This window comes from Pinus tabuliformis, chromosome J (assembly GCF_031772625.1).
Source record: "Pinus tabuliformis cultivar Carrire ecotype Pingquan chromosome J, CPIR1, whole genome shotgun sequence".
NCBI classification, from domain to species: domain Eukaryota; kingdom Viridiplantae; phylum Streptophyta; class Pinopsida; order Pinales; family Pinaceae; genus Pinus; species Pinus tabuliformis.
The window spans coordinates 1,055,497,712-1,055,614,741 of NC_142295.1; the positions used below are offsets into that span (position 1 = coordinate 1,055,497,712).

Here is a 117,030-nt window from a genome sequence, read left to right on the forward strand (position 1 = left end):
GGGATCCTACGGATGTGTATGGATTATCATCAGCTAAATAAGCTGACCATTAAGGATGAGTACCCTTTACCTCGCATTGACGAACTATTTGATCAAGTGAAGGGAGCAACAGTGTTATACATTCACAGGTTTTCTAACAGTGACTCAACATGCATGCATACATAAATTATGAGATGATAGTGAATTAGGCCTCGGCGAGACTTTCTCTGTAAACAAATATATGGTTTGGTTTATAGTAGTAACATATTACATTCCTTACTTTCACAATCAATTATATATGTATCTACATATTGTCTTCGTAAGACTGGTTTATTTAGAAAAAAAAATTCGTTCTAAGTAGTTCGTTTCTTTTCTAAGGCTGTTCTACAATTTACATTTATGCCTAAACTAGCAGCTTTTTCTACCTAATTTATGAAAGAAACTACTCCCTGTTTTCAGGGTAAGATTAATCGACATGCTAAACTTCAAGCTTTTCCTGTAACCATAGTAATTTTTCTAGAATTTAAACATTTACTCTATTAATTTATAATTAACAAAGGTTCGTCAAAATTGTTTTACTTACTTGAGATTAGTAAAGAAAGAAAAAGAGTCCAACCGTAGAAATCACCTCTGTATATAACAGATTTTAATCCTCCCGACCTTGAGACTTACTTTCAAGTACAAGCCTCCCCCGGAGCTTGCCTACAAGATTAATAACTTCTTCACCACCAGAGTCAGCTGCTTTTCCGCGTAACTTCTCAGCATAGATCCTCTCCCTTTTCTCCTCTGTTCTCTCACGTATCCTCTCAGCACAAATCCTCTCCCTTTTCTCCTCTGTTCTCTCACGTATCCTCTCTACCCTCTTGAGCCTTTTTCCTTTGAGAATTCAGGTGGGATACGCCAACTCAAATGATAAATCCATGTCCTTGGAAAGTATGATCCCTGTAATACAAAATTTTCTAGATGTATTTCTTGAAGAAATTCCAAGGTTACCTTCAAAAAGAGACATAGATTTCACCATTGAACTAATACCAAGAGCAGCCCCGGTGTCCCGAGCTCCTTATCGTATGAGTATACCAGAACTGTCAGAATTGAAAATGCAATTACAACAGTTATTGGATAAAAATTATATTCATCCAAGTGTCATGCCTTGGGGACCCCCCGTACTATTTGTCAAAAAGAAGGACGGGACCCTACGAATGTGTATGGATTATCGTCAGCTAAATAAGTTGACCATTAAGGACAAGTACCCTTTACTTCGCATTGATGAACTATTTGATCAAGTGAAGGGAGCAACAGTGTTTTCAAAGATTGGTCTATGGTCAGGATACCATCAGATCTGAATCAAGGAGGAAGACATAGCTAAGATGGCCTTTAGGACCCGCTATGGACATTAGAAGTTCGTGGTGTTACCCTTCAGGCTGACCAATGCCCCCACAACTTTTATGTGTCTAATGAACAATATATTTCATCAATACTTGGATAAATTTGTATTAATATTTATTGATGACATACTGATTTATTCCCGAAATATTGAGGAACATAAAGAGAACTTAAGGATAGTGCTGCAGACTCTCAGGGAACACCAATTGTATGCCAAGTTCAGCAAGTGTGATTTCTTTAAAGAGCAGATTCAATATTTAGGCCACATCATTACCAAAGATGGAATTGTTGTAGACCCAGAAAAGATAAAGACCATAATGGAATGGCTAGTACCAAGAGACGTGGCGGATATAAGGTCTTTCATGGGATTGGCAGGGTATTACAAATGATTTGTTGAAGGATTTTCCAGAGTGGCCTATCCTATTACCTCCCTACAGAAGAAGGGAAAAATCTTTAAATGGATAGCCGAATGCTAGCAGAGCTTTGAACAGCTCAAGCATTTACTAACCACTGCACCAATTCTAAGCATAGCAGATCCAAGAAAGGACTATGTGGTGTGTACAGATGCTAGCAAGGAAGGGGTAGGTGGTGTTTTAATGCAAGAAGGTAGGGTAATTGCCTATGAATCTAGGAAATTGAAGGAGCATGAACAGAAATACTCAGCTTATGACTTAGAATTAACAGTCGTTATTCATGCACTAAAAATGTGGCGACATTACTTGATGGGTAAGAAATTCCTTCTAATGGATGACCATCATAGCCTGACTAATTATTTTAAGCAACCCACTCTGAATGCCAGGAAAGCTAGGTGGGTAGACTTTCTAAGTGGTTTTGATTTCGAAATCAAACACTTGAAAGGAAAGGAGAATCGGGTAGCTGATGCCTTAAGTCGAAAGGTACAATGTCTTTATGTAATTTTTTACAGTGATGTGTGAACCATGTTCAATGAACTAATCAAAGAAGTAGTCGAAAAAGATCCAGAATACCAGTTTTTAGGACAACAAGCTCAAACTACGAACATCCATGAATATAAACTAGGATATGAAATAAATCTTGCAGGTATGTTGATTTATAAAAAGAGATTATATGTGCCTAACCAAAATAGCATTAAGGATTTGATTTTAGATGAATATCATAAGATCCCCTATGCAGGTCACCCGGGTTACCAAAAATTAATTACTGCACTCCACAAGGAATACTACTGGCCGGGTATGAAAAAGAATGTAGCAGAATATTTAACTCGCTGCTTGGAATGTCAGTAAGTAAAAATAAAACACCAACATCTTGCTGAATTACTGCATCCATTACCAATTCTGGAATGGAAATGGGAGACTATATCCCTCGACTTCATCGCAGGGTTACCCATATCTGAAAAGCAAAATGATTCCATAATGGTAGTAGTGGACAAACTAAGCAAATAAACTCATTTCATAATAGTGTATTCCACATAAAGGGCAGTACAGATTGCCAACATATTCATGCAGAACATTTTCAGATTACATGGGCTACCAAAGACTATAATTTCTTATCGGAATGTGAAATTTACATCAACCTTCTGGAAATATTTGTCTGAAGGTTTAGGTACGCAGTTAAACTTCAACACCGCCTATCACCCTCAGAGGGACGGGAAGACAAAGTGGGTGAATAAGGTGGTAGAGGACATGCTACGAACTTATGTGATGCAACAACCCTCAAAATTGGAAGATTACTTACATCTGGTCGAATTTGCTTACAACAATGGTTATCATACTTCCTTACAAATGAGCTCGTTTGAAGATCTGTATGGGCGTAAATGCCGCACACCATCCAGTTGGGGAGGACCCGAGGAAAAGTTAATGCTGGGACCTGAAATTTTGCAGGAAATGGAAGAAATGGTTAAGAAGGTTCGTTCCAATTTAAGGGCCACTCAAGATCGACAAAAGAACTTTGTCGATCGAAAAAGGAGTTTCCGAGAATTCCAAGTAGGGAGTCATGTGTATGTGAGGGTACGCGCCAAGTGGAGTACCTTACAATGGAGTGTTTGTGCTAAATTAGCACCTCGCTTTTGCGGTCCATTCCAAATTTTGGCACGGGTGGGGCCAGGGGCTTACCAACTAGCCTTGCCCAGCCATATTCTAATACACAATGTTTTCCATGTATCCATACTAAAAAGATATGTTTATGCTCCTAAACATATAATCAGTTGGTAGGATATTAAGGTAATGAAATTTTCTCTAAGCAAGCCAAATAAGAAAGTTATAAAGATAACAACTGACAAAATTTCTTTGTCTATGCAGGTCGAACCGGAAGGACAAACCTTGGTCAAACCTCTGGTTATACTCAATCAGAGAGAAGTAACACTGCAGAAACAAGTTATCACTCAAGTTAAAGTGCAATGGTAGCACTATGGGCCGGATGAGGCCACCTGGGAGGATGAGAAGCTCATGAAAGAAGCTTTTCCAGGTCTATTTGTAGCAGAAAAACATCGAGACGATGTTTGATTTTGGGGGGGGAGATGTTATGTCCCCAAAAAGCTGTAATTATTTTTTATTTACCGCAGTAAAAACACACTGAATTTTATGGATACAATTTTGAATTTAGTATTAAATTTGAAAATTATAAAGGAAACTATTCTTTTTTTGGTGTTAACAAATCTTGTAACTTTTCATCTCAAGAAAGTTAAGGCAGGCAGTTTCCTAACCCTAACTACCTCCCTGATTATGAATTCTCCAAGGAAAATGACTCAAGAGGGTAGAGAGGATTCCTGAGAGAACATAGGAGAAAAGGGAGAGGATCTGTGTTGAGACTTTAGGCAGAAAAGTAGCTAAGTCTGGTGGTGACCAAATAGTGGATGCACTATTGAGAAAGCTTGCAAGAAGTTACTAATCCTGCAGGCAAGCTCAAGGTGAGACTTGTACCTGAAAGTAAGTCTCAAGGTTGGGAGGATTAAAATCTGTTATATACAGAGGTGATTTCTATAGTTGGACTGTTTTTCTTTCTTTACTAATCTCAGGTAAGTAAAACAATTTTGAGGAACCTTTGTTAATTATAAATTAATAGAGTAAATGTTTAAATTCTAGAAAAATTATTGTGGTTACAAGAAGAGCTTGAAATTTAGCATTTCGATTAATCTTACCCTGAAAACAGGGAGTTGTTTCTTTCATAAATTATGGTAGAAAAAGCTGCTAGTTCAGGCATAAATGCAAATTCTAGAACAACCTTAGAAAAGAAACGAACTACTTAAAACGAAAAAGATTTTCTAAATAAACCAGGATTACAAAGAAAATCTGTAGATACATATATAATTGACTGACAAAGTAAGGAATATAATATGTTACTGCTATAAACCAAACCATATATTTGTTTATAGAGAAAGTCTGGTCGAAGCCTAATTCACTATCATCTCATAATTTATGTATGTATGCATGTTGAGTCACTGTTAGAAAACTTGTGAATGTATAACATTGTGGCTCATCTTAATAACAACGAAATTTAGGAGTTTCGTAAAATAAGAAAATACCAATAAAGAAAAAAAACGGGATAACAACCAAACCCGTAGGACTTGAAACGACTGTAGGCTAGGGAGGGACCTAGCGCTAAACCTTCTGCCCACAAATAGCAACCTAGATTTCGTATTTAAGATCTCTAAAATAGAGAATTAATAGTTGAAAACTTCCAAAGGGGATAAGTATGAACAAAGTCGAATAATGCCTTATTTAGCGAAAACAAAAAAATAAAGCGAGAGACATAGGCATTTCCTATTCAACATAAATAATAACCAGAAAAAATCATTAACTCATAGCTTATATATATATATATATATATATATATATATATATATATATATATATATATATATATATATATATATATATATATATATATATATATATATATATATATATATATATATATATATATATATATATCAAGACGGGATAACCCTGAAGGACTTTTTGAAATATTCATTGTTATACAAAAGATTTCCAGAGTCAATGAGCTCATTAAAACAAATACTGGATGAAAATTCCAAAGCTATTAATACATATAAAATAAGAATGATGTCAATAACATTATAGACTTTCGAATGAACTCCCAAAAAGACGTTGGATAAACCCCAAGGCCGTAATTGTTGCCCGAAGGAACAAAGAGGCTATCCTTAAAACCCAAAATACACATATACAGTATGAACATATAATTTCAATCACTTTCGTGCAGGTATTGACCGCACACCAAAGTAACAGACCAACTCTCTATTACAAGGCAGAAAAACCCAACGAGGAGACCATCAAGACAAGCATGTATGCCTCTAACCAGACAATAGATGCCGCAAGCAAAATGGTGAACATACCCGAGAACTCATAAAGGAGTTGAGTGTGCAGAACTCAAAGGAACCGGTGGAACCCATCTCAAAAAGCCTCTGAAAATGTCGAGACCTCACTTGAAGACCTACACACACCACCAAAAAGAGAAACCCGTCAAGTAATAGCATTGCAGCTACAAACAAGTAAGTTCAAATGTTATAATGAATGAAATGATGAATACCTGCAGGGCCAACAAATAAGCGGAAGCTCCATCTGTTTCATAACCCCGTTGAAGCTATGGAGGAATCTCCATAGTCCTAATCTTTCAAGGACAAAACCCTGTTTCTTAGAACCCAGAAAACCAATAGCAAAAGACTGAGACAGTAGAAATGAGACGAGACCTCCATAAAACCCCAACAAAGATTTTAGATGGATCGTCGATTGTCAGATTGGAGTACTGGCCGGATCATCGTCGAAACAGGGAAGGGAATGAGGCAGGAGGGACAACTGGAGCATGCATGGCGACGAGAACTATTGCCGCCACACCTCGTAGCAAGGCAATTAAATGTTTTATTAAATCCGAAATGAATGAAAATACTCTGAATACGTTTGCATTTGCATTGTAAAATATGCTCAGTAAAGACTTTGTACCAGATCTAAATATGAATATATGCTTTGTACCGCATAGCAGTAAACCAGCCATAAACATTAATGGTTAAATAAACATGCAAGTTGATATTTGAATGCCTTCACCCTCGTTATAAGGATTGAGGTGAATATGTAATTAAAAAAAATTACTATGGTTATGTTAAAAGTATATGGAGATGTGACACAAACAATTTGGATGTCCATGTAACAACTATAACAACTATGTTTGAACAAGTAATTGTGCATGCTAAAGTTTAGGTTTGAAATTAATCTTTATAATTATTTTCACAATGATTATTTTTCTATCAATTATTTTTTGCATAATAGGCAGTGACTAAACATCAACGTTGCATATTACACTTGTTATTATTATTTTATATTTTATTTTTTAAAATAAAACGTTAAATTGTAATTAAATATAATTAAATGAGATTTATAATTAAAATTAAATTATATTTAAAATTATATGCAACACTTGTTATTATTATTTTATATTTTATTTTTTTAAAATAAAACGTTAAATTGTAATTAAATATAATTAAATGAAATTTATAATTAAAATTAAATTATATTTAAAATTATATATTTTTATTAGAAGTCATTTTGATCATCATTATATAGAAGCATTTTTAATTAATTGCTTTTTAATTTTTAAATAAAATATAAAATTATTTCTGATATTGATTCTGAATAAAGTGTAAAAAATCCAAGATTTATTTTTTATCTTACATATTAAAAACAAATTTATAATATAAATATATAACTTTTCTTAATAACAAAATTAATTTATATTTTTAAAAGTAACCCATAATAATAATCTTTATTATTAATTATTAAATTATAATAAATTTTGTTACATTTATTTTTTATAAATTTTTAATGAAAAATATAAAATGCATATAAATTTATTAGTGATGAATATAAAATATATAATAATTTTAATTAAAGATTATAGGATTTTTGACTATTAAGTTATTAGTCTATTTCAATATTTTTAATGATATATGGGATAATTTTATTTTCATGAGTAGTTACTCAAAGATTAGTTCATTTCTTAAAGATTTTTGGATGAGTTTAATTTTTTTTTCCATGTATTTAAAGATTGTAATATAATATTTTTATTTAAAGTTTATTTCTTTTCATTTAAGTTGTTATATATATATATATAGATATATGATTTTTTATTTAATATAAATTAAGTAAAGATTTTTAAAAATTAAGAGTTTTTAGTAAATTTTAATTTAATTTTGTTAGAGTGAAAATCATAAATCAACATAATTATCAAATTATGACATTGCTTCATTATCGCTGTGGTGAATTCAAATTTGTGATATATATAGTCAAATGTCACCCATAAACAAGATGATATACACATTATATTTTTGTTTAGTCTTTTCCATTTATTTTCATATTTGTATTTTTCATTTTCAATCCTGACCAACTAGAAGATCAGCCTAACGAAATCTGTCACTTCGTCATATAATCCTTTCCCTTTATTTGTCCTTCAAATTTAATTTCTTCTTTTATCTTATCTTTCCTTTTCAGTTATAATCACCCCTTTCTCAATTATAGCCTCCTGAAAAGTAACGTCATTGGGTTTATTTTCAGTTATAAAATTATATAGCTCTTTCCGTAATTACATCCACTTGTCATTTTCTTTATTTTGCATTTAATCATTTCCAATAATGTGAAATTTCAAATTTTGGATAGTGGATTTTATTTTTCCTTTTTTTCCATCTTAAACTATAAACCTTTCAAAGATAAATTCAGAATTATTATCTTTCTTACGATAAATACTGATTCTATTTTAGATATTAGGGACAAAAACTTATAATAATTACCCAGGTTTAAATATATGTATAGTGCATGGTTATCATAAATGTTAACAAAGTGTATCTAAAGCATTTAGATATAGTTTTGTATTTCTAATAAAAAATAATTATTATAATTTAGAAATTATTTTATTGAATAGTTTTATTTTTTATTGGCTTTAAATAAATGTATAAATATTTTTAACATTACAATTTTAAATATATTTTGAATGCTTATATAACATTTTTTTATGGTGTTTTAGCTTGTTAAAGGGATATAGGCATTATGATTTAACAAAAATATATGATTTGAATGAGAATGTATTTTAGTTCAACATCATGAATCATTATTGGAGTCATGATTGAGGGTTTTTAACATTTAAGTGGGATATAAGTGCCATGAGTAGGTTTTGTACATTGGAAATAGGATTCTAGTTCTAAACATGGTTGGTGAGGGAGAAGGAATAAGGAACTTAATTGTTAAATGAATCTTTTAGAAGATAACACGTGTCTTAGCCCTTAAATTCCAATTCTCGAGCACAATAATCATCAACAACATCTACAAAGCATAGCACATACCCTCCATAGGGCCTTTTAGCATCAAAGATAGAAATAGATGATATTGGGAGCCTTTACACATTGAGGATGGGTCACAATGTCTTGAACATGATTATGGAAGGAAAGAAAGTGCCTTAATATATTATTGAATCTTCTCAAGCTCAAGAGCCTTGAATGAGTCCTTGAACCACTATATGAATCCTTTCTTGGCATTTTTTGTAAGCCTTTGAGTGGGATACAAGTGCCATGAGTTGGTTTTGTGCATTGGAAATAGGTAGGAGTGTCTAAACATGGTCAAGGGTGAATAAGGGATTTTATCCCTAATTGAACATTCTCTTACCTAAGAACCATGAGAAGACCCTGTACATAACAACATAAGCAACATTAACATTGGTTGGGGTATAAAAAAGAAACATTGATCCCAAGACATAACTTTTCTCACTGAAGAACCATGAATACATTCTTAGACCACCACACAAGAGAAAGGATGGTTTGCAAGGCCTTGAATCAAGCACCATGAACATGATTTTACAGCACCAAATGCGAGAGTGGATGTTTTTTAAGGCCTTATTAAAAATTTTAAAGCTTGAGTAGAATGAGCAACAGTTAGAAACCATGAAATGAGCCCTCTAGGGAGTCATTGACATTTGATTTGAATATGGGCCCCATCATGATGACTTAGACATCATTGACGGTCTCTAGTTGGTGACCGTAACTATAGAAGGGAAAGAAGATCTTATATCCCTATACCTTGAATCTTATGCTCAAGCGCCATGGATAAATCCTCAAACTTCCACATCTAACATATATTGGTTATAAATGTGCTTTATGGGTGCTATGAGTACCATCCCCGGGTTATTTATGCACTAAGAACATGTTTCGATGTCTAACCAAGGTGATGGGAGCATAATAATGGGCCTTATACCTGAAGGGATGCTTTTCAATCACAAACACCATGAACAAAACATAGTATCCTGGAAGCTCTAAGGCTATAGTGATGAACATGTTCTTAAACAACCTCATGAGATCACTGGAGGGATATGGATGCCATGAACCACAACACATGCCTTTACTGAGAATGTGTGTTGGGCCCACACGATGAATCATTCTTAGGGCCATGGATGGGGTTCCTTAACATCTAAGTAGGACATGGGTGCCTTGGTTAGCTTTTATTCACTGGAAATGTGTTACAAGGTCTAAATATGGTTAGTGTAAAGCAAAGGAATTAAGCCATAAATGAGCCTTCTACAGCGCAAGTGCTATTTTTAGCGGAGGAAAACATTTTCTCCTTAGGCCCTAAACACCACTTATTTGGCTCAATCATATTGAACAACACTTGTAAACTATAACACAATAATATATAGGTTTTTTTTGGATAAAAGTTGGATGTAGATGCCATTAGGAGTTTTTGTACGTCGAGGATTTGTTGTAGGGCAATGGACATGGTAAAGGAATGAAAAAAAATGTGATAGGGTATTACTGAATCTTCTTTGGATGAAGAGTCTTAAATGATTCATAGAACCAACACATGCGTCTTTGATATGGGTTTTTTTCATGCCTTCAAGTGGAATATGGGTGCCATGAATACGTTTTATGCAATGGAAATGGGTTTGGATGCCTAAACATGGTCAAGGGGGTAAACACATGCCTTAACACATAATTGAACGATCTTAGGCTTAATTATTATGAACATGCCCTACATATAGTGACGCAAGGCCTCACTAAGGGGTATTTTCCCTAATATTTTGATATGGGTGGCACTAAAATGTTTATGCATTATGGTTGGGTATAGAAAAAACACTCAAGGCCTTGATATTGGCCAAGGGAGGGAAATAATGACCTCATTCCCTAAATAACCACTACATGAGGGCATGGGTGGTTTGTGGGTCCTTATCATCATCAAACATTGAAAATAATTATCCTCAAATTTTATTGAAGCTTGTCATGATCAAGATTCTTGAAAAAATACTCAAATGAACAAACTTTAACTTTGTAAGAGTTCTTTGACCTCTTAGTAGGGTACATGTAACATGTGTTTATTTGGGCATCTGAAATGTGTATCAACGAATAAACAAGGTCAAGGGGTAGGGAATGAAATGAATCCCTAATTAAACCTTCTCAAACATAAGCATCATCAAAAAAACCAATAAGAAATGACACATGCCCTCTCTAAGGGGTCTTGCACATGTAAGTTGAATATTGGTGGAATTATTTTGTCTTAGGTATCATAAATGAATCTTATGTTTGTTCCATAGTTGAAGGAGGGAAAGAAGAGACTTTAGCCCTAAATTTTCTTCTCATGCTAAAGGGTGAATCCATAAATATATGAACAACTTTTTAGTGAAATGTGGGAATGAAAAATTGATGTTTCACATTTTTTTTTAATTGAAACCTTCAAACTCATATATTTGAATGAATAAGTAATGCTTCTTCTTTTATAATTTTTTTGGAAAATATTTTTTATATTAATTTTTTGAATTGAAAAAATTAAAGATAAATTTTTGTTCCCAAAATTGCATTTCACCTTTTACCTAAAATGTAAAACCGATAACACTCCTCTTTTGAATAAAAAAACATCTATAGAGTGCAAACATCTTTTTTAATTTTTTAGTTGTGTAGTTTCAGCGATATCTTTTTATGTCCACAAGGTCTTGGATAGACGGTGATTAGGTGTGGTATTAAGACATTGCTAGATGTTAAGTCACTTGTTCAATTTTTGTCCCAATTCTGGTGTTATTCTTTAATATGACCATGATGTAGCCTCACTAATGTCGAACTTACAAAAAAAAAGAGATATATTTTTGTCATTGGGGGCTTTAACTACTTGAGATAAAATGCTTTGTATAAATTTTAGAATGAGGAAAATGACAAAATGAGAAATCTTTGTCATTGAATAGATAATTCAATAATGAATATATATGGATCAAGTCCACCACATTCCATGGAAGAGATGAAAGAATTTCACCCATTGAAAATTTTAAGTTCCATGAAAACTTACGAAAATGGGAAAGGATTATTAATTTTCAAGCCCTTGATCGAGGTCTATTCCTCAATCATAGTTTTTTAAATGCCTTGAAAGCTCTCAATTGTGGTATTTTTAAAACCCTTGATCAAGATATTTTTCAAATATATAATTGTTTTTAGTTTAAAAGCCTTGATTGATGTTTTAAGCCCTCAATTAAGGTTTCAAAACTTGGTTGAGGGTTGAAAACTTGATAAAGGTAAAATATTGATTAAGGATCCACATAAGCCATTTTCATGTGCATGGCTTGCCAAAAAGTGGGAAATAAATTCATAGGTTCACTATCAAGTGACATGTAAATCCCCAAATAACCAAATTAGACCTATGTTGGTTATCAATTGCCTCCAAGGGTGATGTGGGCAACAAGAACAACCTTATGCCTAAATGATGCTTATCTCGTTTGTTACGAAGAACAACTACAATCCAACAACTATTGCATATCGTGTGCATAATTTCAATATGAGTTGTTTACTAAGAGACACTATGATGCTTTCAATGATGTTGATAGGTCTTTCCATATTGATAATGGTTAGGAAATTTTAAGAAGGGCCTTGGGAATTTAACAAAGATTATTGGGCTCGAGCATAGTGAAATATGCATTGACACAACATATAGGAAATTTCTATTGGATATTTGGTCTCTAAGTGAGATATGGTTGTGTTTTTTTGTTTTGGGAATTAATGATGGATCTACGAGCCTAGACCATAGTCAAAAAGGAATACAATGTCCTTATGTGGGAAAATAAACCTTCTAGGTTGCAAGTATTATGATTATGGAATTCAACCATGACACATGCCCTCTTTACAGAGTCTCTAACTCCTAAATATTATTTCTCGTGCCATTATGCATAGAAGGGAGGGGCCTAGGGTCTTGACTATGCCTAGGAGAGAAAAATATGTCCTAATGCTAAAGATTTACGTTTGAAACATAATTCCTAATAATAATGGCAAAGGAAGTCCCACATAGTTATGATTTTTTTAATAAAACATATGATCATTACTATTAATGCATGTATATTCTTGTAAATTCAAAAAATGGTGGGATTGCCTCTTTCCCTAAATTAACAGACCTTATTGTTCAAGCTGCATAAACGAAAATAACTTCATTTTTTTAACACTCTATTCTGATCGCTGTTGTCAACCATGTTTTTACATATTATCTACATGTTCATCAATGATGAAATTGTGCACTCTTTAAATATTTGTATGAAGATACAAGATATTTAATCATTTCAATAGGAAATACATGAGCATATAGATTAAAAAGTAACATACTACAATTAGAAGAATGCACTTTTTTTTAGTTTATCAATTTTCAATAAATGAAAGTGATATATATTTCAAAAATCAAACTATTTTTGACATCATATCCTAATAAGTTGTGCAAGTACAGATAATAACTCCTAGTCAACATATTGTATTTTTCTATATTTCCATTACAACTAAAGTGTCATGACAGGGAAGCATCAACTTGCATCATGTCAACACAATACATGAAATGATATAAGAGATATTAAAACAAGCAATGTAATACAAATATGAGTGAAAAAGTTAAATCTAATTTAATATGAATGTTTTTTATTCTTAATAGAATTTTTCCCTAATATTTATATTATTTATAGGAATAATAATATTAATTTATATTAATAATATTTTTAACGATACAGATAATTTAACTAAAATATTTTTAACAACCTTGGACCTTGGTCAAATCTAGCCGTTAGAGGTCTTGTTTATCCGTTATTAGGTAAAGTATAGTTGTTGGAATGGCCTGCTGTCCCTATTTAACTTGTCGTTCAGATTGGATTTTCAACTTGTCTTGACGATGAACCACAGTTGGTTCGAAACCCATCGACCAATAATTTTTTATGTGATGTTGCCGAAATTATTCTCACAAACATGTATGTTTTTTATTATATTAACATTTACTACTCAAGAAATTTCACACGATGCATGTCGTTCTTTGGGCCAACTAGAGATCATTTGACATTCATTTATTTTGGAATCGTCATTACCATGCATTTTTTTTTAAAACAAGTTGAAATACACTTCCTCACTAAGATCCACTAGAAAGGGAGCCTTTTAGAGAATGAAGATTTCATTGGAGTAAATATAGCAACATAATCTACTTCCCTAATGGAAACATATATGATCTTGGCTCAAAGCAAGGTTATATTTTGTAAAATTAGAATGGTTATCTTGACCATATACATTTAAGAAAGGCACCCTTCACTATTAGGAATGTTGTGTATATAGTCTCTAAAAGCAAAATATTGGTATTTGATAATAGACATTAAAGGATCAATATACCTTTAGTGCCATGAATGTCATTTCTACCTATAATGTTAAATTTCATGTTTTAAAATCTAAATTGTATATGAAAATTAAAAATAAAATTGGAAATTAAATTCACGAAAAATTAATCTATTTATGATTAGATTTGTAAATTAACCATTTCTTAATACAAAACTAGGTCATGCACATTAAATTTGAAGAATTACATATACGTAATTTCTAACTCTATTTATCTCAACTTTACTTATATATAATATGTTAGTTTTTATTATGTTTCAATAACATATGTTTTAAGATTTTAACTACTTTAATAAATGAAATTAAAGATTTATGATTTTAACTACAATAATAAATAATAAAATTGAAGATCAAAGATTTATGATTTTAACTACAATAATAAGTAATGAAACTAAAGATTGAACACATTTTTAGATAGAATGTATTCTCATTTTCCACTTTTAATTATTTAAATATTTTTTGAAAATTAAACATAAAACAAAAATTTCTAATTTTCATTTTAAAATTAATTTATATTAAATAAAAAAACATATTATAAATTCAAAAAAAAGAGAATTTAAATTGGTTAATAATATTATGTTTTATAAATTTCAAGTGTTATTCAATTTAATATATTACTTTTATATCAGCAATAATATTTCATATTTAATTGAGAAAAAAAATAAAAAACAAAATTAAAAATAACTATAAAATTTTTTAAATTTTTTATCAAAAAGCCTACATAACCTATGAAACATTGTTATACAAATTTATCTTAAACATTTTTTAAAAGAGATCAAAAATATCTAAAGTTAAAATTCCTATGTCTATTAACACTCATACTATAATAATGCAATTTCATGTAAGTGTACTTTAATTTAAAACCAAATATTAACAAATCTATAAATGCCATTTCAAAACTTAAAGTGAGTAGCATAATAATTGGCATGCCATGAACCATACAAGCCAACACTGAAAATCCCAAATCTATGTAAACTGAGTCTTTATTTAAAAGTCCTGGTAAAATAACATCTATGACACTGCACAAACATCCTTCATGCCTGCTGGAACATAGTGGACTTAGTATTAGACACCAATTGGAGAGAGGAGCACTATTAAAGAGAACATATTGATTCAACTGTGGCAGCTGCAAGTACCGCACTGGCAGTTGGGGCCGCACTGGCAGTCGTTCTCCATAGATACATCTGCAGCAGGCCTGTTTACACCAAAACAAAATAATTTCAAATATCATATCATTCTGAAACCATACAAATGAAGGTTATGACAACTATATATAACGCAATACCCCTTTTCATAACTGGTCTCCACAATACGGTCCATCTGGAAGCCCTTTTTACTGTGAAACAAAACAACCCAAAATCAAACGAGCTCAGACGTAGCTAGATTCGAACTCCTGACAAACTACACGAAATTTGAAAAGGATAAGGAGAGAGAGATAAGAAATTGAGATTAAAAAGGATAAGGAGAGAGAGATAAGAAATTGAGATTAAAAAAAAATTGAGGAGAGAGGAGTAGACAACATACGTGCAGTGGGTCTTGTCAGCGCAGTCACAATTTGCGCAGTCGCTCGACATGTTCGCAACAACAATTATCACAGAAACTAATTGGTTAACTTGTAGCTTCTCAAGGCCAGTTTACCTTCTCAAACTCTCTGCTCGCCCGCAAATATATAGAAGGCAGGCCAGCCTTGGGGGAGGCCAAGGACGCCTCCTCCCAAAGTGATGAAGTCGGCGGTGAGTCGCAGCCGTCCGATCTCGTAGATCCGACGGGCGTATTGAAGTTCAACTTTGGGAAAGGCATCTTCTGAACTCAATAAAGCCGAGGATCAGCACGGCATCTATAGGGAAATGAGAAGAATCTAACATTATTGAGATGGTTACCACCATTCATTTTAATGTCATGCGTGGGACTTGGAAACCTAACTTTACTTTTTGATTTTGAGGGTAAATTTATTCCGCCGTACGTCTGAGTCCAAGATGCTGCCACTGTGATGCATCTGTAAAGAGTTTCCAACATAGGGGCATTTTGATAAAATAATGATAATGGCTTGAGCTCTTCTTTTGAAGTTTGGAATGTGTACTTAGTATTTTTTTTTTCTTAAATTTAATTAAATTATTATAATAAGTGTAGATTTATTTTAAATATAAATCTAATATAAGTCCAGAGATCTAATTTTTTTAGGTGTAAATATTTTTATGAAGTAATATTATTTATATATTTTGTATAGTTATTTCATTTTTTTAAATTTTTGTTAAGGTAGACATAAACAAAATTTCAATTTTGACTATGGACAAGATACACTCACATGTAGAATGAGCCTCTCAACTCAATTAAAATTAATTTTAAATTTTATATACAAATATATAATTTTATTTGAGGTAATTTTAATCATAATGATGGAGCAACTTGGTTTTTTTATAATACCATTAATTGGTTTTTAATTTTGAAATAAGATATAAAACTATTGCTCATATTGATTCGACAATAGATTCTAAACTCTTCCTCATTTACATGTGGAACTCTTTCTCATTTACTAAAAACTCATCTTTTATTGACATGCCAAATTAAGTTAATAATTCAATATCTATTTTTTCTTCTTAATAATAGTCATTATTATTAAATGTTAAACTGAGTAGCTATTAAATTTTAATAAATTTATTATAATTAGTTTTCTATTTATTCTTTTACAAGTTCATCATTCATAAATATAAAATGCAAAACAATTTTAGATAAGATTATGAAATTTTTGACTCTTAGGTTTTGAAGTCTTTTCAGTATTTACATGGGATAAGTTTATTTTCATGAGTGGTTTAAAGATTAGTCCAATTATTGAGTATTTTTGGATAAGTTTAATTTTTTCAATGTGTAGATATCTTCGCAACAAGAAAATCTACTTCTACATATATGATCTTGGCTCAAAACAAGGTTATATTTTATGTTGGTTATCTTGACCATATACATTTAAGAAATACTTCCTTCACCATTAGGGATGTATTATATTATCTAAAATCAAAGGATGGGTATCTTGAAAATAGGCATTCAAGAATAAGTACCTTTGCTCTCATGGATGCCCTTTCTATTTATAATGCTATTTTTTTAAATCTATAATTGATATATGAAAATTAAAAGTAAAATTGGAAATTGAATTTCACTAAAAACTAATCTATTTATGGTTAGATTTGTAAGTTAACCACTATATCTAGAAATAAGCAAACAAATATGATCTTTATGAGACCTAAAATGATTACTTCTTAATACAAAACTAATTCATGCATATCTTATTTAAAGTATTACATATATTGTTAGAAGCAATGGAAACTAGGACACTACTGAGAGGGGGTTGAATCAGTGGTGTGGCAAAATTATACAATTCTTCACAAATTTCACTTTCTAATCTATTTAACAATTATTCATGGATCAAAAACACAACTTAATCATGCAGAACATCATAAACATCAAGCACGTGAGAAACATATACACAAGAAACCAATCTTCTTTTTATTATAAGCTTCAACTTGATTACATCATGGCCCCACAAGCTACCACTTGTAGGTTTATCAGTTGCTACTCAAAGGAACTTCAATCCCTGCTCATTTATCAGTTACCACTGAAAGGGACTGTTGCCCCTGCTTGTTTACTAATACCCAATGGGAGGGACCCTTGCCCTGCTCATTTATCAGTCTCTGTTGAAAGGGAATGTTGCCCTTAAACATTTACTAGTATCGATTAGAAGGAGCTTCAACCCCTTATCTGCAAGATACCACTTGTTGGCCCTATTGATCCATCGTTCATCCATTTTCAAACTCAAATCGATAGGCCTTCTCTACCTTTAAAATAATTGAATTCCTTAATCACCAACACCTCGGGAAATATTTGATTACTAATGTAAACAACTTCAACAATCTCTGATTATTGAAAAAATCACCAATACGTTCAACAATTTTTCATTACAGAACACACCTACTCCTGCGACACTCTACTTCTCTTTCTCATTTAACCACCAACAACCCTCTTTTGCTCTCGAATTATGTTTCACATTACACAATCTGCTACTTGAATTCTCATTCAAGACACCATCCCTTGGAGCCACCTCCTTCTTCTCACCACTGCAGAAAACAACTTCACCATAACAACACTTTGCTACACTAGAAGCTTTGCCTTAAAATTTTTTTTGTTGATTCTGGTTGATTAGGTATGCTTTTATAGATTTTTCTTGTTGTTATCTCTAGTGTTGTTTATTTTTGAATTTGTGCCTGAAGCCTTATTTTTCTCCTTTGTCATGCTCATCTCAGTCTTTTGGACTATGTTTGCTATTATGTGCTTAATCTCCAAGTCAAACTAACCTTTACTCCATTTTTTCAACTTGAACTAAGTTCTTCTATTTATTCTTTGTATTCTGGTTTTTTTACATAATTTAGCAGCGCGCCTCCTATTTTTATCTGTAGTTAATTTGGCTTAACTGCCAAATTTCGCAGCCAAAACTGATAGCTCCATTGTTTTGTGCTTAAGATCCCTTTGTTAACTCCTTTTACCTGTTTTGACACGATAGAACTAGTCTCATTGACCATCAGCTAAGCCATTGGGCACTTAGCCCTGTCAAGCCCTCCATAGGTTGATTTCCTTTGTTATGAGATCCTATGTCATTGGTCTCACTTCTACGTGAAGCAGCCATGCTCATCGCTAAGACCGGAGATCCTAAGCCCCCAAATTTTTTGTTAATTGCAATTCTTAACAAGTTATGAGATTTTGGGTTTCGAGGATGGCCCCACAATATATTGCGATCGCGCCCTTGGTCGTGTTTCTATGTAAAATAATCAAGAGACAGGTCCAATCACTTAGCCCTACACTTCCCAAGAGCCTCTACGACTCTATTCTCTACGCGTTGAGCTCATTTATATGCGAAATGTCCCAAGGATTGGATCTAAATGCTAAGCCCAGAGCTCCCAAACCCGACCCCTTTTATTATCCACCACGCCCCTAGCCTCCAATGGCTGCGTGAGAGCCTGTGTGGGTGAGTAGTACATAGCCCCATTTATCCCAGTGCACTCTCATGTGCCTCGATATTAATTTTATGGGCTCCATCGAGCAGTATGAGTTTTCAATGGGGTTCGCCCAACACCCTTTTTATTGCCCACCGCTCTATCAATTGTCACCATGTCCAGCCCCCTATAACCTCACACATTACTTTGCTCCATTTTAAATCTTCTAGGCTAATCCCGCCGAGATGACGTCACACTTGCCATGTGTCAACCTATGAGTGGTGACATGTGTGACCCAAATACAGGCCATGAGGGTGCCCAAAAATGCCAAAAATAACTACCACATGTCCACCTCCTATTGGTTGTGTTGACGTCACCTTCCTCTGTCGTCTTCCCAATTGCATGTTACCACCTATATTGTCGAAGGAGGGAGAAAGGGGGTCCTAAAGACCTGTGTTAGAAAACTACTGAGAGGGGGGGTGAATTAGTATTTTAAAGTACTTCAAATTTTCTTTTCTTATTCAGATTTAAGTATGCAATTGTTATGAAGTAAAACTACATATGTATGCAACTGTGATGAAGACAAGTATCGTATATCTAGTTCACTAACTATTTCAGTTAATTCATCATATGTTTAACTTGAACTAGTATATTAGTACTTCATAAAACATCAATTAAACAATAATCATGTGCATTAAGAAGATAATAAGTCATCACACACAAGCAACACATAAACACCAAGTTTTTCAGGTGGAAACCCAATGTGCGAAAAAACCATCGTTGTTGTCGACTCTATCTTTTTATTTTATTATAAAGAGAAATTTCTTACGATACTTGTACTGGTGCATACTCTTACTAGTACATAGGAACCCACCTACAGAAGGCTACAACCTTCTCTCATTTTCCAGCTTCTACTGGAAGGGAGCTACAACCCCCCTTATCCTCTATTCTTTGTGGATCCCTTTTCAGAATATTTCAAACTGGATGCATTCCAAAAATCAAACAAAAATACTAAAACCAACAATGTATCCAATCACTAAACCAACTTCATCACCAAATCATTAAATAAACCAAATACCAAATCTCAAACAACCAAAGCAGCTAAATCATTTTAATCGTCTGTATACTCTTCATCAAAATGTCATACCACCTATTGTTCATTACAAAAACCAGATCATGTCATTTCATACCCTGGTCAACATTATGTTAGAATATATACGATATTATTATGATACATACCTGCATATGTACGCTCTTTCTCTTAAGCTAACCGCGTAAATATCTCAAAACACTAAACCCTCAAACTAAATCACTGAATTACTGAAATAAATCACTGAAACACATATTGACATTGTCACAGATCTTTGAACCAAATATAGATCATCTTATAGTAGAATAATTATTATTTAACATTTCATAACATAATTAGTTCAACATCAATCAGCACTATCAAACACAGATAGTCATGCAAGACTTCATCGGAAGACAACAACAAACACAACAAGATTGATCAAACACCATATTTAGCAAAACCCTAGCATATGTACGCGACCCTTATAAGACACTTCCACATATGTATGCGCCTTTCAAGAAGAATACCCACGTACAGATTTGTCCATACTGCAGAATTGATATGCTACCACCCAAAAGCTGATCTGCATATGTACGCAATATTTATGAAAAAAATTTGTGTATAGATCTGTAATTACTGAATAATACATTCGTTGCACAACAGATCATTGATCACACCTAAATATCGGCACACACTTTAAAAGAAACACATCATAACATCATCATCCCATAAGAATTTTTTTTAATGTTTAGTCATTTCAGATCTATGGGATCTGATCCATCATCACATTCCCAGGTGCACACTTATTTCAGATCAGATAATTCATCAATAAATCAAATCATGCACACTCAGCACTTTGATCTTCATCTCCTCATATAGCTCAAGTTCCTTATTCAATACCTTAGGCCAATTCCATAGTTATGACGATGGTATTCTTTGACGGAATCAAATATCTGTTGTCGCGCTTACTATGGCCCAATAACATGGTAAATACCCCTAGTATTTAGAATACCATGGTACGGAAACTGTACGTGACTTTTCTTTACCATACCCGTGTATGTATGCAACCTCTATTCATAGGACCTGTGTATACTTCTTAAAGCACTATCTTTATCATTTTTCTGTCTCTGAACTAATATTATTTTATCCAAGCTCTCTGTCACATTTGTACTGGCCTGCATACTTATCATGTTATTATCATGTTGACATCTTTATTAATTAGGTTTTAATTAAGGGAAAAACATTTTTCATAATGCCAATAATCTCCCTCTTTGGACTTGATGGCCACCACCAGTTTGGTGTTTGGTCACCACCACTTGTAGATACCTATAAACACATATATAGATATACCAAATCACCAAGCATTCTCCAAACACAAATCATCTCTCCCCCTTTGACATCAAGGGCAAAGGGGTTGACCAATGTTGAAGGAAGGCTTCTCTCCCTTTGTAGATATAATCTGCTGAGTATAACATTGAATACTGACCATGCTCCCCTTAAGAACATGTTGAATTTGTTGAAGAGATTCAAAGAAGTACATGACTCCAGACACGACCTTTCCTATCACAAAGAACTCATTCTTATATCAATTACCCAACATGTTGTAACTAAATCTGCAAGGAGCTATTGCTCTGTGATCTCATGCCCGATTGAGATCACCAGATAGTAAAATATAATGGCTAATACTATCTAATACTGGCCCCCAATCCAAGTGATCATGCATGAAACAAGTAGTTGGATCTATGCTATAAACATGAGAGATCACACCTCTTGCAGTTCGATGCAAATCTTGCACTCCACTCGAGCGATCCAACACATCTGCACCAGATCTCTATCCCTGCACATGAACACAACTAAACAAGGACAACAGTAGATCTTCCTCGGAAGATTGTCAGATCAAAAGAAATAGATACGATCATATAACATACTAAACACAAATTCATGTACGGAAGGGAACATAGATTTTTATTGACCATATAAATGGAACTACACCAAATGTATACCATCAACACATAAGATCCTCTCCTCCTGCTTGCAGTATGGTTTCCTCTCCCAAGGTAGCATAGTTCTCGCACTATATTTTGGAGACTCCCTCCCCTTCCCTCTTGGTGATATTATAAAGGCTCATTCCACCCTCTAGGAGAATGTATCTAGACACCTAGGGGCTTGAGAAGTTAGGAAACTTCTACAATAATGGACCCTTAGCCAACTCATACACAAGTGGGTCAAGTTGATCTCATTGGGAATGGAAAACTCTAGAAACCTTTTTCACAATTATGAGTTTTTTTCTCAATTATCTCAATTATGAAATAAATATTATCTCATACTTATAATATTTTGGCGAAACAATTATAAGAAATTCCTCAATTATGTAATTTCACCCTTTTATGATGGAATAAATCTCACATAAGTAAAAGAAAAGATGAAGGGGATGCATTTAAGCAAAACAACTGAGGTAAGTTGATATTGGGTTTCTCTCACTATAATGGAGTGGCAAATAGTGTTATAACAGATGCCCCCTAATGCATGAGGTTAGAGGAGAAACTGATAGTCGAAATGCATTACAATAATTCTCAATGCTCAAAATAGGAGGAAGGAGCCAAGACTACGAAGCTGGATAGGAGAAACTCAAGTTTTGAAGTCTCAACTCTGCTGATAACATCCTCGAGTCGAGCATACCCATGCTTGTTCATAAGAAGATACTAAACTTGGTCGCCATAAAATACATTGTGGATCCATGACATGAAATGCTAGAACACAGCCACAAAGAAATACACAGTGGATCCATGTGACTCAACAGATATAGCATAACCACTAACAAATACAATCATGGATATATGTCACAGTATACATCAATAGGACTATGGACACATGACAGATAGAGAAGTGTCCCAAATAGCCCTCAAAGTACATAAATGATACATAACTCCAACGCAGCCTAGGAAGGATGCCATGTAACAGTGAGATGTCCCTAACCGAGGGTCTTCAACATAATCCCGATGGTACGAATCTACACCATGCAATAGATGAGCTGGAGTTGAGCATTGTAGAAACCGCCTGATTACCAGCTAATGAGGTAAACTAGTAGCAGACGCGAGGCAATCCACTAATGGGGAAAATGGACCCCAAGGTAACTAGTATAGTCCACTAAGTGTGAATAGATGAGATGATGTCGAATAGTAGTGAACTCAATTGATCATGAGCCAATGATGAAAATCCATTGTCGATCGTGAGGAAGCCTGCCACTGAGGTCTGTGAGCCCCAAGGTACTACTGGTTCCTAGATCAAGCTCTTGGATAATGAGCTAAAGTCTTAAGGAGAAGATTCGTCGAAGTAGGGTTGTAATGTATCCCCCATCAATCAACATGGAATAGATCAGGATGATGTGATGAATGGATGAAGTCATGAAGCGGTGAAGTAAAACTGACACAAGGATCGCCAAATAAAAAAGGTCAACAGGCTACTGTAGATGGTCGACACAGGTTGAGACGTCCCTTGAACACATATCGACACGACACAAGAGTGACTTAGTAGCATGACTGATGAGCAGGAGGTGATATCATGCAACGACACAAGAGGAATCAAAGCATGCTCCATATACCTGGAAGAGTAACCAACCAGAGGAGGAAAGATACACATATGGATGGTATGGCTCCTAGGTAAGCTAAAACCCAAATGTAAGATAATGAGACATGCAGGTGTCGTGTTCAAGGGTGATGCAACTAACGCTACCATTTTGATGACTAATGGAAATAAATGCTTCCTCCCTTCTCTTTTTATAAGTTCTTTTTTTCGTAAATTTGTCCCCCAAGCCTGAAAAAAGAGATAAAAATATACAAGGGGGAACCTCCTAGCCAAAGTAGACTAGGGTATTCCTTTTCGTAACTAGTCTATCCCAGTCTAGAAAAGGGTTAAACTTATACTGGGTAGACAAATCTTCAAGTACTTTAACGAGCATGAAGTAGACAAGTTCACTCGACAATATTTTCTAAATTAAGGAGTCTGAAAAGAGATTAAAGAAAACTCCTCTTGGAGGAACGAATGGTATAAAGGGTAGTAAATAGTTCTGGTAATGATGGAACTTCTCATGAAATATAGAGGACAAGAGGTGAGCTAATAGGACCACTCACTGTATCAGTTCCTCCAATAAATGGTAAACATAAAATGAAAGTGGCTAGTAGGCCAAGCAGATGATGACGATGGAAGAGAGAAACCAAGGCTCACTGTGTAAAATCAAACGAGCTCAGACGTAGCTAGATTCGAACTCCTGACAAACTACACTTAATTTGAAAAGGATAAGGAGAGATAGATAAGAAATTGAGATTAAAAAAAAAACTGTAAAGAGAGGAGTAGACAACATATGTGCAGTGGCTCTTGTCAGCGCAGTCACAATTTGCGCAGTCGCTCGACATGTTCGCAACAACAATTATCACAGAAACTAATTCATTAACTTGTAGCTTCTCAAGGCCCGTTTACCTTCTCAAACTCTCTGCTCGCCCGCAAATATATAGAAGGCAGGCCAGCCTTGGGGGAGGCCAAGGACGCCTCCTCCAAAGTGATGAAGTCGGCGGCGAAAGTGATGTAGTCGGCGGTGAGTTGCAGCCGTTCGATCTCGTAGATCCGACGGGCGTATTGAAGTTCAACTTTGGGAAAGGCATCTTCTGAACTCAATAAAGCCGAGGATCAGCACGTCATCTATAGGGAAATGAGAAGAATCTAACATTATTGAGATGGTTACCACCATTCATTTTAATGTCGTGCTTGACGTCCTCTACCGGTCTAATATATTATTGCGTGGGACTTGGAAACCTAACTTTACTTTTTGATTTTCAGGGTAAATTTATTCCGCCATACGTCTGAGTCCAAGATGCTGCCACTGTAATGCATCCGTGAAGAGTTTCCAACATAGGGGCCTTTTGATAAAATAATGATAATGGCTTGAGCTCTTCTTTTGAAGTTTGGAATGTTTACTTAGTATTTTTTTTATTAAATTTAATTAAATTATTATAATTAGTGTAGATTTATTTTAAATATAAATCTAATATAAACCGAGAGATCTAATTTTTTCGGGTGTAAATATTTTTATGAAGTAATATTATTTATATATTTTGTATAGTTATTTCATTTTTTTAAATTTTTATTAAGGTAGACATGAACAAAATTTCAATTTTGACGACGGACAAGATACACTAACATGTAGAATGAGCCTCTCAACTCAATTAAAATTAATCTTAAATTTTATATACAAATATATAATTTTATTGGAGGTAATTTTAATCATAATGATGGAGCAACTTGGTTTTTTTATAATACCATTAATTGGTTTTTAATTTTAAAATAAGATATAAAACTATTGCTCAGATTGATTCAACAATAGATGTAAAACTCTTCCTCATTTACATGTGGAACTCTTTCTCATTTACTAAAAACTCATCTTTTATTGACATGCCAAATTAAGTTAATAATTCAATATCTATTTTTTCTTCTTAATAATAGTCATTATTATTAAATGTTAAACTGAGTAGCTATTAAATTTTAATAAATTTATTATAATTAGTTTTCTATTTATTCTTTTACAAGTTCATCATTCATAAATATAAAATGCAAAACAATTTTAGATAAGATTATGGAATTTTTGACTCTTAGGTTTTGAAGTCTTTTCAGTATTTACATTGGATAAGTTTATTTTCATGAGTGGTTTAAAGATTAGTCCAACTATTGAGTATTTTTGGATAAGTTTAATTTTTTCAATGTGTAGATATCTTTGCAACAAGACAATCTACTTCTACATATATGATCTTGGCTCAAAACAAGGTTATATTTTATGTTGGTTATCTTGACCATATACATTTAATAAATACTTCCTTCACCATTAGGGATGTATATATATTATCTAAAATCAAAGGATGGGTATCTTGAAAATAGGCATTCAAGAATAAGTACCTTTGTTGCCATGGATGCCCTTTCTATTTATAATGTTATTTTTTTAAATCTATAATTGATATATGAAAATTAAAAGTAAAATTGGAAATTGAATTTCACTAAAAACTAATCTATTTATGGTTAGATTTGTAAGTTAACCACTATATCTAGAAATAAGCAAACAAATATGATCTTTATGAGACCTAAAATGATTACTTCTTAATACAGAACTAAGTCATGCATATCTTATTTAAAGTATTACATATATTGTTAGAAGCAATGGAAACTAGGACACTACTGAGGGGGGGCTGAATCAGTGGTGTGGCAAAATTATACAATTCTTCACAAATTTCACTTTTTAATCTATTTAACAATTATTCATGTATCAAAAACACAACTTAATCATGCAGAACACCATAAACATCAAGCACGTGAGAAAGATATACACAAGAAACCAATCTTCTTTTTATTATAAGCTTCAACTTGATTACATCATGGCCCCAGAAGCTACCACTTGTAGGTTTATTAGCTGCTACTCAAAGGAACTTCAATCCCTGCTCATTTATCAGTTACCACTGAAAGGGACTGTTGCCCCTGCTTGTTTACTAATACCCAATGGGAGGGACCCTTGCCCCTGCTCATTTATCAGTCTCTGTTGAAAGGGACTGTTGCCCTTAAACATTTACTAGCACCGATTAGAAGGAGCTTCAACCCCTTATCTGCAAGCTACCACTTGTTGGCCCTGTTGATCCATCGTTCATCCATTTTCAAACTCAAATCGATAGGCCTTCTCTACCTTTAAAATAATTGAATTCCTTAATCACCAACACCTCGGGAAATATTTGATTACTAATGTAAACAACTTCAGCAATCTCTGATTATTGAAAAAATCACCAATATGTTCAACAATTTTTCATTACAGAACACACCTACTCCTGCGACACTCTACTTCTCTTTCTCATTTAACCACCAACAACCCTCTTTTGCTCTCGAATTATGTTTCACATTACACAATCTGCTACTTGAATTCTCATTCAAGACACCATCCCTTGGAGCCACCTCCTTCTTCTCACCACTGCAGAAAACAACTTCACCATAACAACACTTCGCTACACTAGAAGCTTTGCCTTAAAAAAAATTGTGTTGATTCTAGTTGATTAGGTATGCTTTTATATATTTTTCTTGTTGTTATCTCTAGCATTGTTTATTTTTGAATTTGTGCCTGAAGCCTTATTTTTCTCCTTTGTCATGCTCATCTCAGTCTTCTGGACTGTGTTTGCTATTCTGGACTTAATCTCCAAGTCAAACTAACCTTTACTCCATTTTTTTCAACTTGAACTAAGTTTCTCTGTTTATTCTTTGTATTTTGGTTTTTTTACATAATTTAGCAGTGTGCCTCTTATTTTTATCTGTAGTTAATTTGGCTTAACTGCCAAATTTCGCAGCCAAAACTGATAGCTCCATTGTTTTGTGCTTAAGATCCCTTTGTTAACTCCTTTTACCTATTTTGACACGATAGAACTAGTCTCATCGACCATTAGCTAAGCCATTGGGAACTTAGCCCTATCAAGCCCTCCACGGGTTGATTTCCTTTGTTATGAGCTCCTATGTCATTGGTCTCACTTCTACATGAAGCAGCCATGCTCAGCGCTAAGACCGGAGATCCCAAGCCCCCGTCTTTTTTGTTAATTGCAATTCTTAACAAGTTATGAGATTTTGGGTTTTGAGGATGGCCCCACAATATATTGCGATCGTGCCCTTGGTCGTGTTTCTATGTGAAATAATCAAGAGACAGGTCCAATCACTTAGCCCTACACTTCGCAAGAGCCTCTACGACTCTATTCTCTACGCGTTGAGCTCATTTATATGCGAAATGTCCCAAGGATTGGATCTAAGTGCTAAGCCCAGAGCTCACAAACCCAACCCCTTTTATTATCCACCATGCCCCTAGCCTCCAATGGCTGCGTGAGACCCTGTGTGGGTGCATAGTACGTAGCCCCTTTTATCCCAATGCACTCTCATGTGCCTCGATATTAATTTTATGGGCTCCATCGAGCAGTATGAGTTTTCAATGGGGTTCGCCCAACACCCTTTTTATTGCCCACCGCTCTATCAATTGTCACCATGTCCCAGCCCCCTGTAACCTGACACATTACTTTGCTCCATTTTAAATCTTCTAGGCTAATCCCGCCGAGATGACGTCACACTTGCCATGTGTCAACCTATGAGTGGTGACATGTGTGACCCAAATACAGGCCATGAGGGTGCCCAAAAATGCCAAAAATGACTACCACATGTCCACCTCCTATTGGTTGTGTTGATGTCACCTTCCTCTGTCGTCTTCCCAATTGCATGTTACCACTTGTATTTGTCGAAGGAGGTAGAAAGGGGGTCCTAAAGACCTGTGGTAGAAAACTACTGAGAGGGGGGGTGAATTAGTATTTTAAACTACTTCAAATTTTCTTTTCTTATTCAGATTTAAGTATGCAATTGTTATGAAGTAAAACTACATATGTATGCAACTGTGATGAAGACAAGTATCGTATATCTAGTTCACTAACTATTTCAGTTAATTCATCATATATTTAACTTGAACCCGTATATCAGTACTTCATAAAACATCAATTAAATAGTAATCATGTGCATTAAGAAGATAATAAGTCATCACACACAAGCAACACATAAACACCAGGTTTTTCAGGTGGAAACCCAATGTGCGAAAAAACCATTGTTGTTGTCGACTCTATCTTTTTATTTTATTATAAAGAGAAATTTCTTACGATACTTGTACTGGTGCATACTCATACTAGTACATAGGCACCCACCTACAGAAGGCTACAACCTTCTCTCATTTTCCAGCTTCTACTAGAAGGGAGCTACAACCCCCTTATCCTCTGTTCTTTGTGGATCACTTTTCAGAATATTTCAAACTGGATCCATTCCAAAAATCAAACAACAATACTAAAACCAACAATGTATCAAATCACTAAACCAACTTCATCACCAAATCATTAAATAAACCAAATACCAAATCTCAAACAACCAAAGCAGCTAAATCATTTTAATCCTCTGTATACTCTTCATCAAAATGTCATACCACGTATTGTTCATTACAGAAACCAGATCATGTCATTTCATACCCTGGTCAACATTATGTTAGAATATATACGATATTATTATGATACATACCTGCATGTGTACGCTCTTTCTCTTAAGCTAAAAGCGTAAAGATCTCAAAACACTAAACCCTTAAACTGAATCACTGAATTACTGAAATAAATCACTGAAACATATATTGACATTGTCACAGATCTTTGAACCAAATACAACCCATCTTATAGTAGAATAATTATTATTTAACATTTCATAACATAATTAGTTCAACATCAATCAGCACTATCAAACACAGTTCGTCATGCAAGACTTCATCAGAAGACAACAACAAACACAACAAGATTGATCAAACACCATATTTAGCAAAACCCTAGCATATGTACGCGACCCTTATAAGACACTTCCACATATGTATGCGCCTTTCAAGAAGAATACCCACGTACAAATTTGTCCATACTGCAGAATTGATATGATACCACCCAAAAGCTGAACTGCGTATGTACGAAATATTTATGAAAAAAAATTGTGTATAGATTTGTAATTGTTGAATAATACATTCGTTGCACAACAGATCATTGATCACACCTAAATCTCGACACACACTTTAAAAGAAACACATCATAACATCATCATCCCATAATAATTTTTTTTAATGTTTAGTCATTTTGGATCTATGAGATCTGATCCATCATCACATTCCCAGGTGCACACTTATTTCAGATCAAATAATTCATCAATAAATCAAATCATGCACACTCAGCACTTTGATCTTCATCTCCTCATATAACTCAAGTTCCTATTCAATACCTTAGGCCAATTCCATAGTTATGACGATGGTATTCTTTGACGGAATCAAATATCTGTTGCCACGCTTACTATGGGCCAATAACATGGTAAATACCCCTAGTATTTAGAATACCATGGTACAGAAACTGTACGTGACTTTTCTTTACCATACCCGTGTATGTATGCAACCTCTATTCATAGGACCCGTGTATACTTCTTAAAGCATTATCTTTATCATTTTTCTGTCTCTAAACTAATATTATTTTATCCAAGCTGTCTGTCACATCTGTACTGGCCTGCATACTTATCATGTTATTATCATGTTGACATCTTTATTAATTAGGTTTTAATTAAGGGAAAAACATTTTTCATAATGCCAATAATCTCCCCCTTTGGACTTGATGGCCACCACCACTTTGGTGTTTGGTCACCACCACTTGTAGATACCTATAAACACATATATAGATATACCAAATCACCAAGCATTCTCCAAACACCAATCATCTCTCCCCTTTTGACATCAAGGGCAAAGGGGTTGACCAATGTTGAAGGAAGGCCTCTCTCCCTTTGTAGATATAATCTGCTGAGTATAACATTGAATACTGACCATGCTGCCCTTAAGAACATGTTGAATTTGTTGAAGAGATTCAAAGAAGTACATGACTCCAGACACGACCTTTCCTATCACCAAGGACTCATTCTTATATCAATTACCCAACATGTTGTAACTAAATTTGCAAGGAGCTATTGCTTTGTGATCTCATGCCCGATTGAGATCACCATACAGTAAAATATAATGGCTAATACTATCTAATACTAGCCCCCAATCCAAGTGATCATGCATGAAACAAGCAGTTGGATCTATGCTATAAACATGAGAGATCACACCTCTTGCAGTTCGATGCAAATCTTGCACTCCACTCGAGCGATCCAACACATCTGCACCAGATCTCTATCCCTGCACATGAACACAACTAAACAAGGACAACAGTAGATCTTCCTCGGAAGATTGTCAGATCAAAAGAAATAGATATGATCATATAACATAGTAAACACAAATTCATGTACGGAAGGGAACATAGATTTTTATTAACCATATAAATGGAACTACACCAAATGTATACCATCAACAGATAAGATCCTCTCCTCCTGCTTGCAGTATGGTTTCCTCTTCCAAGGCAGCATAACTCTCGCACTATATTTTGGAGACTCCCTCCCCTTCCCTCTTGGTGATATTAGAAAGGATCATTCCACCCTCTAGGAGAATGTATCTAGACACCTAGGGGCTTGAGAAGTTAGGAAACTTCTACAATAATGGACCCTTAGCCAGCTCATACACAAGTGGGTCAAGTTGATCTCATTGGGAATGGAAAACTCTAGAAACCTTTTTCACAATTATGAGTTTTTTCTCAATTATCTCAATTATGAAATAAATATTATCTCACAATTATAATATTTTGGCGAAACAATTATGAGAAATTCCTCAATTATGTAATTTCACCCTTTTACGATGGGATAAATCTCACACAAGTAAAAGAAAAGATGAAGGGGATGCATTTAAGCAAAACAACTGAGGTAAGTTGATATTGGGTTTCTCTCACTATAATGGAGTGGCAAATAGTGTTATAACAGATACCCCCTAATGCATGAGGTTAGAGGAGAAACTTATGGTCGAAATGCATTACAATAATTCTCAATGCTCAAAATAGGAGGAAGGAGCCAAGACTACGAAGCTAGATAGGAGAAACTCAAGTTTTGATGTCTCAACTCTGCTGATAACATCCTCGAGTCGACCATACCCATGCTTGTTCATAAGAAGATACTAAACTTGGTCACCATAAAATACATTGTGGATCCATGACATGAAATGCTAGAACACGACCACAAAGAAATAAACAGTGGATCCATGTGACTCAACAGATATAACATAACCACTAACAAATACAATCGTGGATATATGTCACAGTATACATCAATAGGACTATGGACACATGACAGATAGAGAAGTGTCCCAAATAGCCCTCAAAGTACATAAATGATACATAACTCCAATGCAGCCTGGGAAGGATGCCATGTAACAGTGAGATGTCCCTAACCGAGGGTCTTCAACATAATCCCGATGGTACGAATCTACACCATGCAATAGATGAGCTGGAGTTGAGCATTGTAGAAATCGCCTGATTACCAGCTAATGAGGTAAACTAGTAGCAGACGTGAGGCAATCCACTAATGGGGAAAATGGACCCCAAGGTAACTAGTATAGTCCACTAAGTGTGAATAGATGAGATGAGGTCGAATAGTAGTGAACTCAATTGATCATGAGCCAATGATGAAAATCCATTGTCGATAGCGAGGAAGCCTCCCACTAAGGTCTGCGAGCCCCAAGGTACTACTGGTTCCTAGATCAAGGTCTTGGATAATGCGCTAAAGTATTAAGGAGAAGATTCATCGAAGGAGGGTTGTAATGTATCCCCCATCAATCAACATGGAATAGATCAGGATGATGTGATGAATGGATGAAGTCATGAAGCGGTGAAGTAAAACTGACACAAGGATGGCCAAATAAAAAAGGTCAACGGGCTACTGCAGATGGCCGACACAGGTTGAGACTTCCCTTGAACACATATCGACACGACACAAGAGTGACTTAGCAGCATGACTGATGAGCAGGAGGTGATATCATGCAACGACACAAGAGGAATCAAAGCGTGCTCCATATACCTGGAAGAGTAACCAACCAGAGGAGGAAAGATACACATATGGATGGTATGGCTCCTAGGTAAGCTAAAACCCAAATGTAAGATAATGAGACATGCAAGTGTCGTGTTCAAGGGTGATGCAACTAACGCTACCATTTTGATGACTAATGGAAATAAATGTTCCCTCCCTTCTCTTTTTATAAGTTCCTTTTTCGTAAATTTGTCCCCCAAGCCTGAAAAAGAGATAAAAATATACAAGGGGGAACCTCCTAGCCAAAGTAGACTAGGGTATTCCTTTTTCGTAACTAGTCTAGCCCAGTCTAGAAAAGGGTTAAACTTATACTAGGTAGACAAAACTTCAAGTACTTTAACGAGCATGAAGTAGACAAGTTCACTCGACAATATTTTCTAAATTAAGGAGTCTGAAAAGAGATTAAAGAAAACTCCTCTTGGAGGAACGAATGGTATAAAGGGTAGTAACTAGTTCTGGTAATGATGGAACTGCTCATGAACGATAGAGGACAAGAGGCGAGCTAATAGGACCACCCACTGTAGCAGTTCCTCCAATAAATGGTAAACATAAAATGAAAGTGGCTAGTAGGCCAAGCAAATGATGACGATGGAAGAGAGAAACCAAGGCTCAATGTGTAAAAGTAGGCTGATAAAAAATGGCAATCACAAGAGATAAACATGGTGGAATTCTCCTAGGGTAAAGCCAGAAATATGATGAAGAAGAGGACATGTGGTTCAAATTCTAGGTCATGGGGTGCCAGAAGGAGGGATTCCAAGAAGAGAATGAAAAATGACTACATGGACAACCTCAGAAAAGAGGTGCTAACTAGGGTATCCATGAGCAGGTAAGCTCTACCACCAAGCTAGAGCATGCATAAAGGAAGTGGCGAAAGTTGCAACTTGACGGGGTCAGGCCTAAGGCATAAATATCGCACTGACGGTCAATGATGTATCAGTGATAGTGATATATGCCCTACCCCTATATGCTAAGTTCAAGAGAAACACACCTAAGGTCCAATGAATGACGTAATAGAAAACATCGCCCTATCCTATAAAAGCCATACACAAAGACTAGACCCATGGTTAAATCCCTTAATGAAAGACATAAACATGGATGAGGTAAAAACAGGACCATGTATTTTTTGGTTTTTTGGATTTTACAATTTTTTTGAAATTTTGGCATAAATAAGGCATGACCAATACTCGCATCACACACCAAACAAAAAGAGACAAAGGATCACACTCTTATGTACAATATGTACAAGCACAACATAGTCCAATAGGCCACGCTAAGGTGTGCCCACAGCTGGGCACAGGCCAAGGGTTTATATACACGAACTCAAGGAGGATAAAGGTACCATATGGCTTAATAATGTGGGGCTATGCCAAAGGAAATCAAACTGCCCAATCCGGAAAGGTTGACCATGCAAGGGATAGTCGAACATAGTCACACTCTCAAAATAACCTGAGGACATAAGCGAGGATCAGGACATAAAGGAGGTACACGATGCTCGTCAACAGGTGTTAAGGAGTTGGAGATTTCAATGGAAAGTTCGGTAGTAGAATCCCAAGACTTGACTTAGTCCATGGGTGGCAATTCCAAGGAAGGCCAAGGAGATGCCCTCTAGGTCGGTTCAAGATTTAAGTTGTTGAGCTCTACGTGTTCCAAATCAAGGAGACTAGAGGCAAATATAGGCATAACCTCCGTATGATTAATAGTGGATAGATCCATGACCTCCAACATGACTAATTGAGGAGGCTCGTCAACAAGGGAGTCATGTGGAATAAGTGGAGGGGCAGCCCGTGTGGGCAAAGGATCCTTGTCATATTCCATATTGGGATAGATTTTCTGACCAATGTCAGGAGATACTAATGGGACTACTGGCCAGACAATCTCTTCCACAATACGTGGTGTAGGATGATCACTAACTTGACCAACTTCCATAATAACAGGCGCCACCACCCAAGGATCAGGAGGTCGGAGGGGTCCATAGGTGTCGGAAGAGACCATATGCACAAGAGCTGTAGAAGATGTAGAAGGAATGTCAGGTGGAGGAAGTTGCGGAAAAAACCCCATAAGAGTTGAACTTTTAAAGAGTTCAGCTCCAACACTCTCATAATGACCAAGTTTATTTCCAACAAGTGGGACTGACCTCCCTATAGTGGAAATTTGGGTCGGTGGCATACAATAGTCAAGCTTATCGATAGTAACAATATTTCCTTCATGAGGAAAGAATATCAAGCAAAAACAGACGAGACAATTGCATTCATTACATAAAACCAACTACGGCCAAGGAGTAGGTTGTAATATGTGTGCTGCCTACCTAGATTTCCACTATAGGGAACTCCGTCCCACTTGTGGGAGATCACCTTGGTTAGTATGAGAGTATTGGTGTGGGGTTGTTCAAAAGCTCGTCTCTTATGGGAGTATTTCCTCAATTACCTCCGCTCAACACTCCTTCTACTTCTACCAAAGCTCCTATGCATATGATCTCTTCTGGCACCTGTGGACCCCATAAACTTCCTAATCCTTGGGTGGTGTCATCTGATTCTATGGAAGTTGATCAAGCCAGTGAATCAAGATAGCCTCTCCGATAGTACCTTGTAATGATAGTCACAATCTTGCCTTTGTGACGAAAGAAAAGTACACGGAAAACAGACGAGACGACTGCGGTCATCGCATAAAACCATCTACGACCAAGGAGTAGGTTGTAATCTAATGTGGCGTCGAAAACCTCAACATAAACATGGACAATTTTCCCTCCTAAGTCAATGGAAAAATTTGGAAGAAGCCCCTTTGGAACAAAGTTGTGTCCGTCAAAAGCTTTAAGAGTCATGTTGGATATGGCGAGCGCGGGAGAGCCAATAGCCTTCCAACATGATCCTGACATGACACATGTGGAAGAGCCTTCATCCACCAAAGTGTGATGAAAATTATTATGGAAAATATGCACAATGATCTGGAAAGCAATATGATGGGAAAGGCGAGGATCAAATTTATCGGAGTTAAAAGCGATGAGATTAGAGTCAGATGGGTCAACTCCACCAATGGTAGACAAGAAGCCTTTGCACTTCTGAGGACATATTTGCAAGACCTCCAAGGTAGACATGGCACAAGGAGCTTGGGCCAGATCTTCAAACAATACTGTAATGTTGAGCACCTCAGGCAGGAGGATTATGTGTCATCTTCTATAGAACACCTTTTGGGGGGCGATAAATCGGTTCCACAGGCTTATCCAAAGTGAGAGGTCCAGTGGAAGGTAGTGGAGTTGATGAGTCCTTAGAGGTATAAATCGACTCAAGACCATCGTAAGACTTGGCTCATGTAGTCATATTGACATCTTCCTTACACATGAAGATGGAAGAATTATGAGAAGATGACCCCTCGTTGCCCCCTAGCGGAGGTCGAGAGCGTTGAGAAACCATTTGTTGCTGGGCTTGTGCAGGGAAAGGATGGGTTAAAACAACAGGTTGTTGAGTAGATGGTGGTGAAAGAAGCCTATGGACTTCATCCATTCGAGGGAATTCATGAGTAAGGTGGTCACCTTAACAAATTTTACAGGGGAACTTGACTTTACAGCGATGTTCACTAGTGCCCCCTCCCTGACTCTGTGGGTTGGGTTGAGACTCTTAAGAATTTTGATTCTTTTGTTTATTTCGCTTATTATTCTTCTTACCACTGGATTGTTGACTATTCTTCAGTTGAGTCGACTTCAGCGTGAGAAAATTGGTGGACGGCTCAGGAGGGGGTTCTTTATCATAGCCAATTGCACTTGCTAGGGCTTGAGATGTAACAATCAATTGCGTAAGTTGGGCAACAAGTTAGCTCATGGAATCGGAAACAGACCCAATCAAACCATCGGCGTGTGGGTCAGGAACAGGTGTGGGAGGGTCAATGGAAGGCCTAGGGGAGTTAGGCAACACTTCATAACGCGTACCCTACTATGAATAGATAATATCCAACTATTGGGCAACTAAAATATCTTGTTCCTCAATAACAACTTGAAACATAGACACATGCTTGGAAATTTCGCGTGGGAGGGATTGAATGAACCATTTATGTAATATCTCATCAGGTAATTTAGTTCTTACCAATCGCTTGTGATGATGCCACTCATTAATATGATCAGAGATTAACATGGCATCATATTTTTTGAAATTGGACAAGAGGTCAGAGTTGATATCATACCGAGCAGGTAACTGGAAGTGTGTCAGGAAAGTTTGAGCAAGGGAGGAAAAGTCACCGTAAGATGCAGTATCTAACTCAATGTACCACTTTGTGGCATCCCCGGTCAACGTACGTTGGAATAAGAAAAGTTTAATAGAATCATCCACCAAAGAACTGCAGGAACCCCACAAATGATAAGTTGTAATGTGCGCAGATGGATTCTCCCCAGGATTTCCTTCAAACTTGGGAATATCATACAGTAATTTGGCGGGCATAGGTGGCCACCAAGGATCATGATGGATGGGGTCATTAGTCCATTTTTTCAAATCTGTAAATCGAGAGAAGATAAGAAATGATTTTGGAGCTAACTAAATGGGTCATAGGCAGGATAGGCCCCTGACCAACCATGTGGTCCCCCCATATAAGTAGTGGAATGATGCACCTGCTAGTGAGGAAAAGGGTTTGCCCCGGCATAAGACTGTAGCGGGCCAGTTTGACTGGAAAATGGAGGTTTCCCCTTGAGGTAAATACCATTGAAGAGAAAAGGACCCCCAAAAGCATGACTGTTGATGGCATTGTACCTGGGGATAGAAGAAGGAACACCCTGTGCAGTAGGATCGACATAAGGAGGATACCCTGTGTGAGAAACGATATTGGTAACAAGGTTGCCCCTAGGTAAACTAGTCCCCCCAGTAAATGTACTGGTAGGTGTCGCCCCTCCAAAAAGAGAAATGTACCAAACCTGTGAAATAGTAGAAGCAGTGTTTCCCCTGGGCCGACTAGGGACAACAAATGATCCTCTCCACATATTACTAGAAGTAACCATGCCTAACTGAGGGAGAGGAACAATTTGTTAGGAAAAATGTGGCATAAATATTCTTGAACCTATCGGCTGAATAGGCTGGGGTGCCATGGTTGGAAAAGGAGATGATGTGGGCATGGAAATGTTCGAGAAATTTGCAGGAGTCATAGAAGAAATCGATGGAATGCCCCAAGAATAACTAAGAGGTGTGGATAGAGGAGTGGGTATAGCCATACTAAGAGGTGGAAATGATGTCATGGTAGCTGATATTGATGATGTAGAAGGTAAGGACGTCTCAGACTCCGCCATAGGGTAAATTATGGACAAAGGCACGTGAATGTAGGCAGGTGTGGAACTATCAGGGTTGAACCGCAATAACTTAGGTCCCAATGGATCAGTTAAAGGTGAGTTGGCAAGAGCGTCAGAGTCATCTCCCAAATTCTCAATAGAAACCAAATCGGTACCAGAAGGACCAGGTATATAATCCACGACAATGTGGTGGTCTAATTCTTGAGCACCAATGAGTACTCTTTATGTAGGGGTAACAAGTCACCTCATTCAGGAGGCAAACTATGAATACAACGTGACTGTCGATGAACAAATTCAGCGAGGGTGGTAACTTATGATTTGAGTACAATTATGTTAGTACAAACACCCTAAGTCCAAAACTACTAACTCAGACCAAACAACACACACTAGAAACATCCTAGAGGATATCACACGTAATATACAAAGAAGCTGGTGATGGAATATTTATACTAGTGGCCTGATTCCCAACCCTTTTATCTGTGAACTAAGTGCAAAAGCCGTTATTAGCCGTGGGGCACCCTCCGAGAGGAATAAGAGAGTATGACTTATATATGGCCCAGGTATAGAGAAGACGAACCTGACCCTGCACCTGTGTATGAGCCCTAAGAATATAGGCCACTATGGTCACCACATACAATAACACGACGTCAGGGAACAGTCGTAGGACAAATCCACATGCAAGGGCAGGAAACGTAACCCCAAAATGATCTAATACTGAAACCCCCTTGAGAGTTACCTCCAAATTGGGCCCCAAGTTATAATGACACCGTTTGTATGCGTGCAGATTCTGCTATATCATGGCACCCGAAACTAAGCGAAAGGGGTTGTGTCAATTTTCCTAGCCCAAGTGTGACCTTGTGCTTGACCCTTTTGTGAGGAGGGCTTCCCATACCGCACTACTATAAACTGATTTAACTCCATACCGCAAGCTGCTAAGTTAATTTTGTATTCTTGGAGTAGTTAACTCACACTCCTATCTCCAAGACCCTATCCTAAGCTAGTGTTGGTGTACTATCAGTGAAAGTAAAAGAAGAATCTAGTTAATTTTATTATTGTGTTGATTTTAGTGGTTGTTGTTTACAAAGTGGGATGTAGCGTGAAACTGAGATGGTGTGAATGACTCTTAGTTAGTCACCATAATGCATCTATATGAAATTCTTTTTATTTTCAATTTGATGAATGCTAACTATAGGAGGGTAAGAGCCTTCTAATGCACCAATCCCTATTATGATGCCCCTCTAAATCTTCTTGAATGCAAATTATCCCAAATTTTATGAATTAATGACCCAAAACAAGCCAAGAAGGAAAACCAAAACAATCCGAAAAGAAACCAAAGGAAAAGCTTCCCAAGAAAGAACATAAAGCACTCTAGAAGTGTCACATCTAGGAAAAACAAAGCCCAATAAAAGAAACACACTCAAAGCGATCAAATCAAAAGTCAAAAGTGAAAAAGGGAGGGCAATGTCATCAAGCTAGGGATATAGTACAATGGCTCAACAAAGGCCAATGTTCTACAAAGGTCAAAACCAAACCCTGGAGGTAGGAAGGCCTAAACAAGACAAAATGAGAGTGATACAAAGCAATGAAAACACACTCAAAAGAGATTTCCTAAATGACAGTTGCACAACCAATCACAACACCACCAAGTGTGACAAAAACAAACACAGAGAGAATAAGTAACTTAAAAACAAGTGAACAAACCACACAAAGGAAAAAAAAAAAAGAACAAAGTGGGATATCAAAGTGATCTAAGTAGTCACCAAAAGCAGTCAAACATATCTGAAACAAAGATCTAGAGATGAGAACAATAGTCCTCAACCAAAGCACATAAAGAATTTTGCAAGAGAAACCTTGAAGAACAAGAACAGTGGAAGATCCCAACCAAGAAATAAGAAATGACTTAGATCTGATAGAGATTAGTAGCTATTAGCAAAAAAAACAAATAGGTCCAACAAAGAGTAGCAAGTTTAAAAGAAAAACACTGGAAAATTCAAGCAAATAAGCTGAAAGAAAAACTCGAAAATTGGGAAAAATGGATAGAAAAGAGGTTGAAAAAATAAATTTGTTGATCCCTCTCTCTTCACTAATAGAAACTCCAAAAATATTGATCTAGAACTCTACACAAAATTATTTATATTAGTATTGAAAAAAAAAAGGTTCATATATATACATATAAAAATAAATAACATCATCACTCTAACTAATTTTAATCTCTCTAACTACTTATTTTAATAGGATATAATAAATAATTTAAAAAAAAAAAATCCTCAAATGTATTTAAATAAACTAAATATGATTTTCTAACACAGTAAGAAATATCATAGAATAAATTTTTAGCAGAAGTTAAACTAATCCTACTTTTTGCTAAAATAAAAATAATTATAGATTCAAACAACTGAACAACTCAATTTTTTGAATAGTAAACCCTAGCTAAGCTCTCAATAATTTCCTAGTTTCAAAAAAACAAATCACGACATGCTAGAGCAAAACGTAGGATAATATAGAGACTACAGGAAAACGATGGGTGGGGTGTGAACCATAAAATCAATGTAAAAAAAGAAGTACCTGGAAGGAAGATATTTGTGTGCATTTATGCAAAAATAAGAAAACTTTAATTATTTTCTTTAACCAACTGATTCATAGATCTATCCTCCTAATGTTGGGTTGTAACCAATACATTTGTTACATATATTGGTTACAAATGTGCTCTAAGGGTTCTTTGAGTACAATCACTAGGTTATTTATGCACTAAGAACATGTTTACACGTCTAACCAAGGTCATGGGAGGAGAATAATGTACCTTATACCTTAAGTGATGCTCTTGAAGCTCAAACACTATGAACAAAACCTAACACCCATGAATCTTCTAAGGCTATAGTGATGAACATGTTCTTGAACAACCACATGAGATTGTTGTATGACATCTTTGTTTTACTAGAGGGATATGGGTGCCATGATTAAACAAAAAAACATGCCTTCAATCAAAATTTGTGCTGGTCCCACACAATGAATCATTCTTAGGGCCATGTTCAGGGTTCTTTAACATCTAAGTAGGATATGGGTGCATTAGATAGATTATATTCACTAGAAATGGGTTGTGAGGTCTAAATATGGTTAGAGGAAAACAAGGGAATTAAACTATAAATGAGCCTTCTAAAGCTCAAGTGTTACGGTTAAGAGAGGAAAACATTTTCTCCTTAGGCCTAAACACCACTCCTTTGGCTCAATCTCAATACAACACTTGCAAACTAGAACACAAATGATATTTGTGTGGTTTTGGAGATTAAAGTTGGATATAGATGAAATTAGGAGTATTTGTGCATCAAGGATTTGTTGTAGGGCATTGAACATGGTAGGGGAAGGAAAAAAAGTTCCCTGGGATACTATTGAATCCTCTTGGGAGAAAGAGTCTCAAATGATTCCTAGAAACAACACATGGGTATTCTATATGAGTTTTTGGTAGACCCTTGAGTGGAATATGAGCCTCATGAATAAGTTTTATGCAATTGAAATGGGTCTGGATTCCTAGACATGCTAAAAGAGGTAAATAAGGGCCTTAAACCCTAATTGAACCATCGTATGCTCAAGTTTTATGAACATACCCTATACATAGTGAAACAATCCCTCATTGAGGAGTCTTTTCGCTAAGAGTTGGATATCAGTGGAACTAAAATGTTTCAAGCATTATGGGTTGGTATTGAGGATTTTACCATATATGTGGTACATAAAAAAAAAAACCACTAAAGGCCTTGTTCCTTTTCAATGGAGGGAAATAACAACCTCAATCCCTAAATAACCTCTACATGATGACGTGGGTGGTTTGTGCGTCCTTATTATCATAAAAAATTGTAAATAATTATCTTTGAATGTTATTGAAGCCTGTCATGATCAAGAGCCTTGAACAAGTAATCAAATCTAAAAACATGAACTTTGTAGGGGTTCTTTAACCTCTTAGTAGGATACATGTACCACGGGTTTGTTTTGGGACATAAAAAGTGTGTCAAGGAATAAACATGGTCAAAAGGTAGGCAATGAAATGAATCCCTAATTGAACCTTAACAAACATAAGCATCTTGAAAAACACCCATAAGAAATGGAATAGTCCCTATATAATGAGTATTTCACATCTAAGTTGAATATTGGTGACATTATGCGGTCTTAGGAATCATAGATTAATCTTAGGCTCATGTCATAGTCAAGGGATGGAAATAAGAATCTCTAGCCCCAAAAATTTCTTCTCATGCTAAAGGGTGAATCCATGAATATATGAACCACCTTTTAGTGAAATGTGGTAATGAAAGTTTGATGTTTCACATCCTTTTTTTTTAAATTGAAGTCCTTGAAACTCATATATGCAAATGAAGAAGTAATTCTCGGTATTTTAATATTTATTTTATTTTTTTATAAAACATCTTTTATTATTTTTTGAAGTGAACAAATTAAAAACACATTTGTTTTCCCAAAATTGTTTTTCACCTATTTACGAAAAATGTAAACGAAGAACAATCCTCTTGTGAAAATAAAGCATCTATAAAGTGCACCCATATATTATTTTATTTTTATTTTTTAGTTGTGTAGTTTTAGAGATGGCTCTTTGTCTTTGGGAGCCTTGACTACTTAAGAGAAAACACTTTGTATAAGTTTCAGAATGAGAGAAATGAGAAATGTTTTTCATTGGATAGAGAATTCAATGATGAATATATATGAACCAAGTCCACTAATTTCCATGCAAGAGATGAAATAAATTCACCCATTGCAAAATTGAAATTTCATGAAAATTTACAAAACTGGGGAAGGTTATTGATGTTCAAGCCCTTGATTGAGGTCTAATCCTCAATCAGGGTTTTTTTAATGCTTTCAAAGCCCTCAACTGTGGTATTTTAAAACACTTGATAAAGGTATTTTTCAAATATATAATTGTTTTTGGTTTAAAAGAGTTCATTGATGTTTTAAGCCATCGATCAAGGTTTCAAAACTTGGTTGAGGGTTAGAAACTTGATTGAGGGTCCACATAGGAGATTTCCATGTGCATGGCTTGCCAAAAAGTGGGACCAATATTTATATGTTCACTGTCAAGTGCCATGGAAATCCTCGAACCACCACCTTAGGCCTCTATTAGTTATCAATTGCCTCCAAGGGTGATGTTGGAACCGTGACTAAGTCATGTGCCATGAATGCATCCAGATATCTAACCAAGACCGAGAGCAAAAAGAACAAACTTATTCTCTAAATGATGCTTCTCAATCTCAATTGCTATGAAAAATAGCTAAAATCCACCAAATATTGCATATCTTGTGCATATTTTCAATATGAGTGGTTTATCAAGGACCACTATGATGCTTTCAATGATATTGATGGGTATTTCCATCTTCATAATGGTGAGGAAAGTATAAGAAGTACCTTGAGCATTTAATAAATATTATTGGCCTCGAGCATGGTGAAATATGCATTGACACACCACATGGGACCTTTATATGGGATATTTGGTCTCTAAGTGAGATATGGTTGTCATTATTTGGTTTTGGTAATTAATTATGGATCTAGGGGCCTAGATCATGGTAAAAAAGGAATTAAATGCCCTTATGTGGGAAAATAAACCTTCTAGGTTGCAAGCATTATGAGCATGGCATTCAACCTTGACACATGTCCTCTCTATAAACTATCTTACTCCCAAGTAGTATTCCTTGTGCCATTAGGCATAGAAGGGATGGGCCTAGGGTTTTGAATATGCATAGGAGAGAAAAGTAGGTCCGAATGCTAAATACATACGTTTAAAACATAATTCCTAATGATAAATGCAAAGGAAGTCTCACATAGTCATGAGTTTATGTAATAAAACACATGAGCATTAATATTAATTCATGTGGATTATTGTAAATTCCAAAAATGGCGGACCTTCCTCTTTTCCTATATGTGTTAGATGAATTAGCTGCATCCATTTTAGGTTCAAAGTAAAAAATCGTGTGGTTCAGGTTGAATATTAAACAAAAACAAATCCATTTTGTCAACACCCTATTCTTATCATTATTGTCAACCATGTTTTTAAGATATAATTTTCATGTTCACCATGGATGAAATTATGCAACCTTTAGATATTTGTATAAATATATAATATATTTGGTCATTTCAATACATAATACATGAGGATGTAGAGGAAAAAGTAACATACCAAAATTAGAAGAATGTATTTTTCTTAGTTTATCAATTTTCCATAAATAAAAGTGTTATATATTCCAAAAACCAAACTATTTTTCACATCATATCCTAATAAGTTGTGCAAGTGCATATAATAACTCATAATCCATTGATGATAATATGTTTAGACATCAGCTTCACACAGTACTGGCAAGGTTGTTTTCAACACTTTATGTTAATGACATATGGTTGTTTTTTTATGTCTCATAGACTTTAATCAACATTTTATATGGACTCTTATTAATATTGGTGTATGGGTTATTGGATATGTTTAAATCCTTGTCTCTTTTCATGATGGTCATGTCTCACATGGGGCAATTCTCTTTTTTGAATTCCTTCATAAGCATATGTTGTTTGTAACTTTTTATTTTCCTAATAGAAGGTTACACGTTTTTCTTCAGAAAACATAACTCCTAGTCAATATATTGTTTTTTTCCATATTTCAATTATAACTAATGTGTCATGACAGGGAAGCATGAACTTGCATCATGTCAACCTAATACATGAAATGGCATAAGAGACCATAGCACAAATATGAGTTCAAAAGATAATTCTAGAAAAGGACTTTTTTCAAGTTTAATACACAAAGTCAAGGTGGAGCTTGAGAGATAGGTAATGGAGATAAGATAAACCTATTTGGATTTATAGGCCCAAATACTTATGTTAGTGCCCTATAGACCCTTTCTCATTTTAGGAGAAGCAACTGGGCTTTATTGACCCTAAAACAAAATGGAAAATAATTTTTTCTTTGTATGATATTACAAACACTAATTTAATATGAATGTTTTTTATTAGATTAGCATTTACTATGCAAGTTTGACAAAGGATGTATGTCCTTATTAGGAATGGTCATTATGCTTATTGGTATTGCAATTTTATTTAGAACAAGTTGAAGTACACTTTCCTGAGTAAGATCCACTAGAAAGGAACTCTATTAGGGAATGAGGATTCCATTGAAGTGAAATATAATAACATAATATACTTCCCTAATGGAAACATATATGATCTTCAATCAAAACAAGGTTGTATTTTCTATAATTACGATGTTTATCTTGATCATATACATCTAAGAGGGACTGCCTTCTCTATCAAGGATGAGTTTTATATATTATCTAAAATCAAAGGATGAATATTTTGAAAATAGACATTCAAGAATGACTACCTTCAGTGCCATGGATTCCCTTTCTACCTAAAATGTTAAAATTTATTTTTTAAAACCTATAAATGATTTAATAAAATTAAAATTAAATTTGGAAATTGAATTCCACTGAAAACTAGTCTATTTATGGTTAGATTTGTAAAGGTGTTGTTTACGGAGGCCACAATTTCACCAGAACGATGTAATTCTTGCCAAAATCGGGTGAATTTTTTTTTCCAGGAATCCAATTCTAGGAGTGTTTGCATCATTTTTTATGGTGGAAATGGATTCAACACCCTCAAGAAACTTTGGGGCACATAAAGTCCTAACCCCAATTTCCAAAAGTTTTTACCATATTTTCTCAAAATCCTACAAGAATTTCCATAGTGTTTGGGGCAAAATTAACCATTACATTTTGAGATATAATCATTCTAAATATAATCTTTATGAAACTCACATATCTTATTTGAAGTATTATATATATGTCATTTCTTAGCACTATTTGTCTCAACCTTACATATATAATATAATATTCGCTTTCATTATGTCTCAACAACATATATAACGTGTATATATATATATATATATATATATATATATATATATATATATATATATATAATGAACATAAAACTCTTAATGTTTTAAAACTTTAACCACGTAATAAATGGGGCAAAATTAACCATTACAATTTGAGATATAAACATTGTAAATATAATCTTGATGAAACTCACCTATCTTATTTGAAGTATTATATATATGTCATTTCTTAGGGCTATTTGTCTCAACCTTACATATGTAATATAATATTAGCTTTAGTTAGGGAGTTGAGATGCAGAGATCATCCCGCCTGCAAAACTTTTGAGAACCCTAATCACAGATCTCCTCTGACGGTTCAAGCTCGCGCTGCCGGACTCCTTCTGACGGCCTTCAATGGCTAAGATTGCAGGAGGGGAGGGCTCCTCCCCCCTCCTCTCCTCCCTCCAGCCTCTGACACGAATCGGCACGCGACTCCTCTGACCCCTTCTGGCGTTGTCCCTGAATCTGAGCAAGGAGGACAAAGGACGAATGGAAAAGAGATACCTGTAGCTCAGAGCGATGCGGTGGACATGGAAAAAGATGCGCACCAGAAAGCCTCTTCGTCACAGCCAAAGGTGACCTCGGCCACCTGTATCCCGAAGGTTGTAGAGCGCATTAAGGTTGATCTTCCAAGCCATCGCATTAACGGTGAGATCCAATACATGCAGGATCATGTGCTAATAGGAAAGTTTCTTGGATTCTCGCCTACTGAAAAGGCATTGCAGGGTTGGATAGCTTCAAAATGGAAGCCCAAAGGACAGGTCACCCTGCAGCTTGGACCGAAAGGCTTCTTCACAGCCATCTTCCATTGTGTGGAGGACAAATTGCGGGTATTCGAAGGCGGCCCATATTTCTTTAACTCCTCAGGACTTTATCTCACGGAGTGGAAGCCAAGATTTAACCCTGATAAAGAAGATTTCAGCTAGGCTCCAGTATGGATACGAATGTATTCCCTCCCAGTGGAATACTAGAAGGAAGAAACGCTAGCAGATATTGGCAACAAACTAGGGACCTTCATCAAAGTTGCGGTGGAAACAAAAACCCGCAAATACACCTCGTACGCCAGGATCTGTGTTCAGATGCACCTGACCAAGGTTTTAGCTGACTCGATAAGTCTCTTTCACGATGACTTTGAATGGAAACAGCCTTTAGATTATGAGCATATCCCCTTTCATTGCCGTAAATGCCATGAGCATGGCCACCTCTTCCGAGACTGTCCTCTGAACTCGCAGTCAAAAGCCGCCTCCAATGAAGCCAATAAAGACTCGGATGGATTCACCAAAGTTCCTAACCGCCGTAGGCATGCCAAGAAAACCCAGGTAGCCCCTGATAACGCCATCAAATCAGATACCCAGAACAGATTCACTCTGCTTGCTACTCAAGATCCGCAGGATATACCAAGCTCTGAACCCAAGGAGAATATTTCTTTGCCTTCTTCTTCCCTTAACCCCTTAGCCCCCATGCAGTCCTCAGATCCAGTCTCTTCATGCCCCTCTCCTAATCCTCTTTCGGATAAAAATAAAATGGTTTCAGATCTCAGCCCTTTCCCCTCTTCCCAGGGGAAATTTGTTCTAGATTTCAAACAGCATGCCTCGGCCATGGACCTACATGCAGCTCTTGCACTCAGTCTACAGGAAGACACAGATGAGGAAGACCAGAGCTCCCCTATCATCATGGAGGAAGATCCGGAGCATGTCAGCCTAGATGGTCTTGATATCTTCAAACTTGAAACGGCCTGCAAAGAAAAAGAATATAACTCAATTCCCCCTTGGCAAATCGACAGGCTTGAAGGTGTCTTGACCAAAGTGCAGCACAATAATAGTCTTGGTATACAAGGAGGAAGCCCCTGGGATGGAAAAAAAGCTCTCAAAGAAACCAAGAAAAGGGGACGCAAGACAGACCTTCAGCGGACCATAATAGTAGGAGAAACACTTATGGAATCGGGGCGATTCCCTAAGTTGACAAAGTTCTATAAACCCAAACCTCAGTATCCATGAAGCTCATCTCATGGAATGTGAGAGGACTCAACAGCCCCTCAAAACACCGGATGATAAAAAACCTGATTCAACAAGAAAAAGCATCCATAGTTTTTCTGCAAGAGACAAAAAGCAGCAACACAACTATAGAAAGAATTCGAAGCAAGATCTGGGCAGGTAGCTGCTCAATTTCAGTTGACGCCTTAGGGGCTTCAGGCGGACTTGCCATTCTATGGAATCCGCAGACTCTTTCACTATATGATTTCCATGCTACCCATCACCTCATCCAAGCGTCCTTCCACCTCATTGGTACCAACATCCATGGGCATCTCTCAAATGTGTATTTTCCGCAGTCTATTCAGCAAAAACTAGATCTTTTGGAAACAATCTCTATTCTAAATGAGAACAGGCAGTTCCCCCTCTGGATCGGCGGAGGAGACTTCAACATCATAAAATCAATGGAGGAGAAAAAAGGAGGCAGAATCAGGTTAGACAGTGACAGCAATGGCCTCAGAGAATTCATTCAGAACAATCAACTCATGGATATTCCAACCTCCAATGGAATCTTTACTTGGACCAATAAGCGTAGGGGCATTCATCACATAGCCTCTAGGCTCGACAGGTTCCTCATTTCGGACAATGCAATACATTTGGGAGGGGACTTCCACGCTTCCATCATACCCCAAGGAGGATCCGACCACTGGCCAATTATGTTACAATGGTCCCAGCCAGGCACTCGTAGCAATAGACCCTTCCGATTCGAAGCCTTCTGGCTCACAAGTCCAAACTTCAAGACAGTGGTAAGTAAGGCATGGAAATCTTTTATCCCGCCAGAGGGTGCCAAAATGTATCAATTCCAAAAAAAAGTTGAAAAACTTAAAACAAGTACTCAAAGTCTGGAATCGCACACATTTTGGCAACATACAGGAGAATCGCAAGAGGCTGGAACAGCAAATGAAAGCGCTTCAACAAACTTTCATCCTAGAAGGCAGAACAGATGAACAGACACATCAGGAGCAGATCCTTTGGAATCAAATTGAAGAACGCAGGCAACAAGAGGAAATTCTCTAGCGTCAAAAATCCAGAATCAGGTGGCTAAAAGAGGGGGAAAAGAATACCAAATTCTTCCATAAAACCGCTATCCAAAGGCGAATGCACAATAACATTGCATTTATCAACAATCAACATGGGGAAAGAGTAGAAGCACATGAAGATATGGAGAAGGAGTTCACAGGCTACTTTCAGGATATTCTCAGGGAGCCCATAGGTAACAGAGATGAGGCAATTAGAACTATCACGCAACACATTCCTTGAATCATAACAGAGCACCACAACAACAAACTGCTCCAGCCGACATCACTGAGGGAAGTTGAAGAAGCTATGGCCCAACTCAAAGATGGCAAGGCTCCTGGGCCTGATGGCTTCACAGCCAATTTCTTTCATGAATTTTGGGAGCTCATCAAGGCAGAAGTATGGGAACTTGTGGAGGAATCAAGAATTATGCACTGGATTCTTCCTGCCCTCAATTCAACCTTCCTAGCGTTGGTTCCCAAAGGTGAAGAACCAAATAAGCCTGAAAAATATAGACCAATAGCGCTATGCAATGTTATCTATAAGCTCATCTCAAAGGTAATAGCGAATAGGCTCAAACCTCTCCTTCCACTTCTCATTTCTCCAGAACAGACGGGATATGTAGAAGGACGGTAGATCATGGATGGTATAATTCTATCAAATGAGGTGATTCACTCATTAAAGCTTCTAAAAAAACCAGGTATGATTCTAAAACTGGATCTCTCTAAAGCCTTTGATAAATTCAGTTGGAATTACATTCACAAAATGTTACTGGCTTTCGGTTTTAGTTCAACTTGGACCAGATGGATCATGAACCTAATTTCCTCTCCCAGCATCTCTGTCTTGCTGAATGGTTCTCCTTCTTCTCCCTTCTATCCCTCACGTGGCATCAGGCAGGGGGATCCCCTTTCAACCTTCCTCTTTGTCCTAATGGCAGAAGGGCTCAGTAGGCTACTCAAATTCACTGTTTCCTCCCATACTTTAAAAGGAATCTCCCTCCATGGTCTCAATCCCCAGTCCCATCAGCAGTTTGTAGACGACACTATGTTATTTAGTCATCCATCCTCTCAAGAGGCCTCTGTCTTCAAATCCCTGCTCTCCCTCTTCTCCGATGCCTCTGGCACCTCCATCAATGCCTCGAAATCTCAGCTCTTCTTTTTCAACACCCCCCCCCTCCACGCAAAGGAATATTGCTAGAATTCTGGGGTTCACCCTATCCAAACTTCCCTCAAAATACCTAGGAGCACCCCTAGCTGACTCTGCCATCAAGCATGCTTCTTAGAGGTCTCTCCTAGATAAATTAGAATCCAAGCTTTCGTCATGGACTTTTCGTGCTCTAAACATGGCTGGCAGACTTGTCTTAATTAAATCGGTCTTACAGACAATGCCTTTGTATCTTTTTTCCATCATGGCAGCTCCAAAATGGGTCCTTAAATCCATACGCAACCTTCAGCGCAACTTCCTATGGGCCTCCTCTGGCCTGAACAGAAAATGGGCTCTTGTCAACTGGAAAGAAGTCTGCAAACTCAAATCTGAAGGAGGTCTAGGCATAAGAGATCCTCTCCAAAGCAACAATACAATGGGAGCACGAATGTGGTGGAGTTGGATCTCCAAGCCACACTCACCATGGGCCAGACTCTGGCAAGCCAAATATGCCCCGGGCAGTCAATGGAGAGATCTTATCTGAATCAACTCCACAACCCAAGGATCTCTAATATGGAATACTGCAAAGCTTCACAGCAATTTCATTCAAGAGCATAGCTTCTGGGAAATTCACTCAGGCACGACGGCAAGGTTCTGGGAGGATTCATGGCAACAACTCCCAAAACTAGCAACTTTAGTCCAAAATCCACTTTGGCAAATTCACATGCAGCAGACGAACCTCACCTGTGTTCATCAATTCTGGCAACAACCCACACATCATGACTTCCAAATCTGGAAACCTGCTAGCCTCTGGCAGATGGACTGGCAGGGAGAAACGCATTCTGACATAGATCAAGAACTCACCTACAGAAGGATTCGTTACTCCAACCAGCAGGACAAACTTAGATGGGGTCATACGCCCAAAGGAACATTCACCACTAAAGAAGCACACCGACTGTGCTATTCAGATATCCAGACAGACAAGGACCAAATATGGGAAAACGTCTGGCAATCAGGAATATGGCCCAAAATCTCAACTTTCTTATGGCTTCTAAGTAAAAGGTGCATACTCACATGGGACAACCTGTTAAAGTGTGGATTCATTTGGCCCTCAAGATGCCCAAACTTTAATCTCCACTCTGAGACCATTAGTCATTTAATGGAAACATGTTCACTAGCTACGTAACTCTGGAAGAGAGTTGAAAAATGTAACATGAGATCGGAAGCAAGGATGGAGGATGTAACAGAAACTATAAGGAAATGGACTAAGAACCCTTTTAAAAGTCAGCTTCTTAACTCTCTATGGAGTCTAATACCAGGCTTTCTATATTGGATTCTCTGGAAGGAAAGAAACTACAGAATCCTCAATAATTCCTACTGGTCAATAGACGCTCTGTGGCTCCTCTTCAAAAATTTTTTACAAGAAACTCTAGCCATCAGAACCTGGTATGATACAGATCTGCCAGAATCTCAGCAGGAATGCAACATATTGAAAGAATGGAATCTGGACCTCTCCTTCTTAGCAAAGGTCAGTACCCGTCCCACAACTAGCACCGCCTCTCAGCTATTCTGGTCCCCACCGGCAATCAACTCCTACAAGCTGAATTTTGATGGGGCTGCCAAAGGTAATCCTGGGCCTACGGGATTTGGAGGAATCTTCAGAAGCCACACGGGAGCAATATTGCATATATTCTATGGATCGATTGTCAAAGACACTAACAATGCAGCAGAATTGGAAGGACTTTGGGAAGGGATCTGCATTGCAGAAAAAAAGCACTTCTTCCCTCTTGAGGTCGAAGGAGACTCTCTCATTCTTATAGCCGCTGCTAAAAGAATACAAGCAGGTTCCACAGAAGTCAAGATTGCATCAAGCTGGAGATTGCTCAGTAGATTGGAATCACTGGAGGAAAAGCTTAAAAATCCCCAAAGCATAATCTTCCAGCATGTTCGAAGAACAGCAAATCAAGTAGCAGACAGACTAGCTAACTAGGGCGTAACTCAGCTACTTCCCCACTTCTCAGGATCTCTTGACATGGTAGATGATGACCAACTCAAAAAGGATTGCATTTCTTTGGTGCAGAAAGATCTCTCCCTCTCGGATGCGGGGGATCAATGAGTTTGGCAGTTCCAAGGTGGCGCTTCACATGGGCAGGTGTCAGCCCATGCGTGCCACCCAGTACCCCACACCATGTTTTAGTTGGTCGCATGCAGGATCTTTAATGCAGGTTTTAACTCTGGTCTTGTCCGCCTTAATACGCCTCCTGGTAACCTGAGCGATGGAGCTACATAACCCTGGAGCTCCTGCCACCTTTTCGCATTCCTTTGCAGTCGTTTGGCATACCACTGCAACACCGGCGCACTCCTCTGTGGTGTGGGGGATTGCTCAGGGGCATTCTTTCTCTGCACCCAATTTAGACATTGTTCCAAGCCTGCGAGTGGTTTATAAGCATTGCACGCCAAATTCTGCGGCCTCCGTCCTGGTTAATTTCTCCTCTCCGGGTATCTGCACGCTGGTTCATCCTCTGAATCCGGCAATGCGGCGAGAGCGGCTTAGAATGAGCAGCACACGAGGAGGCTCTCGCGGTCGAGCCACCACTCAGAGGTTTGCCCCCATTTCCCCTTCTTCCTCCGTCGAATTAGCACCTGAGCAGCACCGCCTCCATGGCAACAGAGCTGGCCGTGGCAGAGGGCATGGGAGAGGAAGCATTACAGAATGTGGACATGAGGTGCATCCTACGGTCATGTATCAGATACCCTGCACACTCGCCAACTCCACTTTCATTGTCTCTGTTACTGTAGAGCATTGTGATAATCTCAGAGGTCAGGCATAAGTAAATCTGGAAAATCCACCAGTTCAAGGGACAGTGCCCACAATTGATCTGCAACGCCCAGTTAGTTCCTCCTTAGCTACTCAAGCAGGCCTGGCGGGTCCAAGCGAGCCTGCTCAGGGAGTCCCAACTAGCTCGGTGGTCCCACTCTCAGATTCGGAAGACTCCCTGCAATTTGGGTGCAGGGTAGAGGAAGAACCATACACCACGGACGATGATTGATCCGGTCAGGCATTCCGCTCTCGGCAGCCTCGGAAGTAGGCGTTTTACTCTGTCTTCGAATCTTGTTTTTCTGTATGTGTTCGGCTGTAGTCTGGGTCTCAAAGTCTTTGTGTCGGCAATATGGGTCAGTATGTTTGTAAGTCCATGTTTAAGCGGTGTTCATCATCGTTATGATTGTCTGCCTCAGCATGTCTCTGTTATGCACTGTTTAGAGTCTTAGGAGAAGACGCAACAGAAGGAAGTCACCCAATTTTTGACTGTGTTCAATTTTGGCATGTGTAATTCTGGGCAAACTGTCAATCTCATGGCAAGATTTACAAGGCCACGGCCTTGTTGTAACTCTGATGTAACTTTTGACTTTTTTGTACTATAATAGAAATAGACTGATTCAGAAAAAAAAAAAAATATAATATTAGCTTTCATTATATCTCAACAACATATATACATAAAACCCTTAATGTTTTAAAACTTTAACCACAATAATAAATCAAATAGAAGATTCAACTCATTTTGGATAGAATGACTTTTGATTTAAATTTTAGTATTCTACTCATTTTAATTATATATATATATATATATTTTCAATTTTGAAACTTATTTATATTAAATAATAAAAAATATTTATTATAAATTAAAATTGTTTTAGGCAATTTCTCTTATTATTATTATTTAATATTAAATGTTATGAATTCTAATTTTTAAAATTTAATTTTTAATAAATCAAAAATAAAATTTTATATTTAGAATATGGTTAGAATTGATTCACATATTACTATTATTTAATATTATTTGTTTTATTCAATATTACATTTAATGAATTTACATAATTTATTTTTTAAATATTTTTTATTAATAAAATAAATTATTCGTCATTATTATTAATTTTATTTAAAATTTGATTAAAAATTTGAAAAAACATTCAAAGGTGTAAATATAAAATTACAATATCTTAATGAATTAATGATTTTTATTTTAAATTAATAGAAAATTACAATTTTAATATTACTTAACATCACTATATTTCTAAAATTATTATAGCAAAAATTTCTAAAAAAAAAATTAAACTAGTTAATAATATTAGGTTTTATAAATTTCAATGTCTTTTCAATTTAATTTATCACTTTTATATCAACAACAATATTTCATATAAATATAATGTAATTTAGAAAAATAAATAAAAAAGTTTTTTTTTTAATTTTTAATTTCTACTTAAAAAGTTCATTATCATATGCAAATTTATTTAAAACATTTTTATACCAATCTACCTTAAACATTTTTCAAAAGATAGCTCTCAAAAGAGACCATAGCTATCTTAAGTTGAAAATTCAATGTGCATTTACAATGATACTAAATTATTTTAAAATTTAATAATGCAATTTTATGCTTATGTACTTTATTTAAAAAACAAAAAAATTAGCAAATCTATAAATATGCCTATGCCTATATATTATATACATATTCCTATATAATATTTTTGGAAAATATATAAAAAAATCATAGGAGCATAATAATTATCATGTGCTAAACAATAGAAACCACACTGAAAATCCCAAATCTATGTAAACTAAGTCTTTATTTAAAATTCCTAGTACGGTAACATCTATGACACTGCACCAGGATTCATCATTTCTGATGGAACATTCTAGACTTATTATACCCCACCTAGAGAGACGACCACTATTGAAGAGACTAGATATTAAATCGATCTCATAGATGTCGCGGGTGTATTGATGTCCAACTTTGAGAAAGTGGAGGAGAAGGCATCTTCCGAACTCAATAAAGCCGATGATCAGCACGTTCTCTGTCCTATTGAGATGAATACCACCATTGATTTTAATGGCGTTGTTCTCCGTCCTATACAAATCTAATATATATTATTGTGTTGGGACTCGAAACCTAACATAACTTTTGATTTTCAGGGTACATTTATTTTGCCGTATGTCCGAGTCTGACTGTGCTACATATTATTAGTCAAGGTGATAATAAAGGTGGAGTTTCTTGATTGATTGGGATTCTTACTGCTTGTAAGTATGTTCAATGGTTTCATTTTACAATGACCTAATTTTAATGGCTTTACTAGTCAGGATAATATTTGCATTTTAGATTGATTGATGAAGACCTCAAGTGGTGGAGTCTAAAATGGCAGGAAAATCATTGATGTTACCCCCGTGCCCATGCCCTCATGTTAGTCTGCTATAGGGACATTTGCCTCAGTCCAGTCCAGGAACCTCCCGCTATCCATTTTCTCCTCGTCATCTATCGCGGTGACATACACAAAGATACAGACGGGATAGCCAGGGCAAAGACAAACCCTTGGAAATATTGATACCATGGGGGCGAAATGGCGTTTTGGGGGTCATCCCTCTGCTTCCAATCCTCCTTCTAAGAGGTTCCAGCTCGAGGAGGAGGAGGAATAATTGGACAAGGATGTGTTTTTGGAAAAAACCCTTTTGAGAGACGAGGAGCTCCTGCAGGACAGCGACAACCCAGGAGTAAAAAGAATGTAACGTCTTGTTGAGGATTGGAGGCAAACCTGGCTGTAGCTGTGCAGGTATTGACCTAGATCCTAATTATCGGGCTTCATACCCACCTCCCTCTCGGACTTCAGATCAACTTCCCTCTAGTGTTGGCTTTTGAAGAACATGCTCTCGAGGCCGAATACCCTGTATCTTTGTTTGCTCGGGTCAATGCAAGATCCAAAAATAGAAACCAATTGTCCATTTTTAGTTCTGACCAAAATATAGCATACCATAAAATCCTTCCTTGACTTATTCATTGTCATTACCTCTATATGTCCTTGCCATTGTAAGAATTTCCTGCCAAATTAGAAGGCACCCAGTTGCAAATTCTGCTGATTTCTTCATCTTCTTCTAACTTAGGGATACGATTTTGGTCATTGAAAGGCATAGAAACAACCCCTGAGGGCCAAGGATTTGCCCCTTGAAAAGGCGCTTTCACTCATTGGATGAGCTCCAGCGCTCCGAGACAGGTTTTCTTGAAAACCTTGACTAACCTGGTTATACCCTTGACAGTAAGAAAGTCTTGCCCCTCTGTCTAATGGCTGCTATAGCTCGGCTCGAGTGGCTTGGCTGGTACTTTTCTTTCCATCATAGGCGAGCCGATTTGCTTGCAGGGTGAGCGAGGGACAGGGTTTGACCTGAACCTTTTCCGACTTATTTTGCTGCTTTATTCATCTGGGACTACTGGAATGTCCAAGGGGATCATCTCCACACACAAAAATGTCATTTCTATGGTCTGTATTTTGTTGAGAATGCAGTGAGGGCTTTATGCATGTAGGGAAGAACGCCCTCCATTTTTCTTTTTTCGGTGGGTTGTGTTTGTTTTCGACGGTACAGATGAAGAACGAAACGAAGTGAGAGGCTGCATTAGGGGGGCAGGAGAAACTGCCTTGATACAATCCACGTGCCTTGACTGCCTTGAATCATTCCACGTGCCTCGACTGCCTTGAATCATTTCTTCAGGACAGTTTTAGAAAGACTCTAGAAGGAGATTCAATCATTTGGATGGATGCAAGTGAGTTGGTTAGCTAGGAGGTAGACACGTTGGACATGCAAAAGAGACAGAGGTAAAGACGTTGGGTATGCAAGAAGGACGAGAGGCAGGCAGGTGGTAAAATTGTGGGCCCACGGTATTTTATGTGTTTGAAATATATTTTTGTATTATACATTTTTTTTTGCATGTGTGACAAGTGTCTGTTTAAAAGCTCCGTCTTTAGCTTGTTACGTTACAGTTTGTCTTTGCTTTTATACATTACAGTTTCAGAGCAATGAACTGCTACAACGTTTGAGGTCCAGTTTAATTTGACAACTTTGAAGTTCATCTTTATTTGACAGGTATTTTTGGGCTTGCAGTTTAGCATTCTTTAGGATTTCTCCGCATTGTTTTTGCACCGTTTTGGATCACTTTGCACTTCAATTGGTGATCTCTTGCAAACCCCAGTATTGTGGTATGCGTCATTCTTTCACAATATTCACGTATCAACAGGCAGAGTATTTAATATTTTAGGAATGTTAGCAATTGGACAGATCCACTTTTAACTGGTTTATCAACTAAGCATATCCTTTATTTATCATTTAACGGAAATTGAGATCATCATAAACAAAATGAAAACTTTTATACCATTCAAGATTTCTGCAATTTGTTCAATAGAAAAACTTGCAGGCTCGAATAAGGGTTCAATTTCCACTTCCTCCTTAACCAATGTTTTCATATTAATATGCTAAATCTATTTTAAGTTTCTTATTTTCAGCACAATTCCCTGGGATATATTTTCAAATCTTGAAGTTGTGACAACTGGACACCCTAAGGAATGAGATTTTTCTTCATCTTCTTACCATATATTGCATATTTTGCAAGCTGTCTTGTCACGCAGGGTACTATTGCTTTTAATTTTGAGCTGGTAAGATTTGGGATCAAGCATATGTCCTGCATTTTCCTAGGTGCCCTTGTTGTAGAATGGCTTAGCAGATATCTAGGGACCAGAACTGCTTAAGATCCTCTATTTATCCTAGTGGTACTAGTCAAGCAAAAATTCTTAAACAGAATTACAACCATTTTACAAGCATCCATTGGATGCACCCCTATTAGTGCTTTATTGTACTATTTCAAATTTTTTTAATATTATTCTGTTAGAGATATTTTAAGTTTCTTATTTTCAGCAGAATCTCCTGGATATATTTTCGATTCTAGAAGTTGTGACAGTTGGACACTCTAAGGAATGATGTTTGTCTTCTTCTTCTTACTGTATATTGCTTATTTTGCAAGCTGTCTTCTCATACAGGGTATTATTTCCTTTAGTTTTGAGTTGGAAGATGCTTTGCTTGAGCTCTTGTCGAGGGGCATATGCAAAGATCTTACTGGTGCTGGTGATCTCTGAAATTGTCCAGATTTTCTCTAAGAATGCAAATGCTTATTCTGTAAAGGCCAAAAGACTGACCTGAAAGGCGACAATCCTTTCCTGTAGGCGTTCGTTTACTAAGGCCTACCTACCATACGAGAATAAAAAATGCAATGCAACCACTCGTAGGCATATCCTTTATTTATCATTTAACGAAAATTGAGATCATCATAAACAAAATGAAAACATTTATACCATTCAAGACTTCTACAATTTGTTCAATAGAAAAACTTGCAGGTTCGAATAAGGGTTCAATTTTCACTTCCTCCTTAACCAATGTTTTCATATTAATATGCTAGAGATATTTTAAGTTTCTTATTTTCAGCACAATTTCCTAGGATATATTTTCAAATCTTGAAGTTGTGACAACTGGACACTCTAAGGAATGAAATTTGTCTTCATCTTCTTAACATATATTGCATATTTTGCAAGTTGTCTTCTCACGTAGGGTACTATTGCTTTTAATTTTGAGCTGGTGAGATTTGGGATCAAGCATATGTCCTGCATTTTCCTAGGTGCCCATGTTGTAGAATGGCTTAGCAGATATCCAGGGACCAGAACTACTTAAGATCCTCTATTTATCCCAGTGGTACTGGTCAAGTAAAAATTCTTAAACAGAATTACAACCATTTTACAGGTATCCATTGGATGCACCCCTATTAGTGCTTTATTGTACTATTTCTATTTTTTTCATATTATTCTGCTAGAGATATTTTAAGTTTCTCACTTTCAGCAAAATCTCCTGGATATATTTTCGATTCTAGTAGTTGTGACAGCTGGACACTCTAAGGAACAATGTTTGTCTTTTTCTTCTTACTGTATATTGCATATTTTGCAAGATGTCTTCTCATACAGGGTATTATTGCCTTCAGTTTTGAGTTGGAAGATGCTTTGCTTGAGCTCTTGTCGAGGGGCACATGTAGAGATCTTACTCGTACTGGTGATCTCTAAAATTTTCCAAATTTTCTCTAAGAATGCAAATGCTTATTATGTAAAGGCCAAAACACTAACCTGAAAGGCGGCAATCCTTGCCTGTAGGCGTTCGTTTACTAAGGCCTACCTATCACACAAGAAGAATGAGTAATATGCTGAATCCCACGGTGAAACCAAAACCTAATGGAATTACCATGAACATAAATTGATCACTAGGTTTTGACAATAATTGTCACTCCATCACCATTTTTTCATTTTAGTGTGGTTTTTCATGTATTTTTTAATCATGATATTTCATTTTCTAATGAACATAAATAACAGTTTCAACTTCGATGCTGCAAATATTCTCACCCCTTGAGATTATAATGTCTTTTGATCTATCCTTGAGCTCAAGGTAGCTGTCAGAATGAATGATCCCTAGGAATGAAGCTCAGTTTTGTTTAGGCTCCATTTTCATTTGCCATTTTCTAGGGTTCAAATGACAAGTGGGGCCAGCTCAATCTACAAGTCAAGCAAGTTATAGCATTTTTCACAAGCCTAGATGTCTCTATATATATATATATATCTATATATATATATATATATATATATATATATATATATATATATATATATATATATATATATATATATATATATATATATATATATATATATATATATATATATATATATATATATATATATATATATATATATATATATATATATATATTGTTGGAAACAATCATCTTCAGTTTTTGCTAATATGATCAATATTTTTTTCAAACCTGTAGATAACAGCAATAGTAAAAATTGCTAAAGTAATTAAGTTTTTGCGAAGACAATTGCACAAGGCAACTCTGGTAAGCAATTGGAAATGATGGAAGAAATAATAGATGTTGACAGTTACAAATTCAGATTACAATGCATTGTGCCTGACAACATTGATTGTGTATTAAAAAGAAATGGTCTCTTTAGACTAGATGCATTTTCATATACTGTAGGAGATTTTCTATTTGACTTATTCGAAATGCTTCTACATTTTCTTTATTTTTCGTTATACTTCAAATCAACTACGAAATGGGTTAATAGAACATTTTCTTTTTTTCTTAAACAATAATGATGTTGAAGCAATAGAGTCATATGAATATGAACTAGCACCTGACTTCCTATATGAGTTACATGGAATTAATGATATTGGTACATATCTTCATAAAATGTGTTGTTCTGCATCTACAAATATAAAGGAGTCTGACCGAGGTTTATGGGGCAATACCTTTTGCATACGTTGGTTAGCTAAATGGCTAGATATATCAATTGGAGTTTGGTCATTGACAAGGCAAACAAGATATTTGCTTTTTAATCAACATGAAAATACAATTCCATATTGCATTCTCTTTCATGATGCAAATCCTGTTAGTGGTCATTATGAACCATTGCTTTACCAAAAGTTTCCAATATGCATTTGTAACCAGTGTAATAGCTACCTATCATCTATTTTCAAAGATATTGAAAGCCATTGGATGCATATTGCACATAATATTCTTTTAAATGAATTAACGATCGCAAAACAAATGACATCTAATTGTGGTGACAGTCTCTTTAATGCAATTTTCTATTTAGTAGCAACATAATTCGATGCACAGTGTTTGTGACTTTACATTGTCCAATCTTTTTGCAATGCACTTATGCATAAGAATCAAGATGCATTGCATTGTTTAGAACATTACCTAATAGTTGATGTGATACACTATGCAATGAATAACAACTGGCAACAATATCTCATAAATATGGTAATGCCATATGAGAAAGGGCATGTAGAAGGCGGACAATTCTATTTGCAATGGATATTTGTCATATTCAAAGTAAATATCCAAGTATGGTCCTCTATTGCTAATAACTTTGTCAGTTACAGTTCTGCTTATTCGAGATGCAATCGTATTGTTAACATCATGTCATTCAGAACAGATACATTACATATTCATTACCATGCAATTGCTTATTCGAGATGCAATCGTATTTTTAACATCATGTCATTCAGAACAGATACATTACATATTCATTACTACGCAATGATACAAAAATATGTTCGCAATTCTCAACAAGTGTACATGGAAGCAAAAGAGGATTGTAATCAATTGTGTCATAAGCATATACTAGAAAAACAACAATGTATATCTCAAGTACATTTTAACAATAATATTCAATTTGAGATAGCATCTCATTTAGAACAAATGCGACCAACTAAGCGTCATAGGTTCAATTATCACAAACTGAAGCAATTCGTACGTACCAAAAGCAAATGCAATGACATATGCAAAAAAGTATCTTCTAATAAGAAGACAAGAATGAAATTTCTTGGATTAAAACAAATATTGTGCAACATCGGAAACAATAAGAAAAATACAATAAGCAAACAAATCCATCCAAGCAAGAAAGATGCAAAATACATTTATATGAAACAAGTCGAAGACACGCCTAGGAATACATGTGCAGTTTGTACCAGATTGCATTTTGCAAAAAATATCAGATGCTTCACTACAGAGTTGCAAGAAAAGAATATGAATTTGACATTGAACAATAGGACTTTCAACAATGAAAACCATGTGTTGCTTGCAAAAAATTACTCCAGAATGGAAAGCTTCCACAATTTGCATCACCTGAACAAATAAGATGTAACATTCCATTACCAACTGTAAATACACTTTCAGATCTAGAAGAAAGACTTATGTCACTGAGAATTGCATTTGCACAAATCAGATAATGGGGATATAGGCGATCACAGATTGGCTTAATAGGATCAATTATCAATGTACCCGTTCATATGGATGTTGTGCAAAAAGCATTGCTGCAATATCTAAGTGATACAATGACAATTGCAGTTGCATTCAAAAGACAATTGCAATACAAAAATGCATACTAAACAGGTAAAGTACATCCAATTATTGTCAAGAAAGCATTGAACAAACTATGTTCTAGAAGTTTTTATAAAGCTGAGAACATTTGTATAAATGAGAATTGGACCCATGTTTTACAAGAGAATAATGAATACATCGTACAAAATGCAAATAGTGACAATGAAAGTGATACAAACAGTGATGCAAATAACGAAGCACCTACTGAAACATTGGTGCATGGATTAATAGAGTCACAACGCATCTACGATTTGCAAGACAAAATTATTGAACTGGCACTTGCTGAAGGACAACGACCACTGGGGATTTTCAAGGACAAATATGCAAAAGAAATGAACTTTCCAACATTATTCTACCGTGATGCGCGTGATGATGACATCACAAATAGGTTTAGCTACCAAAAAATTGTACAATGGGAATTATTACAAGCAAGTGGTGACTTCTCATATCATACAACAAATTTGTTTTTCAAGACAATGCGAATAATCTTTGATAAAGTGCTTTCTTGCATATGGGTAAGAATAAGAAAAGCACAACTAAAAGGGAGAAAAATATTAGCAAAAGATGTCAAGTATCGAGCAAATTTGGAAAAGTTATTGAAATCTGATATTGGATACCTAGATTTCAGAAACATCCGCATATCTTCTGATCATTTGGAACAAATTAAGAAAAACATATTTGCAATGATACGACAATTGGGACCTCCAACTTTATTTGTGACATTTACAAGTGCAGAACATCGATGGAAACCATTAGTAGATACACTGGTCACATTGTTTAGAAATAAAGCAAGTAAAAATGATACTGATACATTATAAGATGATGACATTGACTACCTTATAAGAAAATATCCAGTCACATGTAGCCAGTACTATAGACCTAGAATTAATGCTGTAAAGAGAATGATATGTCAAGATACTACATTATTTGGAAAAATATCTGATTACTATTTCGTAACAGAATTTCAAAATAGAGGAACTAGACATGAACATGGACTGTTATGCATAGAAAATGCTCCAATATATGGAAAACAAAGCAATTCAGAAATTGAGAAGTTTCTTGACAATTACATAACCTGTGATACATATCATTTGGAGCCATATGTTGCTAAATTGCATAAACATCACCATACAAGAAGCTGTAAGAAGCGAAAAAAATCAAACTGTAGATACAATTTCCCCATGCCACCAATGAAATCAACAATGATCATTGAGCCAACCAGTGTACAGAATAAAAAACTTGTAGAGAAATCAATATCACTTTTGGAATTTCTGGAGCAAACAAACTACAATGATTCAATAACCCATGACAATTTCCTGCTAGAAATAGGACTAATAGAAAGTGATTACATACAACTATTACAACATACAATAAAGCAACCAACAATTTTCCTGAAACGAAAACCTTCTCACATTTGGAATAACAGTTTTGAAAAGGCTATGCCTACTCTATGGAATGCAAATATAGATGCACAATTTGTGCTAAATGCATATGCCACAACATCATATTGTAGTTCATATATGACCAAAATTGACAAGTCTATGACAAATGCATTTAGAAGAATACACAAAGAGCATGAGAAAAATGAAATTGATGCTATGCAAATGATTCGTAAACTCGGAAATACATTACTCAATCTCCAACAAATGTCAGCTCAACAAGCAGTGCATATAGCACTTTCATTGCCATTGAGTTGTAGTTCAAGAGAATGTATATTCATAAACACATCTCCAGTTGATGAACGCACATTTATGCTTAAACCGCCTATTCTCTTGAAACAAGAACCTGATGATTCAGAGGATGTGATGTGCCATTCCATTATTGACTACTACATCGGATGCCCAAGTTCCATTAGCAAAATCTGCCTTGCAGAATTTGTATCAAATTACAAGAAAGATGGCACACACATATCAAAAAGGAAAAAACCAAATGTTATACGATTTTTCAAATATAACAAATACAATGATATTGAAAACTTTTGTAGAGAGAAATTATTATTATATATGCCATTTGAAAATTATGAAAATACATTGAAACAAGAATTGCCTACATGGCTATCTGCATATACATTACATGAAAAAACAGTTCAAGCCAATGAAGCTAAATTTACATATAACATCAATCCAACATGGGGTGATTTAGAGACTGCAACAAATGAACAAATTAGTTCTTTGAATACTAACCAAATAAATATGTGAAACCAAGAGAACAGTTCCCATTATGAGGAATATGGTTTGCAATCAGACTTGCAATTTCCAAAACAGTTTGAAATGAAGAATAAAATCAATCTTGGATTTCAAATAAGTACTCATCTATTTTTAATGGAGAACAATGAGTATTACATGTTGTGTGTGGAGCATGATTGTTCAGACGTCTTTTGTTTCAGCTGGATGTATACCCCAGAAGTTTGTACACCCCTCCACGCAGGGGGTGCGGGGGGCCGATCCCCCCCGAAGCCAAAAATAGATGTAAATTTGCCTTGTAAAAGTATAGTAATTTCTAGTCAATCTGGGTCGTTCATTAGGTGGATGATCTGACGGTAGAACTTATGTTTATTTTAGGGTTTTTTTTCCCTAGAAGGCAACCCCTCTCTTTTATGAGGGCATTGTATTTGAGGTTGTGATATAGATGTGTATTCTCTGAGCGAGAAACAGAGAGGTGAGACTGTGAGAGAAAACAGAGGATATTACAGCGGATATGCTGTAGGTTGTGTCTCTTCATTTTGTTGGATAATAGAAAGGAAGGACTGGCTGTTTGGGGTGGATGTAGCCCAAACTGGGTGAACCACGTATATCTATGTCTCTCTTGTTTTAAGCGTTTTCTTTGTTTATATTTCTACAATATTTTATGTGTTCCACTGCTCTGTAATATATAATTTTCTAACGTTACAAACTAAGAAGAATGTTGAACAAAGAGCAACAAGCAATTGTAAAAGACGTTGCAATTAAAAAAAAAAAAAAAAACCCAAGGAACCAATTTACCTATTTATTATAGGTGGAGTAGGCGTAGGCAAAACACTCACAGCAAAAGCAATTTTCCAAATGCTTATACGAATTTATGATTCACAGAACACAACCGATCCTATGAAACCAAAAGGTCTAATATTAGCATATATAGGAAAAGTTGCATATAATGCAGGTGGAACAACAATCCATTTTGCATTGCTAATGCCTTTTAACAAGTCTCAACTGTTGCCACTTAGCAAAGAAGTATTAGACAACTTATCAAAGCTATATCAAGAATTGCAGCTAGCTTTCATAGATGAAGCCTCTATGATTGGTAGTCGGTTCTTATATTCTATTGACAGTTGATTCACAAACATAAAACATGTCCAAACCAAATACTTTGGAAACATTGACATCATATTTTGTGGTGATTTCTATCAAGCGCAACGTATTCAAGACTCTCTTATTTTTGAACAACCAATAATCAACAATCAAACAATAACACATGATTTTTAGAAGGATAAATTCAAGTGCTTCTAATTGCATATGACTATGCAACAAACAAATGAGAGATTCATATCAGTTATAAATAGAATGCGAAAAAATTGTCAAACATCTGATGATATAACATATATTAATACAAGTTGTATTCGCCCTGTACCAAATGATCCAAAATTTCCCTATTTATTTTACAAAAACAAGGATGTTGCAATGCATAACAAGAAAATGTTAATGCTCATTCCTGGCAATGAAATTGTAATTAATGCAATTGATGAAAATGAGGAGAATAACGGTAATTTTCCAACACATCAACATACAACTATTTTGCCTTCACAACTTGTGATAAAGTTGAACATGTTAGTTGAAATGTATTCTTGCAATTATGATGCACCAGATGGGCTAGTAAATGGTGCAGGTGGAATAGTTAAATAATATACCCATATAGAAAGGTCGATGTTCTATGGATTAAGTTCCATGACCCTAATATTGGTCATCGACAATCTAGAAAACTGGCTCATTTGTATACTTCAGACATAGCACATAATTGGACACCAATACTGCGAATATCAAAAGCAATGCCTATCACACCAAAGATGGCTCATTTGAAAATATGGAAATAATTTCCAATTCAACTTGCATGTGCACGCACAATACATAGATCACACGGCTTAACCTTGGATAGGCTTGCATTTGACCCTACTGGAGTACAAGTGCATGGCCTAGTCTACACAGCGCTATCACGTGTCAGAAACATAGAATCATTGTATTTGCTTAATGCTCTTAAAGGCAATAATTTTAAGGTTAAGCAAAAAGTAAATTGTGAAATGCAACGTTTGCAAACCACTGCAAAATGGCAATTAGAATATGACTATTCATCAATACAATCATTGTGATCCATCTTTATTCTTTCATTGAACATTCGTAATCTTCATGCACATCTTAATTACATATGCAATGATTATGACACAATGCAATCTGATATCTTATGCTTACAAGAAACACATGTCATTGTGTATGCAAAATGAGTACTTCAGAAATTTCAATTGCATCACAAGTTGCATTAAGCATGGAGTAATGATACTGATAAAAAAAAAATATCATTATCCTTGAACATACCCATTTTGAAGAGCAACTTGTAGAGGCATTGCTCGCAAAAATAAAAGTTCACGGATTACAAATTGCAGTACTCAATATATATGAATCGCCACATGCAAATGTAAACAATATTTTGAATGTCATTGCAAAAGCTTTATGCCACTTAGATCTAAACAATATCATAATTATATTGGGGGACTTCAATATTGATATGGTGCATTGCAATCAAAAAACAAAGCAGCTAGAAAGCTACATGGAAAACTACAATCTTCATTTCCTTATTGACAAAACTAATAGCATGCATAAATCATTCATTGACCATGTTTGGGCAAATCTAGCTAATATAATTTAAGAATTTTCATATTAGATACATATTGGTCTGATCATGATACAATATCTCTTGTCCTTCAGCTATGATATACACATGAAACACTTTACAAAATTGCAAATTTTGATACTTTTGCAATACGTCATTGTTTTTACCGCTTCTATTTTACTAAAGCATATTAGCATATTCTCTTTGTAGTAAACCAAATAATAACACCATACATATTATGCATTCTATTGTACAGTTACATATATGACCTCATATATTCGTCAATGCAAATTGTGCCAATGAAACCCTTTTCAATTAAGCAACACAAGCATCCTATCGTAAATTTACAGATATGACCTCATATATTTATGAATGCAGATTGTACCAGTAAAACCCTTTTCAATTGAACAAAACGAATGAGAAAAAAGAACAACAACATGGAACATGAACGAAGAGAGTATATTCTTCTTGCTTTTCCTTTTCTATGGTTTTTATGTTCTTGTTCACTTTTTACTTTTATATGCTCTTTTAAATTGAACTAAATATATGCTACTATTCTATAACATAGCATAAATCTTGAAAAAGGAAAAGAAACAATTGAAGAGATAGAGGGCATAACCCAAATAGAAAAGGCAAGCCAACCACTTGTTTTGAAAAGGTATGTCTATGACAACTATACAAATATGCTAATTTGTATTTAGAATATTAATGTTTACTATATATGCATTCTGTTTTTACATATGTATATTTAAATGTATATAAATTAGAAAATGTTGGACGAGTGGAGAAAGCACTAGTAGTAAGTCCCCCCACACAATGCAGCAACAATACATGTACAGGTTAGATATCATAATTTTTTTATTGATTGCTTATGCAAAATACATGTGATAATATCCACATCATATTGAAATGTGCAATTACGTTTTTTAGTCCAAGTGAAACAATCACAACAAAACTTGATTCAACAAATCTACAAAATGATACATCAAAAAGGTATGCATATGAAATACAACATTGTAATCTATTTATACTTCTACAATTTATAGGAAAAACATAGCATTGTAGAAATGTTTATAGCAGTATCTAACTAAGCAATTTTTATAGGCAAAAACAGATACTCCCAATTAAAGTATCAATTGAAGATCTCAATAGTCGTAGAATTGGACAGCTATTTGTTGGAGACATAATGGTTGTGTATAGCGCATTTCTTGATAAAGCAAACAAATCACGTCAAATATTACGAGCCGATTTGACAGATGCTAAAGGAATGATGACTATAACATTAACTGTACCTGCACATTTAGTTGAGCGACATGAACAAAAAATTTTGCAAGGCAACAACATATCAATTACAAATTTCAGGATATTGCCTAAAACTGTTTATGATCGCGGTGACTGTGACAAAATAATTTCGCTCAATGAATCAAGTATCATAGAAACTGTACCTGAGGTTTGCAAAGAATATTGCTTCATTCCCAATACAACCATTAGGCAATTTGCAAACAAAAAAGAAATGTACCCAATTGGTACAATCGCTGCAGCCGTTACACTTGCCAAACGGGTTGGATTGCATTACATACTCCATATCAAAGATGGAGATTCTGAAAATGACAATGCAACTATATGTATTTGCATATTACTTATTCCTAATTTTCAATAGATAACATGCATCACTTCAATATATAACTATTGTAATTTGTCTCTTGCACTTGCAATTGTTCAACACATATGAACAATGTATTTGCATATTACTTATTCGTAATTTTCAATAGATAACAAGCATTACTTCATTATATAATTATTGTAATTTGTCTCTTGCAGTTGCAATTGTTTGACACCTACGAACAATATTTTATTTCAATGGAAGAACAACTGCAAAAAGGAGAGTTCCCCCTGATCCTTTTCAAAAATATAACAAAAAGGGCAGACACAAAAGAAAAAATATTCAAAGCAACAAAGCCAACATTCATGACTGAACTTAACATAGATGCAGTAAACAATCTCAGAAAACTAACTACATCTACCTATGCTGTAAGTATAACAATAATGATCTTTTTACTAGCTTTGTATTTCATATGTAATAATGTAGATTAACATTTGAATATTTTATAAACAGGTCGAAGGTATTCTTATGGTAGCAAATCCATATTCAACTCCTTTCGAACTTGTTTGTGCTATTTGTAACTCTCCAATCAATTCATCCATACTGATAACCAATGGAACAATCTACTGTTCACAATGCAATAATAATTGCCCTTTCATCTACAAGCATTGTATAAATGCTGTAATAGAATCTATTACAAATAACATTGTGCATTGCATTATCAAATAGCCTTTACTACATGACTTACTTCCTGACTTAAAACCAATGTCATATGAGGCATATTTGGAACAGAAAGCTACCACTGTATACATGTTACGTGACTTCAAAATTCACAGCAAGTTCACACTCAATGAAGATAGTGAACTATTACATGTCGGCTAACAAATGGAAGGTACATCAACATATGCCTTAACATCTTTTCTTTCAAATATGTCCTCTGTTCAATTCACAATTTTATCATTTTATTATAACTAACTATTTGTTATACAGATCACAAAATCCAGGAACATGGCAACTATTGGAATCCAATAGCTTGTTCAATGCGATTGACTGCCTTCACGTACACAGCAAATGCAAAAGTGATATGAATATGTTTCTTCATATTATGGTGTTATTGTAATAGAACTATTTAACTTGCAGTTTCCACTCATTTACCAAGAAAATGTACTTATGGCATAATACTGTTGTACAATATTTTTTTATTATCGTAATGTTCCATAATTCCTACTGATTATCTAAAAACAATTGTTCTATTTTTGTCCTACTAGTCTCTCTGAAATTCTCAAATTCATTACTCTAGTTTTGAGCATTCACTGCCTTTTTCTTAGTATGCAATAAGTACATATCCTATATGCTATAACATGTCTAGAAAATGTCCAACTAAGGAGCTCACAGGGGATAATCCATTTAGACCTGTGTAAGAACAACCAAGTTTTTTTCCAATATCAAAATGTGTTTTCTTCTTTCTCGTAAATGTCTTAGTGATTTATGGTTATTTTTTAGGTATAAAAATAAAGATATTTTAAATTTTATTTTGATAATATGTATAAGTTAATAATATTGTTGTACAAGATTTTTTGATTATTGTAATGTTCCATCATTCCTACTGATTATCTAAAAGCAATTGTTCTATTTTTGTCCTACTAGTCTCTCTGAAATTCTCAAATTCATTACTCTAGTTTTGAGCATTCACTGCCTTTTTCTTAGTATGCAATAAGTACATATCCTATATGCTCTAACATGTCTAGAAAATGTCCAACTAAGGAGCTCACAGGGGATAATCCATTTAGACCTGTGTAAGAACAACCAAGTTTTTTTCTAATATCAAAATGTGTTTTCTTCTTTCTCGTAAATGTCTTAGTGATTTATGGTTATTTTTTAAGTATAAAAATAAAGATATTTTAAATTTTATTTTGAGAATATGTATAAGTTAATAAAAATATGTTTTAGGTTTTATTTTGAAAATAGATATAAGGAAATTAATTTTTGGAAGTAAAAATTTCTCGAATCAAAAAGTAGCTGAATATTGTATTGATCTTCAAAGGAGTCGTCTGCTGCTGCTGGTTTTGAGTAAGTATCATAGCTAGCTTATTCCTTGCCATTTCTAAATACTATATTCTTTGCAATCGTTGAGCTTACAATCAATACAATGAATCAACTTGAGATCTTTCTTATCCCACCTTATAGCTCCATAGCACAGATAATTGTTTCTTATGTCAGCTTACAGCTCCATAGTACAAAGAATTTTCATTCATGTTACGCATATGGCGAGTGATTTTGACAATCATGCTTCATAGAACAGAGAACTGTCAGATCTGCATTTGCATCAACAATGTAACTGATTCAGATATTAAAATCTAGTTGGATGGGCGAACAATAATTCCTTTCCCTTACCATTGCAATTAACTTAAACTCTTTTGTTTTCTTCATGGATGAGGTTATATGGCTGACTGTCATTTCCTTTCTTTTGTGCAAGGCTTTGTGAAGACGCAGTTGGAGGATCCATTTGCAATGCAACAACGTACATTGAATGCTATTGTTTAGTGGCAGAGATGAAGACAAATTCAAAGGCCGCTAAAATCCATGTAACTCCCACCATCCATTTTAAAATGCTTTGGCTATAGCTTCAGTATTTTTGAAGTATCAGTTCATGACTATGCTGCCCTTGATCATGAATTCACCAATTGTAGTACCGTCATGAAGAACACTTTCCATTGTGCTGGGATTCTTGATAAAAGCACCTCTATACACATTTACACTCTGTTCATAGAGTAAGGACTGAGTTTCATATTTATGAATCTTTCCCTGTTTTACTCATCTTCTTCATAATGCAACTTAATGAATTAAAATTTCATTTTTTGTGTGTCTGTTGCACTCACTTCTCAGAGTGGTCTGAAGGGCACATTTCCAGTGGTAATAGCATCCCATTTATGTTCAGGCCAGCAAGTCTCAAAATTAGGATCTCCACTTGCCAAAAGCTTTTCATACTCCAGAACATCTTCATGATCATCATTCAAAGATACTCTATACTTGTCCAATTCATGAATCACAATCATTAATGGTAATTCCTTTTTCACCCAATTCATGAATCACAATCATTAATGGTAATTCCTTTTTCACCTGTGAAAGAATCCTTACTGCCGCTTTTGTTACTTCCAAGAATTGGTAATCCACAAAGACCACCTTAGCTTCTAAATGCCTCAAAATAAAAGACATTGTATGTGCATCATGTCTAATATTTAGAGTGCTGAGCACTGCCCCTGCCATTGGAACTCCGAAATGCATTTCATAGGTTCCTGGGACATTTGGAGTTACTACAACAACCTGTCACATTAATGAATAATATAACTTCAGGAATGTAGTCTAACATCATTTAACAAAAGGACTGAGTTTCATCTTTATGAATCTTTCCCTGTTTTACTCATCTTCTTCATAATGCAACTTAATGAATTAAAATGTCATTTTTTGTGTGTCTGTTGCACTCACTTTTCAGTGTGGTCTGAAGGGCACATTTCCAGTGGTAATAGCATCCCATTTATGTTCAGGCCAGCGTACTTTCCATAGATAGTCCTCGATTCAATTTACTAACCCTACACTTTTTTTTGCCCCTTCAAATTTCATTCATAATTACTTTATTGTACTATTGCAATTATATCTTAGTACTCAAAACAAAGGATAAGGATAGATCTATTAAGGGCTAAGTAAACTTTCAATATTTTAAATTTCATTGCCACTTCAAACCGAGAAGAGAAGATTTTAAATTTCTTTTGTCACTTCAAATTTTAGTCATAATGAGGTTGTTGTACTTTTGCACTCATATGTATTAAGCTAAGTTATTTCAAACCAAAATTGTGTTGTACATTTTAAAAAGCTAAATACTACAAAATCGAGATGTGTAGATGTCCCAAGTATCAATAGCTGGTTTAATAGCTAAATATATCAAGTATTAATAGCTGGTTTAATAGCTAGCTAAATACATCAAGTATTAATATCTGCTTTAATAGCTAAAGCTAAATAATCCAAACTTAGGATAGATCTATTAAGTATTAATAATTTATTTAATTTTCTGTACTATGGCACTTCCATCTATTAAATTAAGTACTCCAAACTACTCAGGAGAGATATGTTAGCATACCAGGTAAACTTTATAGATACCAGCAAACTACGTGAACTTTAAAATGAATTTATGTTGTTTGAAGATGGAATTATGGCATAGTGCTATACAAAATCTAGTGATAACTAGCTATGATGGGAGAGCTTTGCTAATCAATGGATGACGTACGTTATTAATTTCTGGGTCCATACATTACCCCCGAAGCACCGCAGAGGTTTGTATTGCATTTGGTATTATTTTAGCTATGTTTCTGTTTATTGTTAACTGTACAATTTGCTTAAATTTTTTGCATGTTATTAAACAGATGTGGCCCGATCTTATTGCCAAGTCTAAAGACAGAGCAATAGATGTTATTCAGACATATGTCTCTTGGAATGGGCTTTTTAACAATCTTGAAATGTATGTATGACTTCGAATTGAACTCTGAGTTGTTGATGATATCTGTATTGAAGGAAGTCAGGTTTTCACGGCCTGTAACCTTTGTCTTTATCTATTGTCACTACAGTACTTTACTTTACAGTAATTAGTACTGCATGCACTGTAGTATTAGACTTTATATACATTCTCATTACTTCCTCTCTTTCTCTTTATAGATTGTAAGTGCTGAACATTATGCATCTTGCAACATTGAAGTGGTAGGTTGTTTGTTTTATGACAATCATTAAACACCGGTTTGGTCCAATAAATGCTGTTGATCTTGGATTATATCCTCTCCGATCTGAACTTGAAGTATTTCAGTTCCATTTCAAATCGGACAGTATATGTATTTATTTCTGCACTTGTCAGAAATTTATCTCTCATTGAAGTGTTGCGATCTTGCAGGGGTTTCCCGGTTTGGTTGCACGCAATACCAGGAATCAAATTGAAAAGACTAGATGCAAAAAAACTGGAATTACACGACTTCTTGATTGCATCTCTCTTAGCACATAAGCTCCCAGAGCAATGTCAGGTAATAAGCATTTAAAATATTTTAACAATCTTGAAATGTATGTATGACTTCAAATTGAACTCTGAATTGTTAATGAATTTATTGTGGCATACAATTTAATTGCAGTATAATTTTGAAGGAAAATTTGACCTGGTGAGGTTTTTGAAGACTGTACAAGAAGCAGACCTTTATGCTCATCTTCGAATAGGACCCTATGCTTGTGCAGAGTGGAACTATGGGTATGTATATTTATAATTTTTCTCAAAAATATTTGTGGAGTTTCACGGCCTGTAACCCTTGTCTTTATCTATTGTCACTACAATACTTTACTTTACAGTAATTAGTACTGCATGCACTGTAGTATTAGAATTTATATATATTCTCATTACTTCCTCTCTTTATCTTTATAGATTGTCAGTGATGAACATTATGCATCTTGCAACATTGAAGTGGTAAGTTTTTTGTTTTATGGCGATCATTAAACACTGGTTTGGTCCAATAAATGTTGTTGATCTTGGATTATATCCTCTCCGATCTAAACTTGAAGTATTTCAGTTCCATTTCAAATCGGTCCGTATATGTATTTATTTTTGCACTTGTTAGAAATTTATCTTGCATTGAAGTGTTGCGATCTTGCAGGGGTTTCCCTATTTGGTTGTACAGGACTTTTCGATTGCATCTCTTTTAGCACGTAAGCTCCAAAAACGCTCGTTCCATGAGGTTGAACAAGCCTATACAAACATCCATTACCCACTGTATTTCAATCTTTTCAAATGATTACCTCTTGCTTGCAGTAAAATATTCCAAAAAACTTAGTTCCATTCACACTTAAAACCATCTTGCAAACACCTTGAACTCTTCTATAAATTGGCAAAAGCAATGCCTAATTTCTCACTTGCAAAACATAACTTCTTTCTGCACCTACATATTGACGTACATCTCTCTGCTTCACAGAACATGGAATCCATTAGCATAATCAAACTTACTCAACTAGCAGCATTGTTTCTTTTAGCACTTGTTCTCATGACTCTTCTGATTATGGACATCCTAAAAGTAGAAGCACAAAGGAAAAGGAAACCAAGAAACAACCACTAACAATAACATCTCGGACGAGGAGCATAGGAATCTACGACAAGTACTCGGCTATTAGACTATCCATCTACTGCTTTTGCCTCTACAGCATCCATGCCAGGTAATAGAAATACTCAGAAAACTTCTGCATAGTCAATAGCTTTTACCTTAACACAGGTAAATTTATCATGCATTGCACATGGGGGCCAGAACTACCAGAAAATCATGTAGAATTAGCTAAAGAATCTGTAGGCTGGAGATGTTATTACTGTTGGATTTGGTGTAGTTTATGTTGATGCAACTATTCATCATATGATACTGTCCACTAACTGATTCAGATATTAAAATCTAGTTAGATGGGCGAACAATAATTCCTTGCCCTCACCATTGCAATTAACTTAAACTCTTTTGTTTTCTTCATGGACGAGGTCATATGGCTGACTGTCATATCCTTTCTTCTGTGCAAAGCTTTGTGAAGACGCAGTTGGAGGATCGATTCACAGCGCAATAGCGTACATTGAGTGCTATTGGTCAACGCAAGTTTAGCAGCAGAGATGAAGACAAATTCAAAGGCCGCTAAAATCCATGTAACTCCCACCATCCATTTTCAAATGCTTTGGCTGTAGCTTCAACATTTTTGAAGTATCCATTCATGACTATGCTGCCCTTGATCATGAATTCACCAATTGTAGTACCGTCATGAAGAACACTTTCCTTTGTGCTGGGATTCTTGATAAAGGCACCTCTGTACACATTTACACTCTGTTCATATTGAATAAGGACTGAGTTTCATATTTATGAATCTTTCCCTGTTTTACTCATCTTCTTCATAATGCAACTTAATGAATTAAAATATCATTTTTTGTGTGTCTGTTGCACTCACTTCTCAGAGTGGTATGAAGGGCACATTTCCAGTGGTAATAACATCCCATTTTTTCAAATGCTTTGGCTGTAGCTTCAACATTTTTGAAGTATCCGTTCATGACTATGCTGCTCTTGATCATGAATTCACAAATTGTAGTACCGTCATGAAGAACACTTTCCATTGTGTTGGGATTCTTGATAAAGGTACCTCTGTACACATTTACACTCTGTTCATATTGAGTAAGGACTAAGTTTCATATTTATGAATCTTTCCCTGTTTTACTCATCTTCTTCATAATGCAACTTAATGAATTAAAATGTCATTTTTTGTGTGTCTGTTGCACTCACTTCTCAGAGTGGTCTGAAGGTCACATTTCCAGTGGTAATAGCATCCCATTTATGTTCAGGCCAGCAAGTCTCAAGATTAGGATCTCCACTTGCCAAAAGCTTTTCATACTCCAAAACATCTTCATGATCATCATATCATTTAACAAAACTGTTAAACCCAATAAAAAAGTGCGCCCAAGCATTCATTTTAAACAATATATTATAGTTCATGCAACGATACATATTGCTTACCAAGCAATCCCCATCCTTTTCAGTAAACAGTTGTCATGGCATAGGCAACTGCCATGGGTTATATTGGTTTTAATTGGTGGGACCGAGGAGCTCTATAGAACATGCATGAGCTCTTGTCGAGGGGCATATGCAGAGATCTTACTGGTACAGATTGTTTACTACTACAGAACCAACAAGTTCAGATCTATTGCACTGAACCACTAAACCTGAATCAAAGTCACTACTGTGTCTTACACTCTAAAATTGTCCACAGGAAAAATTGCCAACTTCAACAGAAACGAGAAGTTGGAGCCTGTCGCACTCAACTGCCAAAACCTGACAATCGATCTCCTTTATTGTTTTTCCAAGCACTTAATTGGGTAGATGAAACACTTTCCCGATTTGATTTTGCTGTCACATACATCATTTTATTTGCGATTTGCCTCTGATGTCAGATAGATCACTTAATTGCACCGATTGCTGACATTCCAAAATTTTGTCAATTTGCATATCGAATTCCGCACATCACCATCGATTTGACAGCTCTACCAGTTAGTAAATGTCTCTGGAGCTTCTCAGCTTTTCAAGAAAGCTTTTGCAATTGTACAACTATGGTATGTCTTCTCATCTGCCACTGCTTCATCCATGATCTCATCTAGGTGTAAGACATTGGCTGTTCAACAAACGCTTCACGAATATTGCAAAAACCCCGGCAGGGACTACCGCTACGACAGTGGCTCCCTTGTTAAATACACAACTATAAATCACGAAATACTTTGGGTACAGTTCAACAACAGGTTGTCTTAAGCTGTGAATTTAATAATGATGTGTTCATATAAATCGACAATTTTATTTTAAAATTTTTATATGTACTTGTGGATAATTTAAAAAGTTTATATATTTAAGGTTGATTGCTTAGAATTTGTTTTAAGATGGTATTGCCTTTTCAATATGTGTATTTATTTCATTTATTTTTAATTATTAATATATTTTTAGTTGCAAATTATGTTTGTGGATATCTATTCGGAAGTTGTTTTTTTATTTTTTTATTTTTTTTTTTTTTTTTTTTTTTTTTTTTAAAGTACGAAAAAAGCTTGATTGTATTTAAATCATATAAAAAATCAAATACATTTGATATAGTCTGATATGTGCTATAACACCAAAACCTATACAATACTGTAGAGGAGACAAAAAATTTCTGATATGACTGATAGCCAAAATTCCACCAGAACTAGTGAAGAAAAAGGAGATTATGTGCTGCCAGAAAGCTATCATCCAGAAGGGAAAAAAAACTTAAACAGGAAGCTCGTCTAGATCAAGTCAAACCCCCAATAAAATGCATCATCTATCACCTGTGAGAAGATATACATAACATGCTATAAGGAGCAAGATAAACAGTATCCTGTAAACATACCTAGGAATTTTGAGATGAAAAAAAAAAGGAGTTAAGTGCCAGGAAGAGAAAATTCCTGGATCGAATGAGTTTCAGCTTGAGATTTTATATCCATATTCCAGTTGCCCATTTGTTGAAGGAGACCTTTTTTTGATAATATATCAGCTAGGGAGTTTTGAGTTCTATTGACATGCTGAATAGAATAGTCATCCCTCCTACCCCATAGTGAATTGATTCTGTTCAACCAACCAGATAGATGTTGCTTTTAATATGGTTCTTCCCTATAACATGATTAATTATTATTTTGGAATCACCGAAAATCTGTAGGAACAGAATATTTAGAAAATGGCCGAAAAACAGAAGTCCTGTTAGCACCATTGCCTCTGCTTTGTTATTTATTCCATTTCCCCCATTCCCGAAAATTTGGAATTGTTGATCATCGTCCATAACAATGAGGACCCCACATCCACATATGCCATTTTCAGCTGCCCCATCAAAAAATTCTCTTGGGAATACCATGAAATCTGACAATTTCTCTTTTGATTTTCCTTTGTTAATCAGTGGGAGATTGGCAAGAATAGAGTTATAGAGAGAGATAATGTTGTCAAAAACTACCCCAAATCCCTCCTTTTTGTTTTGAAACAAAATATTGTTCCTCCATCTCCATATATACCAGAGAACTAGTTGCGGGATTGGTCTCCAGGATTCTTTCTGGCAACTCCACCAATCTATAGCTTCTTTTATTGAAGGATGTAATACAAAATTAAACCCAAAATATGAAGCAAGGTTTCTCCAAAGTTGTTGTGATATAGAACATTGAAGAAACATGTGGAAATTATTTTCTTCAATTGATTTGCAAATAAAACAAAAACCAAGCCCATACCAATTCCTCTTCTGCAAGTTTTCCCACGACAGATTTTTGTTATGGAAGACCAACCATGAGAAAATGATGATTTTATAAGGACATCTAGTTTTCCATAAAGCTAAAGGAAAGATGGAATGTGATTGATAACTGTTTAAACTGATAAGATTTGAGTAGATATCCTTTACACTGACTGTATCCACTCCACTCGTCCCCTTCCAGATAAGGACATCATCTTCCTTGGTGCGACAAAAACCATTGCTCCTTAAACTCCATTGAATCTGAGACCATTGATGCACTGTAGATCCTGTCAATCCCGTAGTCGAGGCATTTTTCCAAGTTGGGAAAGGACCCTGCCAGTCAGTTATTAGCTGATTCCATGTGAAATACCCCTTTCTATGAAAGAAATTTCTTAGCTGATGAGAAATATTGATATCATCCCCCCCACCCATTATCGTATCAAGCCCAATAAAAATCTTTTTTCCCGTTTGAAAACTCCAGACCAGGTTTTTGAGAAAGATAGATTCAATCTTACGAAAGCTCATCCAAATTGTTGATCCCTGAGAAGACCCTATCTTCCCCATCCTGTACCAATATGTGATATCTCTGCTAGCCATATATTTTTTCTTGATAGTTTTTCTCCATGAGCTATCCCCAAAACCTCCCCTCCATAGAGACTTACATAATAAAGCCTTACCAAATGTCCGGAGGTCCAAAATTCCCCATCCGCCTTGCTTCTTTGGAAGTAAGACATCAGAGAATTTTGACAGATGACATTTTCTTTTCTCCTTATTACCTCCCCAAAGTAAATTTGCAGTCATTTTATTCAACAGATGAATGATACTGGCTGGAATATAATAAATATGAGCCCAATACACAGCTAATTGGACCAGAGCTGATTGAGTTAGAACCACTCTACCTGCCATTGAAAGACACTTATATTCCCACCCAGAGATCCTTTTAAAATATCTATCCGCAATCCATTGCCAATCTGACTTTGTATATCCATTTGATTTTAAATGAAACCCCAGGTATTTCATACCTTCCTTTATGGACCTGGCCTCTATTTCGAACAGCTGAATCAGATGCTCTAATGCTTCCATATTAACATCTCCATGATAAAAAGAGGATTTTGATTCATTTATAGAAAAACCGGTAGCTTTTTGAAACCTATCCAAAATATCATGAAAACATTCCCAGGTAAGTCTACAGAGCATACCAAAGATCAAGATGTCGTCCACAAACAAATTGTGAGAGATGAAATTATTCCTGCTGATCCACAATGGCCAACATCTTTTTTCCGTGACCGCCCTATCGATGTGGAGACTTAAAGAGTCCATGGCCAAGATAAACAAGAGAGGGGATAACGAACACCCCTGTCTCAGACCTCTAGCAGCCGAGAAATAGGTGGAAGGCATACCATTTATGATAATTGCATAATTTACTTTTTCAATGCAGGCCATAATCCAATTTACCAGCTGAGAATTTAAACCAATTTTTGCAAGAAGACATCTTATATATCCCCAGTCAAGACAGTCATATGCCTTTCTGAGATCAATCTTCAGAATGACCGCTTCACTTTTTTTTTGCATAGAGAACAGACTTTCCTGGGTGTTTGCTATTGTGTCTAGTATGTTCCTTCCTTGGAGAAAACCATGTTGATCCTGCGTCAAAAACCTGGACAATATACCCCGAATTCTTCCGGCAATGATTTTTGATATAATTTTATAAGAGATGTTGCAGAGGGAGATAGGTCTAAAATCCAGGAAAGAGGATGCTTCCATTTTTTTCGGAATGAGAGTGATATAAGTAGATGAAATGAGCTGGTGAATATTGCCTGATATTCTTGATTCCTCTACCATCCCCAATAATTCATTTTTTATGAGGTCAAAAAAATGAATAAAAAACTCAATCGTCCACCCATCCGGGCCCGGACTCTTGTCTTTTTTAAAGGATTTCATAATCCTCAAAAGTTCCTCCTCGGAGACTGGTTTGAAGAGGAAATCATTCTGCTCTTCATCAAACATTTTAGGGTATAAGTCAATTCCCCAAAAAATATCCTCAATCCTAACTTCCCTAGATCTTTTGTATTGTTTTTCAAAAACTTTCACAGCCTCATTTGTGATGTCTTCCTGTGTTTGAAGATAATTTCCCTCCTCATCATTTATCCCCCAAATAATATTTCTTTCACGTCTGGAATTTGCAAATCTATGAAAAAATTTGGTATTTCTATCACCCTCCTTTAACTATATCGCCCGACTTTTAAGTCTCCATGAAGCTTCTTCAATGTCTAGAAGATTCTGTTTTTTCTTTTCCAGCTCATTTATACGACAACGCATTTATAGTGAAATGGAATTTTCTGACAAGACATCCGCGAACCTGTCCAATTCCATTTGTATCTCATGAAGGGCCTTCCTATTCAGGTGTCTTATCCTGAATTGCCACTCTTTTACATTCTTTCTGATAGATGAAAGCTTGTCTATGAAAAACATAGTGGGAGAAGAATGATCCTATGGAGAGAAATTTGTCTAGGATTCCTGAATAAAATCATTAAATTCAAAATCCTCCAACCAAATTCTGTTAAATTTAAAAGGATAGCCTTTCCTGAAACCCTGATTCCTCCATTGTAGAGAGGTTGGTCTGTGATCTGATATGAAACATTTTTCAATGTTTGATACTGGCAAGCCCAATCTATCTAAAATGTTGTCATGAAGGATAAATCGATCTAACCTTTTTGCAATATATGCAGCTTCATTCCTACCATTATCCCAAGTAGGTCCCATCTAGAGGGGACAAATATCAACAAAATTGCGATGAAGCATCGCATTTTTTATAAACTTACCAAAGGATCATATTTCCTACCACTGCCCCATACTTCGTCAGAATTTAAAGTACAATTGAGGTCACCAGCAATCATCAAGGAGTCAATGTCTAATAATTCTGATGACAAGAGTCTGTCCCAGAAAGGGAGCCTATCCTTGTATGGGGCATAAATATTCAATATATGAAAGGATCCAGCATAACCCCGAAAATTTGCAAGGAGCAGAATGTCAGAAAAACATCTAAATGCCCTTGCCCTAATCCAATCAGGATCCCATAGTACTGTCAGACCCCCCGATTGACCATTTGCCTCTGTAGCCACAATATGCCAAAAAGGAAACATCCGCCTAAAATAGATTATGGATTTAGGAACACCATGCATAGTCTCCTGAATGAGAATAATTTTGGATTGTACAAAATAAAACAGGTTCTTTAGGGCCAAGTATTTTTGGTCTGGGCCAAGTATTTTTGGTCTGGCCCTAGACCTCTTATGTTCATTGAGAGGATGTGAGTCATGATGGCCTATTCTCGGGCTGGTTTGCTTTAAGAGGCCCATTTGCAGACAGATCAATAATAGGGATATCAATAAGAGAGAGGTCTCGGATCTCAATGCTAGATATTTCCTTCCTGCCCCGGAAATGCCTACTACCTCTGTTATGCTTTCTCCTAACAGTTATGTTCTTTGCCGAATTAGGACTAATATGCGGAGAAGATGGCTTATCAGGTTTGTGGATCGTGAGAGGATGTAATTCAAGAGATTTTTTCCTCAGAAGAAAATCAAGGTCACTTCCCACAGAGTTTATGGGAGATGAGACAGGCGAGTTTTGGGGAGTGACAGATATGCATGGTTCTTTTCCTTTTTCTGAGGGTAATTTTTTTTTTTGGGAGATGGAGAAGAAGATGGTATATATGTAATGTGAGAAGTAGATGGAATATCATAATAAGGAGGAGGAATAGGTTCAGGAGGGCGAATTTCTATGTCAACAGGAGGCTCTGGAGGGAATTGCTTAATAAGATTATGATCCACCCTCCCATATGGAGTGACTGACCTTCGGGACCTTTCAGATAAGAAACTATTCTTCAGAGATTTTGTCTTGGGAGAAAAATGATTCCTTACATAATTCTTAAGAGGAGATGTAGATGTTCGGGGCAGATGATCATATGGAGCAGTCTTTTTAGGTGGGCCCCTAAATAAAATGGGAGATGAACCGATAGGAGAAGATAACATAGACATACCTGTTGGAGAATACCTCTGCTTCCCTTTTGTCGAGAGTTTAGACGGAAAAATCTCCTAAAAATTTCTCCCGTGTGATTTATAACCAGGACAACGAGGACAATTTTTATTTAATTGTCCTGTTCTATGACAAGCCGAGCATCTAAAAGGAACCCCCCAAAAACCAAGTCTCTGTTTAATATTTAAATATCCGTAGAATAATTCTATATGATCAGAAAATCCTCCTCTATATACTTTTTCAATTAGAATCCATGCTATTCGTTTGTCCTTTGCTCCAAGACACTTGGGGTCCACATAAACAAATTTGCCTATAGCATTTCCTATGTCAAGCAGAGTTTCCTTCGTCCATAATTCAATGGGTAGTCCAGGCAACTTAACCCAAATTAGATTGTTTGTTGGTGTATTTTTTATGGGATTATAACCTATATACCATTTATGAAGAGCAAGGAAACTTTTTCCGTGAACCCAAGGAAGAGTCCGGATAATTTCTAGGTCTTCAGCACTCATGAAATGAAAACTATACCAGTCCTTCATTAGCTTGACAATTTGAGGGATGTACCCCAGTAAAGAGTTCCACTTAGAACCAAGCCACTTTCGCATCTGTTCATCATCCATTTCTAGAAAAAACCAGCGACCAACAAGCGCTCGATTTTGCAGACTAGCTATGCGGTCAAATAGAAAAACGCTATCAAGGTTAATAGCAGAGGGTGGCGGGATAGTTTTTATCGGTCGCTGATTATGTTTACGTCTCATGGGGACTTTTTCACCATCTTTTAATGCATGTCGCGCGAAACCCTGACTACCACCTTCCCGCACACTTCGCGCGAATTCCTGACCACCACCCTCCTCCTCACGTGCCGACAGAGTAGGAGGGATTACTACCTCCACTAGCGTGGATTGCCAATCACTTGGGGGAATGGATCTGCCGTGGATCGCTTCCGCTTGCATGGTGGCCCGCACCATGGCTAACAAGGCAGACGCATCCGAAAGGATTTCCATAAGACTAACAAGGACAAAGACGAGGACGTCAGTTACGCTGACAAGGATGGAAATAATCTAATATCCAGCGCTGATTTCCACAGGCAACAACTTTTAGATGGAAGCTGACATATCTCTGTACATCCCGATAAGGAATGATATGGCCAAGTAAGACGAGAAACTTCCCATGATATGAACGCTGACATAAATAGCCTCGAAAAGGTAATTACACACCTTTCCAGAAAAATCTAGACCGAAAGTGGACCAAGGCTGACAGGAATATTAATATGCAATGACGTCACACAGGAGAAAAGAATGTGATGCAGACTCATAAGTTTTAAACGGCGGAAACTTTCTGACAAATCCCTGACATACCCTTCCAATGTCAATTCACAAGTTTGCCCCGGTACCAGAAAAATAAAAAATTTGAAATTTCCGATCCCGTAAAAACTAGAATACAAGGATTTGTATTTTCTGATCCCGGAAAAAACTAGATAGACAAAGATTTGTATTTTCCGATCCCAACAAAACCAGATAGCAAGGAAAAGAATAGAATGACGACCTTGTGAGGCAAAAACTCTAAGGACTTCGCTTGCTGATAAAAGACCCCCTAGAGATATCAAGAAAAACTTAGGAGACTTATACAGCAATAGTAACACCCCTTACATGTACACCACTAATTCCCCAATCTAAAACTGAAATCAACACATGGCTTGGACATAACACATATTCCTAATAACTTGAAGGGAAATATACAGGAAAAATTTAGTAAAGAAACTTGTTTGACAAGTTTGGCTTTTATATCCTCTAGGTAACTATAAGAAATGAAACACGGTTCTCGGCTCAACTCGGCTCGGCTCTGTCTCAAATTACCATCTATTCGGAAGTTAGAAATATGAATTTGGGAATTCCAAATTAAAACTTTTAGAATTAAAGATTAATAGGTGAATAACTAGATTAAAAATTGATTGAATATTTTATTTTGTCTGGATTAGAAGGTTGAAATTAATAATAAACAATTTTATTATTCATTTTACACTTCTTCATTAAAAAAATGATGTTTTTATGGGAAGTGTTCAAACACTCCATTCTCAATGAGGTGTTGGGATTATTGGGTATGTTATCATTATACATTTTTCAGATATTTATGGTCTTTTCTCTTTTAAATAATGGGAGATTTCAACATATTTAGGGTTTTATATAAATACAAGTTGTATAAATATATGTCGCTGTAAATTATATAAGTATTCTCGTCAATTTTTTAAGTTATATGAGTATATATTTGTGGTGAATTTTTTTAGTGTTATGTCTGAATTTAGTTTTTTTAATTTCTTTTAATTTCGTATATGTAATTTATGTATAATAAGTGGTATAAATTATGTGAAATTTATTTTCAAACACATTTCACTATTTTATATTTTTAATTATTAAATAATCTGGATAATCACATAATTTGAAGTATTCTATTAATTGTTCATTATATAATGTAATCATGTTAATGTGGTTAATAAAATAAAATAAGAAAGTTATAAAGATAACAATTGACAAAATTTCTTTGTTTATGCAGGTCGAACCGGAAGGAGAATTCTTGGTCGAACCTCTGGTTATACTCGATCGGAGAGAAGTAACACTATGGAAATGAGTTATCACTCAGGTTAAAGTGCAATGGCAGCACTATTGGCCGGATGAGGCCACTTGGGAGGATGAGCAGCTCATGAAAGAAGCTTTTCCAGGTCTGTTTTTAGCAGAAAAATATGGATATGATGTTTGATTTTGGGGGGAAGTTGTCACATAGAAAATTGTAATTATTTTTATTTACCACAGTAAAAACAAACTGAATATTATGGATATAGTTTTAAATCAGATCACGTATCCTCTCTACCCTCTTGAGTCGTTTTCCTTGGAGAATTCAGGTGGGATACACCAACTCAAAGGATAAATCCATGTCCTTGGAAAGTATCCCTGTAATACAAAATTTTCTAGATGTATTTCCTGGAGAAATTCCAGGGTTACCTCCAAAAAGAGACATAGATTTCACCATTGAACTAATACCAAGAGCAACCCCGGTGTCCCGAGCTCCTTATCGTATGAGTATATCAGAACTGACAGAATTGAAAATGCAATTACAGGAGTTATTGGATAAAAATTATATTTGTCCAAGTGTCTCGCCTTGGGGATCCCCCATATTGTTTGTCAAAAAGAAGGACGAGACCCTATAGATGTGTATGGATTATCGTCAACTAAATAAGCTAACCATTAAGGACAAGTGCCCTTTACCTCGCATTGACGAACTATTTGATCAAGTGAAAGGAGCAACAGTGTTATACATTCACAGGTTTTCTAACAGTGACACAACATGCATGCATACATAAATTATGAGATGATAGTGAATTAGGCCTCAGCGAGACTTTCTCTGTAAACAAATATATGGTTTGGTTTATAGTAGTAACATATTACATTCCTTACTTTCTCAGTCAATTATATATGTATCTACATATTGTCTTCGTAATCCTGGTTTATTTAGAAAATCTTTTTCGTTCTAAGTAGTTCGTTTCTTTTCTAAGGTTGTTCTACAGTTTACATTTATGCCTAAACTAGCAGCTTTTTCTACCGTAATTTATGAAAGAAACTACTCCATGTTTTCAGGGTAAGATTAATCGACATGCTAAATTTCAAGCCTTTCCTGTAACCACAGTAATTTTTCCAGAATTTAAACATTTACTCTATTAATTTATAGTTAATAGAGGTTCGTCAAAATTGTTTTACTTACCTGAGATTAGTAAAGAAAGAAAAAGAGTCCAACTGTAGAAGTCACCTCTGTATATAACAGATTTTAATCCTCCCAACCTTGAGACTTACTTTCAGGTACAAGTCTCCCCCCGAGCTTGCCTACAAGATTAATAACTTCTTCACCACCAGACTTAGCTGCTTTTCCGCGTAACTTCTCAGCACATATCCTCTCCCTTTTCTCCTGTGTTCTCTCACGTATCCTCTCAGCACAAATCCTCTCCCTTTTCTTCTCTGTTCTCTCACGTATCCTCTCTACCCTCTTGAGTCTTTTTCCTTGGAGAATTCAGGTGGGATACGCCAACTCAAAGGATAAATCCATGTCCTTGGAAAATATCCCTATAATACAAAATTTTCTAGATGTATTTCTTGAAGAAATTCTAGGGTCACCTTCAAAAAGAGACATAGATTTCACCATTGAACTAATACCAAGAGCAGCCCCGATGTCCCGAGCTCCTTATCATATGAGTATACCAGAACTGACAGAATTGAAAATGCAATTACAGGAGTTATTGGATAAAAATTATATTCGTCCAAGTGTCTCGCCTTGGGGACCCCCCGTACTGTTTGTCAAAAAGAAGGACGGGACCCTACGGATGTGTATGGATTATCATCAGCTAAATAAGCTGACCATTAAGGACAAGTACCATTTACCTCGCGTTGACGAACTATTTGATCAAGTGAAGGGAGCAACAATGTCTTCAAAGATTGATCTATGGTCAGGATACCATCAGATCTGAATCAAGGAGGAAGACATAGCTAAGATGGCCCTTAGGAACCGCTATGGACATTACGAGTTTGTGGTTTTACCCTTCGGGCTAACCAATGCCCCTGCAACTTTTATGTGTCTAATGAACAATATATTTCATCAATACTTGGATAAATTTGTATTAATATTTATTGATGACATACTGATTTATTTCAGAAATATTGAGGAACATAAAGAGAACTTAAGGATAGTGTTGTAGGCTCTCAGGGAACACTAATTGTATGCCAAGTTCAGCAAGTGTGATTTCTTTAAAGAGCAGATTCAATATTTAGGCCACACCATTACCAAAGATGGAATTGTTGTAGACCCAGAAAAGATAAAGACCATAATGCAATGGCCAGTACCAAGAGACGTAGCGGATATAAGGTATTTCATGGGATTGGCAGGGTATTACAGATGATTTGTTGAAGGATTTTCCAGAGTGGCCTATCCTATTACCTCCCTACAGAAGAAGGGAAAAATCTTTAAATGGACAGCCGAATGCTAGCAGAGCTTTGAACAGCTCAAGCATTTACTAACCACTGCACCAATTCTAACATAGAAAATTTTAGGGGCGAATGTTCGCCCTTTGGCGAAATTAAGGGGTTTTAAATTTTTAGTGGGTGAATATTTTGTATCATAGTACATTTTTACAAATCACCTCAAATAGCCCACCTTATTTTAAGGGAGAGGGTAAAAAAGGTAAATTTAGCCCTTGAAATTAGGAGTTACAACCTTCCATTCACCCATTTTCAAGAATAAGTTTTATTTAAGTGAATCCATTCGCCCATTTTCAAGAATAGGTTTTATTTAAGTGAATCCTAGGGGCCAAAGGCCCAAATACCATATTTATAAAAGAGGTATGGTGAATTAATAAAAATATAAATAAATGAGAGGTATGGTAAATAAATAAAATATTTTTTATATTTACTCCATAAGTCACCTTATATACATGCAAGGGTGTAAACAAATAAAAATATAAGTAAAGTGGAGGTATGGTAAATAAATAAAACGTCTTTTTATACTTACTCAAAAGGTATGGTAAATAAATAAAAATATAAATAAACTAGACGCATGGTAAATAAATAAAACCTCTTTTTATATTTAGTCCATAACCCTCGTTCTATTTATGAAGGCTCAAGAAAGAGGTTTTATTTAAGTGAATCCTATGGGCCAAATACCATATTTGTAAAAGAGGTATGGTAAATTAATAAAAATATAAATAAACGAGAGGTATGGTAAACAAATAAAACATTTTTTTATATTTACTCCATAAGTCACCTTATATTTACGAATGTGTTATATTTAGGTGAAACCTATGGGCAAAATACTATGGGACAAATACCATGGACTAGATTGTTATTCATACCATGCAAAAAAAAATTATTAACCCTAATATTAGTATTAATAAAAATAAAAATGGCACATGGTATTGACCCATGGTATTCACCAAAATGGCACATAGTATTGACCCATGGTATTCACCTGGAATGTAGCCTATTTAAATGGGGGAATTAAACCAGCATAGATCCATCTTTACTCTGGATCTACTAACCCCCGAGAGGTATCAAATATCGTGATATGCAAACTAGCATAGAGTGAAAAAATATTTGATCCGATCAAGAGTAAAAATGGATGTTGTAATTTAATGTATGTTAAACATTTTAGCTTGGTTAAAATAAAAAATAAAATAAAAATCAACTATTAATTTTTATAAATTACTAATAGTAATTTTTAAGCTCCAGGTTTATGATAACCCATGGTAATACCATGGTATTCATGTGAGCATAGACTATTTAAAGGGGGAATTCTATCATCTTATATCCATCTTAATTCTGGGTCTACCAAGTGCTCAGAGGGATAAATAGATTTCATCCCCCTAAGAGTGGTAGATGTGGAGTTAAGATGGATATAGGTTGGTTTTTATGATAATGAAGATATTAAATAGACTTAGGAAATTATATTGTAAAAACATCTTAAGGTGAATGGTTAAAGCATAGACATTGGACAAGTATATTTGTATACTTCTGTTTTAAACTGAAACAAATCCAGGGCTAAAAGGAATGGATTGATTGCACTAGTCATCCTTCTATAACTTTCCAACATATTTTGGAGTAAACAGATTGTAATTTGGGTAATTTTTCTAATTGCAAACAGGAACATACTTGTGTATTGGTAGGGTGGTTACGAGGTCCCTAGAAGTGATGAATTTGAATTTTTCTTGGTTTTATATAGTATTAGGTTTTTTCTCATGCTTTCTATGAATGGCACGGGTGAATTTTATCCTACACCCACTAGGTTATCGATATGTAATTTTGGTAATTTTGATTTCAAAAGATATTTTAAAGAAATGCAATGATTTCATTTGTGTATTCAATAAACACAAGATTTTATAATTGAGTAAAATATTCGCCATTCCTGGTGAGAGATTCGCCAAAAAATTATATATACATATCATATTATTGATAAAATCGCCTTCCATTTTTCCTATATACCATGGATATTCGCCCATTTATTATACATGTAAATTTAGGGGGGTTCTTAAAATTTTCCCTGAATTCTAAGCATAGCAGATCCAAGAAAGGACTATGTGGTGTGTACAGATGCTAGCAAGGAAGGGGTAGGTGGTGTTTTAATGCAAGAAGGTAGTGTAATTGCCTATGAATCTAGGAAATTGAAGGAGCATGAACAAAAATACTCAGCTTATGACTTAGAATTAACAGTCATTATTCATGCACTAAAAATGTGGCGGCATTACTTGATGGGTAAGAAATTCCTTCTAATGGATGACCATCATAGCCTGACTAATTATTTTAAGCAACCCACTCTAAATGCCAGGAAAGCCAGGTGGGTAGACTTTCTAAGTGGTTTTGATTTCGAAATCAAACACTTGAAAGGAAAGGAGAATCGGGTAGTTGATGCCTTAAGTCGAAAGGTACATTGTCTTTATGTAATTTCTTACAGTGACGTGTGAACCATGTTCAATGAACTAATCAAAGAAGCAATCGAACAAGATCCAGAATACCAGTTTTTAGGACAACAAGCTCAAATTACGAACATCCATGAATATCAACTAGGATATGAAATAAATCTTGCAAGTAAGTTGATTTATAAAAAGAGATTATATGTGCCTAACCAAAACAACAATAAGGATTTGATTTTAGATGAATATCATAAGATCCCCTATGCAGGGTACCCGGGTTACCAAAAATTAATTACTGCACTCCGCAAGGAATACCACTGGCCGAGTATGAAAAAGAATGTAGCAGAATATTTAACTCACTGCTTGGAATGTCAGCAAGAAAAAATAGAACACCAACATCCTGCGGAATTACTGCATCCATTACCAATTCTGGAATGGAAATGGGAGGCTATCTCCCTCGACTTCATCACAGGGTTACCCATATCTGAAAAGAAAAATGATTCCATAATGGTAGTAGTGGACAAACTAAGCAAATAAACTCATTTCATATTAGTGTAGTCCACATAAAGGGCAGTACAGATTGCCAACATATTCATGCAGAATATTTTCAGATTACATGGGCTACCAAAGACTATAATTTCTGATCGGGATGTCAAATTTACATCAGCCTTCTGGAAAGCTTTGTTTGAAAGTTTAGGTACGCAGTTAAACTTCAGCACCGCCTATCACCCTCAGAGGGACGGGAAGACAAAGTGGGTGAATAAGGTGGTAGAGAACATGCTACGAACTTATGTGATGCAACAACCCTCAAAATGGGAAGATTACTTACATCTGGTCGAATTTGCTTACAACAACGGCTATCATACTTCCTTACAAATGAGCCCGTTTGAAGTTCTATATGGGCGTAAATGCCGCACACCATCTAGTTGGGGAGGACTCGAGGACAAGTTAATGTTGGGACCTGAAATTTTGCAGGAAATGGAAGAAATGGTTAAGAAGGTTCGTTCCAATTTAAGGGCCACTCAAGATCGACAAAAGAACTTCGTCAATCGAAAAAGGAGTTTCCGAGAATTCCAAGTAGGGAGTCATGTGTATGTGAGGGTACACACCAAGCGGAGTACCTTACAATGGAGTGGTTGTGCTAAATTAGCACCCCACTTTTGCGGTCCATTCCAAATTTTGGCACGGGTGGGGCCAGTGGCTTACCAACTAGCCTTGCCCAGCCATATTCTAATACACAATGTTTTCCATGTATCTGTACTAAAAAGATATGTTCACGATCCTAAACATATAATCAATTGGCGGGATATTAATGTAATGAAATTTTCTCTAAGCAAGCCAAATAAGAAAGTTATAAAGATAACAACTGACAAAATTTCTTTGTCTATGCAGGTCGAACCAGAAGGACAATCCTTGGTCGAACCTCTGGTTATACTCAATCGGAGAGAAGTAACACTGCGGAAACGAGTTATCACCCAGGTTAAAGTGCAATGGCAGCACTATGGGCCGGATGAGGCCACCTGGGAGAATGAGAAGCTCATGAAAGAAGCTTTTCCGGGTCTATTTTCAGCAGAAAAACATTGAGACGATGTTTGATTTTGGGGGGGAGATGTGATGTCCCCAGAAAACTGTAATTATTTTTATTTACCGCAGTAAAAACACACTGAATTTTATGGATACAGTTTTGAATTTAGTATTAAATTTGAAAATTATAAAGGAAACTATTCTTTTTTTGGTGTTAACAAATCTTGTAACTTTTCATATCAAGAAAGTTAAGGTAGGCAGTTGCCTAACCCTAACTACCTCCCTGATTATGAATTCTCCAAGGAAAAGGACTCAAGAGGGTAGAGAGGATACCTGAGAGAACAAAGGAGAAAAGGGAGAGGATCCGTGTTGAGAATTCAGGCGGAAAAGTAGCTAAGTCTGGTGGTGACCAAATAGCGGATGCACTGTTGAGAAAGCTTGCAAGAAGTTATTAATCTTGCAAGCAAGCTCGAGGTGAGACTTGTACCTGAAAGTAAGTCTCAAGGTTGGGAGGATTAAAATCTGTTATATACATAGGTGATTTCTACAGTTGGACTGTTTTTCTTTCTTTACTAATCTCAGGTAAGTAAAACAATTTTGAGGAACCTTTGTTAATTATAAATTAATAGAGTAAATGTTTAAATTCTGGAAAAATTATTGTGGTTATAAGAAGAGCTTGAAATTTAGCATGTTGATTAATCTTACCCTGAAAACAGGGAGTTGTTTCTTTCATAAATTATGGTAGAAAAAGCTGCTAGTTCAGGCATAAATGCAAATTGTAGAACAACCTTAGAAAAGAAACGAACTACTTAAAACGAAAAAGATTTTCTAAATAAACCAGGATTAGGAAGACAATCTGTAGATACATATATAATTGACTGACAAAGTAAGGAATGTAATATGTTACTGCTATAAACCAAACCATATATTTGTTTACAGAGAAAGTCTGGTCGAGGCCTAATTCACTATCATCTCATAATTTATGTATGTATGCATGTTGAGTCACTGTTAGAAAACTTGTGAATGTATAACATTGTGGCTCATCTTAATAACAACGAAATTTAGGAGTTTCGTAAAATAAGAAAATGCCAATAAAGAAAAAAAACGGGATAACAACCAGACCCGTAGGACTTGAAACGACTGTAGGCTAGGGAGGGACCCAGCGCTAAGCCTTCTGCCCACAAATAGCAACCTAGATTTCATATTGAAGATCTCTAAAATAGAGAATTAACAGTTGAAAACTTCCAAAGGGGATAAGTATGAACAAAGTCGAATAGTGCCTTATTTAGCGAAAACAAAAAAATAAAGTGAGAGACATAGGCATTTCCTATTCAACATAAACAATAACCAGAACAAATCATTAACTCATAGCTATATATATATATATATATATATCAAGACGGGATAACCCTGAAGGACTTTCTGAAATATTCATTGTTATACAAAAGATTTCCAGAGTCAATGAGCTCATTAAAACAAATACTAGATGAAAATTCCAGAGCTATTAATACATATAAAATAAGAATGATGTCAATAACATTATAGACTTTCGAATGAACTCCCAAAAAGACGCTGGATAAACCCCAAGGTCGTAATCGTTACCCGAAGGAACAATGAGGCTATCCTTAAAACCCAAAATACACATATACAGTATGAACATATAATTTCAATAGCCAGTATTCAAGAGTAGAGCACTTTCGTGCAGGTATTGACCGCACACCAAAGTAACAGACCAACTCTCTATTGCAAAGTAGAAAAACCCAAACGAGGAGACCATCAGGACAAGCCTGTATGCCTCTAACCAGACAATAGATGCCGCAAGCAAAATGGTGAAAATACCTGAGGACTCATAAAGGAGTTGAGTGTGCAGAACTCAGAGGAACCGGTGGAACCCATCTCAGAAAGCCTCTGAAAATGTCGAGACCTCACTTGAAGACCCACACACACCACCAAAAAGAGAAACCCGTCAGGAAATAGCATTGCAGCTACAAACAAGTAAGTTCAAATGTTATGATGAATGAAATGATGAATACCTGTAGGGCCAACGAATAAGTGGAAGCTCCATCTGTTTCGTAACCCCGCTAAAGCTATGGAGGAATCTCCATAGTCCTAATCTTTCAGGGACGAAACCCTGTTTCTTAGAACCCAGAAAACCAAGAGCAAAAGACTGAGATAGTAGAAATGAGACGAGACCTCCATAAAACCCCAACAAAGATTTTAGATGGATCGTCGATCGTCAGATTGGAGTAATGGCCGGATCACCGTCCAAACAGCGAAGGGAACGAGGCAGGAGGGACAGCTGGAGCACGCATGGCGACGAGACCTGCTCCCGCCACACCTCGTAGCAAAGCAATTAAATGTTTTATTAAATCCGCAATGAATGAAAATACTCCGAATACGTTTGCATTTGCATTGAAAAATATGCACAGTAAAGACTTAGTACCAGATCTAAATACGAATATACGCTTTGTACCGCATAGCATTAAACCAACCATAAACATTAATGGTTAAATAAACATGCAAGTTGATATTTGAATGCCTTCACCCTCGTTATAAGGATTGAGGTGAATATGTAATAAAAAAAAAATTACTATGGTTATGTTAAAAGTATATGGAGATGTGACACAAACAATTTGAATGTCCATGTAACAACTATAACAACTATATTTGAACAAGTAATTGTGCATGCTAAAGTTTAGGTTTGAAATTAATCTTATAATTATTTTCACAATGATTATTTTTCTATCAATTATTTTTTGCATAATAGGCAGTGACTAAACATCAACGTTGCATATTACACTTGTTATTATTATTTTTTAAAATAAAACATTAAATTGTAGTTAAATATAATTAAATTAAATTTATAATTAAAATTAAATTATATTTAAAATTATATAATTTTATTAGAGGTCATTTTGATCATCATTATAAAGAAACTTTTTTATATCGGTTTTTAATTTTTAAATAAAATATAAAATTATTTCTGATATTGATTCTGAATAAAGTGTAAAACTCCGAGATTTATTTTTTATCTTACATATTAAAAACAAATTTATAATATAAATATATAACTTTTCTTAATAATAAAATTAATTTATATTTTTGAAAGTAACCCATAATAATAATCTTTATTATAAATTATTAAATTATAATAAATTTTGTTACATTTATTTTTTTATAAATTTTTTAATGAAAAATATAAAATGCATATAAATTTATTAGTGACGAATATAAAATATATAATAATTTTAATTAAAGATTATAGGATTTTTTACTATTATGTTTTTAGTCTATTTCCATATTTTTAATGATATATGGGATAATTTTATTTTCATGAGTAGTTACTCAAAGATTAGTTCATTTCTTAAAGATTTTTGGATAAGTTTAATTTCTTTCCATGTATTTAAAGATGGTAATATAATATTTTTATTTAAAGTTTATATATATATATGTTTTTTTTTATTTAATGTAAATTAAGTAAAGAGTTTTAAAAATTAAGAGTTTTTAGTAAATTTTAATTTAATTTTGTTAGAGTGAAAATCATAAATCAACATAATTATCAAATTATGACATTGCATCATTATCACTGTGGTGAATTCAAATTTGTGATATATATAGTCAAATGTCACCCATAAACAAGATGATATACACATTATATGTGTGTGTAAACAAATTTTGGTTAACATGTTTGTTATTGAGGAGTCTTGGGAACCTCGAAAATTTTAACATGGTTTTATATTTGGATTTATCTATTAAGACCCCTTTTTCTCTTGCTACCTCAACACTAAAACTCCCATAAAAAAAGCCAACCTTTTCTACTCACATTTGATATCCTTCTTTATGTATTGGGAGGATATCTTGAGGGAAAGCTTTCCATGGTTTTAGTTAACATATCTTTAAATCATAGAAGTAAAAGGCCATATTTCTCTTATACATTTTGCAAAGTATTTGTTGTGTATCCCTCAATTTATTGCATTTGACATACATTTTCACAAATTTCAAGCCCATAAATGCATTCAAGTCTTGATTGTTGAATACTACGCAATCATGGACTATTTTTTATTTTGTGACAACCTTCTGAAATGAATGTACTTGTGTTATAAATTGTCCATAACATTGCATCTTATTCATGCATTACGTCGAAAAACTTGCAAGAATGCTTTGCGAAATTAGCTTTTGTGCTATGCTTCTAGCCTATGTAGGTTATGTGTTGAAAAATGGGCTTTGATACCACTTGTAACATCCCCCAGTCACCCAATTAGGGAAATGCAATTACCATCGACATTGATGTCATAATTATAAATGATATAGATACGTAACACGACATAATAACATGCAATAAAAACCATAAAATATAAAATCAACAAACTGGTAAAGTAGAAGATAAAAAAAACTGGTAAAGTAAGCCATGGGCATGAATAAAATAGGTTTTATACATATATATGTTAAAATATGTTGAATGGATGCAGACCATAAATGCATTACCCAACCGTAGACAATGTTTCTCTAGCTCACTCAACAGTCAGTCACCCCTGAGCTAATTCCATGACTCTACTATGGTAACAACTAGTCAAGTGGGGTATATATCTAGTACCATGTACGAACAAGGCTAAGGTACCAAACCCAGTAGCCTCCAACCAATAGTCTCACATCCCCCATCATCCCTAGACCCAAGTAGTGCACCCCCTTCTTTGCACTCATAATTCCTCGAGTTGTGCCACTACCTCCATGGTGTCCAACTCAAGCCGTCTAAGGATATCCAAAAGCCTTGTGGCTTCCAGGAGTTGTTGTTTCCCTCGAGGGTCTCTAGGTACACTCTAGGCCCTTATACACAAACACTTATCCCTCCCTTATTGATGTCTAATTGATCACACAGGGACACCTGTCCCTTCCCGATCAAGATCCAACTACATAGGAGAACCACCCTTTTATAGGCATGGTGCCCCTTATGTCATATTTTAATGATATATTATAATATTATAATATATCAAGACACTTTTCTTGTCGTGGAGCTCAAGCCCCCCATACTCTTTTTGTGCTGCAATCTTCATCCATGGTGATCTCAATTTATTTACATATCATATTTTCCAAGTTCACTAGCCTTTTACCACATAGGCTCTTTGGTCTAACCATGGAGACACTATCACCATAAAACTCATAATTGCTTTGGACCACTGGCCTAATCAATTTATACACATATAAGAAGACATGCCTTAATAGAATTTGGCTCATTGACGTATTTCACATGCACCAACTCACCAACCTAAATATCATATGTACATAATCATTACAACTTCAGAATTAATCTAGGGGTATAATTTTTTCCAACAAATGTGCTTTTTGTTACATGTTTAGTTGACTTCGTTAGTTTCAAAACATACAAGACTGAAATATTATGGGAAATTAAAGTGTTGATCCTTGGGAAAAATCTTAGAGACACTCCACATGATTTTGTAATCTCATGGTGTTTTTTTGTACTTCTAGTTAAGTTTTAAGATGCCTTAATGAATGCATTGCACACCATATCTTTGTGTAAATTTGTGGATGTATTTGGTATCTTTTGTTTATCTTATAGATGCTTTAAAGATTGCATTAAGCCATTGTTTATGTTTCGTTATATATTTAAAAATCTTATTTTTTTAGTTAGTTTTTTTTTTTAATCTTATTTATTTTATAATTTTTTTTGTGACATATATATTTTTATATTATATAATTTTTATTATATAATTTTTATTTGAGAATTTAGTTTCGTGCCAAAACTATTTTTCTTAGTAAAATATTTCAATCTTTGTTCAATATTATTCTTCACCAAAAACCACATAAATAGATTCCTTGCTTTTCCATACAATTATAATAACCTACCTTGAAAGACAATCGATAATACAAAATCTTTTACTTTTAATATTATTATTACTTTAAATTCATTTGAAAATAAAATTAAAATAATCAATTTATTTATAAGTGAACATGAATCACCATATAAACCTTTCTTAAAACCATGACTATGGTTTAAGATACAAAATAATAAGTTAAAAATTTGGTCACCCCATCTTATGTGGACAATCATTTACTTATCATATCATAATTCTCACATATTTACATGAATAATATTTGTTTTCTCCATTTTTGTCTAGTCTTTTCCATTTATTTTCAATCATGACCAAATAGAAGATAAGCCTAACGAAATCTGTCACTTCGTCATATAATCCTTTTCCTTTATTTGTCCTTCAAATTTAATTTCTTCTTTATCTTATCTTTCATTTTCAGTTATAATCACCCCTTTCTCAATTATAGCCTCCTGAAAAGTAACGTCATTGGGTTTATTTTCAGTTATAAAATTATATAGCTCTTTCCGTAATTAAATCCACTTGTCATTTTCCTGAAACAATATAGTGTAACTTTGAATTTATATAGTTTTTACTTTCTTTATTTTGCATTTAATCATTTCCAATAATGTGAAATTTCAAATTTTGGATAGTGGATTTTATTTTTCCTTTTTTTCCATCTTTAACTATAAACCTTTCAGAGATAAATTCAGAATTATTATCTTTCTTACGATAAATACTGATTCTATTTTAGATATTAGGGACAAAAACTTATAATAATTACCCAGGTTTAAATATATAAATTCAGAATTATTATCTTTCTTACGATAAATACTGATTCTATTTTAGATATTAGGGACAAAAACTTATAATAATTACCCAGGTTTAAATATATGTATAGTGCATGGTTATCATAAATGTTAACAAAGTGTATCTAAAGCATTTAGATATAGTTTTGTATTTCTAATAAAAAATAATTATTATAATTTAGAAATTATTTTATTGAATAGTTCTATTTTTTATTGGCTTTAAATAAATGTATAAATATTTTTAACATTATAATTTTAAATATATTTTGAATGCTTATATAACATTTTTTTATGGTGTTTTAGCTTGTTAAAGGGATATAGGCATTATGATTTAACAAAAATATATGGTTTGAATGAGAACGTATTTTAGTTCGACATCATGAATCATTATTGGGGTCATGATTGAGGGTTTTTAACATTTAAGTGGGATATAAGTGCCATGAGTAGGTTTTGTACATTGGAAATGGGATTCTAGTTCTAAACATGGTTGGTTAGGGAGAAGGAATAAGGAACTTAATTGTTAAATGAATCTTTTAGAAGACTACACATGTGTCTTAGCCCTTAAATTCCAATTCTCGAGCACAATAATCATCAACAACATCTACAAAGCATAACACATACCCTCCATAGGGCCTTTTAGCATCAAAGATAGAAATAGATGATATTGGGAGCCTTTACACATTGAGGATGGGTCACAATGTCTTGAACATGATTAAGGAAGGAAAGAAAGTGCCTTAATATATTATTGAATCTTCTCAAACTCAAGAGCCTTGAATGAGTCCTTGAACCACTATATGAATCCTTTCTTGGCATTTTTTGTAAGCCTTTGAGTGGGATACAAGTGCCATGAGTTGGTTTTGTGCATTGGAAATAGGTAGGAGTGTCTAAACATGGTCAAGGGTGAATAAGGGATTTTATCCCTAATTGAACATTCTCTTACCTAAGAACCATGAGAAGACCCTGTACATAACAACATAAGCAACATTAACATTGGTTGGGGCATAAAAAAGAAACATTGATCCCAAAACATAACTTCTCTCCCTCAAGAACCATGAATACATTCTCAGACCACCACACAAGAGAAAGGATGGTTTGCAAGGCCTTGAATCAAGCACCATGAACATGCTTTTACAGCACCAAATGCGAGAGTGGATGTCTTTTAAGGCCTTATTAAAAATTTTAAAGCTTGAGTAGAATGAGCAACAGTTAGAAACCATGAAATGAGCCCTTTAGGGAGTCATTGACATTTGATTTGAATATGGGCCCCATTATGATGTCTTAGACATCATTGATGGTCTCTAGTTGGTGACCATAACTATAGGAGGGAAAGAAGATCTTATATCCCTATACCTTGGATCTTAGGCTCAAGCGCCATGGATAAATCCTCAAACTTCCACATCTAACATATATTGGTTATAAATGTGCTTTATGGGTGCTATGAGTACCACCCCCAGGTTATTTATGCACTAAGAACATGTTTCGATGTCTAACCAAGGTGATGGGAGCATAATAATGGGCCTTATACCTGAAGGGATGCTTTTCAATCACAAACACCATGAACAAAACATAGTATCCATGAAGCTCTAAGGCTATAGTGATGAACATGTTCTTAAACAACCTCATGAGATCTGTGTATGACATATTTTTCTTACTGGAGGGATATGGATGCCATGAACCACAACACATGCCTTTATTGAGGATGTGTGTTGGGCCCACATGATGAATCATTCTTAGGGCCATGGATGGGGTTCCTTAACATCTAAGTAGGACATGGGTGCCTTGGTTAGCTTTTATTCACTGGAAATGTGTTACAAGGTCTAAATATGGTTAGTGGAAAGCAAGGGAATTAAGCCATAAATGAGCCTTCTAGAGCTCAAGTGTTATTGTTAGCAGAGGAAAACATTTTCTCCTTAGGCCCTAAACACCACTTATTTGGCTCAATCATATTGAACAACACTTGTAAACTATAACACAATAATATATAGGTATTTTTTGGGATAAAAGTTGGATGTAGATGCCATTAGGAGTTTTTGTACGTCGAGGATTTGTTGTAGGGAAATGGACATGGTAAAGGAATGAAAAAAAATGTGATAGGATATTACTGAATCTTCTTTGGATGAAGAGTCTTAAATGATTCATAGAACCAACTCACACATCTTTGACATGGGTTTTTGTCATGCCTTTAAGTGGAATATGGGTGCCATGAATAGGTCTTATGCAATGGAAATGGGTTTGGATGCCTAAACATGGTCAAGAGGGTAAACACATGCCTTAACACCTAATTGAACGATCTTAGGTTTAATTATTATGAACATACCCTACATATAGTGACGCAAGGCCTCACTAAGGGGTATTTTCCCTAAGATTTCGATATGGGTGGCACTAAAATGTTTATGCATTATGGTTGGGTATAGAAAAAACACTCAAGGCCTTGATATTGGCCAAGGGAGGGAAATAACGACCTCATTCCCTAAATAACCACTACATGAGGGCATGGGTGGTTTGTGGGTCCTTATCATCATCAAACATTGAAAATAATTATCTTCAAATTTTATTGAAGCTTGTCATGATCAAGATTCTTGAAAAAATACTCAAGTGAACAAACTTGAACTTTATAAGAGTTCTTTGACCTCTTAGTAGGGTACACGTAACATGTGTTTATTTGGGCATCTGAAATGTGTATCAACGAATAAACAAGGTCAAGGGGTAGGGAATGAAATGAATCCCTAATTAAACCTTCTCAAACATAAGCATCATCAAAAAAACCAATAAGAAATGAGACAAGCCCTCTTTAAGAAGTCTTGCACATCTAAGTTGAATATGGGTGACATTATTTGGTATTAGGCATCATAAATGAATCTTATGTTTGTTCCATAGTTGAAGAAGGGAATAAAGAGTCTCTAGCCCTAAAAATTTCTTCTTAGGCTAAAGGGTGAATCCATTAATATATGAACCACTTTTTAGTGAAATGTGGCAATGGAAATTTGATGTTTAACATTTTTTTATTAATTGAAACCTTGAAACTCATATATGTAAATGAATAAGTAATGCTTCTTCTTTTATAATTTTTTTGGAAAATATTTTTCTATTAATTTTTTGAATTGAACAAATTAAAAATAGATTTGTGTTCCAAAAATTGTTTTTCACCTTTTACCTAAAATGTAAAACCAAGAACACTCTTTTGAATTAAAAAACATCTAGAGAGTGCACACATCTTTTTTAATTTTCTAGTTGTGTAGTTTCAGCGATATCTTTTTTATGTCCACAAGGTCTTGGATAGACGGTGATTAGGTCCGCTATTAAGGCACTGCTAGATGTTAAGTCACTTGTTCAATTTTTGTCCCAATTCGGGTGTTATTCTTCGATATGACCATGATGTAGCCTCACTAATGTCAAACTTACAAAAAAAAGAGATATATTTTTGTCATTGGGGGGCTTTAACTACTTGAGATAAAATGCTTTGTATAAATTTTAGAATGAGGAAAATGACAAAATGAGAAATCTTTGTCATTGAATAGATAATTCAATAATGAATATATATGGATCAAGTCCACCACATTCCATGGAAGAGATGAAAGAATTTCACCCATTGAAAAGTTGAAGTTCCATGAAAACTTACGAAAATGGGGAAGGATTATTAATTTTCAAGCCTTTGATTGAGGTATATTCCTCAATCATAGTTTTTTAAATGCCTTGAAAGCTCTCAATTGTGGTATTTTTAAAACCCTTGATCAATATATTTTTCAAATATATAATTGTTTTTAGTTTAAAAGCCTTGATTGATGTTTTAAGCCCTCAATTAAGGTTTCAAAACTTGGTTGAGGGTTGAAAACTTGAACAAGGTAAAATCTTGATTAAGGATCCACATAAGCCATTTTCATGTGCATGGCTTGCCAAAAAGTGGGATAGATATTCATAGGTTCACTATCAAGTGACATGTAAATCCCCAAATAACCAAATTAGACCTATGTTGGTTATCAATTGCCTCCAAGGGTGATGTGGGCAATAAGAACAAACTTATGCCTAAATGATGTTTATCTCATTTGTTACAAAGAACAACTACAATCCAACAAATATTGCATATCGTGTGCATAATTTCAATATGAGTTGTTTACTAAGAGACACTATGATGCTTTCAATGATGTTGATAGGTCTTTCCATATTGATAATGGTTAGGAAATTATAAGAAGGGCCTTGGGAATTTAACAAAGATTATTGGGCTCGAGCATAGTGAAATATGCATTGACACAACACATAGGAATTTCTATGGGATATTTGGTCTCTAAGTGAGATATGGTTGTGCTTTTTTGTTTTGGGAATTAATGATGGATCTACGAGCCTAGACCATAGTAAAAAAGGAATACAAGGTCCTTATGTGGGAAAATAAACCTTCTAGGTTGCAAGTATTATGATTATGGAATTCAACCATGACACATGTCCTCTTTATAGAGTCTCTAACTCCTAAATATTATTTCTCGTGCCATTATGCATAGAAGGGATGGGCCTAGGGTCTTGACTATGCCTAGGAGAGAAAAGTAGATCCTAATGCTAAAGATTTATGTTTGAAACATAATTCCTAATAATAATGGCAAAGGAAGTCTCACATAGTTATGATTTTTTTAATAAAACACATGATCATTACTATTAATGCATGTATATTCTTGTAAATTCAAAAATTCGTGGGATTGCCTCTTTCCCTAAATTAACAAACCTTATTGTTCAAGCTACATAAACAAAAACAACTTCATTTTTTTAACACTCTATTCTGATCGCTGTTGTCAACCATGTTTTTAGATATAATCTACATGTTCATCAATGATGAAATTGTGCACTCATTAAATATTTGTATGAAGATACACGATATTTGCTCATTTCAATACAAAATACATGAGCATATAGAATAAAAAGTAACATACCACAAATAGAAGAATGCAATTTTTTTAATTTATCAAATTTCCATAAATGAAAGTGATATATATTCCAAAAACCAAACTACTTTTCATTTCATATCCTAATAAGTTGTGCAAGTACATATAATAAATCCTAGTCAATAGATTGTTTTTTTTCTAGATTTCTATTACAACTAAACTGTCATGATGGGGAAGCATTAACTTGCATCATGCCAACCAAATACATGAAATGATATAAGAGATCTTAAAACAAGCAATGCAATACAAATATGAGTGAAAAAGTTAAATCTATTTTAATATGTATGTTTTTTATAGAATTTAGACTTTTGTGATCCATAGCATGTTTGTGAGAATAATTTCGGCAAAATCACATAAAAAATTATTCGTCGACACGTTTCGAACCAACCAGTGTGGTTCATAGTCAAGACAAGTTGAAGATCCAATCTGAGCGACAAGTTAAATAGGGACAACAGACCATTCCAACAACTATATTTTATCGAATAACGGATAAACAAGACCTCTAACGAATGATTTTGCCTAAATTATTCTCACAAACATGTATGTTTTTTATTATATTAACATTTACTACTCAAGAAATTTCACAAAGGATGCATGTCGTTCTTTGGGCCAACTAGAGACCATTTGACATTTATTTTGGAATCATCATTAAGCTGCAATTTTTTTTTAAAACAAGTTGAAATACACTTCCTCACTAAGATCCACTAGAAAGGAACTCTATTAGGGAATGAGGATTCCATTGAAGTGAAATATAATAACATAATATACTTCCCTAATGGAAACATATATGATCTTCGCTCAAAACAAGGTTATATTTTCTAGAATTAAGATGGTTATCTTGACCATATACATTTAAGAAAGACACCCTTCACTACTAGGGATGTTGTGTATATAGTCTCTAAAAGCAAAAGATTGGTATTTGACAATAGACATTAAAGAATGAATATACCTTTAGTGCCATGAATGCCGTTTTTACTTATAATGTTAAATTTCATGTTTAAAATCTATAAATTGTATATGAAAACTAAAAATAAAATTGGAAATTAAATTCCACTAAAAATTAATCTATTTAGGGTTAAATTTGTAAATTAACCATTTCTTAATACAAAACTAGGTCATGCACATTAAATTTGAAGAATTATATATGTAATTTCTAAGCTCTATTTATCTCAACCTTACTTATATATAATATGTTAGTTTTTATTATGTTTTAAGATTTTAACTACTTTAATAAATGAAATTAAAGATTTATGATTTTAACTACAATAATAAATAATAAAATTAAAGATCAAAGCTTTATGATTTATGATTTTAACTACAATAATAAGTAATAAAACTAATGGTTGAACACATTTTTAGATAGAATGTATTCTCATATTCCACTTTTAATTATTTAAATATTTTTTAAAAATTAAACATAAAACAAAAATTTCTAATTTTCATTTTAAAATTAATTTATATTAAATAAAAAAACATATTATAAATTCAAAAAAAAGGAATTTAGACTGGTTAATAATATTATGTTTTATAAATTTCAATTGTTATTCAATTTAATATATTACTATTATATCAACAATAATATTTCATATTTAATTGAGAAAAAAAATACACAAAGAAAATTAAAAATAACCATAGATTTTTTAAATTTTTTTTATTAAAAGCCTATTAAATTTTTTATTAAAAAGCATGTATAACATAACATATGCAGATTTATTTAAAACATTTTTATACAAATTTATCTTGAACATTTTTTTAAAAGAGATCAGAAATATCTAAAGTTAAAATTCCTATGTCTATTAACACTCATACTAAACTATCTTAAGATTAATAATGCAATTTCTTAAGATTAATAATGCAATTTCCTGCGAGTGTACTTTAATTTAAAACCAAATATTAACAAATCTATAAATGTCATTGCAAAACTTAAAGTGAGTAGCATAATAATTGGCATGCCATGAACCATACAAGCCAACACTGAAAATCCCAAATCTATGTAAACTGAGTCTTTATGACACTGCACAAACATCCTTCATGCCTGCTGGAACATACTGGACTTATTATTAGACACCAATTGGAGAGAGGAGCACTATTTCGGCTGGAGCTAACTAGCCATATATTGGGTATTTAATGCCCTCAAAGCAGCACGCAACTTAGCCCGATAACACGGGAGTGGGCAAATATTATTTAATGCCGATTTTGCCCGCTCCCGTGTTATCGCGTTAAGTCGCGTGCTGCTCTGAGGGCATTAAATACCCAATATATGGCTGGTTAGCTCTTTCCATTAAAGAGAACATATTGATTCAACTGTGGCAGCTGCAAGTACCGCACTGGCAGTTGGGGCCGCACTTGCAGTCGTTCTCCATAGATACCTCTGCAGCAGGCCTGTTTACACCAAAACAAAATAATTTCAAATATCATATCATTCTGAAACCATACAAATGAAAGTTATGACAACTATATATAACGCAATACCCCTTTTCATAACTGCTCTCCACAATACCGTCCATCTGGAAGCCCTTTTTACTGTGAAACAAAACAACCCAAAATCAAACGAGCTCAGACGTAGCTAGATTCGAACTCCTGACAAACTACACGAAATTTGAAAAGGATAAGGAGAGATAGATAAAAAATTGAGATTAAAAAAAAACTGTAAAGAGAGGAGTAGACAACATACGTGCAGTGGCTCTTGTCAACGCAGTCACAATTTGCGCAGTCGCTCGACATGTTCGCAACAACAATTATCACAGAAACTAATTCGTTAACTTGTAGCTTCTCAAGGCCCGTTTACCTTCTCAAACTCTCTGCTCGCCCGCAAATATATAGAAGGCAGGCCAGCCTTGGGGGAGGCCAAGGACGCCTCCTCCAAAGTGATGAAGTCGGTGGCGAAAGTGATGCAGTCGGCGGTGAGTCGCAGCCGTCCGATCTCGTAGATCCGACGGGCGTATTGAAGTTCAACTTTGGGAAAGGCATCTTCTGAACTCAATAAAGCCGAGGATCAGCACGTCATCTATAGGGAAATGAGAAGAATCTAACATTATTGAGATGGTTACCACCATTCATTTTAATGTCGTGCTTGACGTCCTCTACAGGTCCAATATATTATTGCGTGGGACTGGGAAACCTAACTTTACTTTTTGATGGTGATATATGCCCTACCCCTATATGCTAAGTTCAAGAGAAACACACCTAAGGTCGAATCAATGACGCAATAGAAACATCGCCCTGTCCTATAAAAGCCATACACAAAGACTAGACCCATGGTTAAATCCCTTAATGAAAGACATAAACATGGCTGAGGGACCATGTATTTTTTGGTTTTTTGGATTTTACAATTTTTTTGAAATTTTGGCATAAATAAGGCATGACCCATACTTGCATCACACACCAAACAAAAAGAGATAAAGGATCACACTCCTATGTACAATATGTACAAGCACAACATAGTCCAATAGGCCACGCTAAGATGTGCCCACAGCTCGGCACATGCCAAGGGTTTATATACGCGAACTCAAGGAGGATAAAGGTACCATATGGCTTACTAATGTGGGGCTATGCCAAAGGAAATCAAACTGCCCAATCCGGAAAGGTTGACCATGCAAGGGATAGTCGAACATAGTCACACTCTCAAAATAACCTGAGGACATAAGCAAGGATCAGGACATAAAGGAGGTATGCGATGCTCATCAACAGGTGGTAAGGAGTTGGAGAGTTCAGTGGAAAGTTCGGTAGTAGAATCCCAAGACTTGACTTGGTCCATGGGTGGCAATTCCAAGGAAGGCCAAGGAGATGCCCTCTAGGTCGGTTCAAGATTTAAGCTGTTGAGCTCTACGTGTTCCAAATCAAGGAGACTAGAGGCAAAAATAGGCATAACCTCCGTATGATTAATAGTGGATAGATCCATGACCTCCAACATGACTAATTGAGGAGGCTCGTCATCAAGGGAGTCATGTGGAACAAGCGGAGGGGCGGCCTGTGTGGGCAAATGATGCACTCTTGATACAAGCTTTTATCCATTTTATCATTTTGAGACCAATTCCCATTTAATGAAGAACAATCTACAAAAGTTCCCAATCAACACAATCAAAGGCCTTTTCGAGATTTATCTTCATAATGCAGGTGTCCAGTTTATAAGTCTTGATGGAATGAAGACACCCTTGAGTGATTGCCATAGCATCATGAATCTGTCGATTTTCTAAAAAGTCAGTTCTTTAAAAAGATCAAGTTTTCTGTAGAGATGAGTTTGGATAGGAATGGTTCAAGCCGGTTTGTAGTGGTTTTTTTTATGAGCTTATAAATGGTGTTGCACAATGATATTGGATGAAAGTCTAAGAAGGGGATAGGGGATGGAACCTTCGGAATTAGGGTAATGAGAAAATTGTTGCATCGGAGACCCAACCAAGATAGCAAGATTCTTCCACCATTTCAGTAAGCTCATCAATCATGATGTCCTGAAAGTGTGTGAAAATTTAAAAAACATTTAAATTGCACATTTTACTATATTTAATAAATAATAATTATTTTACATTACTGGATGAAAAAAAAATTATTCTACATCACCCATAATTTTGCTCCGCAAGTCTTTTTTGGTCTCAATCAGGTGATTATTTTTCCAAAAACTCTGATGATTAGAGTGTTTGAATTGTTTTTTTTTTTTTATGGTTTAAATGGATTCAGCGCCATCAAAAACCTATTCAACATCCAAAACTCTAAAGCTTGACAGCTATAACCTAGATTTCTCAAAATTTCTACCAGATTTTCACCAAAATCATATTGAAATTTCAACTATTTTTCTAACAAAATTGTGACCCCATTAAACTACTCTCTTAAAAATTAAGATACTATATTTGATGAACATAAAATAATAATAATGCTCCATTTGAAAATTACCATGATTTTGGGCTAGCACTAATTCTAGAGAAACAGTAAGTATTAGTCTAAATTTTTATATCCAATAATGTCTATGTTTGTATTTAAAAAAAATTCAATTAGAGTAATGATTTCTGGTCAGTAACCATATAAGCCTAGCTTTTGCGCTGTGGTTACGTATATACACAAGTCATTTCATATGTCACCTTAGAAAAATATAAATAAGATAAAAGCCTTCAATAAAATGTCATATATGATTCTGAAAGACCGAAGGGTCAGTAAAGAGAGCAAGGAGTCTTTATAATTTAAAAATGACATGATCTCTTACACGTCAAAGGAGCAAACTTATCAGTTTGTGCTAGTAGAAAATGAATAATACTTTAATTATAACCGGATGTACTCTGGAGTCCCTAATGAAGTGCAATATTTAAGAAACAATTTCATTTGGTAAAATGTTTTTGTGTAAATATGGTGGGACTATATTTTTATAGTGTTTAATATATCACTAAGATCAAGGAGGGAATTGAATTTATGACTTTAACTAGTTACTTTACATTAAGAAGTATCTAAACAAAACACGAGATTATTGTCAATCCAAGACCCAATAGACAATATATCATTATTCCTATGAAAAAAATAAAAAAAATAAAATTTATAAAACTAGTTATGTTGGAGTAGATTTCATGTTTATTAAAAAGTTTGTTATATTATATTAGATATACTTTTAATTGGAGAAATATTTATTATAAATTATTTATTTCTTTTGGGAAAACATATATTTTTAATTAAAAGAGTATTTTTAATACTAAAATTGATAAAGATATATAAATTCTATTTGTAATAGTAAAAAGTGAATATAAGTTAATTTCTTAATTAAAATCATAAACAAACAAATAAGCTCATACTTATATTACGTGTGATCGAAGTATGTCAGATGACAACAAGGTTTTGCGGACAACTCTCCACCCAACCTTAGGCTCAATTGTGCAAGGATATGCTACAACTGGCCACCCCCGAGCCCTCAATCAACATATTACTGCCAGTGACTCCTAAGTCTTAGAACACTATTCTATTCTCCAAGAGAATGAAGGATAGAAACTCGGAGAGATGGAATGCCTCCCATCCTCCTCATCCTCTAATAAATAGAACATTGGATGGGGAACCACATTCACACACTCCATGTGTCTACATGCGACTTTGATTTTTAGCTTTCTACTTTGATTTTTTTAGTTTTCTTGTTTTATTTCTTTTCTTTTCTTTAGCTTTCTTGTTTTATTTTCTTCTTTTTCCTGTTTTTCTTGTTTTATTTCTATTTATTCTTATTTAGGGGATAACCATTATTTTTATTTATTTTCTTGTATTTAAATATCATTTATTTATGATTTATTATTATTATTATTATTATTATTATTTATATTATTATATTATTATTTTGTATTATTTATAATTTTATTATTTATTATTCATTCTTATATTATTATTTATTATTTATTATTAATGGAATGGATATTACATACTCTCCCACTTTAAGGAACTTCATCTCGAAGTTAAATTGAATTATTATTATTATTATTATTATTATTTATTATTTAATTTACTTCATGTTGCCAACACCCACTGCTGAACTAGTATAACCAGCAGGCATCGAAAGTCCCCAACACCCGGGAAATCTGAAGGAATCTCTGTCCTTTTTCCCACTTTCGGTACCAGGAATAAGCCTGACCCGGTCTGTATCCTAGTCGAAGGTTGGCCCCAAGGCTTGCGCCTGACTCAGACCTCATTTGCCCCAAGGCAGGCATCCGGTTTGGTACTCAATGACCCCGGGCATCTCGCAAGGTTGGCCCACTCCCTCCACAACTACTAAGGTGCATAGCCCCAGGCATCGAAGTCCTTTACATCCCTTCCAGACTTCGGCATCCCAATCCAATAACAGGAACCTAGCCTAGAACATCAGGCACTTGGCCTCCTCAAGATGGTCCCATGGCTCTTCTAGAGCTATCCATCAAGAGTTATTCATCCTAGGAATTGCGCAAGGAAATAGGGGCTTGGCAGGCAGTGGAAATTGGCTAAGTGTTGGCTAATAGAGGGCTTGTGAGGTTGAGAGTTGAGTATACTTGTGTGGAATTGTTCTAGTGAGAACAAAGCTTTGTATCTTCACTCATATTTATGATATAATGTAATAAAAATAGGTGGGATTTTGAGTAGTGGCTTTCCCTAGGACAATTTATTGTGTTATGTGCCATTGATTTGTCTTCTTCTTATTCATATTGTTTTCATCGATCTATTGGCTTCCGTTGGTTGAAAGTAGAAGTAGATTCTTATTCTGTGCTTTAGTAAATTGCACGACCTTGTGAATCTACAGGAAATTATACATGGTATCAGAGTTATATTTGTAGAAATTATCTACTGGTATCAGAGTTGATTACAGTACAATAAAGGATAGTTCGAAGTTTTTGAGTTCAGGGTTACAAGTGAAATTTGAATTTGCAATACATACTTCAGGATCAGCAGATGGCGTTCTACAGTTTGCGGCTTGAGTATATGGAAGATCGAATTACATATCTTGGAAGGACAGGATGGAGGTTGTGTTGGAGGATAATGGCTTGAAAGAATTCATTGATCAAGACATTCCTAAGCCAGCAACATCGGATGCAAAAGACCTAGCAGAATGGAAGAAGTGTGTGGCAAGGGCGAGGCAAATAATCCTTGTGGGAGTTCGAGACCACATTGTCTCAAGTCTTCATGGGAAGGAGACTTCATATGCTATGTGGAAAGAATTGATAGACCTTTTCCAGAACAACAGTTACCATAGGAAGTTGGCATTGAAAAATAAAACTTTGAAAAATCAAGATGGAGGCGGGTGACTCAATTCCAAATTACTTAACCAAGTTCACTCATTATCGAGACGAGCTTGCAAGTGTTGGAATCACTATTGTCGAGGATGATATGGTGAGCCTAGATCTTCTAGGTCTTCCCAATAGTTGGCATAGTTATCAAGACTCTCTCAATGGGAGGGAGAAGTTGCCAGATTGGGAACGACTGTGGTCGGATTTGGTACAAGAGGAGTTTCGATGGAACACCAGAGATGGGACCTCTTCCATGGAAGAGGACTTTTCCTTAGCAAGTAACAAAAAGAAGGACAAGGGAAATAAGTCCCAAGCTGAGGTGGGCGGTAAGAAGATGGACTTGTTGAAAGTCAAGTGTTTTCACTCTCATGAGCACAGGTAGTATGCCATGAATTTCCCATAGAGGAAAGAAAGCAACAAGGAGCCTACAATAGGTGAAGCTCTATCTTCATAATTCGAACTTGATTCCACTCTCATTGCATGCATGGCCAACACGCACATGGGAGGCGTGTGGTATCTTGACAGTGGTTCCTTGTTCCGTATGATGAGGAACATAGATATCTTTAGTGATTTTGAGGAGAAAGACCTCAAGCAGAGCATAGAGTTTGGATATGATGGGAGGTATAGAGCTACCAAGATCGGTACAGTTACCTTTTAGAGGGAGTCTGGATCCCCTCTCAAGATCAAGCATGCGATGTATGTTCAAGGACTAAAGAAGAATCTTGTTTCAGCTGCGGTATTGGAAGACTGTGGCTATGATGTGATTTTTAGTAAGGGAAAGGTTTTCCTAAGACACATTGCCACAGGACAGGTGAAACAGATCTGTGCATGGGTCAAGAACCTATATGTTCTTGAGACAAAAGATGAATGAAAAAACTTCAAGAGCAAGGTAGAGGTTAGATACTTGATGGTCGAGAGGGAGAGTAAACTACCTCTCAACATGCAGCCCCAAAAGAAGCCTCGGAAGTAGCTTCAGGAAATTTTGAAGCAACCACAATTAGAGAATATGAGAGGAGACTGAGTGGATAGATCAACACAAGCATAGAAGAAGCAGTCTCAGACAATTGTGGAGTAGCCAAAATTGGAGAAACAGAGAGGAGACCTAGTGGAGGCATCCACTCATGTAGAGACCTCCAGTAGGGGGAAATTTCGAGCCAAGAGGGTTGAGGGAGCACATGCATCCATACCTCTAGGTGTGAGATGGGGCGATGTGAAGTGATAGTCCCAAGAGGGCTGAAATTGAGCAGGGTCCATTGAGAGGTTTTGTCTCATGGATCGTACCATGCTACGGGAGACCAAAGTACATAATAGTGGGAGGAATTAGTGGAGATTGATTCAGTCATAGCTCAAAGTGATAGAGGCTAGGGCAGTCAGATACTAAAGAGTGTAGAGAAGGGTTGACAATAGTGCATAAAGACAGAGTTAGCAGAAGCGCATAGTTTTCAGTCGACAAAGGTAGTAGGAGTTAGAGACTTTGATGACAAATGCATCATAGTGATTCAAGTTGGATGTTTTTTGTTTTTGGAGTTGCTGTAGCAACAACACTAGAGAGAAGTGTTGCATGCAGAACATTCCAAAGGTTCAGGATTGGATCATGTTGAGTTCCTTTATTGTTGAGAGGGAGTGTTGAAAATAGCAACAAGAAATGTTAAAAGTAGCATCCAAAAATTCCAATTTAATTTGTCCTTGAATTAAATTGTGAATTAAAACTGTAATTCTTTTCTCATAAAAACTTGTAATAGTTAACTAAGTTAAGTTGACTTAGTTAACTTAGGAATTTCGAGTTGTAAGTCTTTTGGAAGTCATCTAAGTGTTCTCCCTAAATTTTAGTTGTTTAGAATGAGTTTAGATTAAGTTGTAATTAGATAACTCAGTTTACTGAGTTATAATCAGTTAAACTAGTTCTAACTGTTTGTTGAGCTAGTAGAGGATTAGTAGTTAGCTAGTGCATTGGTGCATCCAAAAGTGATACTCCAAATAAATGAATATTCACTCATTGGAAACTCATGCATGCAATCAGAGAAGGACCTATGTTTGGATTGCACAGTTTTGGAAGCATGAATTCCCTTTAAATACGGGTTATTCATCCTAGGAATTGTGCAAGGAAATAAGGGCTTGGCAGGCAGTGGAAATTGGCTAAGTGTTGGCTAATAGTGGGCTTGTGAGGCAAGGAGTTTAGCATACTTGTGTGGAATTGTTCTAGTGAGAACAAGCTTTGTATCTTCACTCATATTTTTGATTTAATGCAATACAGATAGGCGGGGTCTTGAGTAGTGGCTTTCCCATGAAAACTTATTGTGTTATGTACCATTGATTTGTATTCTTATTGTTCATGTTGTTTTCATCGATATATTGGCTTCCATTGGTTGAAAGTAGAAGTATATTCTTGTCATGTGCTTTAGTAAATTGCATGAGCTTGTGAATCTACAAGAAATTCTATATCATGTTGAGTGTCGTTCTGGGAAATGGGTATACAATATAATAGGTAAGTCCAAATTATCCACATCGATGACGAACAAGAGTCATGTCCAAGAAAAGAGATAGTGGGCAAAGTTGTCGACAGAGGGAGAATAAGCAACGTAGTTAATACAAAACACACACACACACACACACATATATATGTTGGGGTTTCCCAAGTCAACAAGGAATCGATGTCGACAACGAAGGAGAGGTCGAAGGCTGTGATTAGATTATATTGACGGTGAATGGAAGTCGATGGTAGAAAGCATGCAACCAACATGGTAACTCTAAAATCCACACACTGTTAAGTTATAACCTCTAACATTAGGACTTAGCTCGACTAGGAACTAGGTAGGTGGAGTCTAGGTCGGATTTAGAGTTATTGACATGGTCTCTATGAATCCCGATGGTAGACAGGGCCAACTTTGTCCATACCATTGAAAACCAAGTGTCGGTGAACATATTTCACAGTGGAGGTCTTGAACCACCCACAGTCGAAGTAAATTTTCATCGATGACCACTGGGAAATTTTTGGTTGAGGAAGGTCAGGTCCATCACCCTAGGTCGATGTGGCATGCAAAGAAGGAGATCAAGGCAATATCCACCTCATGCATAATGGCATATCACCGCATATTAATTCGAGAGTGTTGAGGCCACAGGTGAATGATAGGGAAGGTGGGATATAATTGCACCTTGGAAAATTACATCCCTTCAATTTACGCGCAATTAGGAAGACACAACCGTGGGTAAACCTTCGTTCCTAGAAGATGTATGCAAAGAGAGTCGATATGTCATGGTCCTAGTGTAATACAACAAACTTGGAAAAGCCATATGTTGACATGCTAGTAAGTTGGAGTTGATGATAGTAGTTGATGACAAGAGAATAGACTTCCACTGAGTAGACTTTTCCAACCCGTTGAACAATGAACTCGTCGAATGATGCTACCAGTAGAAGGTGATTCTCGTGAGAAGTTGTGTCACATAGGCTCGTTACAACCATGGACTCATAGAATCACTTATGAATATACATTTATTTAGACCGAATGTGTTTTCAACCTGTTGATATCTCATGTGATTGCGTGAATATGGCACAATATGGTGTATTACATAAGAGGGAAAGTGACTGACCAAAACCTTGGTATGGCAAGGGATGACTAATCAAAATTCATGCATCATGCATTTGGGTATCTTCGTGGCTCAGTCTACGTGTAAGGTGAAGGTCTGACCCAATAACATGCTAACTGACAGGTAAATATTTATATATAAAATGAGAACCCTGCGAACATTTCATAAATGAAACTTATGAATGACACTTGTTGGTTGTGGCGCCTGATTATCTCCTTGATTCAGAGGTCTTTGTTTCATCAGGATGTATACCCTAGGAAGACTACACACCCCTCCACAAGGTGGGGGTGCAAGGGGGCGCATGCCCCCACGACTGGGGGGTTAAGGGGCCAGCGGGCCCCCAGTAGGGGTTCAGGGGCAACGCCTCTGAAGCTAAAAATAGATGTAAAATTGCCTTGTAAAATATTATAATTTCGTAGTCAATTTGGGACGTACATTAGGCATATGATCTGACAGTAGAAGTTATGTTTAATTTAGGGCTTTTAACCCTAGAAGGTAACCCCTTGATTTATATAAGGGAATTGTATTACGACTGTGTATATGTGTATTATGAGCGAGAAAGCGAGAGGAGATTATGTGAGAGCAAAGAGGAAATTACAACAGATCTGTTATAGGTTGTATCTCTTCATTTTGTTGGATAATATAAAAGGAAGGACTGGTTGTTTCTCTGTGGACATAGCCCAAATTGGGTGAACCACGTATATTTATGTCTCTCTTGTTTTATGCGTTTTTTGTGTTTGTGTTTCTGCAATATTTTATGTGTTCTATTTCTCTGTAATATATAATTTTCTAACAACACCGACCCTAATGATGATGCATGAAATAGTTGTGCTTAGTTGTACGCGAATTGACACAAGATATATTAACTTTCATGAACCTTTGTATGACCTAAATTCATTTTTAGTTGGTAGATTTTGGAATATTTTCAACATTTGATGGGTTAGAATGGAGTTAATTTTTTGACTTAGTTGTACATTAAATTTTCCAAATATTGTGGAATCTATAAGGATAATCCTTTTTTCATGGTATAAGGTTGGTTAAGATAGTTTTTGAAAATAACAGTTTCTCTCATCAATTTATCAAAATTTACTAATCCAAAATGTAAACTTTAATGAGTAGAGCTTGATGTGAAAGCTCTTAAATAGTTGGCATGTATAAGTAGAGTTGAAATGAATGAAAAGTTGGGTTAATTCTAATTTAATTGGTGGCATTGCTTTGGAAGTGTTATTTTTATGATGTGATGTTTGGTATGTAGTTGTGACTTTTCAGTAGTATGATTAATGTTTGGTATATATTTGTGACTTTTTAGTGATATGAGAAAACATAAAATTTGGAAATTTATTTGTGACTTTCTGTGATGTTATTTGTGAACTTTTATGATATTTGACTATTTATTTTATAAAAAAATTAAACTAAAATTTCAAAAGTTATAAATTTTTAGTGATATGAGAAAATACAAAACTTCAAAATCTATCTATGAATTTCTATGATGTTACTTGTGAACTTCTATATATATTTGACTATTTAAATTAAAATGAAATTTTAAAAGTTATGACTTTTTAGTGACATGAAAAAACAAACTTCAAAATCTATTTGTGAATTTCTATGATGTTATTTGTGAGCTTATAGTATATTTGACTATTTATTTTATAAAAAAAATAAAAATAAATTTAAAAATAAAAAAATAAAAAGTTTTTTTTTTTTTTTTGAATTTTTATTAGATGATATTGGGATTTATTTATACAAATTAAATAATATTAAGATAAGATATAACCTTTTTGTTCAGTGAGGTAGTTCAATTCACTTACGTCTTATTATAAAGTAATATGTAAACCATCAAATTTAAGGTTCAAATCTAGTAGGTCATGTGAACTTTTATTTTGCAAATACTATTAAATTTAAATATTATAATATAATATTAAATTTAAATATTATAGGATAATATAATAAAAGAAAAAGAAGATATAATTATTTTTTATTTTTCATTTTCAATAAATTTTTATGTAATTGTATATCTATATAACTTTATTGAATATAATTTTATTATAATATATTAATTTTTTTATTTCTTTATTAATTTAGTAACAAATATATATTTTTTAAATACTATTTATAAATAATTATCTTTAAAAACACATAAAATAATTGTAAAAATGTTTTATTTTGGAAAGATAAACCTTATGTTTATTTATGATATATCTATTTAAAATAAAGTATATAAATCAATACTTTATATTTTATTCTAAATAAAGATTGATATGTAAATAAAATGGATTGATGTCAGGTTTAAGCCAATGTTTGAAATAAAATTTTCTGCCCAATAGATTTTTATCCGAAGTTTGTGTTTCGACCTCTTATTGTCGGCTGCACGGTATACTTTTCTGAAAACTTAGGCTAAAGAGTTTGGAGTCGCCTGTATACTTTTTTGAAAACTTAGGCTAAAGAGTTTCGACTCGCGTGTGTACGCTTGTGTACTTTTCTTAAATAGGTTGGTCCCACGTACGCTGTAGTTTCGAGGTCCTTTCCACATGTATATCACGGCTCTTTCCACATGGCTATTAGCATGCAAGGCCCCTTCCATATGGCTATTAGCGTGCAACTCGTAAAATTCTTGCAAGAGAAAGGGTCGTATAAAACCTAAGACCGTTTGCCTCATTTAGTATTCTCAAGATCTTTAAGGTATCTGGGAAATTTAAGATAGCAGATAAAGATTGATGTCCTGTATGATATTCAAATATCCGCTCGGCCTTTCCTTGGAGCAGGCTTTGACATGGCCAGTATTATCATTTTCATTTTAATATTTCCATCTGCTCAGGATTTACCTTGTGTACTTTCTCCAAGTGGCCGCATACTCCCACACGACAAGCAGAGCCCGGCCTTTCCTTTGGAGGATAGTTTGACATGACCAGTATTTAAAAGGCAGAGACTGGTCCGAATGGCCAAATAACCATTCAAAATATTTCATCTCCAACCACGTCTGACCGCAGGTAGAATTCACTTGAATCTGTAATTTTCATATTTTTATCATGAAAAAATACTGAAATGCTTTTGTTAAAATTTTTAGTATTGCTTAAAATATTTTATAAAACATGAAATTTGGAAGAGTAAGTCACTCGTACGCATGTGTACATGAGCACTCATTCTGGTT

General features: G+C 35.2%; 1 protein-coding gene across 4 annotated transcripts; it reads right to left on the bottom strand.

Annotated features, from left to right (window-relative positions):
• Positions 1–14,963: 14,963 nt before the first annotated feature.
• LOC149230576 (metallothionein-like protein EMB30) lies at positions 14,964–105,413 on the bottom strand. Of its 4 annotated transcripts, none has more exons than XM_089376092.1 (3): positions 105,260–105,365; positions 15,282–15,332; positions 14,964–15,191 (listed from the first exon to the last, which is right to left on the bottom strand). In XM_089376092.1, exons 1-3 carry the CDS (start codon positions 105,307–105,309, stop codon positions 15,110–15,112), a joined length of 183 nt encoding a protein of 60 aa, XP_089232218.1. In that variant the 5' UTR covers positions 105,310–105,365; the 3' UTR covers positions 14,964–15,109. The 4 variants fall into 4 exon arrangements, with proteins under 4 accessions (XP_089232218.1, XP_089232219.1, XP_089232215.1 ...); XM_089376093.1 differs by lacking the exon at positions 105,260–105,365 and adding an exon at positions 24,410–24,491; XM_089376089.1 differs by lacking the exon at positions 105,260–105,365 and adding an exon at positions 15,521–15,667.
• Positions 105,414–117,030: the final 11,617 nt, after the last annotated feature.

Bases quoted from the DNA above. Each gene is read 5' to 3' on its own strand.
- LOC149230576 (XM_089376092.1), bottom strand. From the start codon at position 105,309: ATGTCGAGCGACTGCGCAAATTGTGACTGCGTTGACAAGAGCCACTGC. The intron at 15,333-105,259 runs GTATGTTGTCTA...TTTGTTTCACAG, and splicing joins GTTGACAAGAGCCACTGCAC to TAAAAAGGGCTTCCAGATGG. The intron at 15,192-15,281 runs GTATTGCGTTAT...TGGTGTAAACAG, and splicing joins GAGACCAGTTATGAAAAGGG to GCCTGCTGCAGATGTATCTA.